The sequence below is a fragment of the Rhinolophus sinicus genome, linkage group LG01 (genome assembly GCF_036562045.2).
Source record: "Rhinolophus sinicus isolate RSC01 linkage group LG01, ASM3656204v1, whole genome shotgun sequence".
Taxonomy (NCBI): Eukaryota; Metazoa; Chordata; class Mammalia; order Chiroptera; family Rhinolophidae; genus Rhinolophus; species Rhinolophus sinicus.
This window is the reverse complement of record NC_133751.1, coordinates 168434040-168548417: the sequence shown is the minus strand read 5'-3', so window position 1 is coordinate 168548417 and position 114378 is coordinate 168434040. Positions and strand designations below refer to the sequence as shown.

Genomic DNA, 114378 nt, shown 5'->3' with positions numbered 1-114378 from the left:
GGCTAACCCTCAGGTTTCCATGTGGAGGGACTTCAGGTACACTAATACCTCAGCTCTGCCCTGTTCCTCACTTCTCTGCCTGAAGGGTTTGGGAGAAGGACCTGGGCTGTGTGGTCAGAGGTGTTTGGGATTAAAGTATGGCTGTTAGGATGACATGCACAGAGAACCCTGAGGGGTTACAGGAATAAGGGTCAGCTGATGAACCTTCCTAGGTGTTTACTTATGGCAGATGGCAGGAAGGAGAGAGGGCAGAAAAGGACACATAAGGAAAGCTTAGTGACCCAGAAGTAAAATGATACTAGTCACCGTCCCAAGGAAGGAGAAAATTGCAGGAAGGAGGGGAATGTTCAACATTGCTAAATGGTACATAAAGGTTTGAGAAAAAATTGTAGGCTTTGCCAGTTATGGGGTTATCGGTGACCTTGAGAGAACAGTTTAGAAGGAGAATCAAGGGTGAAATCCAGATTCTGAGGAACTGAGGGTCAAGTGGGCGTAATGGAAGCAATGATGGTAGCCTACTTTTTAAAGATGTTTTCCAAAGAAGAGAAGAAAAAACAGGACAGTAGCCGAGGCTCAGTAGTAAGGTCAAGGGAAAGATCTTTATAAGGAGGTAGAATCTTTGTAGGAATTCAAACAGGGAAAGCAAATGAAAACACCATCAAGAGAGGTCCTTGGTGGAATAAAAAGCTGGAGGAAATAGGGAAGAACGGGAACAGAGAGGCTAGGTTGGGCTTTATACAGTCATAGATGTACACCTTTCTTGGAGGCAAGGGTAAAGCAAAGGAGTGGGCAAATTAAAATTATCAAGAGATATTGAAATAGAGCAAATAGAATTGCATGAAGTCTCCATCAGATATCATGAAGCTTACTGGTAAACAAGAAAAGTGACTACTATATTCTTAGAGATTTCCAGGAGTGGGGTGGGAACTGAAAACAAAAGGAACCATATGGAAGAGCTGCTGTAGAAAGTTGACTATAGCTGAATACAATAATTTCTGGGCAGTAAGGAGAGCTTAGCTGGAATTAGACACTGACAATAGATCTACTCTACTGACCTTCCCTAGAAATGTCGACGTCCAGGGACTAGGAGCAGAGAATGCATATTATGCATTATATGAAGCGTGATAATGCTGAAGCTGGAAGGAGAGAAGATAAAAACAGCAAGGGATGCGGTGTGGTGATTAATGTGTATTACTGACACGGTTTGGTATATTACTGACAAAATAAATGAACCCAGAAAAGAGAAGATACATTAAAAAAAGAGTTCAAGACACAAATGTATACCATTAGGATTAAAAACAAGTTAAGTGATCAGGAAGAAATAGATGAACTTGTAGTTGAGGTGAGAATGTGTATTTTCAGTGGTCAAGATCTTAGAAGTGGAACAACATCAAGTGAAACGAAGTCTAGGGCGGCCTTGTCAGGGGGCGGCCTAGTGAGTGGAGCTCTGCTTCGGGAAGTCCAGAAAGCACTGAGGAAAGGTTGTGTAGGAATCAGATCCAGCGGGCCCGTCAGAGTGGCCTGGCACCAAGCCCTAGTTCTATCGCTCTCCAATTAGGTGAGCCTGTGCAAGTTACTAAACCTTTCCACATATTTTCTCATCTGTAAAATGGAGGTCATATTAGTTCCCAACTTTTAGAGTTGTCGTGGGGACTAAAAATGTGATAATATGTGTAAAATATCTCACATTTGATACCTAATAAGGGCCAAAGTATAGTTTTTGTTAATATTTAGTGTTAGCTTTAAGTATTTTCATGAATCATACCTGTCTATCCTTGCAAGGATGACAGGGTTTAAGGTGGAGAGGAAGACTGTATGTAGATGGAGTACTGAAGTCAATGAAGATGAGATCAGGTTTTAGAGGTTAGTGGATGATTGGGTAAGGACGGTTGGAAAGCTTAACTAAAGATGCCTTCAATAATAGACATTGACTATCTCAAAACAAGAAACCCCCAGATAGAACGGCTCCAACGTTTAGTACCATTGGCTTAATGACGTTCTGAAAGACTCAAGATTCTTTCTTTGCTTGTTGGCTTGTTCTCTTAGGCTATTTCTCATCATGGCCTCAATATCGTGGCCGCAGTTTCAAGTATCCTTAAGCACTGAGTTTGAGGGATCTTTAGCAGATCTCTCTAGCATGTGAGGGGATTTGTACCTATTGATTTCAGTGTCAAAATCAAAATTTTGATAAAATCAAAATTTTAAATATTTGCTTATTTTGCAAATGAAAATGTATCTTATTGCTCTTTCAGTGTGCATTTTCCTGGTTACAAATTAAACTGACAATCTTTTCAAATGTTTGTGGATCATTTGCATTTAGTTTTCTATGAGTTGCTTGTTCATAACTTTTGATTGCTTTTCTATTGAATTGTTCAAGTTTCCTTTTTGTAGAAATTCTTCATATAGTCTGGATACTAATTTTTTCATTGCTATCTACGTCTATCCGTTGTCTTTTACCTTTCTTGAAGATGTCTATTGTAGGAAACAATTTTTCATTTTCACAGAACTTTTTACACTCTTTGGTTCTTAGGCTGTCTTACTGACAGTAACAAGTCGTTTGATCTCCAGGGTCAACTATAGGAAGCCCTTTACACAGTTCCATAAAGGATAAGGAGAGAAAGACTCAACTGCTCAGATACATTTCAAGTCCTAAGTCTGAAACCATGACTGAAATGTCCAGGAGCCATTCCTAAAAGACTTTCTGGCAACTTGGATTTTAACTGGGTGAAGGATCTTATTATCTTGCTGAGACAGGATAGTAACCTATTAACACATTAACAATGATTATGTTCTCTGATTAAATGTTTTTGCCATTCATTTTCATTGAAGAAAATGAGATGTACTGGTAAAGAATGTTGGAAACACAGCACATGGGCCCTGATTTTGAAGAACTTTTGCGGAGGTCTTTGGGTAGCAATGAAGGAAGGAGCTTCAGGGCAAATTTTCTCTTTGTCAGGAAGGAAGAAAGGAGAAAGACAAAAACAGAATACTCTCAAACATACTTTGGATTATTTTCTCCCCTTAGCCTAGAGTTTTTAGTCCTGTAATATTTGGGCTACTTGCTTAGCTCAATATCAAAATGTGATAGTTTTCCATTGAAATTACATGCTGCTTTGATTATTCCTTTATTAAAGCAAGCTTAAATAAGCAGTTCTATTGCTTTGAGTCAATAGATCTTTTCAAACACTCCTCAGCAGAGTCCTATGATAAAGTCATTTGAGATTGAAAATGAGGGGATTAAAAAGAAAGTGGCATAAAAGCCTTGTATTTTGCCATGTGTTAAGTTGGGAGAATTTGTTCAATCCTTGAAAGTAGTTTTTGGTCTTTGAGAGAAAAATATTTAAAGAAAGCCGATGTTGATGAGTCATATTTAAGCTCTTATATAGTTTGAAACACTTTTTATATGTATGTGACGTTGTTGTCTGGAAGGTGGCTGGCTAAAGTCCTTGAATAAAAAACCCTAATGGATGACTTTTCCTGTGTTGTCAATACCAAAGAAGTTGGAGTAAATAATCTGTAAGAACTCTCCCAACTTTTGTATTCTATACTTTTTTTATGAGCTTTGTGCTCTTTTTGCTTTTGCCCAGTCACGTAGCTACTAGATGATAAAGCCTCCAAACCCTTTTATCCTCTGGCTACTTCTTTAAGCCACTATCAGGCCATTCACAATGAAGGACTTACAAGAAGGCGAAAACTCTCAAAGTGTGAGAATGGGAGCCATATTTATTCATTGTTTAATAAATAGTTACAAATTGTTTACCATGTATTAGACTGACCACAAGTGGACAGACCAAATAATCATGAGCATGATTACAGCTCAAGATAAGTGCTGTGACGTTTCCCCAGTAACAAAGGATGGAAGACCTGACTGAGGCATCAAAAAGAAAGGCTTCTCTCTGGAAGAATCGACCGCTGAGCTGAGATCTGAAGGAGGAAGAAGGGTTACAAAGTGAAAGAGGAGGTAGGCTGACTGTAGTAAGAGCATTTCAGGCAGAACAACAAGCTCACAGGGGCCCTGCAGCAGGAAGGAGCAGTGTGTTCAGGAAACTTGGAGGAAAGGAGATGTATCCCTAAGGGAGTTAGGAGGAAACGGACTGCACTGGTAATGATTTGGAAAACTGGAGACAGTTCCCCTCAGATTCCTTGCTACTCCCTTCCTCTTTCTCTCACAGCAGATAACAAACACTTCAGGTAGGCATTGTTTTCAGCACTTTACACATACTAATAACTCTAATTCAATGATAACTCAATGAGTATGTAGTAGAATCTATAAACTCATGATCCTACCTGAAATCTCTGCTTTGCCTTTTTCTGCCCCTCATATACTGAGCTATCCGTAAGAGAGCAGGCAGCTTTGTAGGGACAAGCCCAGGATTATTTGAGAAAGAAAGGGGAACAAAAAGGAGAGGGGTATTCAAATGTGTTTTGGTCACGCTGAGTCTCAAATCCAATCATGTGTTGTTTATTTAATTATGGTATATAATATTTATCGAGTGCATATTATGTCAAGTACTGTTCTAAACATTTTATGTACTAGCTTACTGAATCTTCACACCTATTATGAGGCCCATTTTACAAATGAGCAAAGCAAGAGACATCTTCAAGGATGTACATACAGATAATTGTAGTTAAGGGAGGTGGGAGCTGACCCCGGGCAATCTTTGCTCTCAGCAGCCACACTCTTAAGAACTAGACATCACTTGCTTATTGGTATGACTGCCAAATGCCTTGTTAACTCCTAAAACCATTCACTTCTTCTTTCTCTAACAGACTCACTTATGATACCTTAAGAAAGAAATGCCCCCTCGTAACAAACATAATATATAGTCACTGAATTAACAGGAAAATAGAGAAACTCTGATGGAGCTCTCTAAGGACAACTACTGAAACTGCCTTTTATTAAAAAAATAAGAGTATAGAAGTAATTTTGCCGCCAACGGACACAGAACACTTAAGATATGCAGCAAGCTGCCGTGTAACTCTAGATTCCTGAAACTGGTAGTATGAAAAACAGCTCTCAGGCTGCTTTTGAGCAGGGATTATAATCAGTCCTAAACCACTAAAGTAATTATAGAAGAAAAAAGAAAGATTATTTTCAACGAAGTTGCAGAATTTCTCTGATTTGCATTAATTATTGTCACTTTCTTGGCATGCGTTTCTCCTTTCATGACTGAACTATATGAGAGATCATGTGTTTCAAGTTTGCCTCATTCTCATTTGGACTGAAATCAAATTCCAGTGTTCTTTTGGATGAAGGGGTTTCCCTGAAGTTCAACGGAGTTTCCTCCCCTTTTTGTGAGACCTAAAGAAACAGGATTTCAGTTCCTCACTCATCACTTTAATCACTCCGTTTTGTATACCTTCAGCTTTCTTGCTACTTTCTGCCTCCATCTCACTCTGTTAGCAGATAATAAAGCACTTCTACCATCTTTTCTATGTGTCAACCACTGTTCTAAGCCCTATATACCTATTTAATCAACTCCAGGCCCCTCCAGCTATCCTGTCCCACCTAGGGGGTAGGAGAAAAAAACTGAGAAGTATTTGTGAAGTTCACACCTCAGAGGCACAGGCTCACTAAAAGACTGAGACCTACTCAGAGAACTCAGAATGCTTTCCCTTCTCCCCCCACACCTCACCACCACCTTACTAATGGCCTATTTATGGAGTTCCTTTTACCCAGTATATCATATCCAGCTATCACAAGATAACTTAAAAAGCCTACTAAAATGCAAAAAATACAGTCTGAAGAGATAGCAAACATCAGAACTGGACTCAGATATCACAAGATGTTGGAATTATCAGACCAGGAATTTAAAACAACTATGATTAATATGCTAAGAGCTGTAATAAAGTAGATGGCATGCAAGAATAGTTGGGCAATGTCAGCAGAAATGTGGAAAGTCTAACAAAGAATGAAAAAAGAATACTAGAGTTTAAAAAGCACTGTAACAGAAATGAAGAATGTCTTTGATGGGCTTATTGCTAGACTGGGCACAGCTTAGAAAAGAATCTCTGAACTTGAGGACATCTTAGTAGAAACCACCAAAACTGAAAAGCAAACAAACAAACAAAAAAGTCTGAAAATCACAACAACAACCCAGAACAGAATATCCAAGAACCGTGGGACAACTATAAAAGCTGTAAAATACACATAATAGAAATACCTGCAGGACAAGAAAGAAAAATGAAAGCGGGAACATCATCACAACAAACCCCATGGACATTTAAAGGATAATCACACCCTTCACAAAATTTAACTCAGAATGGACCATAGACCAAAATGCAAAATTATAAAACTCTTTGAAGATAACATAGAATAAAACCTAGATGACCTTGGGTATGGAGATGACTTTTTACACCAAATCCATGAATGAAAGAATTTGATAAGGTAGGCTTCATTACAACTAAGGACTTATATTCTGCAAAAGACAATGTCAAGAGAGGTTGAAGACAAGCTTCAAAGTGGGAGAAAAATATTTGCAAAAAAAACATGTGATAAAGGACTGTTCTCCAAAATATACAAAAAACTCTTAAAACTCAACAATAAGAAAACCGAAAACTGCATTAAAAATGAGCCAAAGACCTCAACAGACACTCTATCAAAGAAAATATACAGAAGGCAAATAAGCATATGAAAAGATGTTCAACATCATATGTCACTAGGGAACTGCAAATTAAAATAACAGTGAGACACCACTACACACCTATTAGAATGGACAAAATCCAAAATAACAACAATACTAAATGCTGCTGAGGATGATGGAATGCTTAGGAACTGTCACTGCTAGTGAAAATGCAAAATGGTACAGCCACATTGGAAGACAGTTTAGCAACGTTTTATAAAACTAAACATAAGGTACAGCAATTGCAATACTTGGTATTTACTCAAATGAGTGTTCAAAAGTTATGGCCACACCAAAACTTGCACATAAAGATGTTTATAGCAGTTTTTATTCGTAATTGCCGAAACGTGGAAGGAACCAAAATGTCTTTCAGCAGGTGAATGGATAAAGTATGTTAATTCCAGACAACGGAATATTATTCAGTGCCCAAGAGAAATGAGTTATCAAGTCATGAGCCATGAAAAGACATTGAGGATCCTTAAATATTAAGTGAAAGAAGCCTGAAGAGGCTACTTACTATACGTTTCAAACTATATTTCATTCTAGAAAAGGCAAAACGAGGAAGACAATAAAAAGATCAGTTGTTGTGGGGGTGGGAATATGAATGGGCAGAGCACAGAGGATGTTTAGAGAATTGATTCTGGAGAAAGCAAAACTATAGAGAAAGTAAAAGTTATCAGTAGTTGGGGAAGGAGGGGTTATAGGCAGAGCACAGAGAATTTCTAGAGCAGTGAAACTACTCTGTATGATACCATCATGGTGGATACAAGTCATTCATTATACACTTGTCAAAACCCATAGAATGTGCACCACCGAGAGTTAACTGTAATATAAACTATGGACTTTGGGTGATAATGGCATGTCAATACACTTTTATTGATTGTAATAAATGTACCACTCTGGTGTGGAATTTTGATACTAGGGGAGCTGTACCTATGTGTGTGCTCACAGGGGTACATGGGAAATCTCTATACCTTCTGCTGAAATTTTCTGTGAACTGAAACTGCTCTAAAATATAAAGTCCATTTAAAAACAAAACAAAAACAAAAAACAAAACCAAAGAACCTGCCTGGACCTCACATTCCCTTCCAGCTGCCACCTCATTTCTCTGTTCCCTTTTAGAGAAAAAAAATTCCTCAAAAGAATTGCCTGTGCTCACTATCTCTAGTTCCCCTCTTCTCATTTCTCTTGAATCCATTCCCACCAGCCTTCTGCCCTCACTGTTCCACTGAAATGTGGTCAATTCTCAGTCTTCACTATACATGAAATATGAGCAGCTTTTGACACAGTGATCACTTCATCTTTCTTGATATTTTCTTCACTTGGTTCTGGGACAACCCTTTTTAATGTTCTCCCCTGCCCTATGGACCACTCCTTCTTGATCTTCCGTGCTGGTTTCCCCTCATGTCTCTAAGTGCTAATCATGGCAGTGCACTGGGCTCAGTGTTTGGTCTTATTTTCTGTGTCTACACACTCCCCTTCTTGGTGATCTCATTCAGACTCAAGGTTTTACACACTATCGACAACTGGGGATGCATCCATTCAAAATACCCAGTTTATGGAGTTGCGGTAAGGATTAAATGAGAGAATACATACAAGGTACTTAAAACTGAGTCTGGAACAAAGTACACTATGTAACCAGTTGTAAACTTATTAGCTGTCTAATAGGCATCACAAACATCACATAGTCAACACCAAACTGTCAGTTTTTCTACTTTAGGTTCCCCTACCTGCAGCCTTGTCTAACATCCTTAACCCTTTGACTCCTATCATATTCCCCAGCTAGTCTGAGAAAATCCTGGTGGTCCTACCTTCAAAATAGATTCGGATTCTAAATCTTCATCACTATATCCTTGTTCAAGGTACAATCATCTTCCACCTGCTCTACTGCAGATTTGCTGATTACTCTCCCCTGCTTTCTCTAACTTCCCCTAGGTCTAGGTCAACACAGCAACCAGAGTGATCCTTTGGAAATCTAGTCAGATCGTATCACTCCTTTGTTTAAATCTGTCTTACTGAGGGCAAAAGCCAATACAAGCAGTGGCCTACAAGGCCCTAGATTAATTGGCCTTTGCTCTTTCTCTGATTCTCTCTTACCATTCTCTGTGTGGTTCAATTTAGCACACTAGCCTCCTTGCTATTTCTTGAATATTCCAAATATACTCCTTCCTTCATTACTCTTGCATGTGATTTCTCTCTGCCTGGAATGTCCTTGCCCGGATGATGTGCTCACATGTCTCCGCTCACCCCTTCTTGCCTGCTTCAGTATCTCAAAGAATTTTCCTCTCCTGCATCATCAGAGCCACTAGGGGGAGGACCTCACCTGTAGATTAAGTCAAAACTTCAAAACCAGGTTCTTGATGACACCCTTTGAGCATCTAGGTTAAGGCTTGCTTAATGACAGATCTACCCTTAGACTGTTATATGAGGCAATCACGCCCGTTAGAGTTTATTACAGTATCTGGCAAATAAGTTGGAAGGCATGTACATGAAAAATATCATTAGCATATTTAATCGTAATTTATTATTGTCCTTATTTCATAGAATTGTATAATGATGAGGATTAGCAGAAAAAAGTTGTAACTTGTGTAAATAAAGGATGGAGAAACGTATTGCTTAATGTTTTCTTCCAGAGACCTTATTAGTTGTAACACCATGAATTGGAGGGAAAGGGGAAGGCGCCAAAGGGAAGGTTGCTGACAGTGATAAACTGTCAGGCTTTGTGCTAAGAGCTTCACATGCATTTTCTTCAAAACTCAGCACCCCCAGGGCAAATCTTTTTCTCCACATTTTACAGATGAGGGGAAGATTCAGGATTTGTGACTAGGGCTGTGTTACTCCAAAACCTATCCTCTTGCCATTTTCACCATACTGAGTTTAGTCTTTAAATCTTTGTACAATAAATAAGTCCTGTTTATTGAGTCAGTGACTGAAGCCAGAAACCAAGTGGAAAAAAGGATTCTTTTCAGTCTGTAAATGTCAAGGGTGATAATATGTATTTGTGTTCCTACCACTGAACTTCATTACCATCAGCACTTTTATGGAATTAAAGAATAAAATGTTCCTGCACATAGAAACAATATTCTACCTATTTCCTGGACCTCATTCTATGACAGAGAATATGAATCAACTATAAGTATAATACATTAGCTCATCTGTTCTTACCAGATGCAGTGACACTTAATATCTAGGCTAAGTGTTGGTTTAGGAGTCCCCTGAACTTGCGTTTTAGTGAGCAAAGTAATTTTTAATAGTATGTCTCTAAGAAATGATTATTCATGTCTGCATTGTGATTTAAAATGTATCACATTAGAAACACGGAAAAAAATAATTTGATATTTCTCCTGAGAGAGATTAAACTACAGTAAATAATCTGGTTAATTCACTCAAGTGAACATTATTTATTAAGAGCCTATTGGTGCTTTGAACTCTGCTGGATACTATGTACAAAGAGAGCATGGTGTACTCAAACTAGCCCATAGCCTCAAGAAATCCTTGAGGGACCTTTCTTCTTTTGTGAGTTCCCAGGCAATGCAAAAGCTATTTAGGATGAGCTATATCCCGGGCACAAAACAGGCATCTAAGCTGGCTGGCGCATCTCCTTCACTGAACGAACAGGGAGAACTGAAATAAGGGCAGGGTATTCTTTCTCAGTCCTTTGCATAACCAGCCTACATTTAATCCTTTAAATGTCTTCTAAATGATTCTGTCTTGCACATTATTTTTATTGCTATTCTTTGAATTTATACCAAAATACTTTACAGATTCCCAGTATTAAGATACTAAGAAATAGATACAAAAATTTTCTGAAGGGTTTTTATTGGGTCAGCTGCCCTACCAAAGTTTATTGTTGATATTCTAGCTAGACTAGTTTGATACCCACTTTTCTTTTTTGATTCAATGTTCAGTTCATTTGTTGCCGAAGATGACCTCATCCCCATTAACATTTTGTGCTGTAAAAATTAAAACAGCATTTTAATCTATATAACATTGTTTCTTTCTGCCCTCTCAAGACTTTACAAATAGCATTCACTCTCCCTTTGGGGCCACCAGTGTGTTATCATACTTTCCTTGCATATAACAAGGAAGTTGTTCATGGTGTTATATCATACAGTTAACAGATTCCAAGAAAAAGTTTATTCAAGTCCAAATCAGCCACACCTTTCAATACACATATACAGCAGTGTCTGTACATGGGTGGGAAAATATTTGGCAAACAAGACTATAATACAGCTGGGGTAGGAGGAGGGATGACACACTGGCTATGAATTTTTACTTCTGAAGCCAAGAGGGCCCTTATGCTTGCACTTCTGTGCTCTCCAATCCCATCTGGGCTTCTGAGGGCCCAGATTCAAGAAACCCTTACTAGCACGGAGAGCCATACCCTGCTTGTATGGTTTCTGCAGGTTGTGTGAGGCATCTATGATTGGCATGAGTGTGTTAAGACATGAGGTAATTTTCAGGGACCCAAAGAAGCAAGAAATCATGTCTACTAGGTAATTTTATTTTTTCTTCTTCATCCAGTTATGGGATATACAACTTTTGTCAGTTTGTGGTCTGTGCATAATAAATGGGGGGAAAGGATGGAGGAGTGTTGAGAGAGAAACATTTCTTCTGTTCAAATGTGGGACTCCAAAACATATTTCTAGTAACACCTTCAAGTTTAATAGGAGATATTAAGCTTCAACATGTCATTTTGTTATTTTTCAGAAATAAAAAAACTTAAGGTAACAGTTGAAAGTTGATAGAAATTAACTTGAAATTGGAAACAGACTTTTTTTCCATTTTAATGTTGAACATACGAAATAATTCAAGAATACATTTTGCCTATTAATACTGGATATGCATAACTTAATTGTTTCAAAATTTCCATTTAAGTTAGATAGTATTATTTCTTTTTCTGGGTTATCTAATTCAGTAAATGTAAGACAATTTGGTCAATGCAGTTAAATCAAATTTAATTAATGCTCCATAAAAGAGCTAATGTCTATCAAATTATAAGCATATAAGCATAGGCTGAGACATTAATAACAGCTATGTTTGAAAATTATTGTTGAGTGATTCATTAAGAATCAGAGGAAGTTGGGCTGGGTGGGATGTGCAAGTAAGGGGGAAAATCCACCTTCTGAAGATCAAAATCTGGCCCTTTTTGATGGCATAACAGCCAATAGAAGCAATTTGGCAACCCTTTGGATCTGACGCCATCGACTGCTAAAGAAGATCACCATCTCTGGTGACACTCAGGACTCAGTGGGCAGCTATGTTCCCACTTTAAGTTCCACTTAAAGAAGCAGGAACTGATTAGCTCTTTGCTGTGTGGGCTCTGGAACCATCTCCAAAATGAGCCTCACTATAGTCTTCCCCTGCAAAAGCCACCTTCATGCCTCAGGACTTCAAATCTCACTTTCCAGCCTAATCTAAAGGCCAGAAGTTCTAATTTCTTTAAGTAATTAAAAGCCTTAGGAGAACCCAAGAATTTGGTCCTTTTGGAAAGAATTCCAAGCCTATAATATTCCTTTCCTTTTAGGAATGTTACTTAACTATGAAAGCTTGCTTTTGGATTTTTAGGATACTGAATCTTAATTATAGTTTCTTTATGACTAGAATGTTTTCAACCATGAAATCAGAAATCTTTCATGACTCTCCTCTCTTCATGTTCAATTATACTGAACTATGAGCCCTACGTGTTCACACTTCTGTACTGCTGTGCTTCAAGATTTACTTAAAGCCTTATTATAAGAAGGTATCTGTGAGATACCTCCTTGATCCTCCCTGTTTGAGTTAGGTGACCCTTTCATATGCTTTCCCAGCACATGTGCATATCTGGTATTATACTGTATTAAAACCATCCATTCATTTTTCCACCTTCGCCAATAGACTGGGGTCTTGTGGAGACAGGTGTTTTTTGGTTTTGTTTTTTAATTTAACCTATGTTATCCCAACACCTACCATAAGTGCTTGCACATAGTAGTTGTACAAGTGTTTGCAGAATAAATGAAAAAGTTGAGATGCTTAACAAAGAAACAAAAATGTGGGGATTTGCTACTTTTTTCCCTCCATGTTTGACTGAATTAAAGTTGTTGCTAAGTAGACACAGCACCCATATGGTCAGTTTCTATATGGATCTTTTCTATAACGATTTCAGTAAATTACTCTGTAGCAACAAGTTCTCCATGTGAAACAAGGATGTTAGCTTCACAGTTAACATTATGTGTAACGACGGCACATTATTAATGGAAGTTTTGATCATTCTAATTAAAATGCTCTAGTAATAAGGACTATTGTAAGGATAATGTTACAATGAGAAAGAAATTAGTAGATTCAGGAACAGAATGAATGGATTTATTAGATGGTTAAGCTTTACTTTAGGAATTCACTGGAATCACTGCACAATCATTTGGGTCCCAAGGTTCAGTATACATTCTGAATGGATATGCTGTGTCTTAGCCCAATTAATTCATATTGCAGATCCATTGCCCACAAGTGAATAGTTGAATAGATTGAGATATTTGTCTAATTAAATCATAGTGACGTTGATTTTTCTATTGGTAAACAACAACCCCATAGTATATTAGCTAAGGTTAAGAATAAAGAACTATTTATAAAGTAATGTCCTTATGACTGACTGAGACTTGCTCCTGCTCTGATACTTACTGGCTATTTGACCTTGGGATATTTTCTTAACCTCTCTGAGACTCATTTATCTTTTATATAACACGGGGATAATAGTACTCAGCTCCCAGGGTTGTGAGGAATACATGAGATGAGCACGATGCCTGGGACTTAGTAACTGCTCAGTAAATATGAAGTGCTATCATCATCATCATCATCATCATCATCATCATCACTTCTACATAGGAATGTTATTCCTCCTCAATTCTATAGAGTTTGAAGCCCAAGTAAAGAAAAATCAAATCTAAATATAATAATTAACAAACTCAAATAGGTAAAAAAAGAATTAAAAAAAAATCCTTTAAAATACTTTCATTTTAAGTCTCCAGTAATTAATTCTATTATCTTCAGCTTAAATAAAATGTATTTATAATATAAACCTAAATATTTTATTTATATAAATGCCATGTAAATATTTTAGGAATTTAGGCACAGTCTCATGGAAAGGAAACTTTTTTCTGCTACTCAACCTATTAAAATGTTGTGAATATAGTTTTTAAGACAATAAAATACTACGCTATAATAATGACTAAAAAAAAAAAAAATCCCAGTATAACGGAGAAAAAATATTAACTGGGTAAATAAGTTGTAGAATTTGGATGGGTTTTATTTTTTTATACTTTCTATATTGTCCATATTTTCTACAATAAACATTTTACTTTTAAGACATTTATTTTTAGATGGGAAAGCTATTCATCTTGTCTATCATATACATGCATATACACAAACACACACACATAGCTGGGTGTTTTTTTTTTTTGATTTTAGAATACACAATCCTCATAAAAATGACAGAAACAAAACAGACATGTATAATAAAGTAAACTCAACGCCAGAAAATCAATCAATGTGATACAGCACATTAACAGAATGAAACACAAAAACTGACTAACAATTTCAGTTGATGCAAAAAAGGCATTTGACAAAATTCAATACCCTTTCATGATAAAACCACTCAACAAATGAGAAATAAAGGAAGATATCTCAACATAATAAAATTCATATATAAAAAAACCACAGTTAACATCATACTCAAAGGTGAAAGACTGAACAATTTTTCTCTAAGGTCAAGAACAATGCAAGGATGCCCACTCTTTCCAACATAATATTGGAAGTCTAGCCAGAGCAATTAGACAAGAAAAAGAAATAAAAGGCATCCAAATTGAAAGGGAAGAAGTAAAATTATCTCTGTTCGCACATGACATGATTTTATATATAGACAACCCTAAATATTCCCCCCATAAAAAAACCGATTAAAATAATTTCAGTAAAGCTGCAAGACACAAAATCAGCACACAAAACTTAGTTGCATTTCTATACACTAATAATGAGCAATCTGAAGAGAAAATTAAGACAATCACATTTACTAAAGAAACAGAAAGGATAAAATCTTAGGAATCAACTAAGAATACACTTATACACTGAAAACTAAAAAAAAAAAAAAATTGCTAAAATGAATGGAAAAAGATACAAATAAATTCAACATTTTAAAAATATTAAGTCTTCCAACCCATGGAAAACTTAGTATCGTTAAAATGTCCATACTACCCAAACAATCTGAAGAGTCAGGAAATTCTCATCAAAATCCCAGTAACATTCTTGGCAGAAATATAAAAATAATTCCTAAAATTTATTTGGAATTTCAAGGGACCCTGAGTAGCTAAAACAATCTAGAAGAACCAAGCTGGAGGCCTCAAATCTCCTGATTTCAAAACATACTACAAAGCAACATTAATCAAGATGGTGGGATACAGGCATAAAGACAGATACATAGACCAATGAAATGGAATAGAGAGCCCAGGAATAAACCCTTGTGTATATGGCCAAACAATTTTTGACAAGGATGCCAAGACTACACAATAGGGAAAGGACAGTCTCTTCAACAATGGTGTTAGAAAACATACCAAAAATGAAGCTGGACAGTTATTTTGAGTAAAAAAAAAATTAACTCAAAATGGAGGAAAGGTTAAATATAAGGCCTAAAACTATAATTCCTATAAGAAAACATAGGAGAAAACCTTTAGAACAATAGATTTGGCAATAATTTCTTGAAATAACACCAAAAATACAGGCAACAAAAGCAAAAATAGACTAGTGGGACTATATCAGATTTAAAAATTTTGCACATCAAAGGAAACAATCAACAAAGGGAAAAGGCAACCTATGGAATGAGAAAATATTTGCAAATCATCTATCTGCTAAGGGGATAATATCCAGAATATATAAGAAACTTCTATAACTCAACAACAACAAAAATAACTAACTCAAATAGTGGACACAGGACTTGAATAAACAATTCTCCAAAGAAAACATATAGATGATGAACAAGCATATGAAAAGATGCTCAACATCACTAATAACCGGAGAAATGCAAATCAAAACCACAATGAGATACCACCTCACACCCATTCAGATGGCCACAACCAAAAGAACAGAAAATAAGAAGTGTTGAAAAGGATGAGATGAAATTGAAACACTTGTACACCCTTGGTGAGAATGTAAAATGGTACGGCCATTACGGAAAACAGCATGGCGTTTCCTTAAAAAATTAAAAATAGAATTACTATATGATCCAGCAATCCTACTTCTGGGTATACATCCAAAAGAATTCAAAGCAGGATCTCAAAGAGGTATTTGCACATCCATGTTCATTGTGGCATTATTCACAAGAGCCAAGAGATGGAAGCAACCTAAAAGTCCATTGACAGATGAATGCATAAAGAAAATGTGGTATATACGTTCAATGGAATATTACGCAGCCTTTAAAAAGAAGCATATCTTGTTACATGCTACAACATCGGTGAACCTGGAGGACATTATGCAAGTGAAATGAGCCAGTCACAAAAAGACAAATGCTGTATGATCCCACTCATGTGAAGTATCTAAAGTAGTCATCACAGAAAGTAGAAAGATGGTTGCCTAGGACTTAGGGCAGGGGGAGGAAGAAAAGGGGAATTAGTGTTTAAGGATATCATCTTTCAGTTTTACAAGATGAAAAAGTTCTACAGATCTGTTGCATAACAATGTAAGTACACTTAACACTACTGAACGGTTACACTTAAAAATGGTTAAAGTGATGAACAGAATCTGTTTTTTTGGCTACAAAAAAAGAAAAAAAAATTGGAAGTCAAGGGTCTCTGTAATTACATTCACTCCCTACTACAAACATAGTTAATACATAAATACCATTATTACAAAGACAACTACTGTTAACAGGTGTATAGCTCCAAGACCTTTTTAAAAATATACTTATATACAGGACAACCAAGATGGCGCAGGAGGTAAATGCTGTGTTTACCTTCTTTCTCTCGTGACCACATCAAAATTACAACTAATCTACAAAACCACCATTATTGAGAATTGCCTAAAATCAAGCTGAACTGAAACCCGTCAACTAAGGGCGTGCAGAAGCCACCTCCAGACTGGTAGGAAGGTCAGAGACACTGAATGGGCTGTTCCCACACCCGTATGTGACCACTAAAGATCGGGAGGGCTATTTCGGCTGTGGGGGTCCCTCCCATCCCCTAAACGAGCAAGAGATACCAGCTCCACCCCCGCCCAGGGTTCTAGAGCTGGGGAGAGAAGTCCCCATAATTTTTGGTTTTCACATTATAGGGGTACCAGAAGGAACAATATCAAGTGTACCAACACTCGCATTATAGGGGTACCAGAAAGAGAAGAGAGAGAGGAAGGAATTGAAAACCTATTTAAAGAAATAAGGACAGAAAACTTCCCTAATCCAGTGAAGGAAATGGACATACAAGCCCAGGAAGCACAGAGAATCCCAAACAAGATAAACCCAAAGAGGCCCACACTAAGACACATCATAATTAAAATGCCAAAGTTTAAATACAAAAAGAGAATCTCAAAAGCAGGAAGAGAAAAGCAGTTAGTTACCTATAAGGGAGCCCCCATAAGACTATCAGCTGATTTCTCAACAGGAACTTTGCAGGCAAGAAGGGAGTGGCAGGAAATAGTCCACGTGATATTCCAAATAGGGCCAAGACTACTTTATCCAGCAAGGCTGTCATTTAGAATTGAAGGACAGATAAAGAGCTTCCCAGACAAGAAAAAGCTGAAGGAGTTCATCACCACCAAACCAGTATTACAAGGACTCTTAGAGAGACTTCTTTAAGATGGGAGGAGGGTTAAGGACCGGTGAAGGGGAAGGGATTAAGAACAAACTGGGTGTTATACAGTAGTCATGGGGATGTAGGTTATAACATAAAGAATATAGTCAACAATATTGTAATAACTAGGTATGGTGCCAGATAGGTACTAGATCTATCAGGGTGATAAATGAGAATGGGGTTGGGGTCAAGGTGAAAAAGGTGAAGGTATTAAGAAATATAAATTAATATTTAATATAGTATGGGGAATATACTCAGCAATGTTGTGAAGATCATGTAAGGTGCCAGATGGGCACTGGACTTACCAAGGGGATCACATCATAGATGGTGTAGATGCCTGACCGATGCCCTATACACCTGAAGAGCTGAAGTAGAATAATATTGAATGTCAACTATAACTAAATATATACCATGTTTTACTGAAAATAAGACCTAGCAGGATAATCAGCTCTAATGTGTCTTTTGGAGCAAAAATTAATATAAGACCCGGTATTATATTCCATTAATTATATTATATATTACTATATGTTATATTAGTCCGGTTATGTTATAGTAAAATAAGACTGGGTCTTATACTAATTTTTGCTCCAAAAGACACATTAAAGCTGATTGTCCAGCTAAGTCTTATTTTCGGGGAAACATGGTAGGTATATATAGTCACAGGATGTGGAGCACAACATAGGGAAGATAGTTGATGGTATTGTAACAGCTATATACGATGCCAGAGGGGTAATAGCTTGGGGGGTGGGTTATTACTTTATGAGGGGTTTAAACGTCATTAATATGTATACACACACACACACTCTACACTCATACATACTTTTCAATAGAATTGTCATACTTGCCGTTTTTCTTTTTTAATACTCAACAGAATATCATGGTCATCTTTCCACGTCTGTACATCAAAAAATTGACTTCATTCTTTGAAACAGCTGCATAGTAATTCACTGTCAGTTACTTGACCAAAAAATGGTAATGTTGCCAAGAACATGGATAGACCCTGAGGGCATTATGCTAAGTGAAATAAGTCAGAGAAAGACAAACTGTATGATCTCACTTATATGTGGAATCTAAAACAATAATTCATAGAAAAAGAGATCAGACTGACAGATCTACAGATTTGCAGTGATTAACAGAGGTGGGAGATGGGGGGGGTTGGGAAAATTGGAGGAAGGTGGTCAAAAAGTACAAACTTCCACTTGTAAGATATAAGTAAGTACTGGGGACGTAATACAACATTGAGTATAGTTAACACTGCTGTATGGTATATTTGAGAGTTAAGAGAATAGATTCTAAGAGTTCTCATCAAAAGGCAAAACATTTTTTCTTTTTTGGGGGGATATCTATGAGATGATAAATGGTTAACTTTGTAATTATTTCACAGTATATGAAAGTCATTATGCTGTACACCTTAAACTACCATGTTTCCCTGAAAATAAGACCTAACCGGAAAATAAGCCCTAGCATAATTTTTCAGGAAGACATCCCCTGAACATAAGCCCTAATGAGTCTTTTGGAGCAAAACTTAATACAAGACCCGGTCTTATATTCGGGAAGCATGGTAATACAGTGCTATATGTCAATTATATCTCAATAAAACTAAGAAAAATAAAATGATAACATGTAGGAGGGAAGCTGGGACCAGACCAAAGAAGACTGAAGATCATGCCTCAATGTTTAGATTCTATTTGGTAGGTAATTTAGAGCCATTGAAGAATTATGAATATGAAAACCCTCATGATTAAAACAATGCTTTAGGAAGGTAAGTTTGGTAGTGCTTAGGATGAATTAGTTACGGGAAGAAAAGGAACTAAGTTAGACTAATTAGAGTACAGTGACTACATGGCCAGGTTGTGCCAAGGGGAGTCTCAATGTATACCAGTTGTCCTAGTGTAAGTATTAAAGAGCCTTCTTTACTCTTCAGAATGCCCCTTTCACACTCAAAAATGTCTGTTTGGGAGGGAAATGAGACTAAATATGAAGGTAGATGAGAGCATGAGTAATACAGGATAGTGGCAGTGTGAATAGAAAAGGACGGTGGATGTGAAAGAAATCTTGTGGTAGAATAATCTATATGAAATTTGTAGTTCAAGTGGAGGGATAATAAAACCTCAATAACTTGGAAAAAAATATAGGAAAAAAAGGAAGAAAAGATTTAGAGAATGATGATGACTTTAGTTTGGAATCTCGTGTACTGGCAGGATTCCACCTTGAGCTGTGCGGTAGCTTATTGGAAATGTGAGGCTGGAGATACAGTTGCCCATATGGAAGTGATTACTGAAATCATGAAAGCGAATGAGATTGCCAAGGAATAGAGAATAATCAAAGATAGCAAAGAGGCCGGGAGGGAGGACCTTGAAGAAGACCTATTTCAAAAAACTCTCAAATTGGAAATACTAAATGAAGTTAATAGTTAATAGGTATTTCCATAACTACTTAATCATTTTGAGCCCAGTCATAATTACCAACCACCCACGTGAATGCTGAGTTTGAAAGTAGCTGGTCAGAAAACCAAAGGGCAACTTCGCAAACTATTTCCTGCTTGTTGTCATTTCATATTTTCATCAACATTCTTCTTGTGAATATGAACTCCTGAGTGTTGTGTTATAAACACATTCTAGGCCAGGACTAGAATGACTGATACAAGGCAAACACAGCAGTTAAATGCTGGGGACCACCTAAGTGTCTACATTCTTTGTCATTCGCTTTCCTGTTCACTAATATGTGTATAAAAATAATGTTATTGTTTCCTACATAACTTGCCATAGACTGTCAAGTTAATGGTCATTCCACAATTATCAGTGATGACATTAAGACTAAAACAGAATCAAGGTCTATATTACAGTGCACTCAGAACTGCATATGAGTAGTATATTGACAAATCTCTTCATGTTCACATGTGAAAGCCCATGACACTGTTTTGTTTATGAAGATATAAATATGACCCAGGAAAGACCAGGCACACCTTAAAATTACTGTATGACACTGATATACATATATAAAGGCATTTGAACTTAATTTCAAGCCTGCCTTGATGAATGAGGGAAAAAAGTGTATTTAAAATGTTTACATTTTGTAAGGCAAATTCACATTCTTTTGCCCTTAAAAGAAAGCCATATGAAAGCACTTCGAATGTAAAACTTCACAGCAGGAGTACGGGCATGCTTTTTAAGTGTGTCTCTTTTTTTGAAAAAAACTTTGATGTTTCACTAAGTAATAACATACGTAATTCACTACAAGTCTACCTGAAAAAGTGATTTTCCAATTATTTAGCTGTATTTTCCTTCATTTAACAAAATTCACCTTTTGGAGCAAAAACAGTTTTAAAGTAGACCACACATTTTTCCATATATCTGAAAACAAATGGTATGGTACAGCCCAGTAGAAATTATTTTAAATTTATGGAGGAGAAAACAGAGCAGGATAATGAATCTTTTCAAGCAATTTCAATACATTCCAAACCTTAACCTACTGTCAGAAAGACCTACTGCAGCAACTCTGGTAGACTCTGAAAAGTAGACAATGTGTTTTTAATACCTGCTTGGAAGAGAAACATATACGTATCCAGTTAGGAATTCAGATTCTTTGCCAATATTGTGAAATTAATTCAGGCAATATGGGACTCTGCAATATGCAAAGTTTATTACTCATCGATGCAAACAATTTTTCCAGATGGGCAGTGGGCCTTTCGAATGTGAAACTGATAATTTTTTATATGGTCACCACGGTAAGCTTGTTCCTCATGGTAAAGCACATTCAGTAATAAGTTGTAAACTGTCAATAAATGGCTAGACTCTAGCTAGACTCTATGTTGCTTGACATTATAAAGTCTCATCTTTGTTTTTGTTTTTTTTAAATGGAGTATAATATTCATGTCATTAAAAAAATTCTGTAAACTGTTTTTGGCAATATGTTTAGTAAAGAATAGCCTATGCAGCTGCTGAGCAGTTTTCTCTTTCCCAGGATGACTATACAGCTAAATAAATGATGACGTCAATGATATGTTCTGAGGTTGAGACAAAATAAACTATCTCTTGTATGTTCCTTGAATTTCTAGAACCTAATTTTTAAAGTTGAGATCTTGAAAAGGTGTTCAAGATTTTGTTATCATGTCAAGTGTTTTCCCCATTTTTAGGGTGGTGTTAACTTCAGTCTTCATCATCAATATAAAGGAGAGTAAATGAACCAAGAAAACAAGTGGTCAAGTGTGTCCAAACATTTCTTAAGCTCTAAGATCCAATTTAAAGCAACAGCTTTTAATCTAAACATATGGAAATAAAAACAAGACATAAAGATATATTTGTATCTTCTCTGAGAAGGTCATCCACTGACTATTTTAGGTTCTATAAAGTTCTATAGTTTTCAATAATTTGTTAGTAGTTATTGTGGCTTTTACATAAACAGCCTTGGGAAAAAGAAAGCAGTAATTTGGGGAAATCTCTTTGGTTTCATAGAATCACTTTAAACACAGATACATCTTTTTAACAGGGAATCCAAGGAACTATGTACTATAACAAGATCCTTCTTTCAGCCACTCAATAGACCCCTTTATTAATTTTCTCTGATGTTCTTGAGATTAATTTGTTATACCTATTTTCATGAGATTTTAATATTTCATACTATATTCACATAGAGTTTCTAACTCAAAAGCTTAACCATTAAAAAAAGAATCTTAATAGGGAAAATGAGATTCTTCTTTCTGAATATGAACATTTTTAATATCAGCAAAGATATTTCTGTCAAGTAGATTTTTATGAGTAGTACTGATTAAAAACATAAGCTGCCTTGCTTAACATAAAGATCTGTGGTGAATAATTAACTTGGGGTTTGGCACTCTGTGAGCGAACCCCCACATTTATACCACATTTTGTACAGAAAATTCATCAGCAGGTTTCAGTCAATATTTCCGACATCAAAGAAGTATTGCAAACTAAATTTAGACCTAACTTCTACTTCTGACCAAGATGGCACAATGGATCACATTTGCATCCTGCTCGAAACAATTAAAAATTCAAACGCAACATATAAAACAATGGTTTTAAAGACAGTATCAGGCAATAGGCAGTGATCCCAAAGAGATGGTAAACAAAGGTGAGCCCCATGCTAGCTTCCAGCTTACTGCCTGGACTTTCCAGGCCACAGGGCAGGAAAGGGAAACCCAGTTGGAGATAAGAGTCTAGGGAGGCCAAAGCAGCTATAATTTGCAGTCGAGTCGAGTGCCAGAGACAAGAGATCCACACACAAAGAGAACTCTTGAGATATACAGCGTCTTCAACTGAGTACTACTGACAAGCCTGTACATGTCAGGTAACAGCCCAAGAACGGAGGACAAAAAAACCCCAACACACACACACACACACACACACCCCAAAAGTTTTAGAAAATAATACTAGAAGCTCACAACAGGGCCAAAACACTTCCTGTGTTCACCAATCAGAGAGGAAAATCTCATAATTCATAGGGCATTTGGAACAGCAGTCAAAAAGGTTTTGCCTAATTTGTGAGGAAAATTAGACCAAGACTAAATCTGTTCCCAAGTATTTCAACTGCATACAAAACAAAGCTCAAGAATATTTACAAAAGTACAATATCCATCATTCAACAAGGTAAAGTTCAAAATGTGTACCAAAAATCATCAGGCAAAACAAGCAGGAAAATACCTGCTAATGGAAAAGAATAAAATTAAATTAAGCATTGCTCAGAGTCACTTAAAAGTCAGGAGGCTATTAAGGAAGTGGGGTCTATGCACATCTTGTGCCTCAGTTCTTAAAGCTGCTATTAGGTTGCTAAACCTCTTACTAAACCCAGCTCAAGTCCTGAAGCCATAAACATCCTGGATTCAAAAACATACCATAATAACTGCTACATGTACATTTATGGACTTTACTTCTTTCAGCATTCGCCTTCTTCATTTGCATACCAGAATTTACCAATCCCTGTTAACCCAGCCAGGATCCTTCATCTGCATGAAATAATTACATTTTGTAGTTTTTGCCTTTGTAAACCCTGCCTTTCTTTGCTCTCTCCAGAGCACAGTTTGGGTTGCTACCTGAAACTGTCTCTTGAATTGTAACCTTTTTGCTCAAACAAATGTTTCCTGTTCTTTAGTACTGATTGAACCTCTTCATTGTTTAACAAACCCATGAGGAAAAAATCAATTGAAACTGAGAAAGTATAGTTAACAAGTGAAAGGAAATAAAATGAAATCACAAAATATTCAATCAAAAAACAAGGTAGTAAAAGAAAAAAGGATGCAAATAATAAATAGAACAAACAGAAAACAACAGCAAGATGGCAGACTTTAACACGATCATATGAATAATCACATTACATGTAAATGGTCTAAACACACCAATTAAAAGGCAGAGTTTATTAGATTGGATTAAAAAAGCAAGACCCAACTATATGCTGCCTAAAACAAATCCACCTTAAATATAAAGACATAAATAGCCTAAATATAAAAAAATGGAAAAAGCTATGCAATGCTAGCACTTATCAGTAAGGATACAAAAGGACTGAAAATCACTATTTACTAATATGACCTAATAAACATTTATGGAACATTCCAACCAACAACAGCAGAAATGCACATGGGACATTCACAAAATGAACCATGTTATGACCATAAAACAAGTCTCAATAATTGATTTGCAACAAAGGTGCACAGGCAATTCAGTGCAGTCCTATCAACAAATGATGTTGAAACAATTAGACTGTTCACCATATACAAAAAAGTGAACTTTTATTCATACTTTCAACTATATAAAAAAATTAACCCCAAATGGATAATAGACTTAATTAAAACTGACCACATCAAGTGTTAGAGGATGTGGAGCAACTTGAGCTCCTATAAACTGCTGGTGGAGATATAAAATGGTATCACAACTTTGGAAAACATTGTGAAAATTTCTTAAAAAGTTAGCATTTGAACCAGACATTCCATTTTTATGTATTTACCCAAAAGAAATGAAACGTTATGTTAATACAAAGACTTGTACATGAATGTTTATAAAAGCCGCAAACTGAAAATAACCCCAAAGTCCATCAACAGGTGAATGGATAAACAAATTGTGTTATAGTTATACAAAGGAATACTACTTACCGACAAAAAGGAATGCATTATTGATACCTGCAATGACATGGATAAATCTCCAAATAATTATGCTGAAAGTAAAAAACAAAACAACAACAAAAAAACAGTACATATTGTGTGATTCTATTTAAGTAAAATTATAAAAAAATCTAAGGTGATGAGTGCTTGTTTGGGGGGGAAGGATCACAAAGGACATGAGGAAACTTTTGGTGCAGATGAATATGTACATTATATCTTGATTGTGATTATGGTTTCACAGGTACATACATTTGCCAAACATCAAATTGTATACTTTAAATATGTGTAGTTTATTGTCTCAATTATCTCAATAAAGCTGTTTAAAAAGATTAGTAAAGATCTATGAAAAACCATTTAGTTATTTTTTGAAACTAATATGGTTTACTTTTATTTACTTATTTAAATTTATTTTTTATATTAGTTTCAGGTGTACAAAACAATGATTAGACATTTACACTCCTCACTAAGTGACAACATGCTCCCCCCCAAGTCATTGTATATAGTTATTATAATACTACTGACTATTCCCTATGCTGTAGTTTGCATCCAGGTATGATATATACATATATATATATATATATATATATAGACATATGTATATATACGTATGTGTGTGTGTATACATATATGTATATGTATATATGGTCACGGGATGTAAAACCATTTAGTTTTAGTGTGTGTGTATATGTGTATATATATATACACACACACACACATACACATATACACACATATATATGTGTGTGTGTGTGTGTGTATATATATATATATATATATATACACACACATACATACATGGTCACGGGATGTAAAACCATTTAGTTTTATCAGAGAAATTCAGACATTTCTATCAATTTACCGCTTTACAATTGGTCTTACTTTACACTTTTAAGTAACTTACTATATAAGCTAATATTCTGAAATATAAATCTCATTTAAAACTGTGGCAAAAAATCTCTATGTGAAAGCCATTGCACAGCAAATTCCTAAATATTGTTCTATTTCTCATAGGACTCATTCTCAGTTCTACAAGCAAGTATGATAACTTACATCAATGCAATTAAATCAGATATAAAAATGTCAGTACAAGAATAAACCTGTTAGCAGCCTAAGTTTGTTGTCAAAACCTCCGAAATCCTATTGGCTCAATATAATCCTCTTCTACACTTTTATTGTTTGCCTCTGGACAAGTTCTGACAGTAAATTTTTCGTTTGATCTTTTGATCTTCAACTATCAAAGGGAAGAAAAGATAAAAAAAGATGGACAGGCTTTTAAACTGTTAGCACCATGTAATTTTGTTCAGGAAGAATGAGAAGCAATATCTCACATTATACATGTAAGAAACACTGAAACCTAAAAAGAAATATCTGTACTTATTTTCATTTTTTTCACTTCAAATAAACTGGTAGAATTCTGGACAGTATATAAAGCTTCTGTTACATTTGATTGGTGCTATTAAAAACTATGTAGTAACTTATTGAAGCTTAAGATGATTGTCCTTATTTTATCAGTTATCTCTCTTAATTTTAATATGCTATCTGGCTAAACTTAGGAAAACTTTCCTTCAGGAAAACTTAAATTGCGATTTTGCTGTTTCTACTCCCTGAATGGCATTGCGGGGAGGGTGGTAAATATTTACCACTGTCTCTAGGTCCTCATACTAACTAGTTTCTTTTAAATAAAATTTCCAGAAATGATTTGAAAACTATCTTTTGAAGACTTAAATACTCCGCAAACACTTAAAAAATACTGTTTTGAAGAAAAGATAGATGTTTTTCTGAACATAATAAAAACATATCCGAAAGTGCACTTTCATAGCACTTCCAGTTTTCCATGAAAAATTTTAGGGTGCTTCAACTACAAAGCATTTTGGTGTGGCTATTTTACTATCCTGAAATTCATTTCTCCGAACACTCAATTATTTCCAAACATCAATAGAATACTATCTGGTATTCTCTCTTCAACAAATGTTCATCTTATTTCATCTTGTATTTCTTTGAATAACTGTGCTTACATAAACTGTGTACGTGTGTGGGGGACAGATATGGAGACATCTGAACAAGGTGCACTTCTTTTAATTTTGAGAATTTTCTTTATCATAATTTATCCCTCAGTAGAGAGAGCTGATTGAAATTGCCAAATGTCTCTGGTGATGTCCCCAGATGTGAAATGTCGGGGAATGGGAACTGTGCTCTCTATTTAAAGTGTTTAATTTGAATTACTGAATTTCATTAAGAGAATGTATCAGATGGACTTGACTTCAACATGCTCATTCACATTAATTAAGACTTTTTCAAAGCTAGTTATAGAATCCTTCATTTAAAGAGCTTTCTTCCTTTTGTACTTTTATGTAAAGCATGAAAAGTACATTTATGTTCTGCACAGATGAAACCTTTAGATCTTGTGCAAATGAATTATAAAGAGAATTGATCACAAACTGTTTCACTCGTCCTTGCATTCCTATCCTTTTAAAGAATATTATTTTTGGGCAGTAGCACACTGTATATGTACAGAGGTCAGTGATTACCATGTCATAAGACTATTGTCCCTATGAATGCCTTCCCAGACTTCTAAATATTGTCTTCTTAAAGACAACTCACCTGTGCTGATACTTCTGTCACTTCTAATGATTTTTTTTATAAAGGGTATCAACTTTCATCCTTCATACAGTTTTGACTTTTATAGATATCAGCAATCAGAAACCATCTGTATAATAAATCTACAAATTAAATAATCTTTTTAGTTATCTCTAATATTGAATGATTAATAATTAAAAGTAATTCTTTTCTGCCAAAAAATCATCCAGGGAGAGAACCGGGGTTGGGGGCTGTCAAGAAATGGGTAGGGTCTCCTATATATAAGCCATTCTATACATCTAAGGGTTCCTGAAGGCTGCATATTAAACAGCTGAGGCTTTTTACCTCCCCATTAGAAGACTGCTCTGGGGAAAACAATGAAAAAGACCTGTCAGGTAACTTAAAAATGGCAATGACTAGCTCAAACTAGGTTATATAATAAATCTCAGTCCTACTTTTTTTATTGAAGTAGACTGAAACTATTAGTGATGAATTTTCCCCCCTACAGGGGTGGAAAATAGCTCTGGAGGATAAAAGTTAATTATTTACGTTTTCTTCTATTATGGGTAATCAGTGGGAGAGGTGTAGTAATAACTAATAGTTCTTAGCACATTAGAAGAAAATGGTCTGTGGAGTGAACCACCAACGTGGTTGGTTAATTCACTTGTACGTATATAATGTATATAATTTTGAGTAAGTGACAGGTGGTTTAGTTATGCATATCTCCACAAATTAACTGGTTTCTCATGTTAATCACGTTAATTCACAAAATTATCCAAAGGATTTAGTTACTAAAGGCTGTACTTTCTTTATCTATGCAATACTGAATAAAAATTCAAATATGAACATTTTGACTAATGTAGTGGATTCTCCTTTCTCCCATTAAACTTTTCTAAATTTAAGTGAAATATTTACAATATATAGTTAACCCTTGAACACAAGTTTGGACTGAGTCCACTTATTTGTGGGGGGAAAAAATCCATGTGTAAGTGGACCTGTACAGTTCAAACACATGTTGTTCAAGGGTCAACTGTATTTTCAATCTGTGGTTGGGAATCCGCGTATGCGGAGGGCTAACAGTTGTTACGCAGATTTTTAACTGGGGTCGGGGGGTTGTTGGACCTAACCCCCGTGTTCTTCAAGGGCCAACTGTATACACTAATGCACAATCATGAAATGATCCATGCAATTAGTGTGTTATTGTACACTATATTACTAACATGAGAGGTTTCAGTCACTGAAACACTTTATATATTCTTTGATACATTTATACACATGCTGTAAAGTTATAAAGATTACTCAAATAATTACCATTTAAATATGGTAACAGCATCACAAAATTCTTAAATTATGTACAATAGCAAAAGTGGTACTGATGACCTTTGTCAGCCACTGACAGAATAGAGTACCCTAAGACTTAGATGAAAATATTTTAAAGGATTCACAGACAGAAACACAGTTACATATGTGGAACGAAACTGATACACATTCCTTTGAAAATACTGGTATACCCTAAAGATTAACTGCCAAAAAAGGGGGTAAGTATTCATTCTCTTTTTAATTACAGCATGATGCTAACTAGACAGGGCTAAGGAAACTAAGTCCTGGTGCTTAAGTCTCTAAGGACCAGTTTATTTTACATAAATACGTCTGTTTGAAACACAGATCAACTGTCACAGAAATGTCTGTCTTTGGGGACCACATAAGATAACCACCTTTGAGGAAAAAATGACCATCAAAGTGTTTTCACAAAGGACATTTTTATAAAAAAAAAACCACAAAAATATCTAAATAATCAATGATAATTTGAATACAAAATGACTGAGAAGTTTGCCAATAGTCTGATTGAGAAGACATTCCTATTAATGGTTAGGTAATACTATCTCAGTTTCATAGCCTTACATAATTGTGATTTTCCCCTTCTGAAATGTATACTCAAATGAGGCAGAGAATAAGTCTTAAGCTAAGCCATACAGTCCATGATATCTACAGTGTCTAATACAAATGTCTTATTCGTGAAAAAGCACACAAATCTGTTAACTGAATGAATGAAAACTAATTTTTGTCTCTCTTTGTGTATTAACAGAAAGCAATTATCAATAAAAGGATAAATATACAACATTAAAACGGGGGGTAATAAAAATGCATTTTGTACTAATGCTTCATTCAAGTTGGGTTCTAAATATGTTATGAAATTTTATAGATGTCACTAAACTCTAGAGTTCAAACACTGTGAATTTGTAATTTCTACCTCTGTAATTTTTATTAATTGAGAAACAAGGTGTTATCTTTATTCAGAAAACATTACTATTACCAGTAGGATACACATAAAAAATACAAAAACCCAAAACACATGATTTTGGTAGTCTATCCTCTCACCTTGAGATACATTCACTGCAACATGTGTATGAGTTCACATAGTTATCAGTTCAACAGTGTGTTAAGTATCTGGAAGCATTAACATAATAGTATCATATGTATCAGAATCACAACTTAATATATAGTACTATGTAGTCTGTGATCTTGAAAGTTCTTTTTATACAAAGTTCACTGCCTAGAATACGGATAGAACTCATACAATACCATAAATTATCTGTATGAACTTCTGTCACAAACTCCATCTGTCCACTTTGTGTTTTAAAACCTGAGGATGGATGTGTTGCTTTCTTAATGATCCACTATACCTAAATGTTCGATCCAGCAGTTTCATTCCTCTCATATTCTAAATCACTTAATGGTTAGTTGACTAATTCAAATATTAAAAATATATGGTACGATTATACAATTTTATATCAGTCCATCTATGGTGGGCTTACAGTATCATACAAGTTATTTGTGCAAAAACAAGGAAAAATTTGTAACTCTACTATTTTGAACTAGAACGATTTTGGCAAACATGGGATCATTACAAGCTGTAATTGTTACTGAGTATAATATAAAAAGTCCAGGTTGATGTTATCTAGATATTAAGGAGAGAATGAAAAGTTCTTACGTTTAGGGAAATTATCTCATTTTACAGACTATAAGAAAGTTAAGTGAAAGCCTCCTGTGGAAGGCTTACATTTAAGTTTCTAAATTTCTAAACCAGAAACGTTTTACAACAAAATTAAGTTACGTAAGTGAAATTAGATTACGAGATCTACTTATGTTAACAATGGGAATTACATGAAAGAGCAATTTGTAAGGAAAAACTATTTAAAATTAAAGTTATGTATAAATGGGTTTAAAAAAAGAAGAGCCAAGTTCAGATTTACCCTACTAATAGGAGGTAACTACTGTGAACAATACATAAATTATACCTACTGGCCTCTGAAATGTACTATGTTACTTTAGAAGTAACTATGTACTAAAGTACTATGTTTTAAAGTACTATGTTACTTTAAAACACAATTTTATCTTTTGATTTATTTCAGATTAAAATACTTTCGCGTTCTGAGCATACATTGTATTTGTAATAAAATAAAATTAAGGGCAAGATAGATGAAGGCCAATGTAAATTTAAAGAAGTGTAGGGATTAAAAAGTAACCTCCACACTGCAGCATTTTCCCTTTGACTCACTTATTAAAGAAAACTTGGTTTTTAAAATCACCTGTTTTCTGTAAGGTAGTAATATTTTAAATTAAACAACTAAAAGCCTTTAGCATACTTTTGTTTACATGGGCCTACCTTATATACATTTTTAAAAAAAACAACTTAAGGTCTAAAGTAAATGGATTCTAACTTTTATGAGATAATTCTTGGGAAAAATTTTCAATGGTTTCAGAAATAGATAAAAAAGATTGCTTGGGTTATAGCTTAGAAAGATTTAAGCTCTTTAGATTATTTTAAATGTTTCATGATTAAAAATGCAATAAATAACATTTAAAACCTTTTATATAAAAAAAATAGAACAATCTTTCATAGATAAAAACTTTAAAACTTAAGCTGTCTTTTTATATACAAAGTATTTAAGTAATTTCATTGTAAATGGGAAGTAAACTTGGGTCATGATCTACATTTGAAAAATGCCAATGATAGTACTTGGACTGAACAGCTAAGAAGTCAGTTTCTTTATTGACTTTGATGTTATCATTTAAAAAGATTCACAATCACGTTTTCTTAGGCTCTATAATTCTGAAGCACTTTAAATTTCATGTGCAAAGAAACTAAGACTCAAAGATTTAAAAATCATGCAACTCTCTGAGGCAGAAATGAGATTAGGACCCAAGACACTTGACATTTTAGTGCTATTATTATATATTAGCTGCCTTAAAGTCAATTTATATTTGCAAATAACAGAAGAAGCACTGTATTAATATTTGGAAATACACTTACATTAAAAAACAATAAAAAGGTATAACTAGTGCTATATATGTCACTAGCAAATCATGCCCACTTTAAATGTATTACTCAAATATTTCAGTGTATTTCAATGTCAAAGGCCTCAGCTCAGTTTTCTGGTGGATTTGTTCACACTTTCAAATACAAACTTCAGTATGTACTTTTATAACACCATGGATCACCACAATGATGCTTCAGTAGTATTTGCTTTAACTGTAGGTGATATTTAATTAGTTTGATGACCTACCAATTCAAGAATAATTCTTTCATATAAAATCACCTATATTGTCTCTTTTCTAGGCTAAGTATTAGTGTTAGTATATTGTTAATACTCTATAGTTCTGTAATCGAGTATTAAGAGAACTCTTTAAAATGTCTGTGCTTTCTGTGATAGTTAACTGTAACAATAGTTCAAATTCTCAAGCTAGAAATGCTAAGAAAACTTTCACAGAAAACTTAAAAAAAAAAATAAGGCCCATATTTGAATTTTAATGTATGATGGTCTTTATTTACAACTTTACTGGCAAAAAAGAGGGAAAAGTTTAAAACAGATTAACATGGCATTGCAGCTGATCCTGCCAGATTAAAGAAGTTTCATTTTAAATGTCCATCTAATTGTTCAAAAAGATACAATACTGAATCTGCATATGCAGTTTCCTTTATGAAGTACAGCACTCATATTTTAGGCAGCCTTTTAAACATATAAATACAAAAGAAATAAAATCATTCATTAAAAACTGAATTAAATAAAGGGTACTTTAAATTTAAATTTATGTTTTTCTTGTAACAACACATGCCCAATGAAAATCAAAAGCTGGAAAAGCAGTTACACTTCCTACTTGAGTGGACAGTTACACAATCAATCATTTTCTGCAATGACCATTATATTTTCAATTTATCATGAACTACTCTGAACTTACTATGAGATGTAGCCAAAGTCAGAAGACAAGACGTAGGGAGAATATTCCTTTTTTGAAGGAGAGTGAGCCCTCCAGAATATCAGCATGGGAAATAAACATCCTGTTGAAGAATTCTAGGTGGAAAAAAATTAATGTAGTCAATTTCAACTCATGCTGAGCCAGCTTAATTTTTTTCATTGACTTGTTTGGTGTCATTCTTCTAAATCAAGTGTGTTTAATTCTTCTTCTAGTTCATCCAAATCTTCCCCAGTAAAAAGATTTTCATCAACAGGAACAGCATCGATGGCTCCATTTTCTTGTCCCTCCCCTTCGCTGTCCTCTTCTAAATCACTTCTTTCACCATTTTCAGCCCTACCTCCGGAAGCTTCACTTAATTTGTTTTCTAAAAATAAAAACTGAAATCAGTAAGGCCTAGAAACAGAAAACACTATTTCATTAGTAACTGACAGACACAGTCTGATACCGCATGTGCTCTTTTACTTTTCCTACGAACTCTGGAACCGTTCATACGATTCCTTCTCTAATTGCAACCAAAGAATTATTTCTCATTTACCCTCTTTGATTTTTCTAAAACTCTTCTCTTAATTTTTCTCTGTCCTCAGTGTCTTTCCCAAGCTTTTCCTTTTCACTACTCTAAAACACTGATGCTGTGTGCTCTAGAATGTTTCATCCTATGTATTGCATGTCGGTGAATTCATTCATTCAGCTGGCAATACAGATGACTTTCAAACCTTCTCCTCCTGCAAAATGTTGCCACAGTACCATAGACAATGCCACTCTTAATAACCAAAACATCTCAACTACATGAGATCCTAAACTGAACTCATTAGCTACACCTCCAACTGATTTTTGCCCCCTTCTAGTCTCAGTTAATGGCTTCAATAGCCTCCCAGCCACCCACTCTACAGCCTCTACTACTCACTAATTTTATATACAGTCAAACCACACATTTATGTGAAACCCAGTCTGGTACCTATAGGCATCTAAGTTTGCCAAGCCTAGTCTAAACCCCATTAGACAGCTGCCTACTTCTTAGAATTACACAAAAGTTAGCACACTTACCATCCTTTTCTGAAGTATATGTGCTGAATCTCTCAAGACTGGCCACAGTAATACCTGTCTCATCCACATCTCTAGGGATGTACAGGCTTAAGTCTATGTCATTTACACTCACTGAATCATCAACCTTTAAAAATACATGGAAAAGAAAAGTTTTTACTAATTAGAACAGTTTTCATAAGTTACCTGCCTTTTATCTCTGATATTTATCTCAATGAAACAAAATTATTGCTAGTGCCAGTTAAAACAAATGACTGACTACTGCCAAAATTCATTTCTATAAACTTCTTGAAAAAAATAGCAATGCCATATTTGAAGCTGCTTCTTCTGACATCACACTTTACATACACAATACAATATTCTTATTTTTCAACTCCAATATGGAAGTCAAAATTTTATAACCACACAAAAAATAAACAGTCAGCTATGTGTAATTACTAGGTTTGCTTACAACCAAATGATTCTGCTGCTGTCTCCTGCTTCCTACTCTGTACTTTTTAGTGTCTCTGTCCCACGTTTTTTATTTTTTTAGTATAAAACATTAAATGAAAAGCCTTTTCTTTTGGAGGGAGAATAAAACACATACTTTTTATAGATAATATAACTAAGTGCTTAACTGTATACCAGGCACTGCTCTGAGTACTATAAAGAACTATATATAAGTATGAACTGATTAATTCATTTAATTTTTACAAGTACCTGTGATGTAAGGATTATCCTTATGTCCACATTACAGATGCAGGTGGAGGTGTAGAGTACAGGTAATTTCTCAGGTTAGAGTCAGGATTTGAACGAGGCCTCTGAGTTGGCACTCAACCCTGATGCTCTATTGTCACTCTATCCTCTTTCTCAATGCACATGAGGACATGAGGCCAAAGGTTCCCCTTACCTCATCACCACCTGTCCCCTGGGTATAACGGGTGTCATCTGCTTCCTCGTCATCATCATCAACCAGTTCAGGCCGGAATTCAAACACCTCACGACCACTGATCTATTCAGATACACAAATATATCAAGTAAGGACAAAATTCAAACACTTCTTGATCACTGATTTTAGACATGCACATTAAATAAGGATAACTTCTTGCATGACACAGAAATTATAAAATGAAAGAAAGAATAAAGAAGCATTTGGGACATACCACTAATGCTTTCCCTGCTTTGAAGTCTGCTTTTCTTCTTTCCATATCTTGCTCAAGTTTATCAATCTTTTCTTGTCTTTTCCTTTTCTTCCAGGCAAGAAAAGATTCTAGAGTAATTTTGGTAACATTTGGACCTAGGGCAGAACGCTGCAAAGATAAAAAAGTTAATGTTTTTCCCCAAGTCAACTATAATAGTATTTAATGGGTTTCTCTTAATGCAATTAAGTCCTTGCTTGTGAGTATTATGAGGACATTAAATTTAGAATAACCTGATTTATTTTTTTTTACATGGCAATGAGCAAAGCGAACGTCCAGAGATTACCAACATTTCTAAACACAATAAAATATATTATTCTGAACTAGATTTCTTTTCAAAATTGAAGGTGAGTAAAACTTCTCATGAGAAATTATTTTAATGTAAGTTAACTGCTGAAAACAATAAATATGAAAAGCACCATGATGATATCCAAGTTTCACTAGTGTTTCTCAGCAAATGAGAGAAAAAAGTACAAAAACAAAACACTACATGCTCCTCAGGCCCAATAATTGAGTAATACATATATAGAAAAATAATACTTGCTGAATATCTGCCAGGTATTCATTTTTAATGCTTTATACACATATGCTAACACATTAATCTTCACAAATAAGTAAACAGAGGGTGATGGGAAATCTACCAAAGTTTAACAACTAGTATGTGGTAGAACTAGAATACAAACAATCCTGAACATACTTGACTCCAAAGTCTACATTTTCTATTACAGTATATTACTGCCAGCATGAGACACCAAATAGTATGTCCATTTAAGAACAAATATATATAATCCCAACTTTAGACATTTACACAACATATTTAGATTATGCAGGAAATAGCAAAATGAAAATAGTTTGAAATGTACAACCCTAAATCTAGTATTTTCAATAATCTCAATATTTTTGTGTCACACCCACAAGCCCTATCTGCTAACTCAGTGACCCTATCTGCCAACTCGTAGAATAAAATTATTTCGTGCTGTGCCAGAGAGGAACACCTAAAGATGTTCTTCAAAGAGACTTATTCTCCTTGAGTCTAGGGATAATAATAAAACATACCACTGCAAGACTGTAGTAGAGTTGTTTCCTTCCATACAATGTTAATGATTAATACAATGGTGAAAAAATGAAACATCAGAGAAAAAAACACCTAAAACCTCAAGTTCAACCAATTTGAATATTGACTAAGCATTTAAATGAACTGATATACTAGTATATCAACTATATGGAAATAATTTATTTGATTAGCCTGTGGCCAGTACTTAAAAAAACTGTTTAATAATCGTAAATTTAATGTCTTAATTGGCTAATGATTAGGGCTAAGTTTACATTTTACACATACAAAAACATTTTTTAAAAAGTAAGGCAACTTTGGGAAAAGATCATTATTTTTTCCCTTTCATAACATGTTACTGCCCCCAAGTGGTAAATATTAAAATTTCACAAAAAATACTGCTTTAGTTTTTTTTTTTTTTATGGTATGAAAAAAATAATAGTTACCTCTCTTTCAATGAGATCTTCTAATGAAATTTCATCTTCTTTCTCTTCTTTCTTTTTATCTTTTTTCAACACAAATCCAGGAGGAAGTGCATGACGATACATGCAAATATCACCTCCTCCAGGGCACACCCAAAACCAGCCATATTTGTTGTTTTCAATAGCATCAAGGAAATGCTTGCACACCTATAGAGATAATATTATTCACAAGTAATGGCTCAGTGTAGTCCATTTTCAAGGTAAAACCATTTTCAAGGTTCCATAAATGCTTAAGTATATGGAACAAATACATTTCACTCAATCCTTCCTTAGGCTAACCATTCTGTACAGAGCACCCTTTGTGCAGAAATGTATTAATACATATAAATCAAATCTTAAAATACTTAATGCAAATGTAAATTCCCATGAGAAGATCTATATAAAATTTGTTTTCATCATTGTTCTAAATTCTGAATTATACAAAAAGGACTTGCCTCAGGTTAGCCTTTGTAAATATAACCTAGAAGTCTGATTTTTAAGTAAGAGAAACTATAAATGATTTTGTTTAGGTTTGATCTTTGCTAAAAACTAATCACATGCAGTAATGATATAAACAGTATTCAAATTACCTGAAATTACAGGCAATTTCTTACATCTAAGAATGGAGCAAGGTATAAAAGGATAGTAACCCTTCAAAACATGAATGGGTGCCAGATGCAATTGTATTGAAGCCTCAGGTAATAAACTTTGCAAATAAAAAGAAAAAAATTACTAATAAACAATATTCTTTTTGTGAAGAAATACAACAGATTTAAAACTAGTATTAGAATTTGTCTAGCACAGGCGAAGTATTTCTCTGTAACTGCATTACATATAAATATTGTGACCACAAATGCAGGGTCTGAGAAATAAGGCGCCAACTTTTAAAAGCACATTTCCTGGAATATTAGAGTCACTACCGACCAAAAACTCATTTTGCTATTAACATGTAACAGTATTTTCACCCGTGATTTAAAATGTCTCCCCACCATTAAAATAGAATAAACTGATTAAGTGGGTTAGTTTAACAGTTCTCCCTCTATTCACTCTGCACAAAAAAATAAGAAAAGAATTCTTATCTGAATATGTGATTGTGTTCATACACATTTGAGAAAGTAAGATTACCTCAGAAAATGGCATTCGAAGTACTTCAGTCACATGTTTTTCAAAGGGTATTTTTGAACAAGAATCTAATTTTGTATAACTTACACTTCTAAATTCCAAAAAATGTCAATGCACCTTATCTTTATGAAAAGATCCAGTAGCTTAAAGACTAATCCAATACAAAATAGCAGCAAACACTTTGCCACATAATTGTGATAAATACCACTCAATTCAAGAAAAGGACATACTATTTGAGTTTTTGGTTTTTTCTTTTCCGCCTCACCGTGCTTCTTGTTCACCACTTCTTCCAGTTTTTTCTCGTCCCAATTATCCATAGTATCTAAATAAAAAAAGAAATGAAGACTAAACATTGTATCTCCAGTTCACAGAACACATTGTAGATCTCCTTAGACAGGAAAGCTATACGACTCAACACTATTTTTTAAAATACCAAAGGTAGGAATAACAGTGTTGTGAGATTATTCACTAAAATCCTAAACAATTTAGGCAAATGAGAGGTGGCATTATAAGAAAGAGTCAGAGACAAATCCAAAATAAGTGACTGATTTTTAAACATCTTCATTTATGGCATAATGCAGTAAACTCGGATTATGAAAAACAAATGTTCTTTACAAACATAGTCCCACTGAGAGTGAAATATTCTTCAAGTTACTAAATATCTTAGTAACAACAAACCAAAAGTAAAAGACATTTAACATTATGAAAATGTTTTCTTAAAAGTACCTTTTTCAAGTTCTTCATCTCTTGCATCAATGTAAACGCTTCGCTTTTCACCCTTTCTCTCCAGAGTCAGGTCATGAGAGAACTTACACTTATCTCCTTTAGTACACTGTCCTTGCTTGAAGAATGCACATACCACGGATTTAGGATCTGCACCTACATCAAATGGCATATAATATTTGTATTTCAATCTGCCAGATCATAAAGTATGCTTCTCTCTGTGATAAAATTACTTTGGGTTAACTTGTTATTTTCCTGATATGAAAGGAAAATACTACTTACGGGTATTAGAACATTTCTTTTCAAGTTCTTTCTATAGCATTTTATATCTATTTTTGTTTTTGATTCTTACCATAAAAGGGGACAGGAGATATGAAACCAAACAAACACATAAGTTATTTCATAGTAACTTGTCTAGTTGGCAGTTAATGAGGCAGGAGGCAAAAGAGAAATATAAACGCAGATATAATGTTAAGAATTTGGGAGTTACAGTTTATATGACCATAGGTTTGTCTTGGCTACTACCAAAGCTTAGGTTTTATAAATCAACCAGTAGTAGACTGTCTAAATCTTTAATTTTGCCTTAAGTAGGAAGTTAATGGCTAGAGTTAGACACAGCTGTCCACACATATATAGAGGAATCATAAGAAAGTCATTGATATAGATTATTTTGACAAAGGGAGTATCATTTTCATAGCAGATACAATTTGCTTATGATCTAAAGAAAATATACATCAAATTTAAGAGTTTTTAAAGATGAATCAGTTGATAAAAATAATGCTTCTAAAATTTAAAGTTTACCTTTACTTATTTTTTGAGCAGCAACTACAGGTTTGAACAGCTCATTTAGCTCTTGCAATTCTTTCTTCTTATCATCTTTCTTCAATTTCTTTTCAGCTTCACTTTGTGCTACCTGTAATATTCCCAGATATAATATAAAAATTTGATTTCGTATAATCAAATTGCTTTCATTATACAATAATATATGTAACACTAACGTAAAAAAGATATTTGTATATTTATATGTATACAGTCCTTACCTCAGTGTCAGTTTTACAATGGCCTTTCAGTATACATTAAATTGTGTGGTTAAACCATAAAACAAAACTGCTAAATATTGTAGCAGTTACTTTAAAAAAAAAGTCTATAAATGATACCATGCCAAGTTAAAAGCATATTCAAAAGCTTATAGCGATAAGCATTTATTAAGCATTTGCTACATGCCCAGCATTTTTAGCAAAATAATTCTCACCTAGGATTTTCTTCTTGTAACAACCCACTCCCCAGAAATACGTGGGTGCATTTTGAAGACCAGAGATGCAAACATCCTGAAATGTGCAGTCTCACACAATAAAGAATTGTACCACCAAAAATACCTGTGTAGTAGCCTTGTGGAAAAACACTGGGCCAAATCAATGTGGGAGATTAAACAAAACAAACATGACATATGACATAGGTCCAGGCACACAATTTACATACCTAATATGATTAGAGGATTCATCCAAATATTTATATGTCGGATCCTAAGTTAGATGACAGGGAATACAAAGATGAAAAGACAAAGATGCTTATTTAAAGAAACTCAGAATCTAGTGGGAAGATAGACATGTCAACAACTATAACATAATACACATGCTCAGGGAACAAGAAACTCCTATACGCCTAAGAAAATTAGATTGACCTAATACTTTATGGATGAATTGTTCTGATACACAAGAAAAGGGATACAGAGAGCCAGGCAATGAAAAGATACAAAGACCAAAAGGAACAAGGTTCAAGAAACATCAATGAGAAGTTTGGACTGCATCATTAGGGGATAGAATAAGACTCAAGGGTTTAAAAGTCAGCCAGTGACACAATCAGATTGTTTTTTATAAAGATTACGATGGCAACTTTGTGAAGGATGGACTAGAAGGAGCCCAAGAATGAAGGCAAAGACCATTAGGAGGCTGACAACTGCTGTAGGCAACAAAACCCAAGAGCTTAAAATAGGCATTAGTAGCAAGGATAGAGAAACGAGAGGGAGAGCTCTTATAGAGGCAGACTGGATAGGACTAATTGACTGAACCTGAGGTGCAAGGGAGAGGGAGGGGTCTAGGAGGATTATCATAGGTATGCTTAGTGCTGTTAAACAAGACAGGGAATACAGGAAGAACAGGTTTCAGGGTAGAAGGTGGAGATGAGCTTGGTTTTAGACATACTGAATAGGAGATGCTTATAGAGCATCAGGGTGGAGCACAGAAGACAGCTGAGCATGGATCTTGACTCCTAGAGACAGGGTCTGTTTTGAGACAAAGATATTAAAAATAGCAGCTTACAGATAATTAAAGGCTTGGTGGGTGTATATGAGATTACTCAAGGACAGCATAAAAAGTGACAAAAGCAGAAGATAGTTCCCTGAAGAACAGCAATATTAAATGAGCCAACAGGACCTAAAAAGCCCATTAAAGGAACCAAGATATATCAAAGAAATAAGTAGAAATCTGGGACAAAAAAGTATTCAAGGAAGAAGAAATTTTAAGAAGGGAATGGCCAAATCCTATTAATAAGGTTAAAGACTTTCCAAATCCTGACTTCGATCGTGTGGTAGATGTGTTTAAACAGAAAAAGGAGGGAAAATTTCTTTTTCAGTTTTAGTAAAAGTATCATTTGCTCATTAGGCCCATCTCAAACATCTGTGGGGCCCAGAGCAAGAGTACAATGGAGACCTACAGAACATTTTGGTAAACATTTATGCTAGAAATCAAACTAATGTTAAATAAAACATGGTTTGATTGACAAATATACCTCATGACCTGGAAGAACAGGTTGAAATTTAAAACGCTCAGGGGTTCCATGGAGTTCCACACTGCGCATGGCAGTAAAGCAAGAGTCCACCCCAGCTCCTTTTTTTCCCATACAGAGTTTCATCCCACCACATGCGCAGGGAAGTGGAAGGTGCGGAGGAGGACGTGGTATGGATCCAGGCTCTCTCCACACTCCTAGCACACATCCTCCCCCTTGACTACTTCAGGCTTATTTGCAGTGCACTGTACTCTCAGACGGACGTGGGGTACCATCACATCTGCAGGCCCTGAGCTATTGTGGGAGGCGTGGTGCACAATCTGGGTGAGCATACATCCTTGGCCTCAATGACTCCCTGCCTGTGTGGAGAGGTACATCTGGAGGTGACAGAGTGGAGAGTCAACCTGTACAGCAGAAGGACTAGGAAGGGGCACTTTGGCCCAACTTTAACAGCAGGACTGCTGCTCATTTCTAGTGTTAAATATGGTGGTTAGGTACCTCACGTTTGCAGATAAAAGCCCAAATATCTAAGAAATCATAAAAAAGACAATACTGAATGTACTACCAAACCTAACACCATCACACATTTATTTTATGGCTTTCTCAGGTCTACAATATCTCAAATTACCAGTCAACATACTTCGCACTAGAAGAAAAAACAGGAGGAGGGGGAAAAGGATTGAATAAGGGAAGAAAGTGATTTCTTCTTACACCTATATTTACATTACATTCTCATTTAACCACCATAGAAACCCTGCAAGGATAACTGCCCTTCCACTATACAGATAAAGTGTCACTAAATAATTTAAGGTCATGTAACAAACAAGTCAGGGGGATTCACACCCAAGTTGATCTGACCCCAAGGCCTGAGCACACATTTGTACTAAAATGGGTGTGGGAGGATCAATAGTTTCTGGTTCTACAATCAAGCTGCGTATAAGAGAAAGAAAAGTGTTGGAGGCACTAATTTGTAGACAGCATATGTGAGAGAAATTTGTTTCAGATAGGGGTTAACAATCTCACAAACATATATGCTGATATTCTCAGATGAAAAAAAAAAAAGTGTTTCCAAAAGCTAAGGAAAAGGAGATAGTGTGGTGAAAAAAGTACTTTTTAAAATAAAGATCTGAGTCTATAAAATTCAAGAAAGTCAAAAATCTAGAGAACTTGAAGAAAACAGAACTAAACTTTTTAATGATTTGCCAATGAATAAAATAATTTAAAAATTCATATGGAAAAATGCCTAAGAAAAGCCAAGGAAAATAGAAAAGAAGTAACATTTGGGGGAAAGGACTTGCCTTAATAGCTAACAAAATATGTGACTATAATCAAAATCAATGTGATACTGATTTTGAAGGGTAGGTAATATATAGAATAAAGAATCCAGAAATAGATCCTAACATATCTGATACTTTAATATACGTCAACAGCAGTACTTCACTTCCGTGGGATAAATGATGCTGGTATTAAGTGGATATTCGTTTGAAAGAAAATAAACTTAAGTGACATGTACATTTTTATGAAAAATTATAGACTGAAAATAATTAGCAAAAGTCTAGGAAAAACACAAATCCAGTGGCAGGGAGACTTTTTAATCATATAAAAGAAAAGCTAAACATCTGATAATACAAAATCTAAAAATTGTTGTACAGCAAAATGTAACAGAAACATCACAAATTATCTATAATGCATACAAAAGGTGTCTCATAAATTGACAAGAGAAAGAAAAAGCAAAGAATTTGAATAGGCAAGTCAGAGAAGTACAAACTCAAATAGCCAACAAGCTTATGAAATGATGCTCAAACTCACCAGTAGTGAGGGAAACAAAGTGAAAATGAGGTATTACTTTATACTTGTCAGATTGGAGAACATTAAACTGTAGTACCTGTAACTCATGCACTGAAAACAAAAATATGAAGTATTACAACCCCTATGGAAAGTGATCAGGCTTATTTATTAAAACTAGAAATCCATTTCCCTTGATCTAGAAATGTGCCACCAGACAATTTATACCACAAAAAGCACAAATGTATGTAAGATACATGTAGAAGGATGTTTCCTGTAGTATCATTTTTAGAGTCAGAAAACTAAAAACAAAGGGATCACTTTTAAACAGTGAAATGGGCAGATACAGTACATCCACATGGTAGAACAGTATGTGACCATTAGACTAAATTAGGAGCTATATCAAGATGTCTGGAGAAATATCATCTAAGAGGTACTGCTGAGTAACACAGGTAAGATACAGAGAAGAGTAGGATTTCAATTTGAAATACAGTTATAGTACCAAATATTTTTCATATGTAACAAAATATGTAACAAATATTTTTCATATGAAGAAAATGGAGAAATTTAAGTGATTTACCTGACGTGGATTTTGTTGACCAAATTTAACTTGATGAGTGACAGCCTTGATAAACTTCTGTTGCTTTGCTCCTTTCTTATTCTTTAGACCAAAAGTTTTGTCCTAAGTGAGAAAGAGTATAAAAATATCTTAGTAATTTATATTAATTTCTTATCAGTATTTTTCAGTCCTATCTAAACATCATTCTTTCATTTACTCATTGGTAAGAATATAATTTTTTACTATGCTATACACTGACAGTGAAAACACTAAAACATCAAATCAAAGCAACATATGATCTCAAAACATCACCCAGGAATCTTTAAAATTCAATACATATTTACAACTATCAAAATTAACCCTGTTACTCTATGATGCTTCTTCTAGTGTGTTTTGGAACATCAGTTCGGAATGCCAAACTGTTATAGCACGATAAGAAGTCCTAGTCAAATAAATGCTTGGTTAACAGTGTTTTTTAATTTTAAGCACAAGATATCTTAGAGCCTTTACCAGAAGGGTACAGTAGGCAGCAATTCCAAATCTTATTCTACCTCAGAATGCATTTTTCTTGGAGTATGAGGGATTATGCACTACTGAACACATTTTAGGGAAAACTGCCTAAGAAGATACATTAAGTTTTGGACTGGTTTTTTGGGTAGAGTTATCCTCTCAAAACAATTAAATTTAAACAATTCAAACTATTAAAAAGTATACATTCCTAGCTGTTGCTAAAATGGAAATATTAAAATTGAAGTACACATAACTAGAAAGTTATTTAAATTTGGAATATTAATATATAATTTGGGAAAGCTATTACTGTAATAGTTATCACTTATGGAATACTGATTATTTACAAGGCACTAATCGTGATCTCTAGCTAGCTATTCTTATATATTAAGTATGCAGTATGAAAAACATTTAGAAGTCATCACACACACATGAGTGTTTGGGGGCTATAGTGGGTTAAACAGCCTCTCCCCAAAATTCAAGTCTACTTGGAACCTCAGAAAGTTAGCTATCTAGAAATAGGCCTTTGCAGATACAATAACATAAACTAAGGTCACACTGGATTAGGGTGGGCCCTACATCCAATGACTGGTATTTTTATAAGAGAAGAGGATACACAGAGAGAGAATGCAATTTGAAACAGGCAGCGACTGGGGTGACACAGCTATATACCAAGGAATGCCAAGGATTGCCAGAAGCTACTAGAAACCAGGAAGTCAAGGAAAGATCTTCCTTAGGGCCTTCAGGGGGAGCATGGCGCTGCCTACACCTTGATTTCAGACATTCAGCCTCCATACCTGAGAGAGAACAAATTTCTATTGTTTTAAATCACCCAGTTTGTGGTATTTTACCATGGCAGGCCTGGGAAACTAAACTAATACTAAGGCTTGACTAGTGGGGCTTCACCCTAAGGTGAATGGGGAGCAAGGATGTCAGGAAACCACCAATACTGGTATCTGAAGTCTTTTTTCTATCTTGTCTGTTTCTCTGGAGAAGGATCCTCCAGCTGGGAGAGCAATACACCTGTTTAAAGGACTAGAGGAGAGAGTGGGTGGGACAGAGTGTCTCTTGGCTTATTGCACAGACTCCTTAGTGGCCATTTTCAGGCTCACATTTTAACCACCTCTCCCTACCTCCTTTGGGCCTAGAGCTCCAGAAGCAGAGAGGCCTCTTGATTTGTCCCCTCCCCTCCTGTTTCTTGCAAGGGTGATCATCTGGCTAAATGGTGGTAGTTAAGAACTATTATCTACTCCCATTATTGAATTTTTCCAGAATTCTGCAGAACAAATCTACTTGCTTCTCAATGGCACAGTGCTAGGTAGGCACTCACACCTGAGCACTCTGCTCTACTAAGCCAGATACCAACTCATCCATCCACTAACAACCTTCATATACTGAGGTTCAAAATTAAAGATGCCTCCTAATTTCAAGATGGAATTAGTATTTCTTATTCTCTTGTTTACAGATGGGTTTCAGAAAGGAAGAAGAGGCAAAAAGGTCTTTACTTTTGAAAGTAACCTGAGACCATCTGAGAGACATTTAATCTGAAATAAAGTGGCTATTTTAAAGCCTTCATTTTGGTATTACTTCTAAGGAAAGGGACAGAATAACAAGAAGTATTATAGGTACAGAATACCTACCGTGTTTCCCCGAAAATAAGACCTAGCCGGACAATCAGTTCTAAAGCGTCTTTTGGAGCAAAAATTAATGTAAGACCCAGTCTTATATTATGTTAGATAAGACCGGGTCTTATGTTAGAAAAGACCCGGTTTTATATTATAGTAAAATAAGCCCAGGTATACCTACGTGGATAAGCTGCAAATGGAAAACAGTATTGAAAGGATTAGTACTTGAAAAGTCAACACAACATAATTTTACAGCATCTCAAAACCAATACATAGATCTTTCAAAGTTCTTAAGATCACAGAATTTAAGAGGGTTTTAGTTCTAAAAGGTTATTTCTCATTGGGAAATATCTCTTCATTCATATCTATATCCATCTATATACCAAAACTTGAATTCTCCCTACTTAAACGCCTATCTCATGTTTTAATATCCTATCGTATTACAAATTCTACACGAATTTTCTATAGCCTAAGAATATTTTTAAAAAGGTAGGAGGCACATGCAAGTTGAAATTCTCTGCAATGAATTTTTTGTGGTTGCATTCCCTTGTTTTTATAGAGAAGAAAGTTTAACACTCAATCCAATTAGAAGATAGTCAAGGGTAATGTGACATATGGAGGGAGGGGAATCACATGCAGCAACCAGGCGTGAAAGGCCATACTTTCCTTTTACAAAGTGAACTCTTATGAGGGTGGAGGGGAGAACTCTAGATAAAAAATATTACCAGGATCAAAATGCAACAGCATCTGCATATACCTCACCAGAGAAGAGTTCAACCTATGCCCCATATTTAACTATAAAGAAGCAAACTATGAATAAAGACCAAACAGAAAAGTAGATACTAATATATGAAGACTTAGGAATGAAAAAAGTCCCATAAGGGGACCTAGAAAGCTAGAAAAGAAAGTGCTCGTAACAACAGTAGAGGTGTTATCAGCTCCAGATCACAGAAGAAAAACAGGTTTTCAAGGTTTAATTACACTCACTGCTTTAACACACAACCAATCTAAAGAGATAAATGAGTTGTGAAGTCTTTAACTAGTTTAGAGCTCAGAAATTACTTTTTTTCAGATAGAGGACACTTATTTATCTAGCAGTTACTAAACATAAACTCCTGAATATATATTTTATTGAATCCTCTTAACAATCCCATAAAATACTTAATATACTATTATCTTACTCTGTAAATGCGGAAAACGAAATTCAGAAATGTTTAGTTGTTTTGAAGTAACACAGTTATAAGGGGCAGGCTGTATACATAGTGTAATGATTTCAGAGTATAAGCTCTGCCTAAATTTTAATCCCAAATGGAACTGGGCAAATTACCTTCTTTGCCAGTTTTCTTATTTGTAAAGTGGGTATCACACTAACCTCTTAGGATTGTGAAAGTTAAAAGATTCACCAGAGAGACAGTACAAGTACAGAACAGTGGTTAACAGAAAGGACTCTGGAGCCAGATTTCCTGAGTTTGAATCCTGGCTCTGATACTTGCCATTTTAGTAACTTTAGGTAAGTTATTTAACCACTGTGCCCGTTTCCTCAACTGTATAAAGAGTAATACTTAGCCCACTGAGAGAATTAAAGGAGCTATGTAAAGTTATCACTTATAGATGGCTTGTTTCTCTTCTTTATAATTCCCCAAAACCCCAAGAATTGCGTCTGGCTTGGCTCAGTAAATGTTAACTATTAAGTGACACAGATGACATCTGAACCAAGGTACACTGGACTCTAAGCAAAGTCCTTGTTCTTTCCACCATGAAAATCTACTTCCCAGAGAAACCTAGTTAGATTATTGGGTCTGTTGGTACACAACAAGCTTTCTGAATGCCACATGTAGATCTAGGATACCAACAACACCTCTTGAAAAACAGGACGGTTTGCAATTTGGAATACTTCAAAAGGGCTTCCTCCCTTTTTCTTTAGATTAGTATAGACCGTTACCTAAAGATTAACCTGGATTTGGGGGAAGATATGAGGTTAGGTTATAAGGAATGAACCGTGTATGTGTTTCAGACTTGGGAACACAAAGGAGTTCAGAAAACAGTTAATTCTAAGAAAAGGATGGCCCCCTAAGGCTCCAAGAACTTTAACATTCAGTGAATTCCAGATTTCATTTAAAACTTACTCTTTCTGTGCCCCACCCCTCAGTGTAATGCTGCTTCTTTTACAGGCCAGCCTCCACTCCATAAGATGTTTGAAAAAATGAAGGGACAGGAGGGCAGGTCAATACTGAATAGTGCTCCAAGAAACCTGGGGTCTACCTTTTGGGACACTAGGATAAGCAGAGCCTAGCACTGTTTTACTTCATTAGTTTTCCCCCGCCAAATGCACCGTCGAATGTATTTTTGTTGTCCATCCAGGCAATGGATACTGCAGCTAGTTAATCCAGTTTCAAGTAATCAACAGTTGACCTAGGCTGAAGTTTTTCATTGCCAGCAATCATTTCTCTTTCTCCATCCTATACACCCCTGGGTCATATTTCCATAGGTGTCTATGTATTGCTAATTCCTTGCAGCTACAAGTTCTCAGCTGGACATCTTCTACTTGTTTGCCCTAAACCCAAAGATTATTTGCCCCTACCATAATCAAACTTTCTATTTCTCAAAGGTGACTTCAGTTTATTAAAATTTAGCTGTAAGTAAAGCAAATGGTACATGCCATTCGGGACAACCATGTGACTGTCTAACAGAACCATAACCCTTTTTGATATATTCATTTCAGAAAGAAAATAGCTATTAATACAAATGAATTCAAGAAATTTTGGGGAGTTTAAAGAGGGAAAAAAATGCAGACAATATAAAGAAATTATTTCAAGAGACAGAAAATAAACACTGTATAGACAGTGCAGGTCGGTCTGATTATTTCTCTTTACTTACAATATTGATAAATAACAGCTACCACTTATTGAACACGAACCCTATGTCAGTATTTACATGTCATCTCTTTAACCCAGTTCTGTAATACAGGAATTAGCTCCATTTTGCTAATGAGAAACTGTAGTTCAGATAGGTCATGTAACATGCCTAAAACTAGTGTTTGAGATTTTAATTTGAAATGTGGGACTCAAACCCAGGTCTGACCCCAAAGCGGGTGCTTCTTTCATTAATTTATGTTGTTTCTCTTGCTTCTTTTTACTCCTTCTTTACTTCTCAAAAGCTACATGTTGTTTTTCTATAGTGGGTGCCTATGGTGGTGGCAGTGGAAGCAATAGAGGTACAGAAGAGGGGACAGGTAGGTAGGGCTATCACTTATTTTGAAGTCTATTCAAAAGTGCTGCTTAAAAACATATGTTCTACATAATTACAATTTTGACCAACTTAAAATTTCAGGTACTATTTCTGTAAAATCTCTCACAATTAACTGGACTCTGGAATAAGTATTAGTCTTACAAGTCAAAATAGACGATAAAGAAACACTTTTTGACAAAAATTATGATAGAGATCAATAACCAGTATGAACCCGGTTTCAATTATGTTCATTTATCAGTTTGTCATAAAATATATTTAACTTTTAAGTACCTTGCAACAGCCATTGAGACATGCTAAGGCTTAGGGAAATTTTTTTAACATGTCACTGCAGTATTTAATAAAGTGGAATATATTGTTTTCTCACCAGGCTGGATAACAGAATATTCTCTATAAATCTCGCTTTACAACAAATGATGCAACTCACCACTACAATTCACAATACTGTTGTACCTCTCCAGTGGTGGCAGACATCCATGCAGGACATTTGAGTCTGCAAACCTTACTACCATTAAACTAACAAAAAAAAAAGCATTCATCATGTAGGTTAAATGTGGGGGGGAAAATACAGGCTTAATTTCACCATTCAGGATCTTTTCTGTCAGCTAAAGAAGGAAACTATCTTATTTTGCATTTTTCTTCGGTGAAGAAACTAACATTGCTTTCTCCTCAGGTTAAAAAGAGCCATAATATATCTATCATTTTTAGTTGACGGATACTACAAATAACTTTCATATATAATTCCTTTAAACAAAAATACCAGTCCTACTAATTAAAAGTAAAACAAATAATGTACAACATAATATAGTCAATAATATTGTGATAGCATTGTACAATGTCAGATGGTTCTAGACTTATCTTATGGTGATAACTTTTTTAGATATATAAATGTTGAATAACTATGGCATACACCTGAAACATAATACTGTTTGTTAGTTATAGCTCAATAAAAATCTTAAAAAAAAAAAAAGCATCTTTAAAAATATCCTTAAAAAAGTAAATCTTTAAGAAAAAAAGTAAAACAAATAATTGAATATAAAGTAGTCCACCTTATCTGTGGTTGGTTACTGTTTTCAGTTACCCGCAGTCAACTGCTGTCTGAAAATATTAAATAGAAAATTCCAGAAATAAACAACTTATTAACTTTTAAATTGTGTGCAGTTCTGAGAAGCACAATGAAATCTCTCACCATCCCACTTGGGATGTTAATCATCCCTTCGTGCAGCATATCCATGGTGTATATGCCATCTGCCAGTCACTTAGTAGCCATCCAGGTTATCAGATTATCAGAGGGGAGAGACCACATTCACATGTTTTATTACAGTATGTTGTTATAATTGTCTATTTTATTATCATTGTTGCATAAAATATACTTTAAATAGTCATGTAAAATTTAATTTCACATCTATATGGGAGTTTTACTTTGCATCATGGTCAGTAAAGGCAATTCAAGCTCAGTAAAGGAAAATGACAAAATGTCATCCCCAATATCCTTGGTTTACGTAGCACTGAATGCCATTAGATCACCATCCCCAGAGATCTACCTATGTGCCAGAACCCAGATTGTTCAAAAACGTGATACTAGCAGACACAGGTATTAAGATGGCAATCATGATGTTTTTCAACTTCTGGCTAGCTACTTCATGACAGTTCTAAATAGAACAAATTGGCAATAAGAATAAAGGTGATGCTTCAGAGTTGGAACTTAACCAAACTTACTAGAAATCTTCATTAGCATGCTAATTAAATCAAATCAGCACACTTTATTAAGAACAACAATCAGTTACAGAAATAAACGTCTCATTTCAAAACACCCCACATGCATTTTGGTTACATCCTAATAAAAAGTAACTACTCCATAAAATGCTGTCCATTATTCAGATACACTTTATGCAGGAAAATGGTCATGACTTTTCCCAGTTACAACCAAAGCACACTAAGAACTATTTATTTTGAGACGGAATCAAGGGAAAAAATACTTCGGTGGGGGCTATTTGATTCGTTTATAGGATCTCAAATACAGTTCACTCGCTTAAGGAAACTCATTAACACAGTCGTTGAAAGACAAATAGAAAACATTTAAGGTCAATTACGTTCCTTGGCCACTAAAGAGCTATATTTTCAATGCATTAAACGAATATATCTACTGGTATGTACATACTATATAGATACATATAAACAGATTCGGGTATAGCACTTAACACAGCTAGTGACTCTGAAACCTAATCTTTTAAAGCGTTATTCGTTTTAACTTAATTCAGAATGTACGTAGCAAGCTCCATGTAGAAGACCGTGGACTGCGACCTGAGAGAAGCTTCCACTCTTTAAGGAACTTGGAACAGTTTAGAGATAAACCGAAAAATCCACAAAGCAGTAATTTGTTGGCTCCAAGAAGTAACTACTACTCCTACCTGATGGGTAAAGTAAAAAGGAACACAAAGGCTCGTCATGAGTCGGCCTTTCTGAAAGAGACTGGCCCGAGCCCGTTCGGCGTGTTTTTTAAAACACAAGCCCAGAAACCTCTACAATTTTGAGGACTAGTGAAGGATAAAACCCTGTGGCAGGCACCGGGCGGAGAGTGGGGTGTCGTCCCGCACCGGGGTCGATGAAGGCAAGCGTGTGAGAGAAGCAAATGCTGGGTGCGGGGGCGCCAGCAGCGTCACTATAGCGATGAGACGCAGAGAGCGTCATCAGGGGGCTGGAAAAGGGGCTGTGGGCCACACAGAGCCAAACGGAAGGACACATGGCTCCGGACAACGCGAGCATGGGCCGGGGGGCGGGGAACCGGGAGGCTGCTTCCCTGAGGGCTCGCGGCGTGAGTGGGGGAGGGGACTGGTACTCACTTCAATAATCTTCTCCTTCTTTTTCTGCTCCGCCTTTTTGCTGCCCCCGGCCTGCGCCTGTTTCTTGGGGGGCATCGCGGAGACAGGTGGCACCGGCCAGACTTAAGCGCAGCTGGACACCGTCAGGGTATCTGTCCCTGCGGCAGGAAAAGGAGGAAGACGCGGGCCGCCGTCGCTGCCGCACCGCACGGAAAACTAGGCGCTCACTCACCGCTGAAACGCGGCCTTTACGACAGGTCGGTGCCGCATAGCATTGTGGGTAGTGAGGAACAGCGCCCGGAAACGTTGCTGCGCGTGCGCCTCTGCCGCGGAGTACCGCGAGCTGGCAGTGGCGGGATGTGGGAAAGTGACTTCACGTAACAGGTGATGTCGCTGACTTACCTGTGCCTTTCTAGGTTGCGGCAAGCCTGAAGATGAATGTGCGAGAGAGAGTTGTGTCCTCCCTCCGTGTTCTCTTTCGCTGGCCACTCTTTTGTCCGTTTTCGCCTCTGGAGGAGGCTTGTCTACCGGCTGGTTTAATGGTGCCCTGTACCATCCCTATCCTGGTGACCACCGAGTAGCCGCAGCAACTCAGAGCTGCTTGAAGGGCCAGGGTACCCAGTACCTACCTACCTTCTGCCCTAGTGGGACAGGGCCGGCCGGCGGGCAAGTGCGCGTGCTTCAGTTCCTGTGAAGGTTTATGAAGAAATTGAAAAGTTTCCTTTTTTTTTTGAAGAGCGCCAGGGATGGCCGCCCAGAGAAGGAGGCACTTGAACTTCTTTGACGTAGTATATTTACCAATTTTCAGATTTCCGGGAAGTGCCTAAATGATTACTGAAAGCCCCTTTATAGTGTGAGGTTAACCAAACCTAGTTTGACGGTGGGGATCATAGCTCAACAGCTTTTATTAAGTGTTTGATAAGTCCAGAAACTACTTGGCACATTACACGCATTATTTCGTTTAGTTATAGCGACGTTGAAGTAGGAGGTGTTAACTGTTCACATTTTATAGATGACACGCAGAAAGGAAGAAACGCCCAAGGTTATGTTAAAGGCTGAACCAGGGATTCCAAGGTCTAAATGCCTACCACTAACATTACAAAAGTCGATCCTGTTTGAAAAGGTATTTGAGGAATGAATGGGACCCACTAATATTTGTACAAGCCAAAATACTATCTTTTAAAAATGTACAGTACTTGGGTGTTACTTTTGTTCCATGATTATTGTTTAAACTGTTTCTGTTAGGAAGCATTGTGGAGCCAAGAATCATCTTTCAAGAGTTTTTAAATCTGTTTCATTAATTTGCATAAGGAGAAGGGTGTAAGACCCTTTAATTAGTACAATTGATTATTTGCTTAGTAACTTTTTACATAGGGTGCCAAAGAATTCCAAGTATGTATGTGTGTGTGTATATACATATATATGTATACATATCAATATATCTTTAAATCCATATCTGTACCTGTGTTCATATCTTTATCTGAACTTTACTTCATCTGGGCTCCTACCCCAGGTTGATGGACTCTCCTATCTTTTACTTACTTCCTTTTTAAGAAGCTTTTGTTGTTTTGTACTTGTTCTTGTCAGAGGACAGAGAGACTGAGCCAGGTGCCTCTTTCCTCAGTATTATAATCAGATTTTGGGGGAATCCTCTCCTTTACGATTTCCTGTAGGGGTGAAATGTTTTTGCCTTCACTTGCTCTTGTGAAGTGAAGTGCCCCCAAAGATACACTTTGGGCTTCTTCTTTTTAAAATTTTATTGGTGATCATGCTTATGAAACCGATGAATTGTAAATAACAACTTTGGGGAAATTACAAAGAATCTAGAATCTTGTAATAGTGACCCCAGGTTGATAGTTCTTAACTCCTTTCTACCTCTGACCTTTGCTTTTGCTTCTGGCCTGAAGTTGTGATATAAGTAGAGAAAAAAGATCCTTTCTTGCCTCAAGTGGAAAATACACATTTCTAAAAATAGTACCTGCTCTGATACTCCTCTCCCCTCAGTCATTTCTTCATAGATTAGCAAGTCTAACTCATTGAATTCAGTTTTCTGAAACGAGGTAATTGCTTGTTTGTGGTAATCAATAGCAAATGGAAGCAAGATTAGGAATTCTATACCCTCTACTCCTTTATAATTCAAACTAAGCTTCCACACAAAAAAATGTTTAAAGGTGTAGTGCAGGAGTTACAAATTCAGATGGCCCAGAAAGCAGAGATATAAACTTAGGTTTCAGGATGAGTGAATTACATTATACTCCCCATTTTAGGCCAACTTGTCCTATCACCAACCTCTACACACTGAGATAAATGTTTGATAAAAGAGCTCCAAAAAACAAAACAAAAACAATAAAAAGCCAAACCACCTTGATTGATTTGATAGGCTGTGGAATTACTGCCTTGGATTTAGTCCATTCCCATAACTACATCTTTAGAAAACATCAGAATATATTTCTTGGACCTGAGTCACTAGGCAATAGGAGATTTGGTACTGAAGTAGAAATTCTATTTTTGCTACTCAGAATCTAAAGGTCCTTCCTGACTGTAGTTAACAATACTGTATGGTATACTGGAAAGTTGCTAAAAGCAGATCTTAAAATTCTCTCTCTCTCTCTCTCTCTCTCTCTCACACACACACACACACACACACACACACACTCACACACACATACACACGCACAGTAACTATATGGTGGTGAATGTTTAACTTTATTGTAATCATTTTACAGTATATGTGTGTGTATATATATATATATATATATATGTCACATCACATTGTACATCTTTAATACAACATTGTATGTTAATTATATCTCAATAAAGCTGGGGGGAAAAAAGAAAAAAAGAGAGGGATCTAAGACTCAAAACCAAAAAAGAGGCCCTGCAGTGTGTGTAGGAAAAATTACCCATTATGTTAAAATTCCCATTTTAAAAGCTCAAGGAGCAAGTTTCTTTCTTTCATTTCACAGAACCAGATCCTAGATACACAAATTAGGGTTGGGCTGGCAGATTCTTCCTGCCATCTCTACCAATGCGTAAGGCTTTCAATCTCAAGGGAATGAGAAAACTCAGGAAGACTTCAGGAGTTCTTCAGCACGTTAGAAGAATACATGTATTACAAGTCCAGTGCAGTCCCTAGTTGCAGCATCTGCACTAGACTTTAATTATGTTGTTTGCTATTACCTTTTGCTGCTTTTGTTTTCCTTGCCTGATTTTCAAGGTTTCCTAAGATTCTGGATTTCCTAAGATTTCCAGGATTTCTTAGATTCTGTAAGCAATATTTCCAATAAATTATTCTTGTACGTTAGTTATGCTTGATTTTAGTTGTTTGCAACTAAGGACTCTGTTATTAGATGAATTGTGTCCCCTCCCCCCAAATTCATTTGTTTAAGCACTAATATCCAGTACCTCAGAATGTGACTATATTAGGAGATAGGGCCTTTAGAGAGGTGATTAAGTTAAAATGAAGCTGTTAGGGTGACCTCTAATGCAGTCTAACTGGTATCCTTGTAAGAAGAAATTTGTACACTCAAACAGACATTAGAGATACCTGTGCACAAAGGAAATACCACACGAGGACACAGCAAGACACAGCAAGAAAGTAGCCATATGCAAGCCAAGGAGAAAGGCCTCAGAAGAAACCCCCCCCGACCCTGTCCTTGATCTTAGACTTCTAGCCTCCAGAACTGTAAGAATATAAATTTCTATTGTGTTGATGTAAGAACATTTAAACCTGGAGAGAATTTTTATAAAAATTAATTTGAGTCAAGTAGAGGATATGCCTAGAAGTAAAATCTCAACAGACTGAGAAAAATGCTTCTCAGAATGGCTGTTTGCAGCTTCTTCTATGCTTTTGGAATTAAGGAGATTATAATAAAGTGGGATAAAGCCAGGTGGGGATTGGAATACAGGGTATTTAACAAGATTATGTGCTCTCTTGAGGGTGGTTTTTATTATGAGGGGTCTGAAAAGAGGCATTTCAAAGGTGTGTTAATCTAGGTGCACAAAAACAATAGACAGGTTTTGCTTAAGGCAAAAATAAACCTTTTACTAAAAAAGTTACAGGCCTGAGGTGTTACTGCCCACCATGATCTGTCCAGTTAAGAATTTGTGATCAGATCCCCCTGTGAGGTTACTTGCCATAGAACCCTGTTTTCATCCACAATTATTTAAGTTAGTTGGTAATATTGTTATGGCAGCCCCTGAAAACTAACACAGAGCCTGACTGATAAAGGACCAAACTACACTGTGGGTGTTTCTATTATGGTAAGCAGAGGCAAGACTACTAGTTTATCTAAATAAATTCTTGTTACAAAAACAAGATTAATCTGTCAATGTAAGTTGCTGATCCATTTTATGGGTTGAGGCAGCATACACTAGAAAGTATTTTGATTTAAATATTGAATGCTTCAAAATGCTTCTGACATGTAGGCAGTTTCCTTTAAAATTTTATCATTTTTTTCTCTCCAAAATCATAAACTTACAAAAGATTTGCCGGTGTTTCAATAGAGCATGTAAAATCTCTTGTAACTTGTCAGTTTGAGTTTCAATTCTGTAATCCTTCACTGACATAAAATTTTCTTAAATGGGTGACTTATATGGGTGACTTATCTGTTTCTATTTGAAATATTGCTTGGTGCTATTATGATAATAGTTATTATGGCATTTGTCAGAAAATCAAGATGTACAATTTCCAAATATTTTTTGCTTCATTGAAGATAAAATGATTTTCCATGATTCCCATCAATCATGTCATATCCCTAGTAATAGCTTTGAATTCAATACAAAGGATTCCATGCTTTCTTCAACCCAATAATGTCTGCTTTTTATATTATGTTATTTCAGTTTATATTCCCCGTTTTAGGCAAACTTGTCTTATCCCCCACCTCCACACCCCACCTACCACTTCTACTGACTTGGAGCTTTTCATAAATAGTCTACATATATAACCCCAAACAAAAACTAGTCTTCCTTCTATCTAGATACCATGAATAGAAACTTTGGTGAATTATCTTTGATTTCTCCTCCAACCTCCAAATCCAATCAAATCCTAATGACTCCACCTCTTAAGTTTCTTTCAAATTATGCCCTTCCTACCTCACTACTTCATTTTAGTGACACATCTCTTGCTTGGGTTATTGTAAGAACCTCTTGTTCTCAGTTTCAAGCTTTCTCCCTCACACTTGTCTTTTTAAAATTAGTAGGTTGCTAGCATTTATTTAGTTAGCGGATCATCAAACAAAGGAGCAAGGAAGAAACAAGCAGAAATGGATAAAACATTTCATGTGACTAAAACATGTTTTATATACATTCCAAATAATGTGGGACTATTTATGTAAAATACAGTCTTAAATCAAGTTAAAAGCTTAATTTTGCTGTTATGAAGGCTAATTTCATATTTCTTTTCTATGATAGTTTAAAAGATCAGATTTTGGAATCAGAAATATGTGAGTTAAAAATCATTGCTTCTACTTTTGTAAATGACTTTAGGCAAATTGTGAATACCTCTACCCTTATAGGTAAAAGAGAAATAATTAATACTGTTTGTAGCTCATAGGGAAGAATGAAATGATATAATGCATATAAATCACTCAGAGTGGCACATGGTAAGCATATGATTAGTTTATATTACTATATAATCCAGGTTGTACTGTAGAGAAGTAAAGAACTCAGTGTTGACTCAATAATTTCTAAAGAAACACTCCAAGAAATATTAAGAATGTAAAATCAGGAGATTGGGTGACCAGATAAGGGAGCTGAGGGGGAAAAAGTCAGAAAGTAGGAGAGGACTTTCAGGTGTTAAGCAAGGGTAAGTGATCAGTGATGCTGCTATGTAGGTCACACTGGCAATGTATGATGTGTGGGCAGGGAAGGAAGTAATAGATCCAGTCTGGGCTGTTGAATTTAGGGTGCTAGCGGGACATCCATGTGGAGAAATTCAATGGCATGTGGATATTTGACTTGGAAATTAAGGACAGACTTTGGAACATATGGTGTCAATGAGAATGGACAACTTTGAGGATGCTTATGAAAAGCAATATATATATATATATATATATATATATATGAATGTGGGGAACATTTAAAAGACAAATACAGAAAAAGCAGCTTAGGGAGAAAAGTGAGACGAGACAACTGTGATGGACACGGGGAAGAAAAAACCTTTCTGGTAGAGTAATTTCCACTGGAGTTGGCTTAAAAATGTGGCTACTCATTCAGAGTGATTATATTTACTGTATTTAAGGTATGGTTGCCCTTGTTCCCTCTTTGGGATATATTCTCTCAGACGTCTACATAGCTGGCTCATTATTTTCCCAGAGGTCTCAAATGCCAATCCCTCCAAATGGCTATCCCTGGCTATAATGATATCTAAAGGGCTTTCATCGCCCACTCTGAGTCAACTTGTCTCATTAGTCTCTTCATTAATAGCATTTATCACAATTTGTAATTACTTTGTGTTTTTTTTATTTCCTAATTGGGCGTCTCTTGCCCCAGAATATAAGCTTCATGGGAGTAGGGATTCTGACTCTCTTGAATACCTAGCATTAATACCTAGCACCTAGCACAACCTGTCTCTTAGAAAAAACTCAATAAATGTGTTTTTAAACATGTATGATGGCTGAGAACTAAGTTGAAAGCTGAGAGTTCTTTCCCATTTACTCTGTAAGAGTAGATTTAGTTTTGATATTTTGGTATTTATGTTTTGAAGATGAATTTAATAAAAATCTTTGTGCCAAGGTGCTGTGAGCACCCAGATCCATCTGGGGAATTTTCCAGTAATGGGTATGTGCTATATGTCACTAAATGCCATGATTCCACAATAAAAAGACAAAATTAATAGAGTAGACTCTGAGGATAAATGTCTTTAATTAGGTGTACGGACACATTTGTGGGCTTCTTTTCTTCCAGTTCTGATGACACCTCAGCTACTTATTTAGGAATGTGGGTTTGTAATGGTGTGTTGGCGTTTCAGTGAATGGGAAATGAGCAGTATGGAGAAGGGTATAAATGTTGGTAAAATATTTACTTGTGCTCTGGGCTTGAAATGACACTTTGTCATCTTCAGTGATGCATGTTTGCAACATAAAATTAGAAAAGATTCCAAAAATTCTGCAAGAGGCAGGCAAGTCTCTTCCTGCAATAGGTTCTTCTGGAATTCCTGGAGGGGACAAGTAGTGTCACTAGCAGTCATATTTTCTAAAATAAAAAAGTGAGAAACATAGTCTGACAAATTTATTCATGTTCTTATGAGGACATTTAGACAGAACATTTGAAATTGAAACAGTCCTAAAAACATCTACGACTTATAGGTGACAAATACATGCCCTCAGTAAATGCAAGACAATGTGGAACCATAGTAGATAGAAGTGACTTTTATCTCGGGAAGTCAGCGACAGGGACTTAAAGGAAGTGCTGTTTGAACTTGGAATATATAGGAGTTTACCAAACAGGGTAATGAGGAGTGTAGTGGATATTCTAGGCAGAGAAATAGCATGTGCAAATATATGACTGTGTGAAAGTACATGACATTTTGGGGGAATAACAATACTTTGGTGAAGATGTGTTGAGACAGTGACAAGAGATGAAGCTAAAAACAGGATCAGATTTTAAAGGGCTTTATATATCATTTTAAAGGACTCAGGATTTAAACTGAAGTTATTAGTGAACCATTCAAGGTTTTTATAGAGATATATGATTCAGATATATGTTTTAGTCAAGATACATCTGACAAAAGATAAATTAGAAAGAGTAGAGACTAGATCTAGAGATCAATTATGAGGCTACCGCAGTAGTCTTAGAGAGAAATGATGACAACCTGTAAAAAGATAGTGATGATGGAAAGAGGAAATAAATTGAGAATTATTTAGGAGGTATAAGCAATAAGGATAAATCTATGTCAAAGGATACGAGAGGTGAAGAAGAGAGGTAGGAATTGAATATGATTTTATGTTTTCTATCTTGGGCAACTGTGTTGAAGATACAGAAGAAAGATTTAATCGGGAGCAAGGAAAGAGGAAAACAGGAATTTGATTTTGAGTAGGCTGAGTTGGCTTTCTAGGTGATGTATGACAGGCAGTTTAAAATACAAATGTGGGTTTTGGAAGAGAGGTGAGGACTAGAATAATGAATTTCAATAATTTGAAATTCAATATAGATGATTATATTCAACAATGTAGATGGCACTAGGAACTATGGGAGTAGTTGAGATCACCCAGGGAGAGTGAATAAAGTGAGATGGTAAGAGGACTGGGGTAGGACCCCCTAAGTAATGGTAACATTCAAGGAATGAAATATAGAAATCTGTGGTAATACACAAATATGTCTACAAATTACCTGATGCTCTTCAAGAAGGAAAGCCTAATTCCTCTCTTCTTGAGTGTTGGGCTGAACTTAGTGGCTTACTTCCAACAAACAGAATTAAAGTTAAAGTAGCAGTGAAGAATTTCAGAGACTAGGGAATAAGATGTATCACAGCTTTTCCATCTGTCTCTACTTGATCTGGGGGAAGTTATCTGCCATGTGAAAACACTCAGACTGACTACGAAGAGACCCATGTAGTGAGGAACTGAGGCTTCTAGCAAACAGCCGGTGAGGAACTGAGACATTTGTAAGAAGGTAGAGAGGAACTGAGGCCTTCTGCCAACAGCCATGTGGGGGAACGATCATGGAAGGGGATGGGGATACTCCTGCCCCATTCTAGAATTTAGATGACTGTAGCTCCAGGCAATGTCTAGGTCGCAACCTCATCAGAGACCCTGAGCCAGAGCACCTCTGTCCTCCAACCCCAAGCTACTCCTGAATTTCTGACCAACAGATATTTTGACATAATCTTTGTTGTTTCGAGACACTAAATTTTAGAGTAATTTGTTACACAGTAATAGAAAACTAATACAAAGATATTTTAAAGACAAGGAGTTAGAGAGGTAGAAGGGAAACAAGGAGAGTAATGTTGAAAAAAATCAGAGTTTTTAGGAGGAGCAATTGTGTCAGATGCTATAGATAATAGTACTATAATTGAAAAAGGCCATTGGTTCTGCTTAGGAGGGCAACTGGTGATCTAAATGAGATCAATCTTATTAGAGCTGATAGCAACAAAAGCTACATTATCATGTTTACAAAAATTTTTAAAAAAAAGTTAAAAAAAGTCAAATAGTGGGAATAGTAAATGTAAGTGACTCTGATAGTAAAAGAAGTGAAAGAAGATTGAGGGAATGACAAAAATAAGGAAAGTTATGTTCAAGATACTGGGAAAGCTTGAATGTGTTTCTAGCTTCAGAGATCAAAGATAGCCTAGATGCAGAAATTATAAGTGAGTTAATGAAGCAAAATCAAGGAGGGTGAATAAGATTCAATAAAGAACATAGGAAGAGATTCTTTGGGAAAGTGGAGAAAGTCTCTATGAAATAAGAGGAAGTGAAATATGAGTGGACACAAATAATACAGGACACAAATATTTGGAGGTAGACATAAGAACAGGTGAATTTCAGTTTTTCTTTTCCACTGTTTTTTTTTTTTTTTTTTGAAGTGGTCATTGGCTAAAAGGAAGGGGAGAGCAGAGTAGATAAGCAGATAACGTATGAACTCACTGGGAAGCATTCTGTGCCCATTCCAAATTAGTCTTTCCCTTCTTAATCTATCCCTTTTTCCGCAATTCACCTTTTTTCTCCAGCTTATTTATCTCAGTCCTGCTGGAGAAAATCATGTTAATTAGTCTTTTTGATGTGTTTAAAATTAATTCTTACCTTTGTGTTTTTGCAGGGAAAGGATTTTTTTTTTTTAAAGAGGAATATTCTTTTAGAGGAAGAAAATGTCAGTTGCTTTGAGGCCTACAGAGCAGAGTGGAAGAAGTAACATGTTGATTCACTATCAGTTGTCTTATGCTGTAGCCCAATTGTCTGTGCAGCTTTCTGACTCCTACTAGATTCATAGTTTATTTTCTAACTTACCTGTAGGTTGTTTTTTGTTGTTGTTGTTTTATTTTTTTTAAACCAACTACAAAAACACAAGTAAATTGGAGGGAGGATTGGAATATATTCATTCAAATGTCAGGTGCAAACAAAACTCACAGATATACAGAGAAAATGGTAGCTCAGTAAATGGCCTCCTTTTTGTATTATGAGGCAAAGGTAGCACACACAGCTCTGAAGAAGCCATTGTGTAAAAGACAGCAAAGAAAATGCAGCAAACCTTATTTCATGTCTTTGATCAAGTTAATTTCCTAAGGAAATGCAACATATCCTTTAAATGGAATAAATTTCATATTAAGAAATCAGGGAAATTTTCCTGACATTGCCATGTGAATCCAATATATAATTTAAGTTTCATTTCCGTATGTCAAGACTAAAAGTCAAAAATAACTTTTTCGGTCAGTTAAACAGAAAGTAGGTTTTTTATAAATTGCTATAATCTGAAAATTACACTTAGTGACTGTGGTCTGATAGCCTTGCATGGATAGCTAGAAGAATTGTATAGTGGTTTAAACATTTCCAGAGTAACATATGTTACCTAATATGAGCTCACAAAAAAATCTGGTTTTAAATAAAGATAAAGTTATAATTTCCAGTTTTCAAATGAAAAAATTTAGGCTTATATAACATATGTTAGTTGTCTAGAGTCACTTATTAACTAGAAGAACCAGAAACCCTCTTTCTACTTCAAGCCCAGGCTTTAAGTAATTAGGTAGTACAGATTTTACTGCTGTTTGGTTTTAGTTAGTTCAACCAATATTAACTAAGTGTCTTTTTTGGCACTGTGCTTTTATCTTGATGACATTGTGTTTTTAAAAAGTGATTATATTTGCTCAAATTTTCATTTTGTGGTTTTAAATTAACTTGGGGAATTATGTATGTCTCTGTTCATAAAGTTTAGTTTTTTACAAAACCCTTGTTTTTGTGTATTGAATTAACTTGGCAGTCAATTTTTCTGATTTGAGATATTAAATTCCTTAATACTGAAAAAAATGATCACTTTTACTATGTAGAAACTGTGATGCACCATTTTACCAAAGGGGTTGAAGAGTATTTTTCCTTTTTATTTGTATGGTCAAAATCTTTATTACATAAACAATTCCTAAAATTATTACCCCTTTCAGTAAGCTTTTTACAATTACCTGACTTTTTTTGTCCACGCTCATCTCTGAAAAGCACTTTAAGACTACATATGCAGTCATCTTATCAATTAAACATTGTCTTTCCTTACTTTACCTCCATGGATCTTGAGTCTTGCGTCTTTGCTTTTTCTCCATACGCTTTTTTTTTTTCCCTGAAAAGATCCTATTCTCTCTTATACTTTTATCTAACTGGCTTGAAAATAATTACATGCAGACTTCTTGGTTTGGTTTTTGGAAGCAGCAGCTTCACCTGAATCAGTGCCATGTACCAGTCTTAATGTGCACAAGCTTTATGATCTAGCTCAAATGGCAGTTACTCAGTGAAGCCTTCTCAAACCGTTATTTATTTATTATAGTGCCATATGATTTGTTTTGTATCTCCATTATAGATATTGTATACTATCTATTTACCTAGTTATGTCCCTCACCGGATCCATTTCTCAAGGGTAGGGCCTATCATGTCAATAGTCACAAATGCTTCTTCTTCTCTCCTCAGTACGGTGATGGGCACAAAAACGTTCAATAAATATTCACTGAATAAATAAATGAGCGTTGAACAGCTCTTCCCTTCTGTATTAGTTCTCAATGGCAGCATAATGAATTATCCCAAAGCTCACAGTGGCTTAACACAACAAGCATCTATCATCTCACACTTTCTGTTAGTCAGAAGTCTAGGCTTGGCTTACTGGGTACTCGGGTGCAGTCAAGGGGTTGCCAGGGCTGTAATCTTACTTGAAGGCTCGACTAGGGAGGGATCTACTTCCAAGCTCACTGAAGTAGTTGTTGACAGGATTCATATCCTTGCGGGCTGTTCAATTGAGTGCCTGAGTTTCTCACAGACTGTGGGGTAGAAACCTCTCTCAGATCCTTACAAGGTGGGCCTCTGCACTGGACAGCCACAGAATGAAAGCCGGTTTCTACCAGAATAAGGAAGTGAGAGAGGAAGAAAGGACAAGCAAGTTGGATGCCAAAGACTTGTTTGTAAACTAATCTCAGAAGTGATAGCCTGCCATTTTTTGCTGGAACTATGGGTCAAGACTATGCTATGTATTTCAGGAATTCAAGGCAGCAAAATGAAAGGTCTCTGATGCCAGAAAAACTTCTGAAACGTTAGGAGTTCTGTTTAGAGATCCCAGCTTCGGTATGAGCTCATTAGGATTGAATAACATGGGTTTGAACTGTGTGGGTCCACTTATACTAAGATTGTTTTTCAATAGATAACAGTAAATGTATTTTTTTCTTCCTTATGATTTTCTTAATAACATTTTCTTTTATCTAGTTGACTTTATTGTGAGTATACAGTATGTAATACATATAACATACAAAACATGATGTTAATAGACCGCTTACATCATCTGTAAGGTTTCCGGTCAACAGTAGGCTACAAGGAGTTAAGTTTTGGGAGAGTCAAAAGTTACATGTGGATTTTCAAGTGTTTGTGTGTGTGGGGGAGGCAGTGGTGGGCATCTCTTCCCCCCTGCATTGTTCAAATTCAACTGTATTCTCCTGGTGAAGCAATCGCTCAGTGCAGCACGCGTTGAAGGGGAGGGGATTACATAAGGGCATGGATACCAGGACAGGGATTCTGGGCTCATTGTGGATCATTTTAGAAAGTACCTACCACACAATCTGTATTGATTAAGAAATAATTTCAAAGACTAATGTGTGAAATGACTCTCATTCCCTCTACTAAATAAGCATTTATTTTTGTTTTTACACATTAATTAAGATTAAAAAATGCTAAAAAAAGAATTCTTATATACAAGAAAATACACTATTATATTTGGAGTGAAGTTAGGAGTAAAACTTACATGAGTTAATTGGTATTACAAAGGGATATAAAATAGATTATTTATGGTGCCTTCTTCCTATGGCACTATAGGAAGTCCTACTGTTCTTCACAATAAGGCAAAAATAAAAGTTTAATCAGTAAGAATGAATGTGCTTCCAAAATAAGAGTTAACTTTGGATTTGAAGGATTCTATTAATTTGGCTTTAGGAACCCAAGTCAGGATTATATCTAAGTATTGGGGTGTACTTTAGTTTAAAACGAATGCTTCTTAAGTTGTTGACAAATAGACAGCAATTGCCAATAAACTTGGCTGAGATAGGCTTGAACAATAGCTAAGCTCATAGAGAGATAATAACTAAGATAAACATAGGGGTCACAAATTGTTCACTGTAAAAAAATGCTTTCTATATTATATAATTATCAAAATAAATGTCACCAGTAATGAAAAGTGAAGCTAACCAAAACACCTCAAGTGTACTACTCATGACTTCCAGTGTGGAAAACCTGAACATAGCTTTAATTTTTTTTTCTTAAGAACTATATCCTTTTTTTTTTTTCACCTCTTCTCACTTTTTTCTTCTATAATTTACAACATCAACTTTACCTACAGTGAAGTCACATCTTTAGCAGTTTCTTAAATACTTGTCAAAGAAGTTCTGGCTTTGAGGTCTTAGGAAATGACAGTGGTTTAGTCACTGTGGGAGTTGGAGGGGCAGGAGACAGAAACAGTTGGAACCTCATGCCTAGTCTTCCCTCCCTCTCCCTCTTCCCCATTGGTTCAGCCAGCTGAAACATCAGCTAACTGCAGAGGGATAGGAAGTTTACTATTAGTGTAATTCAAGTTTGGTTTGAATGTTTTAAGTTAGTGTATTTTCTTGCCATTCTAAGATTAGATATGCCATGTCGAATAAGGCATGGCCCCTGTTTTTAGTATAATGGTGGATATAGATGTGAAGTAGTTACTATATGACATGGCAAATTCTGCAACAAGTCTGCAAAGTGTTCTGAAATTATAGGGCTAAGAACAACGAACTCTTTCTTAGAGTGACCAGGAATGTAATATGATATAAAAGTAGGTCTTATTGCATTTTGAAAATGTGTTGACATAGTAAAAAGTAAATTAAGAAACAAAGACTTCTTCCAAAAATCAGAAGCGAAAATTTAAGGATAGTGAGAAAACAGACCCATTGGCCTAATACCAGGAGGTGTTAGGGAGACATAACAAGAATAGGTTATAACAGGATAGGTCGCTCCCGTATTATAATAATATGCAAATAGCAGAAAGTAAGGCCTGGGTCTAATACTACAATTCTAAGGAAAGTGGTCAAGAGAGGAAACAAAGGGAGAAGGAGTTTTTATTTTTTGTGTATGTGTATCCAAGCCTGTGTACCGGAGAACTTTTTTACAAACTCAAAGCTTCACTCACTGACTCTGATGAAATCAGTGTAGATTATAAATCACAAAATTGCCACACAGTGTTGCCACACTTGTTCTCCTAGTTGGCCTCTCTGAATAAAAGAAACCTTTAAGCAAAAGCAAAAGCCATCCAGTAAGTCAACAGAAGGTAATGGGAAATGTTCACAAGAGGTGACATTTTCCAGGCATGCAAGCAATAGAATATTATTTCAAGAAAAGCAAAGTGTATCTGCAAAGGTTCAAGAGCATAGATACCGTGTTTCCCCAAAAATAAGACCTAGCCAGACCATCAGCTCTAATGCGTCTTTTGGAGCTAAAATTAATATAAGACCTAGTATTACATTACATTACATTACATTACATGATATTATAAGACCCGGACTTATAGTATAAAATAAGACCGGGTCTTATATTAATTTTTGCTCCAAAAGACACATTAGAACTGATGGTCCAGCTAGGTCTTATTTTTGGGGAAACATGGTAACTCATGATGAGTTTGATGAATGACAGCCACCATTTTCGGAATCACTGGTAAGGGCAGGACACATCTCTTTGTGTGCCACTATTCTTTGAGCTAATCAACTTGAGGAACTATGGATCAAGACTATGCTATATATTTCAGGAATTCAAGGCAGCAGAGTGAAAGGTCTCTGATGCCAGATAAACTTTTAAATCATTAGGAGTTCTGTTTAGAGGTCCCAGTTTCGGTATGAGCTCATTAGGATTGGATTCACAATTCTCCCTGAACTCTGTATTTCCCTTCACTAACACCCATTTTCTTCACCATTAGAAGTCCAGGGACCTGAAGTGCTAAACAGCACAAAATGAAGAAAAAAGAATGTATCATTACTTTAAATTTTAAAAAGTTCTGTGCTGGGGCTATGATTTACATCGTAGCACAGGTCTAGTGAGAGGTTTCTATCAGGCTTTATAGAATTTCCTTGTATTTCTGTTTCCATTGTGTATGCTATGATAAAGTGCACGCTACAATAAAGTTATAAACTATATGCCATAATATGATTTTCACTGTTGATTTTGATTTCTTATGATGAATATGTCTTAGGTGAAAAAAGAAAAAACACCTTACAAGCAGTAGTATTATAACACAAAATGTAAAGTTTAAAAAAATGGCTTGAAGGCATATTGTATTAGTTTTCTATTGTTATATAATAAATTATTACAAACTTTGTAGTATAACACAACAATATTTACTATCTTGCAGTTTCCGTGGGCCAGGAGACCAGGCACAGCTTAGCTAGGTCTTCTATCTCAGGGTCTCAGAAGACTGCAATGAAACTGTCAGACAGAGCTGTATCTCAGACAGATGAGTATCTGAGGTTGGGTCCTCTTCCAGGCCCACTGGTTGTTGGCTGAATCTGAGTTCTCCTAGCTGAAGATCTGAGGCCTTAGCCATTCTGTGCTACATGGCTCTCTCCATATCATGGCAGTTTGCTTCTAAGCCAACAGGGTACTTTCTACTGCTGATTTGCATCCCTTAAGGGCTCCTCTAATTAGGGCCATCTTTATCCAGAATATCTTCCTTTTGAGAAACTAACATCAAATAATTAAGGACCTTAATTACATGTGCAAAACCCCTTCATTTTTGCCATACAGTGTACTCTAATGAAGGAAACGATATAGCATCATATTTGAAAGTCCTGCTCACACTCAAGGGTGGGGACTTATACAAGAATGTGGATCATTGGCAGTCATCTTAAAATTCTGCCTACCACATATAGTAATCTTAAGTTACAAATATTCTTCCTATTTTCACAAATGAGCTGAGAAATTTTATACCTTTATAATATCTGAGGCTTAGATGCTATCACAGAACTATCTAATAGAAATACAATCCAAGCCACATGTGTAACTTAAAATTTTTTAGCAGCCACGTAAGAAGTAGATAGAAACAAGTGACATTCAATTTAATAACATATTTAACCAGGATATTATCATTTGAACATGTAATCGATATGGAACATGATTAGTGAGATGTAATGCATTTCTTTTTCATAGTAACTATTTGAACACCCCATCTCAATTTGGGTTAGTCAATTGCAGGTGCTCAATAGCCACAGATGGCTAGTGGCTGCTGTATTGGAAGCGTATGGCTGTTACTTGCATTTTCAAATAATGTCCACCGGGTGTCACAATGAGCTTACAACTCTAAGCCAGAGGCAGGAACCAATTTGTCTGTCTTAGTTAACCATTGTTGGGATTCTATTTGTATTCACCTATGTTTTACTTCTCATGTATTTGGACTTCTACTTGAGGTTTTTGCCTACATAATTAAGACATCAAATGATATGAACTTTAGTACTTAAACAAATGAGTTTGAATTCAAAATGATTCTACATCAGACCCACCATTCCTTAATTTTTCTGTATTCTTATCCTAGGTGATCTTCTTGGTGAGAGCAAATAATTATGAATTGCATACACATGCAATACTTAACAATATAATAGAAATTACTTTAAAGTTAGATAATTTCAAATATGCAAGCAATTTTTGCAAACTCAGAAGCCAGTAAGTGGTATTCTTTTCACCTTCTCAAATTGTTTAATAGAATACATTAAATGCAGAAAACCAAAGTTTTAACAAAAAATGAAAAAATGTTTTCTTTTTTTAATTTTATTGGGGAATATTGGGGAACAGTGTGTTTCTCCAGGGCCCATCAGCTCCAAGTCGTTGTCTTTCAATCTAGTTGTGGAGGGCACAGCTCAGCTCCAAGTCCAGTTGCTGTTTTCAATCTTTAGTTGCAGGGGGCACAGCCCACCATCCCATGCAGGAATTGAACTGGCAACCTTGTTGTTGAGAACTTGCGCTCTAAGCAACTAATCCATGCGGCCGCCCTGAAAAAATGTTCTTTTATTTTCATACCAGTATTACAATTTACTAATTGCCGATAAAAAGTTCTACTTTGCACATACACAGTGAACCCAGCGGAATTATACTGTTTGAGCTTATTAACACGTATTACTTTGAAAAGTAGAATTGCTTAAGAATTTTCATTTAGTTATTTGCAGGTTGTTATAGCATTCCTTTTTAAATGAGAAACTGTTTTTGTTGTAATATTCTGTTGTTTTGATTTTTTAATTTTTATAGGCCTGTACTTTAAATGTCTAGGTAAACATCTCAAACACTTTCTCCTTTAAGAAACTCATTAATTTATAAAATATTAAAAAATATATAAACAAATGCCATACAGAAGAAATCGTGAGTGGTGAGAAGATTGAAATGTGAGTTTTCATCACTAACTTTTATAAAAAGAATATAGTTTCCCTGTACTGTAGTTTTATACCAATAATTAGCCTTCTCTTTGTCCTATTAGTTTCAATTATATTATGTCCATAAAATATAAGTAAACATGATTCTAATTATTATTATATATTACATATTATACAAAAAAAATTATCTCTTGAGGATTCACATTATCAACTAGCTTCAGAAGCGTTGGCATTGTATTAACTCCTTTATTAAGGAGAGACGTGACTAGCGGTGTAGCCATAATTATATTAGAAGATGGAAGAATCACAAAGTGGAAGTGTGCAAGTACTATTTTAAATAAAAACATAAAGTTTAAAGTTAGAATAATGTAAACTATTTTTTTTGTCCCTTTTTGGATAAACTTCTTTTTTAACACATCTAGGACAATTTACCCATATACAAAAATGCTTTATAAGCAAGCTTTTTAGTGAAACAATCAAGTACATGCAAATAATATTACAACTTTCTTATTTCTTTCTTTAAGATATTATAGCAATATTAAGGACTGAAGGCCTAATTTGTGTTTTTTGAAAGCACAATGCTCAGACAGTCCAAGAGATGGCAGCCAACACCTTTTGTAAAATAAATGAATTATATGGATATATTACATGGTAATTTTCACATGATTTCTTTATTTTAATAACATCAGCACTGAAGCAATCATTACAAGGATAAAAACTACTGAAATTCTAAATGTGGATATCTTATTGTGTAAGTGTGCTTTAAAGAGATTCTTCAGAGTATTTTACAAGGCAAACTGAATAGGTTTCTCTTTCTCCCTTTTCCCCCCTGCTTCAGAGAGTGATTTCTGCCAGAATATTAACCTAGAATTACCTATATAGCAGTAGAATTAAAGAATAGAATGTAATATTAATGAATATTTCAGATGTACTAAAAATTAAACATGTAAAATAGTAATAATATCATCTAGAAAGTATGTCAGAACTGATAGTTGAGGTTGTTGTTTTTTTAATGACATATTTAATATTAAATTCGTAATTATGTCAGGTGGGAGAGATTCTTCATAAAGCAAGAAGAGAGGACCAATACAATTAAGACTGCTTAAGTATTTGTTTAAAGGAGCTATTTTAAACTGTATATATTACTTTGTGTAACATTAAGCAGTTTTTGTTATGGGATTCTACAGAGTAAGGAAAGGCATTACCTTGGTTTTGGTCATTAATCAATTACAGCTATGGATCTAGGAAACAACTTCCCTGAGTTTCAAAATTCAAATAAGAAACCCTTGATATCAGTGGTTTTTTTTTTTAAATATTGCCCAACAAATTACCACAAATTTAGTGGCTTAAAAAGCAATACCCGTTTATTAGCTCACAGTTCTGTGGGTCAAAAGTCTGGGCATAGCTCAAATCAGTTCTCAGTCCAAGGTGTTAGCTGTGTTCTCATCTGGAGCTCACATGGTTGTGGCAAGATTCAGTTCTTTGTGGTTGTTTGACTGAGATCCCCCTTTCCTCGCTGATAGTCACCGAGGGTCTGCTCTCAACTCTGAAAGGCCACTGAAATTTCTTGCTCTGTACTCAAAGCCAGCGGTAGAGAATCTCCCTCACACAAATTCCTCTAATGCTTTGAATCTCTTTTGCCCGGAAGAACCTGGTTCCTTTTTAGCGATTACCTGATTAGGCCAGACTCACTGAGGGTAATTTATTTATCATCATGTCAACTGACTTGGGACCTTAATTATATCTACAAAATGCCTTCCCACTAATACCTAGATTACTGTTTGATGAAACAATTGAGAGAAGGGATGTGTGTACACCAGGGGCTGGGAATCTTAATGGCCATTTTAGAATTTTGCTGACGAGAATGGACAGTATTTATTGTGCTTAGAAACACCATCTTACCTAGAAAATACATAGAACTTTTCACTTTTGAGTGCTTAATTCAGTTAGCGAGGGTCTTTGATTTATTAGGTGCCAAATGCACCACTTATTTCTTAAGTAAATTTATTTACACAAATAACTCATCAAAGAAAAGACTGATAGCAAAGTTGTGGGAACAACCCATAGAAATTACTTACTGAATAGGAAAGCTGAGGCTTTGAGATCCTGTATCTTCCAAATAACCAGCTTTATTTTTTGGTAACACTTCCAATCTATTGGGAATCTATTTAAAAAACAAACAAAAATTTTCCCCAGTACTTCTGTTCCGTGGCCAGATTTGGGAAAAATTGTCCCAGAGAAACTACCTTGTTCAAGGACCCGTTCTTAGAGGCACAGCCACACCTAAAACTTTGCTTTCTAGATGTTCATGTCTAATTCTTCTCACACTGCCTTCCATGCCTGATCTCCCATCAGTGGAGCCAGATAAGGGAAACACAAAGTCCAACCCTTGAAAAATTGCTATAAACAGATACTGCAGGGCTAGTAAACTGGCTTCGGTGTATTTTAACTGGAGACGTTCTGAACTAGGCCTCTGTATCCGCTATCAATTACCGCAATAACGCTGTGAAATAAGTAATCACAAAACCTCGGTGACAGAAAAATCCACTTTATTTTTACTCATGAATTTGTAGGTAGGCTGGTCTGGTCTGCTGATCAGGGCTTGGCTTGACTGATATCACTGGGCTCATCATGATCCTGTGGCCAGTGGGGTGTCCACTGGGGACTAGTTGGCTTAACCGTGGCCTTATCTGGGATGACTCAGCTCAGTTTCTCATGGTCTCTCATCCTAGTCAAGGCTTATTCTCATGGTGATGGCAGGATTCCAAGAGATAGTGGACATGCACAAGAACTCTTGGATCTTAGGCTTGAAACTGGCATGTTATCACTTCTGTCACCTGTTAATTGGCCAAGGCTTTAAAGGTTGGGGAAAATAAACTTCATTTCTTAGTGAGAACTGTAAAGTCATGTTGAAAAGTGTGTGGATACTCTTTGTAATCAATCTATCACAAATGGCATAGCCTATATTTACTATCATTTTGGTTCCTAAAAGACAAACACTATGGGAAACAGTGTGGAGGGTCCTCAAAAAATTAAAAATGTGATCCAGCAACCCCACTACTGAATATATATCCAAAGTACACACAATCACTATGTTGAAGAGATATCTATATTCCTATGTTCATTGCAGCATTATTTGATATATATATATATATATATATATATGTGTATCCGTTTGATATATATATATTATTCCATTTGCTATATATATCATATATATATATATATATATATATAATTAAGCCTTAAAATAGAAGAAAATTTTGCCATTTGTGATGTTGTAGATGAAATTGGAGGGCAATGTGCTAAGTGATACAAACCATATACAGAAAGATGAATTATGTGTGGTATCACTTACATGAGGAATATATAGTCAAACTCACAGAAATAGAGAATAGGATGGTGATTGCTAGGGCCTGAGGGATGGGGAAATAGGGAGAGGCTATTAAAAAAGCATGAACTTTATAACTGAAAAATTTGCTAAGAGAGTGGAACTTAAGTGTTCTCACGTACACAAAAAATAGGTAAATATGTGAGGTGATTAATATGTTAACTAACTCAATGGTGGGAATCCTTTCACAATGTATATTTGTAAATTATACCTCAATAGAGCTGAGTAAAAAGATTTAGCTCATAACACTCCTCTCTTCACCTTTGCTTTTTCTAATATTAAAATATTTTTTTGTCTTTTTAGTTATTTTATACTTTTAAATATCATCAATTTTTCATCATTGTTTTTAGAAGGATACTATTGATAAGAATCTAATTAAAATATTTTACAGTATATATCATCTATGTTGTTACCTGCCATATGTTAATTAAATTCGTATAAGCACTTCATTTGATCTTTATTACAACTCTAGAAGGTATTTGTAACTTAATTTTTACAGACGTAGAAATAAGATCAGAGATAATAAGTAACTCTTAAAGTCACTCATGTAATAAGTGGTAAAGCATTTTCTAAAGCCCTTGAAACTAATTCATAGTTAATTCATTTTGAATATATTATTCTTTATCATACCCATTTCTGCATCTACAAGAAATCAAAATCTGTAAAAGCAGGTTTTCTGATAAATTCTTGCCACATTTTGCTCACAATCTCTCGATCAAAAGGTCAAAAGAGATGACAGGGAATCGTTATTCTGTAGTTAATTTTAAATAGGAAAAGATCGATTGATGATGTGGAATGGATGTGCCACTTGGGAGAAAAAGTTTATGGGACACTGAATATAGTATAGACTAGACAGTGGATTTTAGAAAATTTCAAAAACTTAAAAAAAAAAAAAGATAGGCGTGAAACCGTGGTTGGATACTTAAATGGAAATGTGGCTAGAGATGGTTGGGAAATTTCAAATTAAATGCAGAATATACAATGTATTCTACTGATAATAAATAGGGAGCTGCAATGGAAGAAACCAGTGTGAATAAAATGAAGGGAGACGTTAAAGGCTACATATAGAAGATGGGAAGAAAATAAATACCACGAGTGGAATGGTCTTACAACAGTGGTAAGTATGATGACTAAGTTCATAATAGATTTACTTTTTAAAATATGCTACAAATAATTTTCAAAATGAAACATTTGGGGGCAAGAAAAAGCAAAAGGAAAATGAAATAGGGACAGGCTTGTTGTTTGTAGCTCTTGGTATAGTGTTCACAGATGTTAGGAAAAAGCCCAACTACCAATGGGTATTTGCTTCCATTTTACCTATTAAAATGGGATGGTCTTTAAATTGTGAAGTAAACATAAGAAATTGGTAAGAAGAAATTAAAAGGATAGTCACTTCAATGAATTCATTTCTTTGGGTTGTTTACATTATATTTTTAAAAAATACAACCATATAATTTCACTGATATGTTTGTGTAAAACTGAAAACAGCAAAGGTACAAGACAAACAAATGAAGACACAAAAACTCATAGACACAGACAATAGTTTAGTGGTTACTAGAGGGTAAGAGGGAAGGAGGGTGGTAGATGAGGGTAAGGGGGATCAAATATATGGTGATGGAAGGAGAACTGACACTGGGTGGTGAACACACAATGCGATATATAGATGATATAATACAGAATTGTACACCTGAAGTCTATGTCACTTTGCTAACAATTGTCACCCCAGTAAACTTTAATAAAAAAAACAACCATGAATACTACCTTTAATATATATGATCAGAGAACTGTCAGACAAACAAACAAAAACTCATAGACACAGACAACAGTTTAGTGGTTACCAGAGGGTAATAAGGAAAGGGGGTGATAGAAGAAGGTAAAGGGGGTCAAATTTATGGTGATGGAAAGAGAATTGACTTTGGGTGGTGAACATACAATGTAATAAATAGATGATGTATTATAGAATTGTTCACTTGAAACCTATTTAATTTTACTAACCAATGTCACCCCAATAAATTTAATAAATGTAAATAAAATAAAGTAAAACATAAAAACTGTCAGAAACTTTTGAGGACTCCTGAAGAACAGAGAAGTAACAAAAGCCTAGAGGTAAGCAACTTTGATTTTTAAGATAAGCAACTAGAGAAAAACAGTTTTAATTTTCACGAAGGGAGAAAGTGATCCTAGAAATTACAGTCTGAAAATGGATTCTGAGTAAATGTTGAAGAAACTGTTAAACAAGTCACGAAGAAAAAGTATTATTTGTGCCCAAATCAATTCATGCCAAGTTAGTCTTTCTTTTGTCCCTCTAACTCACTTTTCCATGTAGAAAAAGATGGTCCACGATGCAGAATGCATAGTGAGGTGTATAAGTAAAAGGATCCTGACAAAGTCAAAACTGGTCTCTCCAATACTGGAAAAAACAGAAGTAACATGATAACTGTAAGGTTTTGATTGTATGTAAACATATGACAACAATAATAATCTTCAAGTTTAATTTGGATGTACCCTAATGATCATATATTCTTATCATGGAGTCTTTTCAAAGGAGAGCAAGTATTTAACAATCAATGGTATTTCTGTTTTGGTCTTATGTTGATTTACTTATTCCACCAACCTTTACTAAATTTTATTTCCTATGTGCCAGACTGTGCTACATGCTTGGGATACAAAGATAAATAGAGCCCCAAACCTTGGAAGTTTCAATGTCTAGTAGTGGAAATAAAAACAAAGAATTACGGCAATATTATAAGTGTTATTGTATAATAATACAATTAATACACTATATTAGTAAAATATTTATACAATAGGTATTATAATAAAACTGTAAGGGACAATGAATATAGAAGAGGCAATAATTAAATTTGCCTTGATAACTCAGGGATTTTTGAAAAGAAAATTTCAAAATGTTCAGGAAAAAAATAGGCATGAAACCATGTGGGAATATTTATATTGAGTCTTAAAGTATAAATGGTGAAAGGAAAAATTGCATAAAATTGCAGGAAAAAGGACTAACCTGTGAAAAGTGACAACTTGAGACAGAATTGAGTCCTCCAGGCCCTGACAAGTTGCTTAATGTTGCTAGAAAATAATGTCCACGTAAAGGGGAAAGGGTGATGAGGGTTGTGGCTGGAGAGCAGGTACCAACCAAGAAGGAACATGTGACATTAAGTGTGTTAATGAGTTGTTGGACTGGAGAAATAATGATGATAAAATAGGATTACTGTCTTTGAGGTAAGCTACTAGAAGGGACTTGTGTGCAAAGGATCTTTTTTTTTTTTTTTTTAAGAAATAAGCTATTAAAGAATTTTAAGTAGAAGAAAAACACCCTTTGATTTCTTTTATAGAAACATCACTTAGCAGAAAATAGTTTGGGTTACAGGAGGCCAAGATGGGAGGTAGGAAGGCTACTGAACTTTATAGGAGATGAGTTGAACTAAAGCACTGGAAGGCAAATAAAAAACCAGGGAGGCTGAATTTACTTTGGAAGATCCACCGGTTTTATTAACTCATTGGAAATGATATATGATGGAGAGGAAGGGGTTTAAGGTAACTTCTAGGTTCCTGGTTCAAGTGACCAGCTAGATGGTGATGCTATAGGTAGGATACATACAAGAAGATATTACTTTGGGAATAAAATAAAGAATTTATTTTTAAAATGTTGAATTTGAGGTACTGGTGGGAAACTCAGAAGGAGCTGTTCAATGTTGAAAATACGGGTCTGGAACTGAGTATAGACTTGGTAATGCTCCTTGTGTAAGTGGTTTGAAACCTGAAACATTCCCCTCCACAGAGACCCTGTAGAGTGGTATAAAAATTAAAGTTAGAATCAAGGTAAGTGTCTCCATTTGTTTAGCAATAATACTCTAAAGCCTAATATAAATGTTTTAGATATGTATGTTGTATTTTGGATCTGTACCTCTTTTTCTTTAATATGGAGTTACCTACTTTAAATAGTAAAAAAGTCAATTTGAAAAAAGTATCTATATGTGAATAACATAATCTTTGTGTTAAGACATTTTGTAACTATAAATTAAAAATGCATTCTGAAACAAACTTTTTGGATAAAAATAGTCACATAAACTTTATTTTTCTTAATTTGATTAAAGGGTATGTTATTGTAGTCTTGAGGTCTTAATATCTAAGCAGTATTGTACAGAATTTTGTAAGGCATAAAAATATTTTTAAGAGTAGTATTTCAAATTATTTTTACATAATACATTTAGAATTTTATTTAACAAATAACAGCACATTAGTAAATAGTATAACTGGTAGATAACAAACTGCATTTATTTCCTCCTTAAAGATTCCTGTTTCCCTACACGCTGAGTTAAATAAATGCTTATACTCCAGCTTCCATACAACCCTGAATATTATTTTATTATAGCACTTATTACATTGAAATGCTCTCTTTACATGTCTATCACCAAACATCCCTCTTCTCCCCCAACCACCACCCTGGATTAGGAGATATTACAGAGCAGTAGTACTCAAATCTTTCTGCCTTCAACCATAGTAAGAAATAAATTTTGTGTGAGTCATGCATAAAACTGAAATTAAATTTCATGGAGCAATATTTGTATTTACTATGGGAAATGTGCTCTGATATTTTCCATTCCATTTCATGTCTTTAGAAGTGTTGGTGCCAACCAATATATTGATTTAACAAATCTCTAATTGGTTTCAAGCTGTGGTTTGAAAAAAATTACTCTAAGTCATGTCTTCCTTATGCTCATATCTCTGGTATTTAGCATAGGATCTGGTATTGTTGGTTGAATATAGAACTACGGAATTATTTTTGATAGTACTGCAGATGTAAATTCCAATATAGAAAAAAAAAGATTCTTCTGTGCTCAGCATAAGATTTTCTAAATTCATATTTTAAGAAGTAGCATATGCCACGAGCCATGAATTATGTTAAAAATAAAAGGCTTATTGCGTTGCGTTTATGTGATTCTACTAATACCAGTGTGACTCATCCACATGCATCCAGGGGTAACATACTGACAAATTCTCAATTAATACAAGCATTTCTGAGCTGCTAGTAAGCAGCTCCAGTGTATTAAAAGCTTTATCATTTTCAACATGGAAGGGGTGTAAAAACTAAATGATTAGAGTATATAAGGGAGCTCAGATTTTTATTTAATATTACTTAAATGTGAGGAAAAGTTGTGCATTTTAAATGACTACCCAGAGTTAAACTAATAAATCAAGAAAAAATTATCCTTTCTCAATATAAATTAAGTCTTAAAAAACTGAGGGAAATGTTGAATAAATAAAAAACATAAGTACTTGTATTTGTATTCATAGTGTTTTTATAAACTTGAGTATACATAAGTAAATGAATAATTTAAGAATCATAATATAGACATTTACATTTACATATGCTTTTTATTGCCATCTCCCTCACTCTTTTCTCTCTTTCACTGCTAAATTTCTAACTTTAACCTGCTTCAGTCAGGCTTTGTCCCAGTTATACCACTGAAAATGCTTTTGCTTCACTCACCAATTATCTCATCCTTGCCCATTTCAAAGGACACTTTAGGACCTTATCTCTCTTGCCAAATCTGTTTTATTGAATTTCATTGAATTTCAAACTAAAACAAACAAACAAACAAACAGACAAAAATCCACTGTGGTCAGTTTTGAAATTTCTTCTTCCCTAGCTTCTGTGACATTATTCTTTTCTAGTTTTCATTCTATTTTTTATTGGCTGTTTCTCCATTTTCTCTTCAGGCTCCCCCCACTTGCACCTTCAGTGTTTGTATCTACTCTCATTTTAAATAGTCTTCATGGGAAATATCATCCAGCTTCAAATATTGCTGGAAGTCATATGACTTCTAAATCTATGTCATCAGCCAAAATATTTCTTCTGAAATGCAGACTAATGCCTTTATCAAACTGCCTCCTAAATATAATTCCTATTGAGGTATCCTAGAGTCTCATCAAACTCGACAGATATGAATGAGAATTATCTCCCTCTCTTTGCCCCTCACTCCAAGTTGAGCAAATCTGCTGCTTCTATATATATTCCACTTTAGCTGTTATAGATTTTCCCTCTTTTACTTCCCCTTCCATTCCAACTAGGCCTGGGCAAATTTTACTAGATATTAAATATTTCTTGAATATCTCCACATCTTTATCCCTACGTCACCCATATCAGCTAGTGTGGTCAGAAAATCAGGTATCATTTTAGGTGGAGGGTATTTGATACAGAATATGAGACACAACACTTGAAAGTCTGAGAGAAGGAAGATCAGAAGAAAGTGTTTCTGGTATTTAGAAAACCCATAAATGCAGGAATCACAGGGAAGTTAATGCTAATGATCTCCACTTTCTGCAGTGCTGAAGAAAGTGATCAGAGCTGTGCCGTCATTGTAGCAGACCTTGGCTTATCTTGAACATGCCCTAAAACTTTATAGGGTCAACTTTTGTACATTCAGAAGCTGTGCCTGTCTGTATGAGGGCGTTATCTGGCGGCAGGACCATACTGCCTGTGGAGCAGGCCATAAGGGTGGGGGAAGGACTGCCTCAGGCAGCCCTCAACCACTGAGGGTCAGCAAGTTCCTTGCCTTCCGTGGAACAACTCTGAAATATGTTCTGTGAGTACATAGTGCCTCAGAGGGTCTTCAGCAGGCCTGAGCCCTACTTGACTGCAGTTGTAATCCGCATCTCAATGTCCTCTTACTGACTTTCCTCCTTCACTATTTTATTTCTCCACTCTTTTCTCTTGCTTCTGGATCAACTCCAAAACAAGCTATTTGCATTCAAAGACTTACTCATGGTCTAAAACATATTTTACACATTGCTTTTGGAAGGGAATAATACTTTTCTTTCTTTTCAATCTTCCACATTTTATGAAAGTGCCTCACTTTGACAGAATTTGAACCAGAACTTTGCTTGCAAGGTGTGTGGGAAATGTAGGTTTTAGACTCTTAGTATTTGTGGTACTGAGGGAATATTTGTTTAGAAAAGCAAGGATGATGTTGACTATCTTTGATCACACGTTCATGATACTAATAATGTGTGTGTGTGTATCAGCCATAAAAAAGAATGAAATCTTACCATTAGCGACAACATGGATGGACCCAGAGGGTATTATGCTAAGTGAATAAATCAGGCAGAGAAAGATAAATACCATATGATCTCACTTTGTGTGGAATGTAAACAATAAAATAATCAAAAAAACTAAAACTGAAATAGACTCATAGATACAGAGAATAAACTGATGGTTTCCAAATGGAAGAGTGGTGGGGGCTGCGTGAAAAAGGTCAGGGGTTAAGAAGTACAAATTGATAGTTACAAAATAGTCACGGGGATGTAAAGTATAGGATAGGGAATATCATTAACATTGTAATAACTATAGTGCCAGTTGGGTACTAGACTAATTGGGGGGAATCACTTCATAAATTATATAAATGTCTAACCACTATGTTGTACACCTGAAACTAATATAAAATAATATTGAATGTCAAATATAATTGAAAAATTAAAAAATATATATAATGTGTATTATATTCTTTTGGTCCTTACATATTATTCTGTTGAGTATCAACACACACTATCTGGCACAGTTCACACCATCCAAATTTGAATTATACACATTTAGATAATAGCAGCTATACCATGCAGCATAATGCAACTACCTGTTATATATAAAAAATGTACTCACTATCTCCCCTAAAAGGGAATACACCAAGTATTTCTTATAGTAGATGTTAATTTTTCTTCTAGCTTACTCACAATCTCATCAGTGTATTCTGTAAACTAAATATGCTAAATTGAAACACCCCATTTTGTTAGCAGTTAATCCTTAAAAAGGCCTACAAGATGGTAGAAGAGGGTAAAGGGGGTCAAATATATGGTGATGGAAGGAGAACTGACTGGGTTGTGAACATATAATGAAACATATAGATGATGTATTATAGAATTGTACACTTGATACCTACGTAGTTTTGTTGAACATTGTCACCCAATAAATTTTAATTAATAAAAATAAAGGATGCAAAATAAAAAAGGCCTACAAGGTTTTGCATATTCTCTTCCTAACCCAATTTTCCATTCTTACCACACACTGTGCCCTCCTTCTCACTGCATATTCCAGCCATATAGGCCTTTGTTGACTCTACTGTGTACCCCACAAACTAGCTCCCACTACATTGTATATGTTTTTCCTGATGTTTTGGATGAATGTAACCATCTTCTTCTTCTGATTAACTCACACTTATCTTTCAGATTTTAACTCAAGGGTTATTTCCTTAAAAGGTCTCCTCTGACCTTGTGATTAAGCCAAAGTCTCTGTGTGTGTGTGTGTGTGTGTACACACACACACACACACATACATACATGTATACATAAAAAATGTATATAATTTCATAGAGTTTATATTTCCTGTTTATTTGTAATTATTTGATTAATCATTGATATGTTTCCCCAGTTAGAGTGGTGGTGCCATGATGGCATGATTATTTATTTTTGCTTCTTTTTGCTCACCTTTATACCACTAGCACCTACTATGGTGTCTAGCACATGTAAGGGCCTCAAAATAATTTTTTTTTATGAATGTAGAAGATTGCTTATGAAATGAATAATAAAGATTACTCAAATTTGTATCATAAACTTTATCATGTTATTATTACATGTTATAGTCTTCTTAGAATTCTTTGTTTTCCCCGAGCAATGTTTGTTAGTTTAATTCTCAGTAATTTCAGGAAGGATACTTTTATAAATTCATCATCTCTTATTTGTGATTTCTCAATTGCTACTATTCGTGATTTTAAATTAAAAATCTCAATATGTTGATGTCATTTTATCAATTATTTATCAGTTTGGAGATGATCATATAATCCAATAGTATACAGCAATGCATACTTTCATCAACAATATTGCAGTGTTATAGACTTTAAGGCACAGAGGGATTCAAGTTTAAAATAGCTCATTTATATCTCTCTTGCTAAAGAAAGTTAATACATAGTGGTCCCAGAAATTGTTAGTCAAGAGTCAGAAAGCTTGGTTGTGGATCATGTTCCAGTTAAATTGGCCTCATTCAGAATATTTGAGAACTATTTCAGTTTGAGAATTTAAGTTTTGTCTCATTCATCGGTGTATTTCCAAAACCAAGTATAAATCTGGGCATTTACTAACTATGTCAGATTTAAAAACCAGGTGGAAAAACAAGAAAAAGGAAAAAGAAGAGTCTGGTTGAAGTTCATGGATTTGTACACATTGTGAATCTTACTTGGCTTATGTAGTACTCTCAATTTTTTTTTGCTGAATCAGCAGTTGAAAATGCAAAGGTTATATACCACCAGATGGGTATTTATAAATGGATACAGTTTCTCCAAATTTCCAGTTTTTCATGGAAATGTGCCCTTCGTTTGGTGATCAGTGTAGTACCCAAAGTCTTAGAATATAGATAAGAAACTGGGGGAGGGGTAACATCAGCGAGGGAAATGGACAAGCCAGCACTCAACGCACTAACTACTGCCTTATAAGGCATTACCTTGCTTCACTCTCAAGTTCTAGTTCTTCTGTGTCAGGCCAGACTATAGCATATTGTGCTTTGCTTTAAAATTCATACAAAGTGTAGCTTATATGACTGACTGGATCTGGGCAGAGTTTTGTGTAATTTAAATAATTAGGTAAAGGGTACTTCAGAAACACGTGACAAATATCTATCATAATTTCAGCATGGTGCCGGGTTGAAAATACAAATATTGGTGAAACAGTTCTATTGAAACTTAACACAATTTTTCTTTGCCAATAGAATGTCATGGGGGTCAAAAATAATCTTTGTTTTTTATTTCTTTTTAGTTTTAAATGTTCTATATTGCCTGTTCTTTTGGAATACAAGAAAATCGATCAAGATATACTGTTGGTTATTTTTTTCCAACTGGATCAAATTTTAAGATGTTATATTTAAAGTAGGAGAAAATTGACATTTGTAGCTAGCCCTTGTGACCCTTCAAAAATGGTTGGATCTAGAAGTGGAAGTGAATGTTTCAACAACCTCCGATAAATCATTTATTTAAAAATTTCCCACTGAAGAAAATACCTGAGTAGCCATTACACACAACATTTTGTATTTGAGGCTGTACACACAGTAAAGAGAATGCAGAGAATGTCTTTGCATTCTTGAGGTCAAAGATTTCTTAGACAAGACACAGAAAGCACAAACCTTAAAAGAATGAGATGACAAATTAGATTTCATAAAAATTGAAAACTGCTGCTTATCAAGAAGACACCATTAAGAAAATTAATAAACACTCATAGATTTGAGAAAATATGTACAACACTTAGATTTAAAAAGGGTTTTAATCAGAATATATAAATAAATCCTAAAACCCATTAATAGCATTTCTGTTTAGATCTATCATCCTTCTCAAATTAATTTTTGAGTATTGTGAAAAAGATACTTGAAGTTAGTTGTTTGTTTTGTTTTTTTCATGTGGCTATCTAGTTGTTCCAAAACTTTTTGTTGAAATGACTCCTTTCCCCATTGAATTACTTTGATAGGTTTGTAAAAATCAATTGAACATATGACTGTCTGTTTCTGGAATCTCTATTCTATTTCATTGTTCTATTTTTCTATTCTTAAGCCAACACCACAGTGTCTTGGTTACAGTAAATTTTTATAGCATTTCTGGTACTGATTAACTTTTTTTAAAAAAGATTTTTATTACAAATATAGCTAATATACAATGTTATATTAGTTTCAGGGTTACACCATAGCTATTCAACATTTACATACCTAAAGAATGATCACCATGATAAGTTCAACAACCATCTGACACAATGCTATGCTGCATTATTACAATATTCCCTATGCTGTGTATTACATCCCCCATGACCTATTTGTTTTATACCTGGAAATTTGGACCTCTTATTCCCCTTCACATTCCCCCCTTTTCCAATTTTTCAATTACAGTTGACACTCAATATTACTTTATATTAGTTTTAGGTGTACAGCATAGTGGTTAGACATTTCTGTAAGTTAAGAAATGATCACCTGACTGCTCTAGTACCCACTTGACATCATACATAGTTATCGCCATATCATTGACTATGTTCCTTATGCTTTACATCACCATGATTATTTCGTAACTGCCAATTTGTACTTCTTAATTCCTTCACCCTTTTCACCATGCCTCCAATCCCCTTCCATCTGTCACCCCAACAAATCTAGTACTCATTTGACACCATATAGTTATTACATTATTGACTATTCCTTATTGCTATACCCTACATCCCCATAACTACTTTGTAGCAACCAATTTGTACTTCTTAACCATTCCCCTTTTTTCGCAAACAGCCCCAATACACATCCCATCTGGCAAACATCAAAATATTTTCTGTATCCATGAATCTGTTTTTGTTTATTTTGTTCTTTAGATTCCATATGTAAGCAAAATCACATTTCATCTGTCTTTCTCTATCTGACATACTCCACTCAGCACAGTACTCTCTAGGTCCATCCATGCCACCACAGATGGCAAGAACCTATTCCCTTCCATGGCCTAGCAATATTCCATTGTATACACCACCACCTCTTTATCCATTCTTCCATTGATAGACACTCAGGCTGCCTCCACATCTTGGCCATTATAAACTATGCTGCAATGAACGTATGGATGCATATGTCCTCTCGATTTTGGGTTTCTTTGGATAAATACTCAGAAGTGGATTATTGGGTCCTTCTTTGTCTCTTATTATAGCTTTAATTTTAAAGTTTAATTTGTCTGGTATAAGTATTGCTACCCCAGCTTTTTCTGTTTTTTCTTTTCCATTTTCATGAAACATTTTTTCCTATCCGTTTACTTTCTGTCTGTCTGTGTCTTTCAATCTGAAGTGTTTCTCTTGTAGGCAGCATATGTAAGGGTTTTGTTTTCTTATCCATTCAGCCACCCTGTGTCTTTTGATTGGAGTATTTCATCCATTTACATTAAAAGTAAATGTTGATAAGTATGTAGCTATTGTCATTTTATTATTCATAATTTTGATCTTTTTTTTTTTCTCCCCATCTTAAGTCCCTCTAACATTCCTTGTATTACTAGTTTGGTGGTAGTGAAGTCTTTTAGCTTCTTCTTGTCTGGGAAGCTTTTTATCTGTCCTTTGATTTTAAATGATAGCCTTGCTGGGTAGAGTAGTCTTGATAATAGACTCTTGCTTTTCATGATTTTGAATGTATTGTGCCAAATCCCTTCGGACTGCAAAATTTCTGTTGAGAAATCAGCTGAAAATCTTATAGGAGCTCCCTTATAAGTTATTAGTTGCCGTTCTTTTGCTGCTTTTAGGATTCTCTTTTTGTTTTTATCCTTTGCCATTCTAATTATAATGTGCCTTGGTGTGGGCCCATTTGGGTTCATCTTGTTTGGAACTCTCAGCACTTCTTGGAGTTGTATGTGTATTTCCTTCTCCGGGTTAGGAAAGTCTTTATTCCTTCAAATAGTGATTCAATGATTCAATCCCTTGCTGTCTTCTCCTTTTGGCACTCCTATGATGCGAATGTTGTTATGCATGATGTTGTCCCAGAGGTCTGTTAAAGTAGCCTCATTGTTTTGGATTCTTTTTGCTGTTCCCATTGGGTGTTTTATGCTACTTTGTGTTCCAAATTGCTATTTGATCCTCTGCTTCATCTAGTCTGCTGGTGATTACTTCTCGTGCATTCTTCGTTTCAGTTACTGTATTCTTCACTTTTGCCTGGTATTTTTTATGGTTATGTCCTTTTTAATGTTTACTTTCTCTTTGTTGAAGTTTTCACTAAGTTCCTTGAGCATATGGATTTTGCACTGGTTAAATATGGATTTAACACTAGTTAAATCCATATAACCAGTGTTTTGAAATCTGTCTCTGGTAGGTTGCTTGCCTCCATTTTGTTTAGTTCTTTTTCTGGATTTTTCTCCTGTTCTGTCATTTAGGATATATTTCTTTGTTTCCTCATTTTGCCTGCCTCTCTATTTGTTTCGATCTATTAGGTAGATATTCTAAGTCTCCCAGTCTTGGCCAAGTGGCCTTATGTGGTAGGTGCCCTGTGAGGCCCTGGCACAGTCTCACTCGTCACCTCCTCCAGGTGCTCCAGGAGTGTCCCTTGTATGGATTGTGTGTGCCTTTCTGTTATAGTTGAGCCTTGAATGCTATTGGTACATCAATCAGTAGAATTGACCCTCAAGCTGATTAGCTATGGGTTTGGCCACATCTGCAGCTTACAGGCTGCTGTGCGTGGGGCTTACCCCACAAAGTGGGATTTGCCTCAATGGACTCTGGTGCCTGTTGAGACCACCCTTTGGGTGTGCAGCTTGTGGGGCTAATTGGGCAGTGCTCTGCTGTAGTCTGAAGCCAACCTCCAAATATGTTGGTTCTGGGGCCTGTTGGAAGGGGATCTGGTGCAGGCCCATGTCACCCACTGCCTGTGACTGGCCATGGACTACCTGGTAGGAGCTACAGAATGATCCACAGTTGTTTGCTATCTTTGCTAAACCTGGAGGCGTGAAGGAGAGGCCACACTATAAACTGAGGACGTCTTCCCCCAGTACCAGGTTTGGGGTAGCTCTGCAAAAAGTCAGGACACCTTGAGGCCTGAAGTTACCTGCCAGCTCCTTTAAGATTCAGCTGCTGATAGAGCCTTGTGCGGTATGCAAGTTGGATGAGGCAGGATTTCAGGGAGTCACTAGAGTGGGAAGAGTTGTAGTCACCAGGTTAGTGTAGATTCTGGTTTGGTGCCAGTACTGAGCCTGTAGCTACTCAGCACATTGTGGCCAGTCATGGCCCACCTGTGGCCTGTGGACTCTGACAGTTTTCCAAGCTAGTGTAATGTGGGTGGGGCTGGCTACTTGTGGAGGAAGTACTTCCAGCATTGGGTAGGGTGGGTTCCTAGTGAGTCAGCAGGGTGGAACATCAAAGCTCACCAGGCCAATCAGATTCAGATTTAGCCTATAGGGGCAGACTCAACACAGGAGAAGACCCCTTCACAGGGAAAATAGTGACTGCACTCATTCTGAAGCCACACAACTTAGTTTACTCCTCCATATGCGCCTGACTCCCCATGAGTCACTGTCCCTCTGCCAGAGCCCAGGATTAGTGCCTGCAAGTGAGAAAGTCTGTGTGGGGGTCCCTTAAGAGGACCTCTAGTTTTCCCCCAGTCTTCCGTCCCACCCGGATGGTCAGAATCTCCACTTTTTTCACAGACAGATGTTGTGGGTTCTCCTCTTCCTGGCACCAGCATTCTGGGCTGGGGAGCCTGGTATGTGGTTATGGGGCTGGGGTCCCTTGCTCCTCTGGGGGGAGCCTCCATGGCCAAGATATCCCTCTGACTCTCAACCACCACATGGAGGATTGGGCCTGTTTCCCATCTCTGCCCCTCCCACCAGTCTTGACGTGGCTTCTTTATATCCTTAGTTAAAAAAACTTCTGTTCAGCTAGACTTCAGATGGTTCTGCAGGTTGACTGTTCTATAATTTAGTTGTAACTTTAATGTGTTCATGGAAGGAAGCAGGTACAGTGTTTATCTACTCAGCCATCTTGGATCTTTGATTACAGTAACTTTTATAGAAAGATTTGAAATGAGGTAATGTGAATCCTCCCACTTTGTTTTTATTTTTCAAGATTATTTGGGCTATTCTGCATCTTTTTCACTCCCATATGAAGTTTACAAACAGCTTTGTCAATTTCTACAAAAAGAAGACTTCCGGGCTCTACCTGGCCTCCCCATCTTTGTGCTGTGGTTTAGAAAATACCTCCAAACCAAAGGCTGGGTGATTGTAGGAATCATCTCATTGGTTTCCTTTCTCTAATGGATTATAGTTCTGTGCTACCTGTCATCAAAAATCTAACATTTGATGATCCATATATTTTGGTTAGTTTTATATATAGTTGTTTAAAGCAGGATAGTTAATCCCGTACCAGTTACTCGGTTAATGTTACAAGCAGAAATTTTAGATATAATTTTAACCTAGAATTCAGCACAAAATATAGGAGAATATTATGTGGGAAATATGGCCATTTCTATTTTCTAATTACAACAGTGCAGAAATGTAGATTAGAGCATAAGGCATAACACTATAGAAACAGAAGTTTAAAAAATCAAGTGAACTTCTTAGTTAAATAAGCATATTGTTTTGCACAATTAGGTTTTTAATTTTTTGTTTGCTAACCATTTGAATAGGTTAAGTCAGTTAAATAATTTCTCTTTAATTTGATTAATTAATTAGAGGTAAACAATTTACTCTTTTGAAAAATTTTGGAAATGAGTGAGATTTTTGACTAAAAGTTTACTTTGAATCTGCTTTACATAAATGCTCTATTTTTTCTTCTGTTGTGTTTAACACCAATGACAACAGGCAAATTATTTAAGGAATCCACCAGTTTGAGAATGTAGTAGATGGGCAAGCAGGATTACAATTTGCACTTTACTTATGTAAACATGGGGAAAATCCTCCACTTGGGACAGAAATTTAATTCATTTTGAAGCCGTGAAATTAGATATTTCTTATATATCTATTAAAATTCTGTAATTTTAAAGAGAAGTATGTAGAGTGCTTTGGAATTTGCCCTACTAAAGTTTTTATGACATTAGTTCAATCAACAATTGAATATACTTAATGGTGTCAGACCCACATTTACAAACACAAACACAGAGTTATGATGAGCTAGCAAACGTTAAGACACTGGTTAAAATGGCAAATGATTTGACTTGAAGATGGTAAAAAAGGTGTTTAATGTTTCCTAAAGACATGGTAGTGTGGTCAACTTAGGGAAATGAAGAAAGTAAGATATATTAGGATAACTAGACAAAATATAATTATATATCCAGTTATTAGATAATCCAAATCTTTCTATAGGCCACAGAAATTCTACGTTGAAATTCTAATCATCATTTTATAGTTTTGATAGTCGAATACGGAATCTATTCAAGTGTCAGTGTTCAGGCATTAGGGCTTTTCTTTTCTCCCCTAAGTCCCATATAGTATTAAAAAATATTGAAAACTTTTTTTCTTTCATCACTTGCTTATATAATTTTGTGTTCCTTTTCATCCAAGTGTTCCAGTAAGGCAATGGAAATGGGAAAAGAAGGAAAAATGGGTTGAGGAGACAATTTGGAAGAAAATAAATAGGAACTTGTGACCAATTTAATGTTGAGAGTAGGAATGAGAAAGAAATAGAAGAGATAGTACATTCAAACTTTCATTAATTCATTCATTTATTTAACAAACATTGATTGAATTCCTAGTATGTCTCATTTAGCAGGCCCAAGAACTGGGAATAAAAGACAAGGTTTCTTTCCCTAGGAATGTCACCGTCTAAGAGAGGAGGTAAAAAATATATCCGATGAACTACAACACAATGTAATACATGATGTTTTAATACTTTATTACTGCTATACTTAATGTACCGAAGGAAGACAGATGAGTGAAAAACTAATTATAGTTGGGGAGAGCATCTGTGAAGATGCCAGAGAAGAGACCATGTTAATCCCAAATATTAAAAAAATGATCTCTCGAGGGAGAGACATGTGGCAAAAAGGGTTTGGGCAGAGAAAGGGAGTAAACAAAGGTAAAATTGTGGAATGCAAGTCCTGGTTGGAAAAGAGAAATCGTTTGTTATGAGTTAATTTAAGGAATATGTTCGTGGAGTAGTAGGGGATGAACCTAAAAAGCTAAATTGTGACTGGGTTGCAAGACGTTTAATAAGCAAAGATTTTTGAATTGTATTTTATAGGCCACTGACAATCATTAGAGCTTTTAAAAAGGAGAGCAACAGGAACAATTTATATGTTCATTAGATAACTCTGGAGGTAGAATAGATTGGGGAGAATTATTCAATAATATAGGTAAGGTGGTGGGACAAGAAATGATGGGGAAATGGGGGAAGCATGGGATATATTTAAGAGACAATTTGAAAAATAGAGTAAATAGAACCTGGTGACTTAACTACATGGCTCAGGGGTTAGGGAGACGAGATCAGGGAATGTGACTGAATGGAGAGTGAAACTATGAACTGAAGTAAAAGATATATGGAAGAGAAGCAGGTTTGTGCTCATATTGAGTTTGACTTTGTTTGCAAGGCATTTGGATGGAAATTTTTAGTGGACTAGAAGAAGCACAGTTCTGAAGCTCAAAAGTGAGATTTGGGCTGAAGATAGAGGTTTGAAAATCATATTTATATTAGTGTTTATGAAAGTCCGGAAGAAAATCAGGCTGCCCAGGGAGAAATTATAACATAAAAAAGAGAAGAGGGATGGGGATTGGTATGTTGAGAAAAGAAATAGTTAACAGGTTAGCAGAAGAAGAGAAGTCAGCAAAAGAGATGGAAAGTCATTCAAGGCAGGCAGTGAATAAAGAAAGATTAATGTCATGAAATTTAGTAGAGGAACACTCAGCAATGTCACAACATGCATCAGAGACTTAAAGAAAGGGGATATGGAGAAAGACTATTGGACTTGGGAATTAGGAGATTGTGGTGATTTTTTAAGAACAATACCTATTATATGATTGGTACAAACCATACTGCAGTAGGTTGAGTTGTGAATGGGAGGGGAGAAAAATGAGGCAGGGGAGAAATCAGACAATAGCTTAAAGGACATTTAGGGGAGAGGCAAGAAGAAGAAAACTCAGTCTTTTGTAAAAATATGCTGTAGAAATTCTAACTTTTATTCTTAATTCTTTTACTGAAAAAATAAATTGGTGAAATAAGGGTCTACACAGAGATCTATGCAAGCTGGGGCGCCTGGATGCTCAAAAGTCACCCAAAGTAGTTATGAAAATATTTAAGTTATTTTTCAACATCAGAGCTATGTCAAATTGCATATTTATCTGAGATAAACTTACTTAGTAACTAAATGTTAAAAATTATTTTTAAAGTTGAAATTTCAGCGGAGCATTCAAAGTTTTATCTATAGGGAAAATAATTATTATGCATTAAGTGCAGAACATTTGGTAAGCAAAATCTTTAAACTGATTTTTTTTTTCTTCTCCTCCTACATGCTGCTCAACCCCCAATCTACATGGAATGGATTATAGGTTGGATTTTTATAAGTTTGCAGAAAGTCAAAGTAAGAATGTAAGCCACTTGTCTCTAATGAAGAAGGGATTTATTGCTTAAAAAATAGACAAAACATTTTGTACAACAGCAATACTATACCTAACAGGGACTCTGTAAACATACTGTTTTGTTCCGTTTTCTCGTTGTATAATGATGGCTCATTCTCATAGGGCAGTCAACAGAGAAAAATTAGAGGCTGAAGTTCTGCTATTTTGGATTTGACCTAAGAATCTAGAGTACTTTGTTAAAAGTTATCTATTACTCCATAAATGATTAACTATAGTGGCTTAAAATAACAACAAACCTTTATTATGTCACACACTTCTATGGGGCAGGAATTCTAGGGCAGCTTAGCTGGTTGGTTCTGGCTTGGCTTTTTCTCATGAGGTTGCAGTTACATGCCAGCAAGGGCTGTAGTAATCTGAAGACTTGCCTGGGGCTGGAGGCCACTTTTCCAAGATGGTTCATTCACATGGTTGACTAGTGGGAGTGGGAAATCGACAGAAGGCTTCAGTTCCTTACCCTGAGGACCTCTTCATAGAGCTATTTGAGTTTCCCCAGTGCATGGTGACCAGCTCCCCCAGAGTGAGTGATCCAAGAGAAAGAAGGCTTTTGTGACCAGGCCTTAGAAGTCACACTGTGGTTTCTACAATATTCTGTTGATATCACAGTCCAATCCCATCTACTGTGGCAAGGGAATACACAGGAGTATGAATTCCAGGGGTGAGATTCATTGGGGACCACCCTGGAGCCTGGCTCCCACATATTTATCATGGAGATGTTAAACTCTGTTTCTTCCTATGAGTCAGTTTTATAGTTCTAGCACAAAGTCAGGATTGCTGCTCACAATAGCAACGACTCTTCATTGCACTGGCCTACTCACACATGCAAAATAAATGTCTCTGTAACCTCTAGCAAGTGAAAAGGGTACATGGAATTAGCTATTGTCTGGATTTCAAGCAACAGGAAGAATGGGAATTGTTGCTGTCATTGCAGCAAATCTTATTAACCCTAGAGAGTGAAGGGATTAGGAAAGAGGTTCATTTTAAGTATCATCCAAATAACAGGAGTGTCTACAGGGGAAAATACATACTGCTCTGATCTTTTGATGAGATAACTCTCATGGGCTAAAAGTCTGGATTGGTACAAAGGGCAACTTTCCACAGCAAAGGGCAGGGTGAAGGGTGTCATTCTAGGCTTTTAAAATGTGTACAACGTAGACAATTAAGTTCGCAAACTTGTTGCAATGATGTTGCTAACCTTGTTTTGGTATCAGAAGGATTATTCATTATGAATTTGTACCAACTGGACAAACAATTAGTCAAGGTTACTATTTGAAGTGCATGAAAAAATTAATCGACCTGAACTTTTCGCCAACAATTCATGGCTCTTGCATCATGACAATGTACCAGCTCACACGGCACTAACTGTGAGGGAATTTTTAGCCAGTAAACAACTATTGGAACACCCTCCCTACTCACCGAGTTTGGCCCCCAATGACTTCTTTCTTTACCCAAAGATAAAGGAAATATTGAAAGTAAGACATTTTGATGACATTCAGGACATCAAGGGTAATATGACGACAGCTCTGATGGCCATTCCAGAAAGAGTTCCAAAATTGCTTTGAATGGTGGACTAGGTGTTGGTGTTGGTGCATGGCTTCCCAAAGGGAGTACTTTGAAGGTGACTGTAGTGATATTCGGCAATGAGGTATTTAGCACTTTTTTCTAGGATGAGTTCGCTGACTTAATTGGCAGACATTGTATGTGTGTTTATACATGTGTTTATTTGAAACATTCCTTTCTGATTATGATAGTGGCAAAACCTAGGAAACAAGTGCTATACAGTGTTCACTCTTCTCTCTTCCTCTCCTAACATACATATGTCATCTGTTTAACATTATTTGGAGATCATTATCTATACCTGCATTTATATATACATATATGTATCCTCTCTCTACATGCTCTTAAATTCTCACTTGGGAATACCTCTTGGACACTAAAACATTCTAAGAGAGAAATGATGAAACATATTTTTAAAATATTTATTTTTAAGTGTCAAGTAGATCCAATGTTCTAGAGACATCTCTCAATAATTACACATGAAACTAACTGAATGATTGAGATGATCCTGCAATAAAAGTATTAACAGGTTTTTGCCACATTTAAATGTGTGTTGTCCAGATACTTTCAGGCATAACTGTGGTGCTGTTGGGATCTTATTCTCAATTGGCAATGTGCTACAATTAGTTTGTAAGTAAGTGTTTAATTGATTTGAGGATTATTCCTATGTTTAGTATATGGATGAGACTGACAGATACCTCTTGTCCAGAATAATATTTTAATGTAAATTTCATATGACAGAGTGTTCTGTGGCACCAAATGTTGTTCTTCATTATTTTCCGCAAGGGAACATAATTATATTTCTACCAGTAAAATTATTTTACATTTTTCATAAGAGTTTGTTTGCTGTACGTCAGTGAAACTGAAAAGAGACTTTACTGGTATATTGTAAAAATATTTCACCTTTCAGTGTTTCCACAGAGAAATTACCAAATGAAGCAATGTTAATGGAGACTACTTTAGACAATGAAGTTCAAACTATATCTATATACCTTTTTCAACAATCATCAATGTCATTATGATAATCACAATGGTTTATTAAGGATGGATTTTTTTTAAATGATGTTGTGCGAAGAGACTGGATTAAGACAGAAAAACATGGAGTTCGGTGCTAAATTTGTTGTTTATTAGATAAATGTGATCTTCAGTAAGTCACTTAATGTCTTTATTTTCAGTTCCATCATGTGTATCTTGGGGTTAATAAAACACATTTTGTAATCTTGTTGTGAGAATTAAATAAGCTAATGTATGAAATAATTCTAGTATAGACTCTAGAAATATTAGGAATTTAGTAAATATTCATTTTAATTTCTAAACTTTCTCCCAGTTGCGAAGTATATTAGGTAATGGGTAAATCTAAGAAAATATGTTGCAACAAGAAAAAATTTTTGTGTAATTGTGTGCCGAGATATTTTAGCTGTGCAATTTTGCCAATGCATGTGGTTTGCTTAGGACTAAGGAGTATCTGTACACAAAAGTTTAGTGTGTGTGACTTCTTGACCAATTTTATTGTAAGAATTCCTTATTTTAGGGAAAATCATTATATAAAACATTAGATATAAAGTAGAGGCCAAATGGTGGATAGCATAATAATAATAGTAAAAAAAAAAAAATTCTGAATGCCTTTATATAAGACATGAGATTTGTAATTCTCTTTAGCTCCCAACATTCTCTGTTGTCCCAGTGGCCAGCTGCCCTCCCTGACATTACCTGGGTGGTTCCTGTAAATATTTGTCTATTGGTCATGATTTCAAGCATGGAAAAAAGTCTCCATCCTAAGGATGTATTATTAGGCAATACAATTTCCCTTTCCTGAAGTATGAGTGGAATGTGGAAATTGCCTACTAGAGAGTCAGCAACAGTAGTACAAACTCAGATACTCGTGTTTATCCACTATTTTAAAAAGCAAAAGAACCAGTAACAGCAGTAAAAATAATACCTAATTATATCAAAACAGAAAAAAACAGAACAAATCAACTTTGACCTAAATAGAAAAAAATGATCTTTCTTTTTTAGCTTCAGTACGGTAGCCTACTTCCTAAAGCTCTTCCATCAGCAGTATTACTTTCACCATGGCCAAGTAACATAACTATACTCTAATAAATCAGGAATATTAAAAAAATCTTAGAAATCAACAGTTTCAACTCCAGTTCTTCTGAAAACTGATAGTTTTCTGTTGAATTCTTACTGTCAGTTTTGGAGATTATACCTTCAGTAGCAGGGCTAGCTATTCTTAAATGTTTTCTTTCCCTTCCATTTGAAAATAATACATGCTCCAAATGCTTTGATTACTTATTGCACTTTCCATTACACATTTAACAAAAAATAATGTTATTATAGTATATACCTACACATGAACTTAAAATTCAGGTTTTGTTTATTTGTTTTGAAAAATTGGCTTATATTACTTATTCTCATCATTTAATTTATAGTTAATATTGACCCAAGGATAAACGTGACATAATTGGAGGATGTCCTGAAAAAATAATGTTAGGCATTATATCTAATCTCCTAGTGCTCCCCAGGATTTGTTTTCAAGCTTATTTTAATGTACTTAATTTTTTTAAATTTTGCCTTTTTATTTTCTTATGTTTACCTTCAAAAAGGTAAGAAGATGGAGTGTGTATGATAAAGTGAGGGGAATCCAGGTGCTTCAGTAATATAAAGGGCATTAGAGTCCACTAACTTAAAAACAACTTCATAATTTGGGATCAAATAGGATAAAGTTTAAAAGTGCTGACAAGTTATCTAATTATCAGAGTTATGAAACAGCAGGTACCAGAGCAGTTCTAGAGATTCATTTATGTTGACACTTTTAGGACACTGGGGAGAAAGTGTGACTGTCAGTTATTTCATTTTGTTACTTTTGTAAAAGATCTGCTGATTTTATTTTTTGTGCAGCTTCGGAATCATTCCAAGTTTTCCCTGGCTCCAAACATTCCCTTCGCATCATGCAATCACGTCCAACTACACCATTTCCGTTATTTTCTATTTATGTGATTCCCCCCCCCCCACAAGGTATTTCAGGCTTTCTTATCTCATTAATCAGTAAAAACATTCATATACAAACATGAAATAATTTTATTCCTTCATTTACCCAAAACCTGTGTGTTGAACATTCCTCTATTTTCTGAAGCAGGCACTGGGGATGCAAAGTGCAATAAATATGGTCCACAGACAATTAAATGTTCAAGGCGAGAATTTCTGATGATGAGTAAAGTGATAAGGAATTGCAGTAGGAGGCACTCATATCACCTAGGACAGTAGTTCTCAACTTTAGCTGCACATTAGATTCCCCTGGGGAGGTGCTACAAATGCCTATACCCAGGTGGCACCCTAGACCAATTAAGCCAGAATCTTTGGGGGGTGGGGCCCGGGCCTCAGTTTTATTTTTATAGCTTTCCAAGTGATTCTAATGTGTAGCCAAGTTTGAGAACTATAGGTCTGGCTATTTGGAGATGGGGTCGCAGAAGAGTTGAGACTTGAGCTTATTGAGATATATAAAGAAATGTGGGTTGTCACAATAGGAAGAAAGGACATCTTTTGAAGAGGCAAAGGAATATGAAATAACATGACAGATTTGCAAAACTCACAAGCTGTTCAGTATGGCAGAAGGGAAGATGGTGAATGGACTGTTCTAAGGTTTCAGGGAGAGGCAGATAGAGAACTAATCACAAAGGACCTTGACCTAAAGGATAAGGACTTTGACATTATCGTTTCCAATAAAAATGTTTGTCATAGTCAATGACAAACTGGGCATAGGAAAGGGAGAGTGAATTTAGAATGGAGTAGAAGAACAAAGACAGAAGACTAGAAGTGGATGTGATGAGGAAGAAAATAATAAACCAGGATGGGTAGTCTAGCACCCTCTGGAAGGAGCCAGTAGTTCAAATGATCAAACGCAGAGGGGTTTGTTAAGGCAAAGGGGAAGAAAAAGTTTTGATTAATGTAGTTCAGCTTTGATATTTAGTGTTGAAACCAGACTTAGAATTAATGTTTCGAGGCAATTACTACCTCTTGTGGACTTTCATGGTATGGATCAGGGGAATAATGCTTAGGAAAGGGGGTGGAAGGAATCAGGTAAGGTGGTCTGTGTACTCTGTCTGTTGGTTCGAAGAATCAGAACTAAGCTACTTCAGAAAAGGAGAATCAGAGACCTGGGCTGAGCAGCAGGTAGTAGTTTGGTTGCTGCTTAATGCTTACTTCAATCCCCAAGGATTGAAATCCCCACTTTCCACACTTCTCTGCTCCTCCTTATCTTGCCTTCTCCTCTTATTTCTTGCACATAAGTCTGAGTTTGGGGAGGGACCATTCACCTATTTCTAAACCTAACATTATTGCGGAATAAACTCCTAACACAGTGTTGGTTAAACAAGACTTTCTCTGATTCAGGAAGTGGATGTGGCTGAGCCTGGAAGAAACAGGCGAGTGTTACCTAAAGATGGAGGTATATACAGAGATTGATAGTGATAGATTCTCACTAACCCACTTATATTAGGGGATTTCATAAAGAGACCTCTGGCTTGCATTTTCACAAGGGCATCTCTTTTATATGGGATATAGTTTTTAGCTACAATGCAGAGATAATCAATGAGCCATAGAGGATTGTATACAGACCATACCCTCAGGTTGATTTGCATGGAACTAAATGGGGAGAGTTAGTTGATTAGACACAGACAGGTTTTAGTAAATACACTAGCACTCAGAACATTACTTTATTTTTCGGTTTTACCAGCTAGTGTAGGGCCTTCTTGTATCTATAACCATGTACCCTGTTATACCACTTGTTACAATGGGCCCACTCTCTCAGCTCTTATTTGAAACAACACTTCTACCTGTATACTGGTTTCTACCCTGTTAAAAGACTTTGGTTCTACAATTATCCCCTTCTCTTCTTTATTAAAAATTTACTTTTCCCTGCTGGGCCATTGCCAACAACATGTCTGCCGTCTTTAAAATAACCCTCCATGACCTCACATTCCCCTCCAGGTACCACTCTTATTTTTCTTATCCTTGTTATCTGAACCCATTTATTATCTCAATTTTTCTTAGCCCTTTCAAGAGGTGTTACCTATTCACTCTTTCTACTTTTTTACCTCAACTTTCTCCTGAACACACTCCAACAAGATTTTCATTTTCTCCATTCCCATGAATGGTTAAGGTCATTAATGGCTTTCAAACTGTCAAAATCAATGGCCAAATCTCATTTCTTACCTTACCTGACTTTATCAGCATAATTTGGCAACAATTAGTCCTCATGTCTTGAATACTCTCTTTCTTTGACTTAGGGTACTATTTCCTTTTGGTTTTACCCACACCTCACTGATCACACCTTCTCAATCTCCCTTGTTTTTATTTCCTCTTCTTGACTTCTCTATTGTCCCTCATTCTTTCTCTAGTTAGGACCATTCCCCAGGTCGTCTCATCCAGTCCCATGACTTTGATTTCCATCAATACACTGACTCATATTTATATTTCTATGCATTCTTATGAGTTCTAGACTCATTTAGCAAACTGTCTTTTTCAAATTCTCCACTTGGAATTGAAATAGATATCTTATGCCTCAAACAGAAATTCTACATCCAAACCTATTTCTTCTTTCCCTCAACTCAATAGTTGAATTAGAATTCTTGCAATTGACAGGACTTAAGTGATTTTTCTCTTGACTACTTATCCCCTTCTCTTATTAGTAACAACACTTCTATCTGTATACTGGTTTCTACCCTGTTAAAAGATTTTGGTTCTAAAACCTACCCGGTTAAAAGATAGGTCTAAGTCTTTGACCTATACTTTTGCTACTCTTTATCTTTATTCACTATATTAACCATATAGATCTCCTTGCTGTTTCTGAACATGCCAGGCACATGCCCACCTCAGTCAGGGCTTTTGCACTTGCTGCTCCCACTCCCTGGAATGTGTTTATCCCAGATATTTGTGAGACTCACTCCCTTCATTCAGATGTCTGCTCCAATGTCACCTCTTCAGAAAAGCTTTTCTCTTCATCCTGAAAGTAAAAGCTTTCATACATAATTCTGTATTCCATTCCTGTTTTTAATTTGAAGAACGTATCACTGCCTGACACTGTATTATTTGTCTATTTACTCTTCGCCTGTCTTACTGACCAGAAGAAAAGCTCAAATTGGGCAGGGATTTTTGTCTGAATTGTTTCTGGCTTTATCATCAGCATCTAGAATAGTGTCTACTACATAGAAAGTAGCTTAGTAAATATTTGTTAACTGACTGATCAAATCAATGAACCAGCTGTTAATGAAATTAGATTCTCCTGAGGTAAAAATGAATCATTTTGTCAGAATGATCTGATATAGTTTCTTGATTATTAGAAAACTTTTAAACTATGATATGAGAAAGTCATTATTTTTAGACTTGCACCTAGAATTGTATTTGATGTGCCCTCTTAAATAAATTTCTAAGCAATGTGGAAAATTGTTCTTTATCTTGTTCTAATAATTAATCTGGTGATTAAAATCAAATCGGAAACATGAATTTCCTTTTGTTTTCTCAGAGTTTGACTTCGTAATAGACCCAATGGTTTTTCTCCTCCTCCTTCCTTTTCCATCATCATAATGATACATAAAATACAAAGTAGAGGATAGGAGCAATTTGTTAGACTCTAATGACGCAGTCTGTGTTCTACATCAATCGATAGGTTTTAAATGGAACACAAGATGAGCTGTATTCCTCCAAAACTGACTAATACATTGAGCTAATCTGAGAAAAATGATTTGGCACACACTGTAAAGGTTAGCTGACAAAGCAGATGGTGGAAACCTTTTTTTCATATTAAGATGTCACTTTTAAAATTAATGCTATACATAATAAAATTCTGAGTTTGGGGGCTTATCTTTTTCATGAAAATCTGTAACCTAAGCCATTTATTTCTACAACTGTAAACATAAATGGCGTGGCACATAATATGTTAATAATCAGTAATGGCCTTTTGAGCAAATGCTCATGCATCAATAGCCTTTGAGAAATGTGTTAATTCTGTGTGTTCCCTGAAAAGTAGAAAGGTGAGAAGGAGAACTAAAAGCATGAAAGTAAGCAAAAGTTAGAAAGTAATAAATATATTTACAATAGGAAAACAATGACTTGTTATGTTGTATTTACATTTCTATAGTTTGTATTTTCAGATTTATAAGGGTAAAATTTAATTTCCAAATTAAAAAGCAGATACTGAGTAATGTAATATAAAATTGATTTCATTCATCAGCTTAACTGGGAAGCATTAGAGCTGCCACATTGATGTATAGCATCTAATCAAAAGAAAAGCACCCGATTGCTGGTTTCAATGGCTCATATGATAATAAATCCTCCATCCATGCTAGAATTCTTTGATGTTCCTAAGCAACAGTAGGACTCCAGTGACTTCATTACGACCATGTTAATGTGTTTTCTTTTTTTTATTTTTTCTCAAGGGTAGTTTGAGAAGCAAACTATAACTATTACGAATACTGGAATTACAGGAAAAAAATCCCAAGTATCATATTATTTTGATATTATAAATAGTTCTATGTATAACAACAAAGTAGATGAGGTTTACAATAATATCTGGGGCTTAGGGGCTCTTTTGGTAAAGTAATTCATGAGCTTTCTAAACTCAGGCTGGGGACATATTTGTAATTTACTTCACTTCTTGTAATTCATTTCAGGCTGGAAAGACTCTCAGGTTACACTTGCAAGTAATAACTTGTGATATGTTTGTGATGATGGTGATGACTCTATATATTAAAATTGCAACTCTCATGATATTTACACTGGATCTGGCACTGATAACTACCTAGGGAATGGTTACTGCCTGCTTATAAAAACAATTCCTATGATTTAACAGTTGATATCCATTTCAAAAATCCAATCTTAAAACATCAATACCTGTGCAAAGCTCCTTATTTTCTAGTGATAAAACCCACAAATAGTAAAATATAATTTAGTTTAAATACCAACCAAGTAACGAGAGAATTTAGAAACATCAGAACTCCTACATTCATGTGAGCATTATCATCTTCAACGGTGTTGTATTAGTAGTTTGGATACTTATTTGAACAGTGTATTAGGATTCTCCAGAGTAAAAGAACCAATAGGATATATATATATTTATTAATTATATATGTATATACATGTATGATTTATTATAAAGAATTGGCTCAGGCGCCTGTGAAGGCTGAGAAGTCTCAAGATTTGCAGTTGGCAAGCTGGACACCAGGAAAGCTGATGTGTAGTTCCAGTCTGAGTCTGAAGGCTTGAAAACCCAAATTATTAATATTTTCTTGTTATGGTTTTAGGTAACCACAGAGGCAAGAAGTGACTGATTATACAATGATTAAATAATATTTGTCAACAATTTTTGTATAATTATTTTCAGTGTGTATATTTCCAGTTATTGATATTTAAAATGAGCATACAATAACAGTTATGCATTTGTTTCTAGATAAAATGGCCAATTTCTAGACTGTAATAATGAAAAGTTATTTAAGAAAAATTTAATAATAGATAGCTAGGAAAATTGTGGAATCAAGTTTAAGTTAGAATGCATTTCTCTAATCTTCCAATTCTATTTCTTTCTTTTCTCCCTTACCCACTATAAATGATAGTTTTTAATAAATAAATATTTTAGTGATATTTGCTAACCCTTGGTAGCTTTAGTTTATATGACCCTGAGCTTGCTCATGGGAGAAGTATTATATCTTACAGTGCCTGTCTGGAAGGGGCCAGAGTTCTCTACTGTACATCAGACTTGTTCTGTGAGCTGTCCTAGAGCTTCGAGCCCTTGAAGAATCTATGTCTTTTCCTTGAACATATTAACCAGCATGGCTATTCGCTAAACAGCAGGAGAAGCATTCTACTTTTTAAATGTAAAATGTCAAAAGAAATTAAGAGACATAAGAGGGAAAAAATGACAAAGGTACCTAGAATTAGTTAGTAGTACCAGTAGTTTTCTTCATGACCCTGGAGGTCTTAATATGTAGTATGGCAATACTATATATGTCAATACATCTATATTTGTTAATTGGTTGAAAATAATTTTATAGTTCAAATTGAAGGTAAATAAGGAAAGAACTTAGAGATATAAATGAAATCTGAAAAAAAGGGTAGAGTGAAAGTTCTAGAGAATGATTACTAATTAAAATACTTAAGGAACGCTACACTACTCTACTAATTTGCGTATATGCATATATATGTGTGTGTATGTTTGGGGGTGTATAACTTTATACGCTTGTATGAAAGTGCTTTTACTCTTCTCTGCTTAATTTTAAAATGTTATTATGTTCACACAAAGGTGATAAATAATAAAAGCACATTTTTATTTTAATGATTAATCAATTTTTTGTTACTACAGTAACAGTTAGGACCTGATCCTCTAAGTATGGTTTGTGGCTCAGCCCCATGACCATCACCTGGGAACTTGAAAACAATGTAAAATCTCAAGCTTCACCCAAGACCTACCGAATTCGAGCCTTTCTCTTAAGATCTCCTTAACAAGACCCTCATATGGGCTATATGTATGTTCAAGTTTGACAAGTGCTCTTTAGGACATTTAACCTGGCAATGCTGAGGAGGATGGTGAGGAGACACATTGGGGAGCGTTAGCAACAGTCCAGGGGAGTGATACTGGAGGCCTGAATAGCATAGTGACAGTGTGAAAAAGGACTGGTGAGAGTTACAAGTTTCTGGGGAGATGCAAAAAATAATTCTCATGTCTAAGGGCTACTTTCAAATATGCTTTTACAGTAGATCTGAGGTGAAGCCTAGGTATGAGCATTTTTTAAAAGCTCCCCTGATAATTCTAAAGTGCAACCAAGGTTGAGAACCACTATTCTATGAATTGCAAGCTTTAAAATAAGCTATATGAGGCCTGACAACTAAGTTTGCAAACTTATTTCAACGATGTTGCTAACCTTTTTTGATATCAGAGGGATTATTTATTATGAATTTGTACCAACTGGACAAACAGTTAACCAAGTTTACTATTTGGAAGTGCTGAAAAGGCTGCGTGAAAAAGTTACACGACCTGAACTTTTCACCAACAATTCATGGCTCTCGCATCACGACAACGCACCAGCTCACATGGCACTGTCTGTGAGGGAGTTTTTAGCCAGTAAACAAGTAACTGTATTGGAACACCCTCCCTACTCACTTGATCTGGCCTCCAATGACTTCTTTCTTTGCCTGAAGATAAAGAAAATATTGAAAGGAAGACATTTTGATGACATTCAGGACAATAAGGTTAATAAGATGACAGCTCTAATAGCCATTCCAGAAAGAGTTCCAAAATTACTTTGAAGGGTGGACTAGGCACTGATGTCAGAGCATAGCTTCCCAAGGGGAGTACTTCAAAGGTGACCATGGTGATATTTAACAATAAGGTATCTAGCACTTTTTCTAGATGAGTTCACAAACTTAATTGTCAGACCTCGTGTATCTAATATTTGTAAAGCAGAGTAAAAGTAAGGATGTGACATAGTAGTAACACAAAAGTGAATTAGCTTCTTACTTATATAAAACCTACTATTTATTTACAAACTTTGACTTAGATTTTATTATTTTAAAACAATTTGTTTTTACTCACTTAGATCTTAAAATATCAAATACAGTTTGTCTTTAGATTTTCATTGTATGGAATTTTTGTTCATGCTTTCAACCTGTCATGCCTGAAATCAACTTTCTTAAATATATTGCCTGATTAAAAAAAATCTAATCACAGATAATAAATTGTTGCCTTTTGGGAATCATAAGGCACAAATATTATGTATCTAATTTTGCAATTCAAACTTCTTGTTAAGAGACAAACATTTCATCAAAAAGTGAATAGAATGTAAGAAATATACTCAGGCAACTGATTAGTGTAGTGTCAAATAATTTCAATACAAAAGTATTTTCTTGCTCTTTTTGTCATAAATTTATTATGAATTATCAATGTTTCTCGATATTAATATTGGGGCTTAGTATTATTATCTTCTTTAAATATTCTGCTGCACATTTCTCAAACCCAATTAGTGTATACCAGCAAGCATTTTGGCTGGCATTACTCAGGATTTGTTTGTTGGCTACACATTCAGAATTTGTTGGCTATTATTTTCACAGGGCATAATTGTTCACAAAGGATATTAACGATATCAAGTAGTTTTCGAGCTCTAGAGCTTCAACCAATTCCTTTCTCTTGTTCTCAAACTCATGCTTCTTATTTATTTTGTTGTTCACAGAATAAAAAAGAGCCATTTTTTTTCCTTTGAGCACATACCATTTGTAATACACAGTGCCAGAAGCTTTACGTACAAACTATTTCTTATAATAAATTTACCAGGTTGCATTAAACTCAGGTCTGTCTGATTTCAAGCCCATGCATTTTTGACTAAATGTGTTATCTTTCCTTGTTAAATGTCACAGAGCTCAAGACAGTTGATATTTAACAATATTTAGCAGAAAAATCCCTTTGCTCTTACAAAGCATCTTTTTTGCAGTTGCCAAAGTAGTAGTATTGTAAAATCCCTTGTATTACTTTATACTTTGGGTTAAAATCCTCTAGTCTCTCATTTCCTTCTTGGTGTAAAGTCAGGAGCCTTACTGTCAGATTCCTGCCCACATTTGCACATTCTTCTTCTGTACACCCACACCTACTTTGGGCCCTGTCAAACAAATCTACTTTAGTTCTCTGAATCTGCCTGACTTCTCTTGTTCCCCTGTACATGTTGCACCATACTGTAACAGATGTTCTTAATGTCCCTTCCCATATTGCTACATGCCCAGCTTTGAGCTACTTGCACCTGAGGTAGGGAGTTTCTGGAACACTGACTACTCTGCATCGTAAGCATCTGCATCTCTCTGTTCACTGTCTGAGGGATTTCTCTGGCACCACCGAAGTTTGCCATGCACAGTGGCAACCCGGATGGGTGGGGAGAGAGCTTTGGCCAATAAGGGACAGAAATTAGTGGACAAAATGCTTCTGCTTTTCCATCTTCTACTGGGATGATTGTGAAGCATGTTTCACATGGTTCTCAGAGCGCCCACAGGGGGTTTCAGCCTCAGTGCCCATAGTGGTAACCTGTTCTTTAACACATCTATTATATTGGCCTTTCTCCTTTCTCTGTCTTACATATGCTTCCTGGAATCACCTTGAAATAAACAGCACCCAAGGTCTTGTGTCTGGGTCACCTGTTGTGGAAACCCAAACAAAGACACACTTCTAATATAGCTCATTTCATATTGCTTTAAATCTTTGTCCTTGTCTATGTCTTATACCCGATAATAAGAACCTGAGACAGTACTGGTAGGCAGAATTCTAAGATGGCTCCCAAGATTCCTGCCTCCTGGTGTACATGCTTTGAATAATCCCCCTCATCCTGAGTGTGGGCAGGACCTATGAATACGAGGAGATAGTCACTCCTTTAATTATGTTATATTATATGGCAAGATGATGATTATGTTACATTGTACACAACTCTTCCTTAGTGTACTGAAGTCAGAGATACCCCTGCTGGATCTTGAAGAAGCAAGCCACCATGAATTCTACAGATACAAGGAAATGCATTTTGCCAACAGTCAAGTGACTTTGGAAGGGGACCCTGAACCTCAGATGAGACTCCATACATGGCTATCACCTTGAGTGCAACCTTGTGAGATCTGATTTCCCAGTTAAGCCATACCTTGACTCCTGACTCATGGAAATCGTGAGATAATAAATGTATGTTGTTTTAAGCCATCAAGTTTGTGATAACTTGTTGCATAGCGTAGAAAACCATTATAGACATGTATATATTCTTTTTAAATTATTATGAAATATTTCATCGTACAAAAAATATTGGAGACTAATGTAACTAGTATCCCACGTGCAGTATAAAGCTTGAACAAATATCAACATTTCCCAATATTTCAAGTATTTTTTTCCAAGAGTAAAATACTACAAATAATGTTGAAGTCTCCTTTGTAGAATTTCCTAATTCTGATTCTATCGCTTTCTCCTGAGAAGCAACACAGTATTCTGAAAATAATGTTCAGCATTCCCGTGCTTTTTTAAAACTTTATTTCACTACCTGTAAAAATAACATGTACTTTGTTTGATCTCTCCTTCTCTAAAAGAAGTGAATTAAAACTCTTTCATTAGATTTTTACTGTTGGTTTTCCTTTGTAATATTGTCTAATTTTACTTCATGGATAAGCTAACAAATATTTTGTTCGTTGCTATGAGAGAAATATTTGAACAAGGATGTGCTCCATCACACTTTGTAGTTGGGTTATGCCGTGTGGCAAATACTGCCAACTGCCTGTTAGTGGAAGTCAAGTGTGTTAATACTGTGCTGAAGTACTGAAGAAACCCTGCAGAACACTAAGCTCATCTGTTTCTTGCCTTGGCAACCAAGGGAGCTGCTTGTCATGATGATTGAGGCACAGGATGGAAACAGCCTAGATTTCTGAGTCACCACATGGATAACTGCTGATCTGCAGTCTTACGAGATTTGCATAGGACTTTGTGTGAGTGAGAAATAAGCCTTTACAGTATAAAACCAGTAGAAGTTATTATTGTAGTATAGCCTAAACTACTCTGCCTGATACAGAAGCATACGAGTTCCCATTGTTTTATACTCATGTTATTGTGTTCCTTTTGTAATGTAACCTTATTAAACCCTTTGTTTTATATTCTACTTTACATGATATTGATATTGCTATACCAGTTTACTTTTAATTAGTATGTTCCTCTGTACTTTTGATCATCCCACTATCTTCAAACCTTTGTTTTATTTAAGGCATATCTCTGGTAAGTAGGCAATAGCTGGGCATGTTTTAAAAATCAGATCTAATAGTTCTCTTTTTTTAGGTGATTTAATTCATTTACATTACTGGGATTACAAATAGGTTTAGACTTATTTCTATGATTTTATTTTGTGAAATCTTTTAGTTTCAATTTTTTAAAAAAGAACTACAATTAGTTATTTATTATTGTAATCAGTAGCTCATACAATTAGTTAGCATATTTTTTTAAAATCGTTTTCTGTATTCAGTGCTGTTTTTATTCAAGACCCTTTTTCAAGAAGCTTTTCCCTCTGGGTTCACCATTCATCTTTAGGATATATATATCCTAAACTATATATATATATATATATATATGTAACATATATATGTAACATATATATGTAACATATATATGTAACATATATATGTAACATATATACATGTAGCACATATATATATGTAACTCATAAAGATGAATGGTGAACCCAGAGGGAAAAGCTTCTTGAATGTGTGTATATATATCTATATGCACATTACATATATATATATATATATATATATATATATATATATATATACACACACACACACACATATATATATATATATAATTTGGTCTGTAGATAGTAAGCTCCATTAGACCCTTTTATGTCTGAAAATTTCTTTATTTTGTTTTACCTTTGAATGATAACTAGCTAGGTATAGATTCAGTTATTTTTACTCAGCAGTTTGCTGATATTATATCACTAATTTCTGATGTCTATTATTGCTGATGACAAGTTTGCTTTTAGTTGAATAGCCATTCTTTTATAGATAATTTGTCTTTTCTTTATGGCTTCTTCCAAGAGTTTTCTTTATCAAACGTTCCAAAATTATGCTGCAATATGTCTAGGAATTTTTTTTAAACTAATGTTTGAATTTAGCTTTTGGTCTGGTTTTTAATTCTTGAAAATTCTTTTCTCCCCTCAGCTTTATTGTGGAATAATTGACAAATAAAATTATAAGATATTTAAAGTGTACATTGTGATGATTTGTTATATGTATATCTTGTGAAAGGATTTCCCCTAGAGTTAAGTAACACATTCATCACCTCCTGTATTTACTGTTTTGTGTTTTGTTTTGTTTTTGTGAGAACATTCAATTTCTATTATTAGGTTGATGCAAAACTAATTGCAGTTTTTGCAATTATTTTTAACCTTTTAAACCACAATTACGTTTGCACCAACCTAATACAAACATCCTACATTAATATGGCACATTTGTTATAATTAATAATCTAATATCAATACATTAATATAAACTACAGTTCATACTTTATTCATATTTCCTTAGGTTTTACCTAATGCTCTTATTCTGTTTCAGAATCCTACCTAGAATGACACATTAAATTTAGTCATTATGTCTCCTTAGGCTACCTTTGGCTGTGACAATTTTTTAAACTTTCCTTGATTTTGATAACCTTGGCAATCTTGTGGGGTATTGTTCAGATACTTTGTATAATGTCTCTCAATTGGCATTTGTTTGATGTTTTTCCCATGATTGGACCGGGCTTACATGTTTTGGGGAACAAGACCACAGGGATAAAGTGCCATTTTCATCACATATCAAGAGGATATACTGTCAACATGATTATCACCTTAGCTGTTGACCTTAATGACTTGGCTGAGGCAGTGTTTGTCGGGTTTCTGAAGTTACTCTTCCCTCCCACCCCCATTCTGTACTGTATTCTTTGAAAAGAAGTCACTGGGGGTAGCCAACATTTAGAGTGAGGAGTTTTGCTCTGTCTCCTTGATGGTAGAGTATCTACATAAATTATTTGGAATAAGTCTTTATGAGTGGTTAGTGTCTTTTTATTTATTTATTTATTCATTCATTCATTCATTCATTCATTAAATAGATGAATGGACTCGTAATATTCATTTTAGACTTTGGGTGATAATCCAATATTACTTCATTTATTTTATTACTCCAGTTGTTCCCATGCCCTGCACTCATTTTTATCTCAGAAATGATGAATTGAGGCATGAGTTAGGTCTCCTTCCTTGCCTTGGCTTCCAGAAATCTTAGAGCTATCTGTGACCTTGCCAAAATTGCTTAGAAATTGATGCATCTACACGCTCTACATCTTTTCTTTTAAAGATTTTGTTGGGGAAGGGGAACAGGAATTTACTGGGAACAGAGTGTACTTCTAGGACTTTTTTTCCAAGTCAAGTTGTTGTCCTTTCAGTCTTAGTTGTGGAGGGCGCAGCTCAGCTCCAGGTCCAGTTGCCGTTGCTAGTTGCAGGGGGCGCAGCCCACCATCCCTTCTGGGAGTCGAACCGGCAACCTTGTGATTGAGAGGATGCGCTCCAACAAACTGAGCCATCCGGGAGCTCAGTGGCAGCTCAGCTCAAGATGCCGTGTTCAATCTTAGTTGCAGGGGGCGGAGCCCACCATCCCTTGCGGGACTCGAGGAATTGAACTGGCAACCTTGTGGTTGAGAGCCCACTGGCCCATGTGGGAATCCAATCGGCAGCCTTCGGAATTAGGAGTATGGAGCTCTATCTAACTGGCTGAGCCACCGGGCCGGCCCTCTCTTTCTTTCTTTCTTTCTTTCTTTCTTTCTTTCTTTCTTTCTTTCTTTCTTTCTTTCTTTCTTTCAAACCACTTTATTGAGGTATTTTTTGACGTACAAAAAGCTATACATATTTAATGTATACAACTTGGATTTCGAGATAAGCATATACCTGTTAAACCACCACCACAATAAACTTATCCATCTTCCAAATGTTTCCTCCCATCCCCTTTATCTTATTTTAAAAAAATATTTATTTTCTTTTGTGGTAAGAGCACTTAACATAAGATATACTCTCAGCAAAATTTTAAGTATACAGTTTAATATTGTTAAGGGTAGGTCCTTTGTTGCATGGTAGATTTCCAGAATTTATTCATTTTGCATAACTGAAACTTTATATCCTTTGACTGACACTTCCCCATTTCTCCCCTCGCTCAGCCCCTGGTAACCACTATTCTGCTCTCTGCTTCTATGAGTTTGATAATTTTGGATTCCTCAGACATATGGATGGGATCATGCAGTATTTGTTATTCTGTGTCTGGCTTATTTTACTTACACAGGGTATGTCCTCCAGGTTCATCCATGTTGTTGCAGATGGCAGGATTTCCTTCTCTTAATGGCTGAATAAAATTACATTGTATGTATATATACTACATTTTATTTATTCACCTGTTGATGGACACTTAGATTGTTTCCATGGCTTGACTATTGTAAATAATGCTTCAATGAACATAGATATGCAGATATCTCTTTAATGTCATCTCCTTCAGATATATACTCAAAAGTGGGATTGCTAGATTATATGGTGATTCTATTTTTAATTTTTGAGGAATCTTATAGATCTCCATTTCTTTAGGGTCAGTTATTGGGGCTTTGTTTTCTTTAGTGCTGTCATGTTTACCTGATTCTTTGTGATCCTGGTATTTGTGCATTTGAGTAAGCAGTCTCTTCTTCCTGACTTTGTAGGTTCGGTTTGGCCAGAAAAGACCTTTACCAGTCAGCTCAGTTTGGTGTACTGGACAAGTCAGCTGGTACTATCTGGGGCAGGTGGGGCTGCTACCTGGATCTTTTGATGGGTGAGGACTGTTGTCTGAGGTGGGGGACAGTGGCTACCACTGGCTGGGCTCTGAGGCTGGGTGGGTCTGCTGGCTGGGCTCTGCATTTATGTGGAGCTGCTGGGTGGGCTCCCTGGTCAGGTGGGGCTGCTGGCTGTGCTAGGTTGTAAATTGAGGCTACTAGTTAGGCTCTGAAATTACCTCTGGTCGGGGCGGGGTCACAGGCTAGGCTCCTTAGCAAGGCGGTACCACTGGTTGGATCTCACAATAGGGCAGGGCAGTGAGCTGTGCTCCATCCTCACTACTGGTTGGATGGGGGCCTCAGGCTCTACTCCCTGATTGGATGGTGGCCATGCCCCACTCCCTGATTGGATGGTGGCTATAACCGGGTTCAGGTGGAACCACTGGCCTAGTTTCGCAGTTTAATGGGACTCAGGCTGTGCGCGGAGATCAGATGGGGATTCTGACTGTGTGCGGGAGTTGTACAGCGCCACAGGCTGGGCTTCTCAGGTAGGTTAGCCATTGGCTGTGCTCCACTGATGGGCGAGGTCTCTGCCCAGGCTCGCCGGTCAAGTGGGGCCTCCAGCTGTATCCTGCAGTTGGATGGGGCTAGAGACTGTATTCTGTGGCCAGTCACGGTGGCTGTCCTAGCTTTATTGTGGGGTGTGGCACCCGCCATATTCTGCAATTGTGTGGAGTCCTTGTCTGGGCAAAGCCACAGGCTGCGTTCAGCAAGCAGGCAAGGCCCAGTGCTGGGCACTGCTGTTGGGTGCAGTTGTAGGCTGGGCTCTGAGGATGCTCAGGGTCACTGTTCTGGTCCCTCGGTTAAGTGTGCTCATCAGATGGGCATGACTTAGGCTTGGCTCCCCGCCATAGTGGAATTTCTTAGGGTCAGCAATACTTGAACAGCTTAGGGGGGTGATTCTTGCTAAGGGTCTTTTCAGGAGGCTGCACTCAAGATGGCAGCAGGGGCCGCAGTCCCTGAAGGCTTGGCTGGGGTTGTGGATCTGCGGTAAAGAAGGCTCGCTCATATGGTTGTTATCAGAAGGCCTTAGTTCCTCACTGCATGCGTGGCCTTTCCACAGGGCTTCTCAGAACATGGTAGCAGACGTCCCCTAGAGCAAATGACAGAGAAGTGATGAAAGATTTTAAAAGACATTTTTTCTGTGTTTTTTTTTTTTTTTTCTTACGTGTTTTCTCTCTTTATGAAGAGTGGTTTGCAAGTGCTCCTCCCTGGCTCCTCCATCCCAAAGGAAGGACCAGGTTTATATTAATTAGCAGGTTGGAATTCTTTTTGTTGTTGTTTTGTTATATTGAGGATATTGCAGATGAGTTACCCAGCCTCTGTCTGGCTTGACTTACTGGTAGTCAACAGGCTATCCTCATCCTCTTCCTCCTACCGTATTATCAGTGTCACATAAGCGATATGTTCAGCCCGTGGTTGGAAGCAGCTTTCTTCAGCTTCATTTTATGAATAAGAGCCTCATCTATGTCTCTGTTTTCGATCAGCAATTTTAGCTATATTATTCCACTTATGAATTAGTCATTTTCTTTGTTTGGAAAACACCTTTTCAGAATTTCTCATGACTTTTTGCTTCACCTCTTTTGAGAAGGCTTTCTTGACCCACCCATTTAAGGTAAAACACTACTCCTGTTCTCTGTCTCCCACCAAACTGTGAATTCCATGGGACAGGGACTTTGCTAAGCTTTGTATACAGCTCTATTGCCCAATGCAATGCAAGAAACTGATATGTTATGTGTACTCAATAAACACTTTTTAAAATAAATGGATGAATTAATGAAACTATGGCATTATATGTAGTAAGGTTGTATGTGCTTGGAAAGGCAGAAAGGAAGAAGGAAGGAAGTTAATATTGGTTGACAAACTGTTATGTGCCATGCAGTATACTGGGTAACTTGAATACATTATCCTATTTAATCTTCATATACCTATGAGGACAAGATCAAAGTCATACTGCTAATTAGTGACAGAGACAGATTTCAAGGTTTGAGTACAGTGAATTTATTATCAAATAACTTTAAGTACACAAGGATCAGTGATTAAGTAAGGAAACAATAAATTCTTTTGTGTTGTAAATAATATGGACTATAATTACAAGCTGTAAACATCTATTTTTCAGTTTTCAGTGTTCAACTACCAATAGATAGAATCTTGGAAATGTAGATGGCATGTGGAGCCCTTGCTGGGACAACTTTTTGCCCTCAGTTTATTTTTTTCCCCCCAGAGAACTGATCCTAGGAACCGCAAATAGCCATTCAGGGCTGAAAATTTCTTTTGATTAAATGAATTCCTGCTGCCTTGAATTTACCTTCTTTGTAATAAACAAAGAAATGGATTAGCTATCCCACCTTCTAAATAGCCATCAAAAGTCCCAGTAGGATTCCCATTATTCTCTGAACGTTAAGACTTTAAAAGTGTAAATGTTTAAGTGTTTAGGGTTGTTAGTAATATACTTTCTTGGAAGATATATCAAAATGAAGTTGTCAGAGGTCTCTAAAAATCACTGGTGAGAAAATAATCCTCCAAAGCTGTCAGGGCCTAAGGGGACTTTTATTCAGCCTAGGGAGTTATCTTGTTGACAGGAGCTTACTAAACATTGAATAGAAGAAAACCCGTTTATAAGAAATGGGCCAGGTGGTGTATCAAATCAGTGGTTAATCTAAGCCTGGTGGAGAAGCACATTCATTGTGTTAGCTCAGTAGAATGCTCATGGGCCATATATTTTCTTTCTCATTTGTTCCAATCACAGACCAATTCAGTTCTGTGGACTGTGTATTGAAGAGTCTGTCCATGAATGTATTAAGAGAAATTGAGAAATAGTGTGCAGAAAATTTAGATTATATAATCAATTTAGGAAAATACTTAAATATAGCAAATTGTAATCAAGCCTTCTGTACTGCTCTAGGAATGTGAATATAGATTAGTTTTCTTTATGAAAATTGTGAAAACCTCAACTATATTATTTTCAGCAATCTGAGAGAGTAATTATTGAATTTGAAATTTAAAAAAATGTATAAGAAACTGAGAATATGGTAATTATTTAAATCTAAAATAATAATTGGATCTTTTGGAAAGGCAATACAAATCTTATTCGAGCATTATTCCACTAAAGAACAGCTCTATGTGGAGAAACTGTGGCCTGGAGTGAGAAGAGCACAAGTACAAGACTGAGGAGCCCTGGGTTCCAGCCCTGGTTTTCTCAAACTGTCATGATTTGATCTGAGTTAAGTAATTTTATTTTTCAGGATTCAATCTCCTTGTCTGTGAATGGGGATTTACACCAGATTTAGAGTTCAAAATTTTTTTTTGGCGGGGGGAGGGGAACAGGACTTTATTGCGGAACAGTGTGTACTTCCAGGCCTTTTTTTTTTTTTTCCAAGTCAAGTTGTTGTCCTTTCAATCTTAGCTGTGGAGGGTGCTGTTCAGCTTCAAGTTGTTGTCCTTTCAGTCTTAGCTGTGGAGGGTGCAGCTCAGCTCCAGATCCAGTGGCCGTTTTCTAGTTGCAGGGGGCGCTGCCCACCATCCCTTGCGGGGCTCAAGTAGTTGAACTGGCAACCTTGTGGTTGAGAGCCCACTGGCCCATGTGGGAATCGAACCAGCAGCCTTCGGAGTTAGGAGCATGGGGCTCTCACCGCCTGAGCCACTGGGCCGGCCCCGAGTTCAAGTTTTTTTAAGTTTCAGATCTTTCTTCAAAATATTTATTAAAGCATTATGTCTAAGCCTAAAATAGAAAACAAATTTAAAAAAATGGGCTGCTTTGGTTGCGGTTGGGGCAGAGTGCTAACTGAGCACTTACATTTTCCCAGTCCTAACTCACACTCCCACGTCTATGAGGGGTTTGCACCTAAGACAATGGAAATGTTTTATTTTTGGTAGATAGTTTGTAAAGTTCTTTCCCGCTCTAATGCTTTTGAGATTATGTCCTTTTAAATAATACCAGACACTCTTTGGACCATATTTCCATTTTGAATTATGTAAAATGAGTCCTTCATTCAACAGGTATTTATTGAGCTGCTACTTTATACCATGTGTTGTTTAGGTGTTAGACATAGAGAAGTGAATGAACAAACAAGCAAACAAACAATTTTTTTTTTCAATCATGGAGCTTACACTTAGGAATGACACAATAGAAAAATAAACAAATAAGTACATCATATACCAGATAATAAGTACCATAAAGAAAGATAAACACATGATGGGGCTAGGGCTTCTGGGATGGGTGGCTGTATTATTATTTCATATAGGGTGGTCAGGAAAGTCCTCACTGAAGACAGAACACAGAATTCAGACACTCTGAGATAGAGGCCTGCTTGGCATGTCCATAAACAAGCAAAAAGGCCAATGTGGTTTGGTTTGACTGGGCACAGGGAAGGATGATAAGAGATAAAGTGATGGAGGTCTTTGGGAGGGGGAGAATTGAGAGATGATACAGATCAGGTAAGACTTCTAGGCCATTGTAAGGGCTTTAGGTTTTATTCTAAATGAAGTGGGAAGTCATGGGAGAGTTTTGAGCAGAGAAGTAATATTATATAACTTGCGTTATAAAACAGATTGCCCTGGCTATTGGGTAGAGATAACTTTTAATAGGGCAAGTGTGGAAGAAGAGGGGTCATCAGTTCAGAGGTTAATAGAGCAACCGGGGTGAGACGTATGATGGCTTGGACTAAGGTTGTATGTAGTGCAATGGTGAAAAATTCTTGGTTTCTGGATATATTGAAAAAAAGCCAAGAGGACATATTGATGAATTGGATGTGTGGTATGTGAAAAAGAAAAGAATCAAAGATGATTCCAACTTTTTCAGCTGAGCAATTGGAATAATGGAGTTGCCACTTAGTGAGATGGGAAATCCTGCAGAGGACACATTTGGAAGTAAGAGCTATGCTTTGGGTGTATGCTTATTAGACATTCCAGTGAATGTTGAATAAATAGTTATATCTCTCTTTCTCTCTCTCTCTCTACACACACACACATACACAGTGCCAAAAAAAAAAGTATACATATTTTAAGAAAGGAAAAAACTGTATTAAAATTACACTGATGGTAACCACTTTGAGCACCTCTTGTAATTGCAGAAGTCAAACGTGACTTGTATTCATCTTTTGTTATTGCTATATATATTGAGTGTTACAATTTTTATAGT

At 35.7% G+C, this 114378-nt stretch overlaps 1 protein-coding gene and 1 long non-coding RNA gene across 2 annotated transcripts; one reads left to right on the top strand and one right to left on the bottom strand.

Annotated features, from left to right (window-relative positions):
* Positions 1–31914: 31914 nt before the first annotated feature.
* Positions 31915–51517, bottom strand: ZC3H15 (zinc finger CCCH-type containing 15). The gene is made up of 10 exons (XM_019754502.2): positions 51298–51517; positions 43098–43199; positions 38750–38861; positions 37952–38104; positions 37456–37547; positions 36089–36271; positions 34556–34702; positions 34303–34404; positions 33417–33540; positions 31915–32736 (listed from the first exon to the last, which is right to left on the bottom strand). Exons 1-10 carry the CDS (start codon positions 51370–51372, stop codon positions 32546–32548), a joined length of 1281 nt encoding a protein of 426 aa, XP_019610061.2. The 5' UTR covers positions 51373–51517; the 3' UTR covers positions 31915–32545.
* Positions 51518–51585: 68 nt separating this feature from the next.
* LOC141572891 (uncharacterized) lies at positions 51586–104901 on the top strand. The gene is made up of 3 exons (XR_012498415.1): positions 51586–51660; positions 73215–73326; positions 104330–104901. It is a non-coding gene; the product is annotated as an uncharacterized LOC141572891 (long non-coding RNA).
* Positions 104902–114378: the final 9477 nt, after the last annotated feature.

What these genes read in the sequence shown, in the direction of transcription:
- ZC3H15 (XM_019754502.2), bottom strand. Translation starts at nt 51,372, where the DNA reads ATGCCCCCCAAGAAACAGGCGCAGGCCGGGGGCAGCAAAAAGGCGGAG. An exon ending in AGAAGGAGAAGATTATTGAA is followed by an intron (nt 43,200 to 51,297) that starts GTGAGTACCAGT and finishes TTTCTCACTTAG; the next exon opens with GACAAAACTTTTGGTCTAAA. An exon ending in AGATGAAGAACTTGAAAAAG is followed by an intron (nt 37,548 to 37,951) that starts GTACTTTTAAGA and finishes TTTTTTATTTAG; the next exon opens with ATACTATGGATAATTGGGAC.